We start from the raw sequence: 144,179 nt of genomic DNA, 5'->3' as shown, positions 1-144,179 counted from the left end.
AGGACATTGATAGTTTAGCAGAATGGACCGACAGTCAGGATGATAGTAATTGACTGAAACAGGACATGGATAGTTTAGCAGAATGGACAGACAGTCAGGATGATAGTAATTGACTGAAACAGGACATGGATAGTTTAGCAGAATGGACAGACAGTCAGGATGATAGTAATTGACTGAAACAGGACATTGATAGTTTAGCAGAATGGACCGACAGTCAGGATGATAGTAATTGACTGAAACAGGACATTGATAGTTTCGCAGAATGGACAGAGAGTCAGGATGATAGTAATTGACTGAAACAGGACATTGATAGTTTAGCAGAATGGACAGACAGTCAGGATGATAGTAATTGACTGAAACAGGACATGGATAGTTTGGCAGAATGGACAGACAGTCAGGATGATAGTAATTGACTGAAACAGGACATTGATAGTTTAGCAGAATGGACAGACAGTCAGGATGATAGTAATTGACTGAAACAGGACATGGATAGTTTAGCAGAATGGACAGACAGTCAGGATGATAGTAATTGACTGAAACAGGACATTGATAGTTTAGCAGAATGGACAGACAGTCAGGATGATAGTAATTGACTGAAACAGGACATTGATAGTTTAGCAGAATGGACAGACAGTCAGGATGATAGTAATTGACTGAAACAGGACATTGATAGTTTAGCAGAATGGACCGACAGTCAGGATGATAGTAATTGACTGAAACAGGACATTGATAGTTTAGCAGAATGGATAGACAGTCAGGATGATAGTATTTGACAGAAACAGGACATGGATAGTTTAGCAGAATGGACCGACAGTCAGGATAATAGTAATTGACTGAAACAGGACATTGATAGTTTAGCAGTATGGACAGACAGTCAGGATGATAGTAATTGACTGAAACAGGACATTGATAGTTTAGCAGAATGGGCAGGCAGTCAGGATGATAGTAATTGACTGAAACAGGACATTGATAGTTTAGCAGAATGGACAGACAGTCAGGATGATAGTAATTGACTGAAACAGGAGATTGATAGTTTAGCAGAATGGACAGACAGTCAGGATGATAGTAATTGACTGAAACAGGACATGGATAGATTAGCAGAATGGACAGACAGTCAGGATGATAGTAATTGACTGAAACAGGACATTGATAGTTTAGCAGAATGGACAGACAGTCAGGATGATAGTAATTGACTGAAACAGGACATTGATAGTTTAGCAGAATGGACAGACAGTCAGGATGATAGTAATTGACTGAAACAGGACATTGATAGTTTAGCAGAATGGACAGACAGTCAGGATGATAGTAATTGACTGAAACAGGACATTGATAGTTTAGCAGAATGGACAGACAGTCAGGATGATAGTAATTGACTGAAACAGGACATTGATATTTTCGCAGAATGGACAGACAGTCAGGATGATAGTAATTGACTGAAACAGGACATTGATAGTTTAGCAGAATGGACAGACAGTCAGGATGATAGTAATTGACTGAAACAGGACATGGATAGTTTAGCAGAATGGACAGACAGTCAGGATGATAGTAATTGACTGAAACAGGACATGGATAGTTTAGCAGAATGGACAGACAGTCAGGATGATTGTAATTGACTGAAACAGGACATGGATAGTTTAGCAGAATGGACAGACAGTCAGAATGATAGTAATTGACTGAAACAGGACATGGATAGTTTAGCAGAATGGACAGACAGTCAGGATGATAGTAATTGACTGAAACAGGACATGGATAGTTTAGCAGAATGGACAGACAGTCAGAATGATAGTAATTGACTGAAACAGGACATGGATAGTTTAGCAGAATGGACAGACAGTCAGGATGATAGTAATTGACTGAAACAGGACATTGATAGTTTAGCAGAATGGACAGACAGTCAGGATGATAGTAATTGACTGAAACAGGACATTGATCGTTTAGCAGAATGGATAGTCAGTCAGGATGATAGTAATTGACTGAAACAGGACATGGATAGTTTAGCAGAATGGACAGACAGTCAGGATGATAGTAATTGACTGAAACAGGACATTGATCGTTTAGCAGAATGGATAGACAGTCAGGATGATAGTAATTGACTGAAACAGGACATGGATAGTTTAGCAGAATGGACAGACAGTCAGGATGATAGTAATTGACTGAAACAGGACATGGATAGTTTAGCAGAATGGACAGACAGTCAGAATGATAGTAATTGACTGAAACAGGACATGGATAGTTTAGCAGAATGGACAGACAGTCAGGATGATAGTAATTGACTGAAACAGGACATGGATAGTTTAGCAGAATGGACAGACAGTCAGGATGATAGTAATTGACTGAAACAGGACATGGATAGTTTAGCAGAATGGACAGACAGTCAGGATGATAGTAATTGACTGAAACAGGACATTGATAGTTTAGCAGAATGGACCGACAGTCAGGATGATAGTAATTGACTGAAACAGGACATGGATAGTTTAGCAGAATGGACAGACAGTCAGGATGATAGTAATTGACTGAAACAGGACATGGATAGTTTAGCAGAATGGACAGACAGTCAGGATGATAGTAATTGACTGAAACAGGACATTGATAGTTTAGCAGAATGGCCGACAGTCAGGATGATAGTAATTGACTGAAACAGGACATTGATAGTTTCGCAGAATGGACAGAGAGTCAGGATGATAGTAATTGACTGAAACAGGACATTGATAGTTTAGCAGAATGGACAGACAGTCAGGATGATAGTAATTGACTGAAACAGGACATGGATAGTTTGGCAGAATGGACAGACAGTCAGGATGATAGTAATTGACTGAAACAGGACATTGATAGTTTAGCAGAATGGACAGACAGTCAGGATGATAGTAATTGACTGAAACAGGACATGGATAGTTTAGCAGAATGGACAGACAGTCAGGATGATAGTAATTGACTGAAACAGGACATTGATAGTTTAGCAGAATGAACAGACAGTCAGGATGATAGTAATTGACTGAAACAGGACATGGATAGTTTAGCAGAATGGACCGACAGTCAGGATGATAGTAATTGACTGAAACAGGACATGGATAGTTTAGCAGAATGGACAGACAGTCAGGATGATAATAATTGACTGAAACAGGACATTGATAGTTTCGCAGAATGGACAGACAGTCAGGATGATAGTAATTGACTGAAACAGGACATGGATAGTTTAGCAGAATGGATAGACAGTCAGGATGATAGTAATTGACTGAAACAGGACATGGATAGTTTAGCAGAATGGACAGACAGTCAGGATGATTGTAATTGACTGAAACAGGACATTGATAGTTTAGCAGAATGGACAGACAGTCAGGATGATAATAATTGACTGAAACAGGACATGGATATGTTAGCAGAATAGACAGACAGTCAGGATGATAGTAATTGACTGAAACAGGACATTGATAGTTTAGCAGAATGGACAGACAGTCAGGATGATAGTAATTGACTGAAACAGGACATGGATAGTTTAGCAGAATGGACAGATAGTCAGGATGATAATAATTGACTGAAACAGGACATTGATAGTTTAGCAGAATGGACAGAGAGTCAGGATGATAGTAATTGACTGAAACAGGACATGGATAGTTTGGCAGAATGCACAGACAGTCAGGATGATAGTAATTGACTGAAACAGGACATTGATAGTTTAGCAGAATGGATAGACAGTCAGTATGATAGTAATTGACTGACACAGGACATTGATAGTTTAGCAGAATGGACAGACAGTCAGGATGATAGTAATTGACTGAAACAGGACATGGATAGTTTAGCAGAATGGACAGACAGTCAGAATGTTAGTAATTGACTGAAACAGGACATGGATAGTTTAGCAGAATGGACAGACAGTCAGGATGATAGTAATTGACTGAAACAGGACATTGATAGTTTAGCAGAATTGACAGACAGTCAGGATGATAGTAATTGACTGAAACAGGACATGGATCGTTTAGCAGAATGGATAGTCAGTCAGGATGATAGTAATTGACTGAAACAGGACATGGATAGTTTAGCAGAATGGACAGACAGTCAGGATGATAGTAATTGACTGAAACAGGACATTGATCGTTTAGCAGAATGGTTAGACAGTCAGGATGATAGAAATTGACTGAAACAGGACATGGATAGTTTAGCAGAATGGACAGACTGTCAGGATGATAGTAATTGACTGAAACAGGACATGGATAGTTTAGCAGAATGGACAGACAGTCAGAATGATAGTAATTGACTGAAACAGGACATGGATAGTTTAGCAGAATGGACAGACAGTCAGGATGATAGTAATTGACTGAAACAGGACATGGATAGTTTAGCAGAATGGACAGACAGTCAGGATGATAGTAATTGACTGAAACAGGACATGGATAGTTTAGCAGAATGGACAGACAGTCAGGATGATAGTAATTGACTGAAACAGGACATTGATAGTTTAGCAGAATGGACCGACAGTCAGGATGATAGTAATTGACTGAAACAGGACATGGATAGTTTAGCAGAATGGACAGACAGTCAGGATGATAGTAATTGACTGAAACAGGACATGGATAGTTTAGCAGAATGGACAGACAGTCAGGATGATAGTAATTGACTGAAACAGGACATTGATAGTTTAGCAGAATGGCCGACAGTCAGGATGATAGTAATTGACTGAAACAGGACATTGATAGTTTCGCAGAATGGACAGAGAGTCAGGATGATAGTAATTGACTGAAACAGGACATTGATAGTTTAGCAGAATGGACAGACAGTCAGGATGATAGTAATTGACTGAAACAGGACATGGATAGTTTGGCAGAATGGACAGACAGTCAGGATGATAGTAATTGACTGAAACAGGACATTGATAGTTTAGCAGAATGGACAGACAGTCAGGATGATAGTAATTGACTGAAACAGGACATGGATAGTTTAGCAGAATGGACAGACAGTCAGGATGATAGTAATTGACTGAAACAGGACATTGATAGTTTAGCAGAATGAACAGACAGTCAGGATGATAGTAATTGACTGAAACAGGACATGGATAGTTTAGCAGAATGGACAGACAGTCAGGATGATTGTAATTGACTGAAACAGGACATTGATAGTTTAGCAGAATGGACCGACAGTCAGGATGATAGTAATTGACTGAAACAGGACATTGATAGTTTAGCAGAATGGACAGAGAGTCAGGATGATAGTGATTGACTGAAACAGAACATTGATAGTTTAGCAGAATGGACAGACAGTCAGGATGATAGTAATTGACTGAAACAGGACATTGATCGTTTAGCAGAATGGACAGACAGTCAGGATGATGGTAATTGACTGAAACAGGACATGGATAGTTTAGCAGAATGGACAGACAGTCAGGATGATAATAATTGACTGAAACAGGACATTGATAGGTTAGCAGAATGGACAGACAGTCAGGATGATAGTAATTGACTGAAACAGGACATGGATAGTTTAGCAGAATGGATAGACAGTCAGGATGATAGTAATTGACTGAAACAGGACATGGATAGTTTAGCAGAATGGACAGACAGTCAGGATGATTGTAATTGACTGAAACAGGACATTGATAGTTTAGCAGAATGGACAGACAGTCAGGATGATAATAATTGACTGAAACAGGACATGGATATGTTAGCAGAATAGACAGACAGTCAGGATGATAGTAATTGACTGAAACAGGACATTGATAGTTTAGCAGAATGGACAGACAGTCAGGAAGATAGTAATTGACTGAAACAGGACATGGATAGTTTAGCAGAAAGGACAGATAGTCAGGATGATAATAATTGACTGAAACAGGACATTGATAGTTTAGCAGAATGGACAGAGAGTCAGGATGATAGTAATTGACTGAAACAGGACATGGATAGTTTAGCAGAATGGACAGACAGTCAGGATGATAGTAATTGACTGAAACAGGACATTGATAGTTTAGCAGAATGGATAGACAGTCAGTATGATAGTAATTGACTGACACAGGACATTGATAGTTTAGCAGAATGGACAGACAGTCAGGATGATAGTAATTGACTGAAACAGGACATGGATAGTTTAGCAGAATGGACAGACAGTCAGGATGATAATAATTGACTGAAACAGGACATTGATAGTTTAGCAGAATGGACAGACAGTCAGGATGATAGTAATAGACTGAAACAGTACGTGGATAGATTAGCAGAATGGACAGACAGTCAGGATGATAGTAATTGACTGAAACAGGACATGGATAGTTTAGCAGAATGGACAGACAGTCAGGATGATAGTAATTGACTGAAACAGGACATTTTTAGTTTAGCAGAATGGACAGTCAGGATGATAGTAATTGACTGAAACAGGACATGGATAATTTTGCAGAATGGACAGACAGTCAGGATGATAGTAATTGACTGAAACAGGACATTGATAGTTTAGCAGAATGGACAGAGAGTCAGGATGATAGTAATTGACTGAAACAGGACATGGATAATTTAGCAGAATGGACAGACAGTCAGGATGATAGTAATTGACTGAAACAGGACATGGATAGTTTAGCAGAATGGACAGAGAGTCAGGATGATAGTAATTGACTGAAACAGGACATGGATTGTTTAGCAGAATGGACAGACAGTCAGGATGATAGTAATTGACTGAAACAGGACATTGATAGTTTAGCAGAATGGACAGAGAGTCAGGATGATAGCAATTGACTGAAACAGGACATTGATAGTTTAGCAGAATGGACAGACAGTCAGGATGATAGTAATTGACTGAAACAGGACATTGATAGTTTAGCAGAATGGACAGACAGTCAGGATGATAGTAATTGACTGAAACAGGACATTGATAGTTTAGCAGAATGGACAGACAGTCAGGATGATAGTAATTGACTGAAACAGGACATTGATAGTTTAGCAGAATGGACAGACAGTCAGGATGATAGTAATTGACTGAAACAGGACATGGATAGTTTAGCAGAATGGACAGACAGTCAGAATGATAGTAATTGACTGAAACAGGACATGGATAGTTTAGCAGAATGGACAGACAGTCAGGATGATAGTAATTGACTGAAACAGGACATTGATAGTTTAGCAGAATGGACAGACAGTCAGGATGATAGTAATTGACTGAAACAGGACATGGATCGTTTAGCAGAATGGATAGTCAGTCAGGATGATAGTAATTGACTGAAACAGGACATGGATAGTTTAGCAGAATGGACAGACAGTCAGGATGATAGTAATTGACTGAAACAGGACATTGATCGTTTAGCAGAATGGATAGACAGTCAGGATGATAGTAATTGACTGAAACAGGACATGGATAGTTTAGCAGAATGGACAGACTGTCAGGATGATAGTAATTGACTGAAACAGGACATGGATAGTTTAGCAGAATGGACAGACAGTCAGAATGATAGTAATTGACTGAAACAGGACATGGATAGTTTAGCAGAATGGACAGACAGTCAGGATGATAGTAATTGACTGAAACAGGACATGGATAGTTTAGCAGAATGGACAGACAGTCAGGATGATAGTAATTGACTGAAACAGGACATGGATAGTTTAGCAGAATGGACAGACAGTCAGGATGATAGTAATTGACTGAAACAGGACATTGATAGTTTAGCAGAATGGACAGACAGTCAGGATGATAGTAATTGACTGAAACAGGACATGGATAGTTTAGCAGAATGGACAGACAGTCAGGATGATAGTAATTGACTGAAACAGGACATTGATAGTTTAGCAGAATGGCCGACAGTCAGGATGATAGTAATTGACTGAAACAGGACATTGATAGTTTCGCAGAATGGACAGAGAGTCAGGATGATAGTAATTGACTGAAACAGGACATTGATAGTTTAGCAGAATGGACAGACAGTCAGGATGATAGTAATTGACTGAAACAGGACATGGATAGTTTGGCAGAATGGACAGACAGTCAGGATGATAGTAATTGACTGAAACAGGACATTGATAGTTTAGCAGAATGGACAGACAGTCAGGATGATAGTAATTGACTGAAACAGGACATGGATAGTTTAGCAGAATGGACAGACAGTCAGGATGATAGTAATTGACTGAAACAGGACATTGATAGTTTAGCAGAATGAACAGACAGTCAGGATGATAGTAATTGACTGAAACAGGACATGGATAGTTTAGCAGAATGGACAGACAGTCAGGATGATTGTAATTGACTGAAACAGGACATTGATAGTTTAGCAGAATGGACCGACAGTCAGGATGATAGTAATTGACTGAAACAGGACATTGATAGTTTAGCAGAATGGACAGAGAGTCAGGATGATAGTGATTGACTGAAACAGAACATTGATAGTTTAGCAGAATGGACAGACAGTCAGGATGATAGTAATTGACTGAAACAGGACATTGATCGTTTAGCAGAATGGACAGACAGTCAGGATGATGGTAATTGACTGAAACAGGACATGGATAGTTTAGCAGAATGGACAGACAGTCAGGATGATAATAATTGACTGAAACAGGACATTGATAGGTTAGCAGAATGGACAGACAGTCAGGATGATAGTAATTGACTGAAACAGGACATGGATAGTTTAGCAGAATGGATAGACAGTCAGGATGATAGTAATTGACTGAAACAGGACATGGATAGTTTAGCAGAATGGACAGACAGTCAGGATGATTGTAATTGACTGAAACAGGACATTGATAGTTTAGCAGAATGGACAGACAGTCAGGATGATAATAATTGACTGAAACAGGACATGGATATGTTAGCAGAATAGACAGACAGTCAGGATGATAGTAATTGACTGAAACAGGACATTGATAGTTTAGCAGAATGGACAGACAGTCAGGAAGATAGTAATTGACTGAAACAGGACATGGATAGATTAGCAGAAAGGACAGATAGTCAGGATGATAATAATTGACTGAAACAGGACATTGATAGTTTAGCAGAATGGACAGAGAGTCAGGATGATAGTAATTGACTGAAACAGGACATGGATAGTTTAGCAGAATGGACAGACAGTCAGGATGATAGTAATTGACTGAAACAGGACATTGATAGTTTAGCAGAATGGATAGACAGTCAGTATGATAGTAATTGACTGACACAGGACATTGATAGTTTAGCAGAATGGACAGACAGTCAGGATGATAGTAATTGACTGAAACAGGACATGGATAGTTTAGCAGAATGGACAGACAGTCAGGATGATAATAATTGACTGAAACAGGACATTGATAGTTTAGCAGAATGGACAGACAGTCAGGATGATGGTAATAGACTGAAACAGTACGTGGATAGATTAGCAGAATGGACAGACAGTCAGGATGATAGTAATTGACTGAAACAGGACATGGATAGTTTAGCAGAATGGACAGACAGTCAGGATGATAGTAATTGACTGAAACAGGACATTGATAGTTTAGCAGAATGGACAGTCAGGATGATAGTAATTGACTGAAACAGGACATGGATAATTTTGCAGAATGGACAGACAGTCAGGATGATAGTAATTGACTGAAACAGGACATTGATAGTTTAGCAGAATGGACAGACAGTCAGGATGATAGTAATTGACTGAAACAGGACATGGATAATTTAGCAGAATGGACAGACAGTCAGGATGATAGTAATTGACTGAAACAGGACATGGATAGTTTAGCAGAATGGACAGAGAGTCAGGATGATAGTAATTGACTGAAACAGGACATTGATAGTTTAGCAGAATGGACAGACAGTCAGGATGATAGTAATTGACTGAAACAGGACATTGATAGTTTAGCAGAATGGACAGACAGTCAGGATGATAGTAATTGACTGAAACAGGACATTGATAGTTTAGCAGAATGGACAGACAGTCAGGATGATAGTAATTGACTGAAACAGGACATTGATAGTTTAGCAGAATGGACAGACAGTCAGGATGATAGTAATTGACTGAAACAGGACATTGATAGTTTAGCAGAATGGACAGACAGTCAGGATGATAGTAATTGACTGAAACAGGACATGGATAGTTTAGCAGAATGGACAGACAGTCAGGATGATAGTAATTAACTGAAACAGGACATGGATAGTTTAGCAGAATGGACAGACAGTCAGGATGATAGTAATTGACTGAAAGAGGACATTGATAGTTTAGCAGAATGGACAGACAGTCAGGATCATAGTAATTGACTGAAACAGGACATTGATAGTTTAGCAGAATGGACAGACAGTCAGGATGATAGTAATTGACTGAAACAGGACATTGATAGTTTAGCAGAATGGATAGACATTCAGGATGATAGTAATTGACTGAAACAGGACATTGATAGTTTAGCAGAATGGACAGACAGTCAGGATGATAGTAATTGACTGAAACAGGACATTGATAGTTTAGCAGAATGGACAGACAGTCAGGATGATAGTAATTGACTGAAACAGGACATTGATAGTTTAGCAGAATGGACAGACAGTCAGGATGATAGTAATTGACTGAAACAGGACATTGATAGTTTAGCAGAATGGACAGACAGTCAGGATGATAGTAATTGACTGAAACAGGACATTGATAGTTTAGCAGAATGGACAGACAGTCAGGATGATAGTAATTGACTGAAACAGGACATTGATAGTTTAGCAGAATGGACAGACAGTCAGGATGATAGTAATTGACTGAAACAGGACATTGATAGTTTAGCAGAATGGACAGACAGTCAGGATGATAGTAATTGACTGAAACAGGACATTTATAGTTTAGCAGAATGGACAGACAGTCAGGATGATAGTAATTGACTGAAACAGGACATGAATAGTTTAGCAGAATGGATAGACAGTCAGGATGATAGTAATTGACTGAAACAGGACATGGATAGTTTAGCAGAATGGACAGACAGTCAGGATGATTGTAATTGAATGAAACAGGACATTGATAGTTTAGCAGAATGGACAGACAGTCAGGATGATAATAATTGACTGAAACAGGACATGGATATGTTAGCAGAATAGACAGACAGTCAGGATGATAGTAATTGACTGAAACAGGACATTGATAGTTTAGCAGAATGGACAGACAGTCAGGATGATAGTAATTGACTGAAACAGGACATGGATAGTTTAGCAGAATGGACAGACAGTCAGGATGATAATAATTGACTGAAACAGGACATTGATAGTTTAGCAGAATGGACAGAGAGTCAGGATGATAGTAATTGACTGAAACAGGACATGGATAGTTTAGCAGAATGGACAGACAGTCAGGATGATAGTAATTGACTGAAACAGGACATTGATAGTTTAGCAGAATGGATAGACAGTCAGTATGATAGTAATTGACTGACACAGGACATTGATAGTTTAGCAGAATGGACAGACAGTCAGGATGATAGTAATTGACTGAAACAGGACATGGATAGTTTAGCAGAATGGACAGACAGTCAGGATGATAGTAATTGACTGAAACAGGACATTGATAGTTTAGCAGAATGGACAGACAGTCAGGATGATAGTAATTGACTGAAACAGGACGTGGATAGATTAGCAGAATGGACAGACAGTCAGGATGATAGTAATTGACTGAAACAGGACATGGATAGTTTAGCAGAATGGACAGACAGTCAGGATGATAGTAATTGACTGAAACAGGACATTGATAGTTTAGCAGAATGGACAGTCAGGATGATAGTAATTGACTGAAACAGGACATTGATAGTTTAGCAGAATGGACAGACAGTCAGGATGATAGTAATTGACTGAAAAAGGACATGGATAATTTTGCAGAATGGACAGACAGTCAGGATGATAGTAATTGACTGAAACAGGACATTGATAGTTTAGCAGAATGGACAGACAGTCAGGATGATAGTAATTGACTGAAACAGGACATGGATTGTTTAGCAGAATGGACAGACAGTCAGGATGATAGTAATTGACTGAAACAGGACATTGATAGTTTAGCAGAATGGACAGAGAGTCAGGATGATAGTAATTGACTGAAACAGGACATTGATAGTTTGGCAGAATGGACAGACAGTCAGGATGATAGTAATTGACTGAAACAGGACATTGATAGTTTAGCAGAATGGACAGACAGTCAGGATGATAGTAATTGACTGAAACAGGACATTGATAGTTTAGCAGAATGGACAGACAGTCAGGATGATAGTAATTGACTGAAACAGGACATTGATAGTTTAGCAGAATGGACAGACAGTCAGGATGATAGTAATTGACTGAAACAGGACATTGATAGTTTAGCAGAATGGACAGACAGTCAGGATGATAGTAATTGACTGAAACAGGACATGGATAGTTTAGCAGAATGGACAGACAGTCAGGATGATAGTAATTGACTGAAACAGGACATGGATAGTTTAGCAGAATGGACAGACAGTCAGGATGATAGTAATTGACTGAAACAGGACATTGATAGTTTAGCAGAATGGACAGACAGTCAGGATCATAGTAATTGACTGAAACAGGACATTGATAGTTTAGCAGAATGGACAGACAGTCAGGATGATAGTAATTGACTGAAACAGGACATTGATAGTTTAGCAGAATGGACAGACAGTCAGGATGATAGTAATTGACTGAAACAGGACATTGATAGTTTAGCAGAATGGACAGACAGTCAGGATGATAGTAATTGACTGAAACAGGACATTGATAGTTTAGCAGAATGGACAGACAGTCAGGATGATAGTAATTGACTGAAACAGGACATTGATAGTTTAGCAGAATGGACAGACAGTCAGGATGATAGTAATTGACTGAAACAGGACATTGATAGTTTAGCAGAATGGACAGACAGTCAGGATGATAGTAATTGACTGAAACAGGACATTGATAGTTTAGCAGAATGGACAGACAGTCAGGATGATAGTAATTGACTGAAACAGGACATTGATAGTTTAGCAGAATGGACAGACAGTCAGGATGATAGTAATTGACTGAAACAGGACATTGATAGTTTAGCAGAATGGACAGACAGTCAGGATGATAGTAATTGACTGAAACAGGACATTGATAGTTTAGCAGAATGGACAGACAGTCAGGATGATAGTAATTGACTGAAACAGGACATGAATAGTTTAGCAGAATGGATAGACAGTCAGGATGATAGTAATTGACTGAAACAGGACTTGGATAGTTTAGCAGAATGGATAGACAGTCAGGATGATAGTAATTGACTGAAACAGGACATGGATAGTTTAGCAGAATGGACAGAAAGTCAGGATGATAGTAAATGACTGAAACAGGACATGGATTGTTTAGCAGAATGGACAGACAGTCAGGATGATAGTAATTGACTGAAACAGGAGATGGATAGTTTAGCAGAATGGACAGAAAGTCAGGATGATAGTAAATGACTGAAACAGGACATGGATTGTTTAGCAGAATGGACAGACAGTCAGGATGATAGTAATTGACTGAAACAGGACATGGATAGTTTAGCAGAATGGACAGAAAGTCAGGATGATAGTAAATGACTGAAACAGGACATGGATTGTTTAGCAGAATGGACAGACAGTCAGGATGATAGTAATTGACTGAAACAGGACAGTGATAGTTTAGCAGAATGGACAGACAGTCAGGATGATAGTAATTGACTGAAACAGGACATTGATAGTTTAGCAGAATGGACAGACAGTCAGGATGATAGTAATTGACTGAAACAGGACATTGATAGTTTAGCAGAATGGACAGACAGTCAGGATGATAGTAATTGACTGAAACAGGACATTTATAGTTTAGCAGAATGGACAGCCAGTCAGGATGATAGTAATTGACTGAAACAGGACATGAATAGTTTAGCAGAATGGATAGACAGACAGGATGATAGTAATTGACTGAAACAGGACATGGATAGTTTAGCAGAATGGACAGACAGTCAGGATGATTATAATTGAATGAAACAGGACATTGATAGTTTAGCAGAATGGACAGACAGTCAGGATGATAATAATTGACTGAAACAGGACATGGATATGTTAGCAGAATAGACAGACAGTCAGGATGATAGTAATTGACTGAAACAGGACATTGATAGTTTAGCAGAATGGACAGACAGTCAGGATGATAGTAATTGACTGAAACAGGACATTTATAGTTTAGCAGAATGGACAGACAGTCAGGATGATAGTAATTGACTGAAACAGGACATGAATAGTTTAGAAGAATGGATAGACAGTCAGGATGATAGTAATTGACTGAAACAGGACATGGATAGTTTAGCAGAATGGACAGACAGTCAGGATGATTGTAATTGAATGAAACAGGACATTGATAGTTTAGCAGAATGGACAGACAGTCAGGATGATAATAATTGACTGAAACAGGACATGGATATGTTAGCAGAATAGACAGACAGTCAGGATGATAGTAATTGACTGAAACAGGACATTGATAGTTTAGCAGAATGGACAGACAGTCAGGATGATAGTAATTGACTGAAACAGGACATGGATAGTTTAGCAGAATGGACAGACAGTCAGGATGATAATAATTGACTGAAACAGGACATTGATAGTTTAGCAGAATGGACAGAGAGTCAGGATGATAGTAATTGACTGAAACAGGACATGGATAGTTTAGCAGAATGGACAGACAGTCAGGATGATAGTAATTGACTGAAACAGGACATTGATAGTTTAGCAGAATGGATAGACAGTCAGTATGATAGTAATTGACTGACACAGGACATTGATAGTTTAGCAGAATGGACAGACAGTCAGGATGATAGTAATTGACTGAAACAGGACATGGATAGTTTAGCAGAATGGACAGACAGTCAGGATGATAGTAATTGACTGAAACAGGACATTGATAGTTTAGCAGAATGGACAGACAGTCAGGATGATAGTAATTGACTGAAACAGGAAGTGGATAGATTAGCAGAATGGACAGACAGTCAGGATGATAGTAATTGACTGAAACAGGACATGGATAGTTTAGCAGAATGGACAGACAGTCAGGATGATAGTAATTGACTGAAACAGGACATTGATAGTTTAGCAGAATGGACAGTCAGGATGATAGTAATTGACTGAAACAGGACATTGATAGTTTAGCAGAATGGACAGACAGTCAGGATGATAGTAATTGACTGAAACAGGACATGGATAATTTTGCAGAATGGACAGACAGTCAGGATGATAGTAATTGACTGAAACAGGACATTGATAGTTTAGCAGAATGGACAGACAGTCAGGATGATAGTAATTGACTGAAACAGGACATGGATAGTTTAGCAGAATGGACAGAGAGTCAGGATGATAGTAATTGACTGAAACAGGACATGGATTGTTTAGCAGAATGGACAGACAGTCAGGATGATAGTAATTGACTGAAACAGGACATTGATAGTTTAGCAGAATGGACAGAGAGTCAGGATGATAGTAATTGACTGAAACAGGACATTGATAGTTTAGCAGAATGGACAGACAGTCAGGATGATAGTAATTGACTGAAACAGGACATTGATAGTTTAGCAGAATGGACAGACAGTCAGGATGATAGTAATTGACTGAAACAGGACATTGATAGTTTAGCAGAATGGACAGACAGTCAGGATGATAGTAATTGACTGAAACAGGACATTGATAGTTTAGCAGAATGGACAGACAGTCAGGATGATAGTAATTGACTGAAACAGGACATTGATAGTTTAGCAGAATTGACAGACAGTCAGGATGATAGTAATTGACTGAAACAGGACATGGATAGTTTAGCAGAATGGACAGACAGTCAGGATGATAGTAATTGACTGAAACAGGACATGGATAGTTTAGCAGAATGGACAGACAGTCAGGATGATAGTAATTGACTGAAACAGGACATTGATAGTTTAGCAGAATGGACAGACAGTCAGGATCATAGTAATTGACTGAAACAGGACATTGATAGTTTAGCAGAATGGACAGACAGTCAGGATGATAGTAATTGACTGAAACAGGACATTGATGGTTTAGCAGAATGGATAGACAGTCAGGATGATAGTAATTGACTGAAACAGGACATTGATAGTTTAGCAGAATGGACAGACAGTCAGGATGATAGTAATTGACTGAAACAGGACATTGATAGTTTAGCAGAATGGACAGACAGTCAGGATGATAGTAATTGACTGAAACAGGACATTGATAGTTTAGCAGAATGGACAGACAGTCAGGATGATAGTAATTGACTGAAACAGGACATTGATAGTTTAGCAGAATGGACAGACAGTCAGGATGATAGTAATTGACTGAAACAGGACATTGATAGTTTAGCAGAATGGACAGACAGTCAGGATGATAGTAATTGACTGAAACAGGACATTGATAGTTTAGCAGAATGGACAGACAGTCAGGATGATAGTAATTGACTGAAACAGGACATTGATAGTTTAGCAGAATGGACAGACAGTCAGGATGATAGTAATTGACTGAAACAGGACATTGATAGTTTAGCAGAATGGACAGACAGTCAGGATGATAGTAATTGACTGAAACAGGACATGGATAGTTTAGCAGAATGGATAGACAGTCAGGATGATAGTAATTGACTGAAACAGGACTTGGATAGTTTAGCAGAATGGATAGACAGTCAGGATGATAGTAATTGACTGAAACAGGACATGGATAGTTTAGCAGAATGGACAGAAAGTCAGGATGATAGTAAATGACTGAAACAGGACATGGATTGTTTAGCAGAATGGACAGACAGTCAGGATGATAGTAATTGACTGAAACAGGAGATGGATAGTTTAGCAGAATGGACAGAAAGTCAGGATGATAGTAAATGACTGAAACAGGACATGGATTGTTTAGCAGAATGGACAGACAGTCAGGATGATAGTAATTGACTGAAACAGGACATGGATAGTTTAGCAGAATGGACAGAAAGTCAGGATGATAGTAAATGACTGAAACAGGACATTGATAGTTTAGCAGAATGGACAGACAGTCAGGATCATAGTAATTGACTGAAACAGGACATTGATAGTTTAGCAGAATGGACAGACAGTCAGGATGATAGTAATTGACTGAAACAGGACATGGATAGTTTAGCAGAATGGATAGACAGTCAGGATGATAGTAATTGACTGAAACAGGACATTGATAGTTTAGCAGAATGGACAGACAGTCAGGATGATAGTAATTGACTGAAACAGGACATTGATAGTTTAGCAGAATGGACAGACAGTCAGGATGATAGTAATTGACTGAAACAGGACATTGATAGTTTAGCAGAATGGACAGACAGTCAGGATGATAGTAATTGACTGAAACAGGACATTGATAGTTTAGCAGAATGGACAGACAGTCAGGATGATAGTAATTGACTGAAACAGGACATTGATAGTTTAGCAGAATGGACAGACAGTCAGGATGATAGTAATTGACTGAAACAGGACATTGATAGTTTAGCAGAATGGACAGACAGTCAGGATGATAGTAATTGACTGAAACAGGACATTGATAGTTTAGCAGAATGGACAGACAGTCAGGATGATAGTAATTGACTGAAACAGGACATTGATAGTTTAGCAGAATGGACAGACAGTCAGGATGATAGTAATTGACTGAAACAGGACATGAATAGTTTAGCAGAATGGATAGACAGTCAGGATGATAGTAATTGACTGAAACAGGACTTGGATAGTTTAGCAGAATGGATAGACAGTCAGGATGATAGTAATTGACTGAAACAGGACATGGATAGTTTAGCAGAATGGACAGACAGTCAGGATGATAGTAATTGACTGAAACAGGACATGGATAGTTTAGCAGAATGGACAGAAAGTCAGGATGATAGTAAATGACTGAAACAGGACATGGATTGTTTAGCAGAATGGACAGACAGTCAGGATGATAGTAATTGACTGAAACAGGACATTGTTAGTTTAGCAGAATGGACAGACAGTCAGGATGATAGTAATTGACTGAAACAGGACATTGTTAGTTTAGCAGAATGGAAAGACAGTCAGGATGATAGTAATTGACTGAAACAGGGCATTGATAATTTAGCAGAATGGACAGACAGTCAGGATGATAGTAATTGACTGAAACAGGACATTGATAGTTTAGCAGAATGGACAGACAGTCAGGATGATACTAATTGACTGAAACAGGACATTGATAGTTTAGCAGAATGGACAGACAGTCAGGATGATAATAATTGACTGAAACAGGACATTGATAGTTTAGCAGAATGGACAGACAGTCAGGATGATCGTAGATGACTGAAACAGGACATTGATAGTTTAGCAGAATGGACAGACAGTCAGGATGATAGTAATTGACTGAAACAGGACATTGTTAGTTTAGCAGAATGGACAGACAGTCAGGATGATAGTAATTGACTGAAACAGGACATTGATAATTTAGCAGAATGGACAGAAAGTCAGGATGATAGTAAATGACTGAAACAGGACATGGATTGTTTAGCAGAATGGACAGACAGTCAGGATGATCGTAGATGCCTGAAACAGGACATTGATAGTTTAGCAGAATGGATAGACAGTCAGGATGATAGTAATTGACTGAAACAGGACATTGATAATTTAGCAGAATGGACAGAAAGTCAGGATGATAGTAAATGACTGAAACAGGACATGGATTGTTTAGCAGAATGGACAGAGAGTCAGGATGATAGTAATTGACTGAAACAGGACATTGATAGTTTAGCAGAATGGATAGACAGTCAGGATGATAGTAATTGACTGAAACAGGACATGGATAGTTTAGCAGAATGGAAAGACATTCAGGATGATAGTAATTGACTGAAACAGGACATTGATAGGTTAGCAGAATGTGCAGACTGTAAGAATGACAGTAATTGACTTAAACAGGAAATTGATAGTTTCGCTGAATGGACAGACAGTCAGGATGACAGTAATTGACTGAAACAGGACATTGATAGTTTCGCTGAATAGACAGACAGTCAGGATGATAGTAATTGACTGAAACAGGACTTGGAGAGTTTAGCAGAATGGACAGACAGTCAGGATGATACTAATTGATTGAAACAGGACATTGATAGTTTAGCAGAATGGACAGACAGTCAGGATGATAGTAATTGACTGAAACAGGACATTGATAGTTTAGCAGAATGGACAGAGGATCAGGATGATAGTAATTGACTGAAACAGGACATTGATAGTTTAGCAGAATGGACAGACAGTCAGGATGATACTAATTGACTGAAACAGGACATTGATAGTTTAGCAGAATGGACAGACAGTCAGGATGATAGTAATTGACTGAAACAGGACATTGATAGGTTAGCAGAACGGACAGACAGTCAGGATGATAATAATTGACTGAAACAGGACATTGATAGTTTAGCAGAATGGACAGACAGTCAGGATGATCGTAGATGACTGAAACAGGACATTGATAGTTTAGCAGAATGGACAGTCATGATGATAGTAATTGACTGAAACAGGACATTGTTAGTTTAGCAGAATGGACAGACAGTCAGGATGATAGTAATTGACTGAAACAGGACATGGATAGTTTAGCAGAATGGACAGACAGTCAGGTTGATAGTAATTGACTGAAACAGGACATGGATAATTTAGCAGAATTGACAGACAGTCAGGATGATCGTAGATGCCTGAAACAGGACATTGATAGTTTAGCAGAATGGACAGACAGTCAGGATGATAGTAATTGACTGAAACAGGACATTGATAATTTAGCAGAATGGACAGACAGTCAGGATGATCGTAGATGCCTGAAACAGGACATTGATAGTTTAGCAGAATGGACAGACAGTCAGGATGATAGTAATTGACTGAAACAGGACATTGATAGGTTAGCAGAACGGACAGACAATCAGGATGATAGTAATTGACTGAAGCAGGACATGGATAGTTTAGCAGAATGGATAGACAGTCAGGATGATAGTAATTGACTGAAGCAGGACATGGATAGTTTAGCAGAATGGACAGACAGTCAGGATGATAGTAATTGACTGAAACAGGACATTGATAGGTTAGCAGAACGGACAGACAGTCAGGATGATAGTAATTGACTGAAGCAGGACATGGATAGTTTAGCAGAATGGACAGACAGTCAGGATGATAGTAATTGACTGAAACAGGACATTGATAATTTAGCAGAATGGACAGACAGTCAGGATGATAGTAATTGACTGAAACAGGACATTGATAATTTAGCAGAATGGACAGACAGTCAGGATGATAGTAATTGTCTGAAACAGGACATTGATAATTTAGCAGAATGGACAGACAGTCAGGATGATAGTAATTGACTGAAACAGGACATTGATAGTTTAGCAGAATGGACAGACAGTCAGGATGATAGTAATTGACTGAAACAGGACATGGATAGTTTAGCAGAATGGACAGACAGTCAGGATGATAGTAATTGACTGAAACAGGACATGGATAGTTTAGCAGAATGGACAGACAGTCAGGATGATAGTAATTGACTGAAACAGGACATGGATAGTTTAGCAGAATGGACAGACAGTCAGGATGATAGTAATTGACTGAAACAGGACATGGATAGTTCAGCAGAATGGACAGACAGTCAGGATGATAGTAATTGACTGAAACAGGACATGGATAGTTTAGCAGAATGGATAGACAGTCAGGATGATAGTAATTGACTGAAACAGGACATGGATAGTTTAGCAGAATGGATAGACAGTCAGGATGATAGTAATTGACTGAAACAGGACATGGATAGTTTAGCAGAATGGATAGACAGTCAGGATGATAGTAATTGACTGAAACAGGACATTGATAGTTTAGCAGAATGGATAGACAGTCAGGATGATAGTAATTGACTGAAACAGGACATTGATAGTTTAGCAGAATGGATAGACAGTCAGGATGATAGTAATTGACTGAAACAGGACATGGATAGTTTAGCAGAATGGATAGACAGTCAGGATGATAGTAATTGACTGAAACAGGACATTGATAGTTTATCAGAATGGATAGACAGTCAGGATGATAGTAATTGACTGAAACAGGACATTGATAGTTTAGCAGAATGGATAGACAGTCAGGATGATAGTAATTGACTGAAACAGGACATTGATAGTTTAGCAGAATGGATAGACAGTCAGGATGATAGTAATTGACTGAAACAGGACATTGATAGTTTATCAGAATGGATAGACAGTCAGGATGATAGTAATTGACTGAAACAGGACATTGATAGTTTAGCAGAATGGATAGACAGTCAGGATGATAGTAATTGAATGAAACAGGACATGGATAGTTTAGCAGAATGGATAGACAGTCAGGATGATAGTAATTGACTGAAACAGGACATTGATAGTTTAGCAGAATGGATAGACAGTCAGGATGATAGTAATTGACTGAAACAGGACATTGATAATTTAGCAGAATGGACAGACAGTCAGGATGATAGTAATTGACTGAAACAGGACATTGATAATTTAGCAGAATGGACAGACAGTCAGGATGATAGTAATTGTCTGAAACAGGACATTGATAATTTAGCAGAATGGACAGACAGTCAGGATGATAGTAATTGACTGAAACAGGACATTGATAGTTTAGCAGAATGGACAGACAGTCAGGATGATAGTAATTGACTGAAACAGGACATGGATAGTTTAGCAGAATGGATAGACAGTCAGGATGATAGTAATTGACTGAAACAGGACATGGATAGTTTAGCAGAATGGACAGACAGTCAGGATGATAGTAATTGACTGAAACAGGACATGGATAGTTTAGCAGAATGGACAGACAGTCAGGATGATAGTAATTGACTGAAACAGGACATGGATAGTTCAGCAGAATGGACAGACAGTCAGGATGATAGTAATTGACTGAAACAGGACATGGATAGTTTAGCAGAATGGATAGACAGTCAGGATGATAGTAATTGACTGAAGCAGGACATGGATAGTTTAGCAGAATGGATAGACAGTCAGGATGATAGTAATTGACTGAAACAGGACATGGATAGTTTAGCAGAATGGATAGACAGTCAGGATGATAGTAATTGACTGAAACAGGACATTGATAGTTTATCAGAATGGATAGACAGTCAGGATGATAGTAATTGACTGAAACAGGACATGGATAGTTTAGCAGAATGGATAGACAGTCAGGATGATAGTAATTGACTGAAACAGGACATGGATAGTTTAGCAGAATGGATAGACAGTCAGGATGATAGTAATTGACTGAAACAGGACATTGATAGTTTAGCAGAATGGATAGACAGTCAGGATGATAGTAATTGACTGAAACAGGACATTGATAGTTTAGCAGAATGGATAGACAGTCAGGATGATAGTAATTGACTGAAACAGGACATGGATAGTTTAGCAGAATGGATAGACAGTTTGGATGATAGTAATTGACTGAAACAGGACATTGATAGTTTCTCAGAATGGATAGACAGTCAGGATGATAGTAATTGACTGAAACAGGACATTGATAGTTTAGCAGAATGGATAGACAGTCAGGATGATAGTAATTGACTGAAACAGGACATTGATAGTTTAGCAGAATGGATAGACAGTCAGGATGATAGTAATTGACTGAAACAGGACTTTGATAGTTTATCAGAATGGATAGACAGTCAGGATGATAGTAATTGACTGAAACAGGACATTGATAGTTTAGCAGAATGGATAGACAGTCAGGATGATAGTAATTGACTGAAACAGGACATGGATAGTTTAGCAGAATGGATAGACAGTCAGGATGATAGTAATTGACTGAAACAGGACATTGATAGTTTAGCAGAATGGATAGACAGTCAGGATGATAGTAATTGACTGAAACAGGACATTGATAATTTAGAAGAATGGACAGACAGTCAGGATGATAGTAATTGACTGAAACAGGACATTGATAATTTAGCAGAATGGACAGACAGTCAGGATGATAGTAATTGTCTGAAACAGGACATTGATAATTTAGCAGAATGGACAGACAGTCAGGATGATAGTAATTGACTGAAACAGGACATGGATAGTTTAGCAGAATGGACAGACAGTCAGGATGATAGTAATTGACTGAAACAGGACATGGATAGTTCAGCAGAATGGACAGACAGTCAGGATGATAGTAATTGACTGAAACAGGACATGGATAGTTTAGCAGAATGGATAGACAGTCAGGATGATAGTAATTGACTGAAACAGGACATGGATAGTTTAGCAGAATGCATAGACAGTCAGGATGATAGTAATTGACTGAAACAGGACATGGATAGTTTAGCAGAATGGATAGACAGTCAGGATGATAGTAATTGACTGAAACAGGACATTGATAGTTTATCAGAATGGATAGACAGTCAGGATGATAGTAATTGACTGAAACAGGACATTGATAGTTTAGCAGAATGGATAGACAGTCAGGATGATAGTAATTGACTGAAACAGGACATGGATAGTTTAGCAGAATGGATAGACAGTCAGGATGATAGTAATTGACTGAAACAGGACATTGATAGTTTATCAGAACGGATAGACAGTCGGGATGATAGTAATTGACTGAAACAGGACATTGATAGTTTAGCAGAATGGATAGACAGTCAGGATGATAGTAATTGACTGAAACAGGACATTGATAGTTTAGCAGAATGGATAGACAGTCAGGATGATAGTAATTGACTGAAACAGGACATTGATAGTTTATCAGAATGGATAGACAGTCAGGATGATAGTAATTGACTGAAACAGGACATTGATAGTTTAGCAGAATGGATAGACAGTCAGGATGATAGTAATTGACTGAAACAGGACATGGATAGTTTAGCAGAATGGATAGACAGTCAGGATGATAGTAATTGACTGATACAGGACATTGATAGTTTAGCAGAATGGATAGACAGTCAGGATGATAGTAATTGACTGAAACAGGACATTGATAGTTTAGCAGAATGGATAGACAGTCAGGATTATAGTAATTGACTGAAACAGGACATTGATAGTTTATCAGAATGGATAGACAGTCAGGATGATAGTAATTGACTGAAACAGGACATTGATAGTTTAGCAGAATGGATAGACAGTCAGGATGATAGTAATTGACTGAAACAGGACATGGATAGTTTAGCAGAATGGATAGACAGTCAGGATGATAGTAATTGACTGAAACAGGACATTGATAGTTTAGCAGAATGGATAGACAGTCAGGATGATAGTAATTGACTGAAACAGGACATTGATAATTTAGCAGAATGGACAGACAGTCAGGATGATAGTAATTGACTGAAACAGGACATTGATAATTTAGCAGAATGGACAGACAGTCAGGATGATAGTAATTGTCTGAAACAGGACATTGATAATTTAGCAGAATGGACAGACAGTCAGGATGATAGTAATTGACTGAAACAGGACATGGATAGTTTAGCAGAATGGACAGACAGTCAGGATGATAGTAATTGACTGAAACAGGACATGGATAGTTCAGCAGAATGGACAGACAGTCAGGATGATAGTAATTGACTGAAACAGGACATGGATAGTTTAGCAGAATGGATAGACAGTCAGGATGATAGTAATTGACTGAAACAGGACATGGATAGTTTAGCAGAATGCATAGACAGTCAGGATGATAGTAATTGACTGAAACAGGACATGGATAGTTTAGCAGAATGGATAGACAGTCAGGATGATAGTAATTGACTGAAACAGGACATTGATAGTTTATCAGAATGGATAGACAGTCAGGATGATAGTAATTGACTGAAACAGGACATTGATAGTTTAGCAGAATGGATAGACAGTCAGGATGATAGTAATTGACTGAAACAGGACATGGATAGTTTAGCAGAATGGATAGACAGTCAGGATGATAGTAATTGACTGAAACAGGACATTGATAGTTTATCAGAACGGATAGACAGTCAGGATGATAGTAATTGACTGAAACAGGACATTGATAGTTTAGCAGAATGGATAGACAGTCAGGATGATAGTAATTGACTGAAACAGGACATTGATAGTTTAGCAGAATGGATAGACAGTCAGGATGATAGTAATTGACTGAAACAGGACATTGATAGTTTATCAGAATGGATAGACAGTCAGGATGATAGTAATTGACTGAAACAGGACATTGATAGTTTAGCAGAATGGATAGACAGTCAGGATGATAGTAATTGACTGAAACAGGACATGGATAGTTTAGCAGAATGGATAGACAGTCAGGATGATAGTAATTGACTGAAACAGGACATTGATAGTTTAGCAGAATGGATAGACAGTCAGCATGATAGTCATTGACTGAAACAGGACATGGATAGTTTAGCAGAATGGATAGACAGTCAGGATGATAGTAATTGACTGAAACAGGACATTGATAGGTTAGCAGAATGTGCAGACTGTCAGAATGACAGTAATTGACTTAAACAGGACATTGATAGTTTCGCTGAATGGACAGACAGTCAGGATGACAGTAATTGACTGAAACAGGACATTGATAGTTTCGCTGAATGGACAGACAGTCAGGATGATAGTAATTGACTGAAACAGGACATGGAGTGTTTAGCAGAATGGACAGACAGTCAGGATGATAGTAATTGACTAAAACAGGACATTGATAGTTTAGCAGAATGGACAGACAGTCAGGATGATAGTAATTGACTGAAACAGGACATTGATAGGTTAGCAGAATGGACAGACAGTCAGGATGATAGTAATTGACTGAAACAGGACATTGATAGTTTAGCAGAATGGACAGACAGTCAGGATGATAGTAATTGACTGAAACGGGGCATTGATAATTTAGCAGAATGGACAGACAGTCAGGATGATCTTAGATGACTGAAACAGGACATTGATAGTTTAGCAGAATGGACAGACAGTCAGGATGATAGTAATTGACTGAAACAGGACATGGATAGTTTAGCAGAATGGACGGACAGTCAGGATGATAGTAATTGACTGAAACAGGACATTGATAGTTTAGCAGAATGGACAGACAGTCAGGATGATAGTAATTGACTGAAACAGGACATGGATAGTTTAGCAGAATGGATAGACAGTCAGGATGATAGTAGATGTCTGAAACAGGACATTGATAGTTTAGCAGAATGGATAGACAGTCAGGATGATAGTAATTGACTGAAACAGGACATGGATAGTTTAGCAGAATGGACAGACAGTCAGGATGATAGTAATTGACTGAAACAGGACATTGATAGTTTAGCAGAATGGACAGACAGTCAGGATGATAGTAATTGAGTGAAACAGGACATGGATAGTTTAGCAGAATGGATAGACAGTCAGGATGATAGTAATTGACTGAAACAGGACATTGATAGTTTAGCAGAATGGATAGACTTTCAGGATGATAGTAATTGACTGAAACAGGACATTGATAGGTTAGCAGAATGTGCAGACTGTCAGAATGACAGTAATTGACTTAAACAGGAAATTGATAGTTTCGCTGAATGGACAGACAGTCAGGATGATAGTAATTGACTGAAACAGGACATTGATAGTTTCGCTGAACAGACAGACAGTCAGGATGATAGTAATTGACTGAAACAGGACTTGGAGAGTTTAGCGGAATGGACAGACAGTCAGGATGATAGTAATTGACTGAAACAGGACATTGATAGTTTAGCAGAATGGACAGAGGATCAGGATGATAGTAATTGACTGAAACAGGACATGGATAGTTTAGCAGAATGGACAGACAGTCAGGATGATACTAATTGACTGAAACAGGACATTGATAGGTTAGCAGAACGGACAGACAGTCAGGATGATAATAATTGACTGAAACAGGACATTGATAGTTTAGCAGAATGGACAGACAGTCAGGATGATCGTAGATGACTGAAACAAGACATTGATAGTTTAGCAGAATGGACAGTCAGGATGATAGTAATTGACTGAAACAGGACATTGTTAGTTTAGCAGAATGGACAGACAGTCAGGATGATAGTAATTGACTGAAACAGGAAATGGATAGTTTAGCAGAATGGACAGACAGTCAGGATGATAGTAATTGACTGAAACAGGACATTGATAATTTAGCAGAATGGACAGACAGTCAGGATGATCGTAGATGCCTGAAACAGGACATTGATAGTTTAGCAGAATGGACAGACAGTCAGGATGATAGTAATTGACTGAAACAGGACATTGATAATTTAGCAGAATGGACAGACAGTCAGGATGATCGTAGATGCCTGAAACAGGACATTGATAGTTTAGCAGAATGGACAGACAGTCAGGATGATAGTAATTGACTGAAACAGGACATTGATAGGTTAGCAGAACGGACAGACAATCAGGATGATAGTAATTGACTGAAGCAGGACATGAATAGTTTAGCAGAATGGACAGACAGTCAGGATGATAGTAATTGACTGAAACAGGACATTGATAGTTTAGCAGAACGGACAGACAGTCAGGATGATAGTAATTGACTGAAGCAGGACATTGATAGTTTAGCAGAATGGACAGACAGTCAGGATGATAGTAATTGACTGAAACAGGACATTGATAATTTAGCAGAATGGACAGACAGTCAGGATGATCGTAGATGCCTGAAACAGGACATTGATAGTTTAGCAGAATGGACAGACAGTCAGGATGATAGTAATTGACTGAAACAGGACATTGATAGGTTAGCAGAACGGACAGACAATCAGGATGATAGTAATTGACTGAAGCAGGACATTGATAGTTTAGCAGAATGGACAGACAGTCAGGATGATAGTAATTGACTGAAACAGGACATTGATAGTTTAGCAGAATGGACAGACAGTCAGGATGATAGTAATTGACTGAAACAGGACATGGATAGTTTAGCAGAATGGACCGACAGTCAGGATGATAGTAATTGACTGAAACAGGACATTGATAGTTTAGCAGAATGGACAGACAGTCAGGATGATAGTAATTGACTGAAACAGGACATTGATAGTTTAGCAGAATGGACAGACAGTCAGGATGATAGTAATTGACTGAAACAGGACATGGATAGTTTAGCAGAATGGACAGACAGTCAGGATGATAGTAATTGACTGAAACAGGACATTGATAGGTTAGCAGAATGGACAGACAGTCAGGATGATATTAATTGACTGAAACAGGACATTGATAGTTTAGCAGAATGGACAGACAGTCAGGATGATAGTAATTGACTGAAACAGGACATGGATAGTTTAGCAGAATGGACAGACAGTCAGGATGATAGTAATTGACTGAAGCAGGACATGGATAGTTTAGCAGAATGGACAGACAGTCAGGATGATAGTAATTGACTGAAACAGGACATAGATAGGTTAGCAGAACGGACAGACAGTCAGGATGATAGTAATTGACTGAAACAGGACATTGATAGTTCAGCAGAATGGACAGACAGTCAGGATGATAGTAATTGACTGAAACAGGACATGGATAGTTTAGCAGAATGGACAGACAGTCAGGATGATAGTAATTGACTGAAACAGGACATGGATAGTTTAGCAGAATGGACAGACAGTCAGGATGATAGTAATTGACTGAAACAGGACATTGATAGTTTAGCAGAATGGACAGACAGTCAGGATGATAGTAATTGACTGAAACAGGACATGGATAGTTTAGCAGAATGGACAGACAGTCAGGATGATAGTAATTGACTGAAACAGGACATTGATAGTTTAGCAGAATGGACAGACAGTCAGGATGATAGTAATTGACTGAAACAGGACATGGATAGTTTAGCAGAATGGACAGACAGTCAGGATGATAGTAATTGACTGAAACAGGACATGGATAGTTTAGCAGAATGGATAGACAGTCAGGATGATAGTAATTGACTGAAACAGGACATGGATAGTTTAGCAGAATGGATAGACAGTCAGGATGATAGTAATTGACTGAAACAGGACATGGATAGTTTAGCAGAATGGATAGACAGTCAGGATGATAGTAATTGACTGAAACAGGACATGGATAGTTTAGCAGAATGGATAGACAGTCAGGATGATAGTAATTGACTGAAACAGGACATTGATAGGTTAGCAGAATGTGCAGACTGTCAGAATGACAGTAATTGACTTAAACAGGACATTGATAGTTTCGCTGAATGGACAGACAGTCAGGATGACAGTAATTGACTGAAACAGGACATTGATAGTTTCGCTGAATGGACAGACAGTCAGGATGATAGTAATTGACTGAAACAGGACATGGAGAGTTTAGCAGAATGGACAGACAGTCAGGATGATAGTAATTGACTGAAACAGGACATTGATAGTTTAGCAGAATGGACAGACAGTCAGGATGATAGTAATTGACTGAAACAGGACATTGATAGGTTAGCAGAATGGACAGACAGTCAGGATGATAGTAATTGACTGAAACAGGACATTGATAGTTTAGCAGAACGGACAGACAGTCAGGATGATAGCAATTGACTGAAACAGGACATTGATAGGTTAGCAGAATGGACAGACAGTCAGGATGATAGTAATTGACTGAAACAGGACATTGATAGTTTCGCTGAACAGACAGACAGTCAGGATGATAGTAATTGACTGAAACAGGACTTGGAGAGTTTAGCGGAATGGACAGACAGTCAGGATGATAGTAATTGACTGAAACAGGACATTGATAGTTTAGCAGAATGGACAGAGGATCAGGATGATAGTAATTGACTGAAACAGGACATGGATAGTTTAGCAGAATGGACAGACAGTCAGGATGATACTAATTGACTGAAACAGGACATTGATAGGTTAGCAGAACGGACAGACAGTCAGGATGATAATAATTGACTGAAACAGGACATTGATAGTTTAGCAGAATGGACAGACAGTCAGGATGATCGTAGATGACTGAAACAAGACATTGATAGTTTAGCAGAATGGACAGTCAGGATGATAGTAATTGACTGAAACAGGACATTGTTAGTTTAGCAGAATGGACAGACAGTCAGGATGATAGTAATTGACTGAAACAGGAAATGGATAGTTTAGCAGAATGGACAGACAGTCAGGATGATAGTAATTGACTGAAACAGGACATTGATAATTTAGCAGAATGGACAGACAGTCAGGATGATCGTAGATGCCTGAAACAGGACATTGATAGTTTAGCAGAATGGACAGACAGTCAGGATGATAGTAATTGACTGAAACAGGACATTGATAATTTAGCAGAATGGACAGACAGTCAGGATGATCGTAGATGCCTGAAACAGGACATTGATAGTTTAGCAGAATGGACAGACAGTCAGGATGATAGTAATTGACTGAAACAGGACATTGATAGGTTAGCAGAACGGACAGACAATCAGGATGATAGTAATTGACTGAAGCAGGACATGGATAGTTTAGCAGAATGGACAGACAGTCAGGATGATAGTAATTGACTGAAACAGGACATTGATAGTTTAGCAGAACGGACAGACAGTCAGGATGATAGTAATTGACTGAAACAGGACATTGATAGTTTAGCAGAATGGACAGACAGTCAGGATGATAGTAATTGACTGAAACAGGACATTGATAATTTAGCAGAATGGACAGACAGTCAGGATGATCGTAGATGCCTGAAACAGGACATTGATAGTTTAGCAGAATGGACAGACAGTCAGGATGATAGTAATTGACTGAAACAGGACATTGATAGGTTAGCAGAACGGACAGACAATCAGGATGATAGTAATTGACTGAAGCAGGACATTGATAGTTTAGCAGAATGGACAGACAGTCAGGATGATAGTAATTGACTGAAACAGGACATTGATAGTTTAGCAGAATGGACAGACAGTCAGGATGATAGTAATTGACTGAAACAGGACATGGATAGTTTAGCAGAATGGACCGACAGTCAGGATGATAGTAATTGACTGAAACAGGACATTGATAGTTTAGCAGAATGGACAGACAGTCAGGATGATAGTAATTGACTGAAACAGGACATTGATAGTTTAGCAGAATGGACAGACAGTCAGGATGATAGTAATTGACTGAAACAGGACATGGATAGTTTAGCAGAATGGACAGACAGTCAGGATGATAGTAATTGACTGAAACAGGACATGGATAGTTTAGCAGAATGGACAGACAGTCAGGATGATATTAATTGACTGAAACAGGACATTGATAGTTTAGCAGAATGGACAGACAGTCAGGATGATAGTAATTGACTGAAACAGGACATGGATAGTTTAGCAGAATGGACAGACAGTCAGGATGATAGTAATTGACTGAAGCAGGACATGGATAGTTTAGCAGAATGGACAGACAGTCAGGATGATAGTAATTGACTGAAACAGGACATAGATAGGTTAGCAGAACGGACAGACAGTCAGGATGATAGTAATTGACTGAAACAGGACATTGATAGTTCAGCAGAATGGACAGACAGTCAGGATGATAGTAATTGACTGAAACAGGACATGGATAGTTTAGCAGAATGGACAGACAGTCAGGATGATAGTAATTGACTGAAACAGGACATGGATAGTTTAGCAGAATGGACAGACAGTCAGGATGATAGTAATTGACTGAAACAGGACATTGATAGTTTAGCAGAATGGACAGACAGTCAGGATGATAGTAATTGACTGAAACAGGACATGGATAGTTTAGCAGAATGGACAGACAGTCAGGATGATAGTAATTGACTGAAACAGGACATTGATAGTTTAGCAGAATGGACAGACAGTCAGGATGATAGTAATTGACTGAAACAGGACATGGATAGTTTAGCAGAATGGACAGACAGTCAGGATGATAGTAATTGACTGAAACAGGACATGGATAGTTTAGCAGAATGGATAGACAGTCAGGATGATAGTAATTGACTGAAACAGGACATGGATAGTTTAGCAGAATGGATAGACAGTCAGGATGATAGTAATTGACTGAAACAGGACATGGATAGTTTAGCAGAATGGATAGACAGTCAGGATGATAGTAATTGACTGAAACAGGACATGGATAGTTTAGCAGAATGGATAGACAGTCAGGATGATAGTAATTGACTGAAACAGGACATTGATAGGTTAGCAGAATGTGCAGACTGTCAGAATGACAGTAATTGACTTAAACAGGACATTGATAGTTTCGCTGAATGGACAGACAGTCAGGATGACAGTAATTGACTGAAACAGGACATTGATAGTTTCGCTGAATGGACAGACAGTCAGGATGATAGTAATTGACTGAAACAGGACATGGAAAGTTTAGCAGAATGGACAGACAGTCAGGATGATAGTAATTGACTGAAACAGGACATTGATAGTTTAGCAGAATGGACAGACAGTCAGGATGATAGTAATTGACTGAAACAGGACATTGATAGGTTAGCAGAATGGACAGACAGTCAGGATGATAGTAATTGACTGAAACAGGACATTGATAGTTTAGCAGAACGGACAGACAGTCAGGATGATAGCAATTGACTGAAACAGGACATTGATAGGTTAGCAGAATGGACAGACAGTCAGGATGATAGTAATTGACTGAAACAGGACATGGATAGTTTAGCAGAATGGACAGACAGTCAGGATGATAGTAATTGACTGAAACAGGACATTGATAATTTAGCAGAATGGACAGACAGTCAGGATGATCGTAGATGCCTGAAACAGGACATTGATAGTTTAGCAGAATGGACAGACAGTCAGGATTATAGTAATTGACTGAAACAGGATATTGATAATTTAGCAGAATGGACAGACAGTCAGGATGATCGTAGATGCCTGAAACAGGACATTGATAGTTTAGCAGAATGGACAGACAGTCAGGATGATAGTAATTGACTGAAACAGGACATGGATAGTTTAGCAGAATGGACAGACAGTCAGGATGATAGTAATTGACTGAAACAGGACATGGATAGTTTAGCAGAATGGACAGACAGTCAGGATGATAGTAATTGACTGAAACAGGACATTGATAGGTTAGCAGAACGGACAGACAGTCAGGATGATAGTAATTGACTGAAACAGGACATGGATAGTTTAGCAGAATGGACAGACAGTCAGGATGATAGTAATTGACTGAAACAGGACATTGATAGTTTAGCAGAATGGATAGACAGTCAGGATGATAGTAATTGACTGAAACAGGACATGGATAGTTTAGCAGAATGGACAGACAGTCAGGATGATAGTAATTGACTGAAACAGGACATTGATAGTTTAGCAGAATGGACAGAAAGTCAGGATGATAGTAATTGACTGAAACAGGACATGGATAGTTTAGCAGAATGGACAGACAGTCAGGATGATAGTAATTGACTGAAACAGGACATTGATAGTTTAGCAGAATGGATAGACAGTCAGGATGATAGTAATTGACTGAAACAGGACATGGATAATTTAGCAGAATGGATAGACAGTCAGGATGATAGTAATTGACTGAAACAGGACATTGATAGGTTAGCAGAATGTGCAGACTGTCAGAATGACAGTAATTGACTTAAACAGGACATCGACATGTTAGCAAAATGGACAGACAGTCAGGATGACAGTAAATGACTGAAACAGGACATAGACAGGTTATCCGAGTGAACAGACAGTCAGGCTGATCGTGATTGACTGAAACTGGACTTCGACAGGCTATCAGAATGGACATAAAGTCAAAATAATAGTAATTGACTGGAACAGGACATACATAGGTTAGCAGAACTAGCAGATGTATTTTCGAGAAGCAATATAGACTTAATAACACATTGCTGAATGATTTGCAGGAATAGAGGGACTTGCGGGTGCATATACATCAATGTTTGAAGGTGGCAGGACATACTGAGAGATTGATTAGTAAATCGTATTGGATCTTCTCCTTAATAAAAAGAGTCATTCAGCACTCAGGCAGTGAAGATATGCTGAACACTTATAATGCTCTGGTTCGGCTGCAACTACAGTATCTAGTCCATTTCTGTTCACCAGACTTTTGGAAAGATGTGCGGTTCCTTGAAAGGGTGCAGTTGAGATTTACCAGAATGATTCCAGGGATGGGAATATTTGTTACAAGGTTAGGTTAGTAAAACTGGGTTTCTTCCCCTTTGAACAAAGGAGATTGAGGGGAGATTTGATTAAAATGTAGATGATTATGACAGGCTTAGATAAGTTAGACAAGGAAAATGTCTCTATTAACTAATGGTATGAGGACTCGGGCTCACAGATTTAAATTTATGGACAAGAGATGCAGGGAGAATGTGCGGAATAACTTTTTTTATGCAGCAGTTGTTGTTGATATGTGTCACAAATTGATGGAAACCAACTGCAAATTGTATTTCCGTGCACTTGGATGTTATTGTAAGCTGACACTTCTGTGTTCAACTTGTTTAAACATGGTGGGGGAGCAGATCCCTTCAACAACAGTACCTGGGACAGTTACTTTAAGGGTTCCAATCACATGACCCAGATGCCATCCTTTTAAGCCTATTTAGTTGGAGGGAACAGCTCTTACAGGTAATCAGCTGCCTGGAAGGTTTGCAGCTGGCTATCCCTGGGGCCTGCCTGCAAGAAGGAAATAAGATGCCACAGTCTGCAAAGCAGCAAGAAAATAATTCTGCTCTCTACCAGATTCTCGTCATAAAAAAGCCTCAGCTTATCCCCGAAAGTGCAAGAAGAAACATTGAGAGTAGAGATTTCCTGCAACTCCTACTCCACTCAGCATTTCCAGTTGGTAAATTGCAGCTTTGAACTTTATGTCAGTGAAAAAACGCACTCTATTTTCAACTGGAACCTCCTTCAGTTTGTAATTAAGCTATTTTTTCTACTTGGTAAATGTTCTTACCCTTCTGATGCCTTTACCATTCCCTGTATGCTTATGAATGTACGTTGCGAAGGTAACCCCCTTCCTGAGTTTGAGTATGTAGTAATAAATCCTACTTCTATTTTTAACTTTAACACCAGTGTTGTTGCAGTCCTTTAAAATTCAGGGTTCGCAAGCTGAGGGAGTGGAGAAATACGGAATCAGGATTTTCCTTGTTTTAAAAAAGGGGGAAAATTAACTACAATCTGCTTACAGACAGGTTGTTGGACAGAAAGAGACATTTGTTCTCAAAATCCTCTTTGTAACACCTGGAACTCGCTGCCCACGAGGGTGATGGAAGTGAAGACAATCAATGATTTCAAAAGGAAATTGGATGGACACTTGAAGGAAATGACAAGGTGCATCAGCTGCTCCTGCCTGGAAAGATCCAGATCCATAGAAGTTCAATGAAACTGTGACCTTAACAGCCTCACCCTGGTGTGAGGCTCCAGGTCGTGTGACAGGAGGTGACACAGTTCTGTGACCACCTCCTTACTGAATCAGAGTCACCTCACACACTGCTTCTGGGTTAGGTGTAGGTAGGAAAAGTGCTCTGGAAAACCCGGGGAGCATAGTGCAGAGGCCCCTCCTCCTCCCTCTTTACAGAGCTTCCCCTCTCTGCAACCTCTGCTCCATTTGTTGGTCATGTTACAGACCAAGAGACACTGCAACTACAGTCCCCATACCTCGTCCAGAGTTGGGTCACCAAATCCTCGGTCCTTCCTGAATGTCTGCAGCAGCTCAAAACACAACCTCAAGAAAACCATCCACAGTACCTCCACTAACTTTACAATAGCAGAAATAAGTCAAAAGCCCCTCACCTGTATGTTGGATGTCTGGTCCTTTTAAATAACACTAGAGGGGGTTCCTCGTGTTGCTGAATGTATGTTCAGCTGAGAGTGACGAACACAGGCAGTCAGTGGACATGCAAAGACCAAGTTTCAAAGTCGTACATCAAAGCTACTGAAATGGCTGATTGACATCATATTCAGGCCCCGCCTCACACGACAGACACACACACACACATTACACCAACACCAGCACCCCGGCCAGCCCGGGTGTCCTGTACAATGTGCTGGATGTGACCGGCAGTCACACCATTTTATGGATCCAAACTTCCACAGCATGAGTGGAGCAGGAGAGATGAAATGTGTGGTCAGGGAGAGAGACGGGGATGGGGGAACTCTCTTTAAAAAGGGAATTAGAAATGGACTTTAAGATCAACAAGTTTCAGGGATATTGGAAATTGACAGGGGATTGGGATAATCAGAGGGGTGAGGCCATGGAGGGATTTGATCACATGATGGGAATATTAAAATTGAGATGTTTCTACACATAGGAACTTGGGACTGAGGAGCAGGAGGAGGCCATTCGGCCCTTTGAGCCTGCTTCACCATTCGATATGATCACGGCTGAACATTTATTTTTAGCTTTATCCCCTAGTTCCAGTCTTCCCAACAAGAGGAAACATCCTCTCGGTATCCACTCTATCAAGGTTACTCAGGATCAGCTATGTTTCAATAAGACATCTCTCATTCTTCTAAACTCCACCCTCTTCAACCTTTCTTAATAAAATAAGCCCTTCATTCTCGAAACGACTCAACTGAACCTTCATTCAACTGCTTCGTATGCAATTATATAGTTTTATCAAAGAAGGAGACCAAAAGTATGCACAATATTCCTGATGTGGTCTCAACAAAGCCCTGCACATCTGCAGTAAAACTTCTCCACTTTTATACTCGATTCCCTTTGCAATAAACACTAACATTCCATTTGCCTTCCTAGTCACTTGCTGTCCCTGTATATTGACTCTTTCTGATTCATGTACCAGGACACCCAGATCCCGCTGTACCACAGAGTTGTGCAATCTCTCTACATTTAAATAGCATCCTGCTTTTCTATTCTTCCTGCCAAAGTGGACAAGTCCACATCTTACCACATGATACTCCATCTGCCAAAGTTTTGCCATCTTAATGAACCTATTTATATCCCTTTGTAGACTGTTTACCTCCTCTTGACAACGTACAGTAAATGGGCTCACAGGCAGGACAATATTTTGGAGGTGGCCAATGTTAAGAACAGCAAAACAGTTAATTATCGTTTATAGGATTAATAGCTTGATAGAGAGACTTACCAGGGACACCAACAATAGCGAGTATGGGATAATAAATGTATTGAGTCATCCTCAGTGCATAATAGATCCGATCCACTAATGTCATCCAAGAATAATCCGCAGTAAGATAATCAAACCAATAGGATAAACTCCTGTCCATTGTTGTAACATTCCAATCTATTGTTCTCAGATTCTGATCCATTGTTGTAACATTCCAATCTATTACTCTCAGATTCTGATCCATTGTTGTAACATTCCGATCTATTGTTCTCAGATTCTGATCTATCCTTTCACTCTCGCTGGAGCCGGTGATCCCTGTTAGTGCCGGAGACGATGCTCTGGCTGACACTATAAGATAACACATTGAAAGGAATCTCTTATTAATAGAAAAAGGAAATGCTCCAGTGACACAATTAGAGTCCATGGAGACTGACATTAATTACAGTCACTGTTGGAGAAAATCCAGATTGTGCCCTATTGTTGAAAAAATTCTCCGGACTCAGACGTTGAGAATCAAACCCTTTATTGCATGATATCATGGGGGATAACACCTTACCTAAATGCGGTTCAGTGCTACTACCAAAGAGCTACAGATCGCCGTGGACTTATATAGTATAAAAAAGGCAGAGCTAACAGTTTCACAATTAGATAAGCACCCACAAGACTGCCTACGTAACGGTGCACTGTGCAGGGTCCGAGGTCAGCGAAACATCAGTTTCAACAATAACAAGCTAGTTCCTTAATTCAATGCCCACTCCAGCCACCATATCTAGCCGTAATGTCTGATTGTGGTTAGCTGCTCTGTCTCCAATTTATGACCGTTGGTTGTGGTTAGATTAGCTACAAGCTGTGTCCTGCGTTTCTGCTTCTACAAAGTTATGTAATAATTAGCAAAGCTCAGAAAATTTCTCCAACAGTCACTGAACAAACAGGTTCAATGAAAGCCTTTCAATCCACCACTTTTGTACCGAAATAATGAAAATAGCAGATGGACTCGCCAGAATCTTCCAATCCGTGGCAGAGGACAGGAGAGTTGTAAATGTCACACCCCATTTTAAAAAAGTAGAGCTGGAATAAACCCTGTATTTACTGACCTGTCAGACGAGTATCCCTGGTGGGGAAATTACAACCATCAACCTGTCAGAGATAACCGCTGTTTTTAAACACAATGGATTAGAAGAAGAAGAACAAAGAAAATTACAGCACAGGAGCAGGCCCTTCGGCCCTCCAAGCCTGCGCCGATCCAGATCCTCTATCTAAACCTGTCGCCTATTTTCTAAGGTTCTGTATCTCTTTGCTTCCTGCCCATTCATGTATCTGTCTAGATACATCTTAAAAGACGTTATCGTGCCCGAGTCTACCACCTCCGCTGGCAATGTGTTCCAGGTACCCACCACCCCCTGCGTAAAGAACTTTCCACGCATATCCCCCCTAAACTTTTCCCCTCTCACTTTGAACTCGTGACCCCTAGTAATTGAATCCCCGACTCTGGGAAAAAGCTTCTTGCTATCCAACCTGTCTATACCTCTCATGATTTTGTACACCTCAATCAGGTCCCCCCTCAACCTCCGTCTTTCTAATGAAAATAATCCTAATCTGCTCAACCTCTCTTCACAGCTAGCGCGCTCCATACCAGGCAACATCCTGGTGAACCTCCTCTGCACCCTCTCCAAAGCATCCACATCCTTTTGGTAATGTGGCGACCAGAACTGCATGCAGCATTCCAAATGTGGCCGAACCAAATGTAACATGACCTGCCAACTCTTGTACTCAATAGCCTGTCCGATGAAGGAAAGCATGCCGTATGCCTTCTTGACCACTCTATTTACCTGCGTTGCCACCTTCAGGGAACAGTGGACCTGAACACCCAAATCTCTCTGTACATCAATTTTCCCCAGGACTTTTCCATTTACTGTATAGTTCACTCTTGAATTGGATCTTGCAAAATGCATCACCTCGCAGTTGCCCGGATTGAACTCCATCTGCCATTTCTCTGCCCAACTCTCCAATCTATCTCTCTTCTGCTGTATTCTCTGACAGTCCCCTTCACTATCTGCTCCTCCACCAATCTTAGTGTCGTCTGCAAACTTGCTAATCAGACCACCTATACTTTCCTCCAAATCATTTATGTATATCACAAACAGTGGTCCCAGCACGGATCCCTGTGGAAAACCACTGGTCACACGTCTCCATTTTGCAAAACTCCCCTCCACTGCTACTCTCTGTCTCCTGTTGCCCAGCCAGTTCTTTATCCATCTAGCTAGTACACCCTGGACCCCATGCGCCTTCACTTTCTCCATCAGCCTACCATGGGGAACCTTATCAAACGCCTTACTGAAGTCCATGTATATGACATCTACAGCCCTTCCCTCATCAATCAACTTTGTCACTTCCTCAAAGAATTCTATTAAGTTGGTAAGACATGACCTCCCCTGCACAAAACCATGTTGCCTATCACTGATAAGCCCATTTTCTTCCAAATGGGAATAGATCCTATCCCTCAGTATCTTCCCCAGCAGCTTCCCTACCACTGACGTCAGGCTCACCGGTCTATAATTACCTGGATTATCCCTGCTACCTTTCTTAAACAAGGGGACAACATTAGCAATTCTCCAGTCCTCCGGGACCTCACCCGTGTTTAAGGATGCTGCAAAGATATCTGTTAAGGCCCCAACTATTTCCTCTCTTGCTTCCCTCAGAAACCTGGGATAGATCCCATCCGGACCTGGGGACTTGTCCACTTTAATGCCTTTTGGAATACCCAACACTTCCTCTGTCCTTATGCCGACTTGACCTAGAGTAATCAAACACCTGTTCCTAACCTCAACATCCGTCACGTCCCTCTCCTCGGTGAATACCGATGCAAAGTACTCGTTTAGAATCTCACCCATTTTCTCTGACTCCACGCATAACTTTCCTCCTTTGTCCTTGAGTGGGCCAATCCTTTCTCTCGTTACCCTCTTGCTCCTTATTTATGAATAAAAGGCTTTGGGATTTTCCTTAACCCTGTTTGCTAAAGATATTTCATGACCCCTTTTAGCCCTCTTAATTCCTCGTTTCAGATTGGACCTACATTCCCGATATTCTTCCAAATCTTCGTCTTTCTTCAGCCGCCTAGACCTTAAAATGCTTCCTTTTTCCTCTTCGCTAGTTTCACAATTTCACCTGTCATCCATGGTTCCCTAATCTTGCCATTTCTATCCTTCATTTTCACAGGAACATGTCTCTCCTGAACGCTAATCAACCTCTCTTTAAAAGCCTCCCACATATCAAATGTGGATTTACCTTCAAACAGCTGCTCCCAATCTACATTCCCCAGCTCCTGCCGAATTTTGGTATAGTTGGCCTTCCTCCAATTTAGCACTCTTCCTTTAGGACCACTCTTGTCTTTGTTCATGAGTATTCTAAAACTTACGGAATTGTCATCACTATTCCCAAAGTAGTCCCCTACTGAAACTTCAACCACCTGGCCGGGCTCATTCCCCAACACCAGGTCCAGTATGGCCCCTTCCCGAGTTGGACTATTTACATACTGCTCTAGAAAACCCTCCTGGATGCTCCTTACAAATTCTGCTCCATCTAGACCTCTAACACTAAGTGAATCCCAGTCAATGTTGGGAAAATTAAAATCTCCTATCACCACCACCCTGTTGCTCCTACATCTTTCCATGATCTGTTTACATATTTGTACCTCTATCTCACGCTTGCTGTTGGGAGGCCTGTAGTAAAGCCCCAACATTGTTACCGCACTCTTCCTATTTCTGAGTTCTGCCCATATTGCCTCACTGCTCGAGTCCTCCATAGTGCCCTCCTTCAGCACAGCTGTGATATCCTCTTTGACCAGTAATGCAAATCCTCCACCCCTTTTACCTCCCTCTCTATCCCGCCTGAAGCATCGATATCCTGGGATATTTAGTTGCCAATCATGCCCTTCCCTCAACCAAGTCTCAGTAATAGCAATAACATCATACTCCCAGGTACTAATCCAAGCCCTAAGTTCATCTGCCTTACCTACTACACTTCTTGCATTAAAACAAATGCACCTCAGACCACCACTCCCTTTGCGTTCATCATCTGCTCCCTGCCTACTCTTTCCCTTAGTCACGCTGACTTCATTATCTAGTTCCTTACAGGCTTTAGTTACTACCTCCTTACTGTCCACTGACCTCCTCATTTGGTTTCCATCCCACTGCCACATTAGTTTAAACCCTCCCCAACAGCGTTAGCAAAAGCAACCCCAAGGACATTGGTTCCAGTCTGGCCCAGGTGTAGACCGTCCAATTTGTAATAGTCCCACCTCCCCCAGAACCGGTCCCAATGTCCCAAAAATCTGAACCCCTCCCTCCTGCACCATCTCTCATTTATAAATGTCAGCTGCCATGAACAGGTTAAAGGCAAATTGTACCTAACAAACCTGAAGGATGTATTTGATATAGTATTAGAGGGGACTGATGAGGGTGGCACAGCTGGTGTTATGTATATAAACTTTCAAAAGGTGTTTGACCAAGTGTCATTTAATATACTTCTTAGGAAAACTGAAACCAATGGATCAAAGTGGCAGTGGTTGTTTGAATATCCAATTGGCTAAGGCACAGAACATATATTGTTTTTCAGGCTGGGGGAAGTATACAGTGCTGTTCCAAAGCCATCAAAACAATAACAGCATATATTTACGTACAAACATATGAATTAGGAGTCGGAGTTGGCCACTCGGCCCTTCGAGCCTGCTGCACCATTCAATAAGATGCTGGCTGAACTGATTACTCCACATTTCCACCTACCCCAATAACCTTTTACCCCCTTGCTTATCAGGAATCTATCCAACTCTGCATTAAAAATATTCAAAGACTCTGCCTTTTGAGGAAGATAATTTCAAAGACTCGACACTCTGAGAGGAAACAATTTCTCCTCATCTCTGTCTTAAATGGGCGACTCCTTATTTTTAAACAGTGACACCTTCCCCTCTCTATTGCGGAATGATCTGTACATGGCAAACAACTGTTTGAACCCCTAATACTCCAACCTCAATTCATTTCACGCTCAGCATGACGTGGAGCTCTTTTCTGTCACCATCGCCTCTTGCTCAATTGTTCGGACAGGGATCCTTTCCCTGACCAGTGGACCTACTCAGGCACCTCCGGTATTCTCCCTCCACCTGCACCCCTCCCTCTGGCCTCTTACCCAGTCTTGATCTTTTCATTGAGAACTGTCGGCGAGACATATGCCATTCAATTTCTCTGCTCCCCTTACTGTCTAATCCCGACATTGTGATTAAACCTGCAGACAAGGGTGGTGCTGCTGTTGTCTGGCGTACTGACCTCTGCCTCGCAAAGGCTCAGTGGCAACTCTCAGACACTTCTTCCTACTTTCCCCTGGACCATGACCCCACCACAAAACATCAAGCCGCTGTCTGCAGGACACTTTCATTGACCTCATCTCCTCCAGGCATCTTCCCTCTACAGCTTCCAACCTTAGTCACAGAACCCCGGACAACCCACTTCTACCTCATTCAGAAAATTCACAAAGAGGACTACCCTGGTCAAGCCATTGTTTCAGATTGTTCCTGTCGCACTGAACTTATTTCTTCCTATCTTGACTCGATTTTTTCTCCCCTTGTCCAGTCTCTTCCCTCCTACATATGTGACTCTTTGGACGCCCTTCGTCATTTTGACAATTTCCATCTTGTTGGCACTAACCACCTCCTCTTCACTATGGACGTCCACTCTCTCTACACCTCCATCCCACGCCAGGATGGATTGAGGGCTCTCTGCTTCTTCCTTGAACAGAGGCCGAGCCAGTCCCCATCCACCACCACCCTCCTTCGCCTGGCTGAACCTGTTCTCACATTGAACAACTTCTCCTTAAACTCCACTCAGTTCATTGAGTCACAGAGTTATAAAACACAGAAATAGGTCCTTCGGCCCATTGTGTCAATGCTGGCCATCAAGCACCTAACTATTCTAATCCCATTTTCCAACATTTGGCCGTAGCTTTGGATGCTGTGGCGTTTCAAGTGCTCGTCTAAATACTTCTTGTGAGCGTTCCTGCCTCTGCCACCCCTTCAGGCAGTGGGTTCCAGATTTCAACTGGCAACATTTTTCCTCAAATCTCCTCTAAAACTCCTGTCTTTACCTTAAATCTCTGTCCCCTGGTCATTGACACCTCCGCTAAGGGGAAAAAAGTTTCTTCCCATCTACCCTATAATTTTGTATACCTCAATCAGGTCCCCCCTCAGCCTTCTCTGCTCTAAGGAAAACAACCCTAGCCTGCCCAGTCTCTCTTCACAGCTTAACTTCAAGTAAATGGTATTGCTATGGGTACCCGCATGGGTCTTAACTATGCCCTTGTTATCGCATATGTTGGACATTCCTTGTTCCAGTCCGACTCAGGTACCCTCCCTGAGCTCTTTTTTCTGGTGCATTGATAACTATATGGGTGCTGTTTCCTGCTCCCATCTCGAACTGGAAAACTTTATCAACATTGCTTCCAATTTTCACCCTTCACTCACCTTCTTGTTGTCCATCTCCAACACTTCCCTTCCTCGACTCTTCAGTCTCCATCTCTTGGGATAGGCTGCCCAATCATATCCATTATAAGCCCACCGACTCTCACAGCTACCTCGACTACATTTCTTCACACCCTGCCTACTGTAAGGACTCCATTCCATTCTCCCAAATTCTCCATCTCCATCGCATCTGCTCTGATGATGCAACCTTCCAGAACAGCATTTCGGTTATGTCTTCCTTTTTCCTCCACTGAGGATCCCCCCTACTGTGGTTGACAGGGCCCTCAGCTGGGTCCGGCTCATTTCCCGCACTTCTACCCTCATCACTTCCCCTCCCTCCCAGACCTGTGAAAGGGTTCATCTTGTCTTCACTTTCCACCCCATCAGCCTCCACATCCAAATTATCACTTTCCACCATTTCTGCCACCTCCAGTGTGATGCCACTGCCAAGCACTCCTTCCCCCCACCCTCCCAAGTCATCATTCCGAAGGGATTGTTCCCTCCGTGACACCCTGGACCACTCCTCCCTCACCCCCAACACCTTGTTCCCTTCCCACGACACCTTCCCATGCAATCACAGAAGGTGTCATACCTGCCCTTTTCCCTCCTCTAGCCTCACTATCCAAGACCTCAAACACTCCTTTCAGGTGAATCAGCATATTAACTTGTACTTCTTTCAATTTAGTATACTGTATTCGCTGCTCACAATGCGGTCTCCTTTCCATTAAAAATCGCCAATAAATGCTGTCCTCGTCAGCGATGCGCACATCCCATTAACAAATAATAATAAAGATAATTGTGGAGACCAAATACAGATTGGATGACGCTTTGTGGAACCTGTCCACTCAGTCCACAAGCATGTCACTGAACTTCTGGTCACTTGCCATTTTAATTCACTGCCCTGCTCCCACACTGACATTTCTGCTCTCCACATTCTGCAGTGTTCCAGTGAAGTTCAAGACAAGCTTGAGGAACAGAACCTCATCTTCCAATTGCACACTTTAGAGCCTCTGGATCAGCACTGAGTTCAACAATTTCAAACCGGCACCTGGTCTTAAACTTGTTTTTCATACTTTTGCTTTCGGACAGAGCAGTTCATTATTCAGCCATTAACACCCTCCCTGGACAAATGCTTTGTCCCTTAAAACAAATGTTACCACTCCCTTTGCCTTGTTCTTTGTCATTTAGTCTCCCCATCCTCGGCCTATCACAGATCTTCCCTTTTGTTGCTCTTCCCCACCTTTCACTTTTTCAACACCGATTACATTTCTAATCATTGCCGGTTCTGATGAAATGCTATCAACATGAAACGTTAACTTTGCTTCTCTTTCCACAGATGCTGCCAGACAAGCTGAGTATTTACAGCATTTTCTGTTATTTTAGCTATGAATGGAACGTAGCTAAGCAGAAGTCAATGGGAGAAATCAACTGTTTGGGAGTCATTCCTAACCTAGCATAAAGGAAGATGGTTGTGGTTGTTGGAGGTCAATCATCTCAGTTCCAGGACATCACTGCAGGAGTTCCTCAGGGTAGTGTCCTCGGCCCAAACATCTTCAGCTGCTTCATCAATGACCTTCTTCAATCATAAGGTCAGAAGTGGGAAAGTTCACTGATGACTGTACAATGATGATCACTATTCACAACTGCTCAGATACTGAAGACAGACATATGCAGCAAGACCTGGACAACATTCAGGCTTGTGCTGATAGGTGGAAAGTAACATTCATGAGACACAAGTGCCAGGACACAATCATTTCCAATAAGAGAGAATCTAACCATCTCCCCTTGACATTAAACGGCATTACCATCGCTGAATCTCCCACAATCAGCATCCTAGGGGTTACCATTGAACGGAAGCTGAATTGCAGCGACAAGAGCAGGTCAAAGGCTCGGAATGCTGCGGAGAGTAACTCACCTCCTGACTCCCCAAAGCCTCTCCACCATTTGCAAGGCACAAGTCAGGAGTGTTATGGAATACTGTCCACTTGCCTGGATGAGTGCAGCACCCACAACACTCCAGAAGGTCAACACCATCCAGGACAAAACAGCCCGCTTGATTGTTGTGATTGGGGTGTCATGCACTCCCTCACCACCAGCACAGGAGCAGCAGTGTGTACCATCTACAAGATGCACTGCAGCAACGCACCAAGGCTTCTTAGACAGCACCTTCCAAACCCACGACCTCTACAACTTAGAAGGACAATGGCAGCGATGCATGGGAACACCACCACCTGCAAGTTCCCCTCCAAGTCATATACCATTCTGAAATGAAACTATATCGCTGTTCCTTTATGTCACTGGGTCAAAATCCTGGAACTCCCTTCCTAAATAGTACTGTGGGTGTACCGGCACCAGATGGACTGCAGCGGATCAAGGAGGCAGCTTAATACCACCTTTTCAAAGGCAATTAGTGATGGGCAATGAATGTTGGTTTAGCCAGCGATGCCCACATCCCATGAAATAATAAAAAGGTAACAGCATTTCCTTCCAGATGGACGACAGTGTGGGAGGAAGATGGTGTTACGAACATTGTCACAGACTGCAGTAAGTTTGTGAAGGACAAGGAGGGATAGTTTGTCTTTGTAACAGTCACACAGCATGTCATTTTTAACAAGCTCATCTATATGTCCTGCCATTGAACTATTCACATGCATCCACTCTGTTGCTGCATCCCCATTAAAATTACACCCTTTATTTTCCATTGCCTCTCCTCTCCGTCCAATGTAAATGTATCAATTTGCGCTTCTGTTAAAGTTTATCTGCCACGTGTCCGTCCATTCCACCAACCTGTCTACATCCACTTGATGTCTGTTACTATCATCCTCATTGTGCAGTACACTTCCAAATTTTGTGCCAAGTGTAAAGTTTGAAATTGTTCCATTTACACTCAAGTCCAAGTGTTTAATATATATCATGAAAAGTAGCAGACCCAGTAACGACCCCTGGGGAAACTTCCTCCAGTCTAAAAACAACCTTTCACCCCCTCTCTCTGCTTCCTGTCATGCAGGCAACTTTGTCCCTTTTATTCCATGGGCTTTATCTTTATTGACAAGCCTGTTAAATGACACTTCATCGAATTCTGTTTTTAAGTAATGGGGAACAAAGAAATGGCAGACCAATTAAATACATATTTTGGTTCTGTCTTCACAAAGGAGGACACAAATTACCTCCCAGTAATTTTGGGGAACATAGGGTCTAGTGAGAAGGAGGGACTGTATGAAATCATTATTAGTAGGGAAATGGTGTTGGGTAAATTGATGAGATTGAAGGCTGAGAAATCCCCAGAGACTGATAATCTTCATCCCAAAGTACTTAAGGAAGTGACTCTCGAAATAGTACATGAATTGCTGGGCAGTCTTCAAATTTCTATAGACTCTGGAAGAATTCCAATGGATTGCAGGTTAGCTAATGTAACACCACTTTTTAAAAACGGAGGTAGAGACACAACAGGGAATTATTGACCAATTAGCCTGACATAAGTAGTGGGGAAAATGCGAGAGTACATTATAAAAGATGTAATAACAGAGCACACGCAAAACAATGACAGGATCAGACACAGTCAACATGGATTTACGAAAGGGAAATCATGCTTGGCAAATCTAAAGGAATTTTTTGAGGATGTAATTTCATAGAATAGATATGAGAGAACGAGTGGATGTGATGTATTTGGACTTTCAGAAGGATTTTGACAAGATCCCACGCAAGAAATAAGCGTGTAAAATTAAAGCACATGGGATTCAATGAAGAGTGTAGGAGGGGATGCCAGGAGTAGCACCAGGCATACCTCAAAACCAGGTGTCAACGTGGTGAAGCCACAACACAAGAGTATCTGCGTGCCAAACTGCATTAGCAGCATGTGATAGACAGAGCTCAGCGATCCCATAACCAACGGATCAGATCTAAACTCTGCAGTCTTGCCGCATCCAGCCGTGAATGGTGGTGGACAATTAAACAACTAACTGGAGGAGGCAGCTCCACAAATATCCCCATTCTCAATGATGGGGAGCCCAGCACATCAGTGCAAAAAAAAAGGCTGAAGCATTTGCAACAATCTTCAGCCAGAAGTGCCGAGTTGATGATCCATCTCGGCCTCCTCCTGAAATCCCCAGCATCACAGATGCCAGACTTCAGCCAATTCGATTCACTCCACGTGATATCAAGAAATGATTGAAGGCACTGGATACTGCAAAAGCTATGGGCCCTGATAATATTCCCGCAATAGTACTGAAGACCTGTGCTTCAGAACTTGCAGTGCCCCGAGCCAAGCTGTTCCCGTGCAGTCACAACATTGGCATGTACCCTGCAATGTGGAAAATTACCCAGGTAAGTCCTGTACACAAAAAGCAGGACAAGTCCAACCCGGCCAACTACCGTCCCATTAGCCTACTCTCAATTATCGGTAAAGTGATGGAAGGTGTCATCAACAGTGCCATTAAGCGGCACTTGCTTCGCAATAACCTGTTCAGTGATGCTCAGTTTGGGTTCCGCCAGGGTCATTCAGTTCCTGACCTCATTACAGCCTTGGTTCAATCATGGACAAAAGAGCTGAACTCAAGTGGTGAGGATAGAGTGACAGCTGTTGATATCAAGGCAGCATTTGACCGAGTATGGCGTCAAGGAGACCTCGCAAAACTGAAGTCAATGGGAATCAGGGGGAAAACCATCTGCTGGCTGGAGTCATACCTAACACAAATGAAAATGGTTGTGGTTGTTGGAGGTCAATCATCCGAGCTCCAGGACATCACTGCAGGAGTTCCTCAGGGTAGTGTCCTAGGCCCAACCATCTTCAGCTGCTACATCAATGACCTTCCTTCAAGCATGAGGTCAGAAGTGGGTATGTTTGCTAATGATTGCACAATGTTCAGCACCATTCGTGAGTCCACAGATACTGAAGCAGTCCGTGTAGAAATGCAGCAAGACCAGGACAATATCCAGGCTTGGGCTGGTAAGTGGCAAGTAACATTGTGCCACACAAGTGCCAGGCAATGACCATTTCCATCAAGAGAGAATCTAACCATCTCCCCTTGACATTCAACGGCATTGCCATCGCTGAATCCCCCACTATCAACATCCTAGGGGCTACCATTGACCAGAAAATGAATTGGAGTAGCCATATAAATAACGTGGCTACAAGAGCAGGTCAGAGGCTAGGAATCCTGAGGCGAGGAACTCACCTCCTGACTCCACAAAGCCTGTCCACAATTTACAAGGCGCATGTCAGGAGTGTGATGGAATATTCTGCACTTGCCTTGATGTATGTAGCTCCAACAACACTCAAGAAGCTCGACACCATCCAGGAAAAAGCAGCGTACTTGATTGGCACCCCATCTACACACATTCACTCCCTCCACCACCGACGCACAGTGGCAGCAGTGTGTACTATCCACAAGATGCACCACAACAACTCACCAAGGCTCCTTCGACAGCAACTTCCAACCCACGACCTCTACCAACTAGAAGGACAAGGGCAGCAAATACATGGGAACACCACCACCTGCAAGTTCCCCGCCAAGTCAGACACCATCCTGACTTGGAACTACTTCGCCGTTCCTTCACTGTCGCTGGGTCATACTCCTGGAACTCCCTTCCTAACAGCACTGTGGGTGTACCTACCCCAAATGGACTACAGCAGTTCAAGAAGGCAGCTCCCCACCACCTTCTCAAGGGCAATTAGGGATGGGTAATAAATGCAGGACGAGCCAGCGACGTCCACATCCCATGAATGAATAAAATAAAATAGCCCTGAGCAAGAAGGGAGAGTTGTAAACACAGGTGCTCCTCCTTCAGCCAGAGCAGACGGTGCTGAGAACAGGAGTGTCGCCAAAGCCTGTGTGTTTCCATTGTAATAAGGCCCATCACCTCCGAGCTGACTGCTGGACGTTACAGTGAAAAGCTGGAGGATTAATCAGGATACACCAGACCAGTGCAGGAAAAGGGGCCCTGATGGGAAACACAGAATACTTTAACTGTTGCAATAAGATCCAGTATGTCCACCACTCAGAGTGCTGGAAAATTAAACAAAATCCCTGAGAGATACAAGGATTTTGTATCCTACGGAAAAGTGACCCCATACCCCTCGAATAAGGCAAGTAAGCCCAAAGCCATACTTGGGAGACAAGGGCCACCCATTCCCTCCTACTGGGAAAATGCATGAACTTTCCCCTAGAGAGGGCATCGAACGCTCAGGTATTAGTAAACAGTATCAGTGAAGGTAAATACCCAGGGCTCTATATTGGGTACACATGGAGTGCAGCTGTGTTTCAGGACTGGTAACCCTGGGGATTGTCCCTAGTTTACCTATGGACAGGGTCGACCTGTGCCTGGGTAATGATCTGGTAAGGGTGAAGGTGGTAGCTTACCCAGTGGTTTTAGAGAGAATGAAATAGATCAGGCAGACAGAGCAGTTACAGGAGAAGGCCACTGACATTTTTCCTGCCTTTGTGTTGTGATGGTCCATGGTCAAACAAGCTCCGTCAGAGGAGGATGAACTGACACTGCAGACTGATGACCCTCCTATCTAGTTATCTGAAACCTTCTTTGGGAAGTTAGAGGTCAAAAAAATGTGTTAAATAGATCTTCCTTGGTCGAGGCTCAGCAAGCTGACGCAATGTTAAAAAAGTTAGCAAAGACTGTCTAAAGTTAAACAGAAGCAGAGGGAGTTCCAGAGTGTGACTATTTAAAGAATGAGGTGCTGATGAGGAAGTGGAGACCTCCTTAGAGACCTGTGAATGAAGAGAGGACAGTGGTTCACCAGTGGTTCTGCCCAGGTACCATAAGGAAATACTGCGAATAACCCAGGAATTCCAATGGCTGGACATGTCGGCATCAGAAAAACCCAAGCCTGCATAAGACAGCAGTTTGACTGGCCACAGCTCTACAAAGATGTGGTGGAGTTCTGTAAAACTGTTCACATGTGCCAGGTTGTGGGGAAGCCCCAACTTGCAATAAAAAGTGCTCCCCTAATTCCCAAACCAGCTTTTGGGGAACGCTTCAACAGAATGCTGGTGGATTGTGTGGGACTCCTGCCGAAAACAAAAGGAGTCAAGCAGTATCTTCTCACCATTATGGATGTGGAGAGGATATTCCACGGAAGAACTATCTCTGCCAAGGTAGTGGTGGAGGGGCTAAACCAATGCTTTACCCACATGAGCTGCCTGCTGAGATCCAGTTGGATCAGGGCACAAATTTCATTGTATTAGGGATGATGTCAATATAACAATTAAACACAATATTCTACCCTAGGCATTAAAGATGAAGTCGAACTTAACTATTATCCAGAATGTGTAAATTTAGTTTTCAGGATGATAGCTCGTAACAATGAACCAAAATATTGCCCCTGTGGATTAGGGATGACACGTAACTTAAAATTAAGTGGGATATTTTAGACACTGTTTTAGTTATCATGTCCAATTTAACAATTAAATAGAATATTATACATTGTGTATTAGTGATGATATCTAATTTAACAATTAACTGGAATATTATCACCTCTGTATTAGTGATGACATCTAATTTAACAATTAACTGGAATATTATCACCTGTGTATTAGTGATGATATCTAATTTAACAATTAACTGGAATATTATCACCTGTGTATTAGTGATGATATCTAATTTAACAATTAACTGGAATATTATCACCTGTGTATTAGTGATGATATCTAATTTAACAATCAACTGGAATATTATCACCTGTGTATTAGTGATGATATCTAATTTAACAATTAACTGGAATATTATCACCTGTGTATTAGTGATGACATCTAATTTAACAATTAACTGGAATATTATCACCTGTGTATTAGTGATGACATCTAATTTAACAATTAACTGGAATATTATCACCTGTGTATTAGTGATGATATCTAATTTAACAATTAACTGGAATATTATCCACTGTGTATTAGTGATGATATCTAATTTAACAATTAACTGGAATATTATCACCTGTGTATTAGTGATGACATCTAATTTAACAATTAACTGGAATATTATCACCTGTGTATTAGTGATGACATCTAATTTAACAATTAACAGGAATATTATCACCTGTGTATTAGTGATGATATCTAATTTAACAATTAACTGGAATATTATCACCTGTGTATTAGTGATGATATCTAATTTAACAATTAACTGGAATATTATCACCTGTGTATTAGTGATGATATCTAATTTAACAATTAACTGGAATATTATCACCTGTGTATTAGTGATGATATCTAATTTAACAATTAACTGGAATATTATCACCTGTGTATTAGTGATGATATCTAATTTAACAATTAACTGGAATATTATCACCTGTGTATTAGTGATGACATCTAATTTAACAATTAACTGGAATATTATCACCTGTGTATTAGTGATGATATCTAATTTAACAATTAACTGGAATATTATCACCTGTGTATTAGTGATGATATCTAATTTAACAATTAAAAGGAATATTATCACCTGTGTATTAGTGATGATATCTAATTTAACAATTAACTGGAAAATTATCACCTGTGTATTAGTGATGATATCTAATTTAACAATTAACTGGAATATTATCACCTGTGTATTAGTGATGATATCTAATTTAACAATTAACTGGAATATTATCACCTGTGTATTAGTGATGACATCTAATTTAACAATTAACTGGAATATTATCACCTGTGTATTAGTGATGATATCTAATTTAACAATTAACTGGAATATTATCACCTGTGTATTAGTGATGACATCTAATTTAACAATTAACTGGAATATTATCACCTGTGTATTAGTGATGATATCTAATTTAACAATTAACTGGAATATTATCACCTGTGCATTAGTGATGATATCTAATTTAACAATTAACTGGAATATTATCACCTCTGTATTAGTGATGATATCTAATTTAACAATTAACTGGAATATTATCACCTGTGTATTAGTGATGATATCTAATTTAACAATTAACTGGAATATTATCACCTGTGTATTAGTGATGATATCTAATTTAACAATTAACTGGAAAATTATCACCTGTGTATTAGTGATGATATCTAATTTAACAATTAACTGGAATATTATCACCTGTGTATTAGTGATGATATCTAATTTAACAATTAACTGGAAAATTATCACCTGTGTATTAGTGATGATATCTAATTTAACAATTAACTGGAATATTATCACCTGTGTATTAGTGATGACATCTAATTTAGCAATTAACTGGAATATTATCACCAGTGTATTAGTGATGATATCTAATTTAACAATTAACTGGAATATTATCACCTGTGTATTAGTGATGATATCTAATTTAACAATTAACTGGAATATTATCACCTGTGTATTAGTGATGATATCTAATTTAACAATTAACTGGAATATTATCACCTGTGTATTAGTGATGATATCTAATTTAACAATTAACTGGAATATTATCACCTGTGTATTAGTGATGACATCTAATTTAACAATTAACTGGAATATTATCACCTGTGTATTAGTGATGATATCTAATTTAACAATTAACTGGAATATTATCCCCTGTGTATTAGTGATGATATCTAATTTAACAATTAACTGGAATATTATCACCTGTGTATTAGTGATGACATCTAATTTAACAATTAACTGGAATATTATCACCTGTGTATTAGTGATGACATCTAATTTAACAATTAACTGGAATATTATCACCTGTGTATTAGTGATGATATCTAATTTAACAATTAACTGGAATATTATCACCTGTGTATTAGTGATGATATCTAATTTAACAATTAACTGGAATATTATCACCTGTGTATTAGTGATGATATCTAATTTAACAATTAACTGGAATATTATCACCTGTGTATTAGTGATGATATCTAATTTAACAATTAACTGGAATATTATCACCTGTGTATTAGTGATGATATCTAATTTAACAATTAACTGGAATATTATCACCTGTGTATTAGTGATGACAACTAATTTAACAATTAACTGCAATATTATCACCTGTGTATTAGTGATGATATCTAATTTAACAATTAACTGGAATATTATCACCTGTGTATTAGTGATGATATCTAATTTAACAATTAACTGGAATATTATCACCTGTGTATTAGTGATGATATCTAATTTAACAATTAACTGGAATATTATCACCTGTGTATTAGTGATGATATCTAATTTAACAATTAACTGGAATATTATCACCTGTGTATTAGTGATGATATCTAATTTAACAATTAACTGGAATATTATCACCTGTGTATTAGTGATGATATCTAATTTAACAATTAACTGGAATATTATCACCTGTGTATTAGTGATGACATCTAATTTAACAATTAACTGGAATATTATCACCTGTGTATTAGTGATGATATCTAATTTAACAATTAACTGGAATATTATCACCTGTGTATTAGTGATGATATCTAATTTAACAATTAACTGGAATATTATCACCTGTGTATTAGTGATGATATCTAATTTAACAATTAACTGGAAAATTATCACCTGTGTATTAGTGATGATATCTAATTTAACAATTAACTGGAATATTATCACCTGTGTATTAGTGATGATATCTAATTTAACAATTAACTGGAATATTATCACCTGTGTATTAGTGATGACATCTAATTTAACAATTAACTGGAATATTATCACCTGTGTATTAGTGATGATATCTAATTTAACAATTAACTGGAATATTATCACCTGTGTATTAGTGATGATATCTAATTTAACAATTAACTGGAATATTATCACCTGTGTATTAGTGATGATATCTAATTTAACAATTAACTGGAAAATTATCACCTGTGTATTAGTGATGATATCTAATTTAACAATTAACTGGAATATTATCACCTGTGTATTAGTGATGACATCTAATTTAACAATTAACTGGAATATTATCACCTCTGTATTCGTGATGATATCTAATTTAACAATTAACTGGAATATTATCACCTGTGTATTAGTGATGATATCTAATTTAACAATTAACTGGAATATTATCACCTGTGTATTAGTGATGATATCTAATTTAACAATTAACTGGAATATTATCACCTGTGTATTAGTGATGATATCTAATTTAACAATTAACTGGAATATTATCACCTGTGCATTAGTGATGATATCTAATTTAACAATTAACTGGAATATTATCACCTCTGTATTAGTGATGATATCTAATTTAACAATTAACTGGAATATTATCACCTGTGTATTAGTGATGATATCTAATTTAACAATTAACTGGAATATTATCACCTGTGTATTAGTGATGATATCTAATTTAACAATTAACTGGAAAATTATCACCTGTGTATTAGTGATGATATCTAATTTAACAATTAACTGGAATATTATCACCTGTGTATTAGTGATGATATCTAATTTAACAATTAACTGGAAAATTATCACCTGTGTATTAGTGATGATATCTAATTTAACAATTAACTGGAATATTATCACCTGTGTATTAGTGATGACATCTAATTTAGCAATTAACTGGAATATTATCACCAGTGTATTAGTGATGACATCTAATTTAACAATTAACTGGAATATTATCACCTGTGTATTAGTGATGATATCTAATTTAACAATTAACTGGAATATTATCACCTGTGTATTAGTGATGGTATCTAATTTAACAATTAACTGGAATATTATCACCTGTGTATTAGTGATGACATCTAATTTAACAATTAACTGGAATATTATCACCTGTGTATTAGTGATGACATCTAATTTAACAATTAACTGGAATATTATCACCTGTGTATTAGTGATGATATCTAATTTAAGAATTAACTGGAATATTACCCCCTGTGTATTAGTGATGATATCTAATTTAACAATTAACTGGAATATTATCACCTGTGTATTAGTGATGACATCTAATTTAACAATTAACTGGAATATTATCACCTGTGTATTAGTGATGACATCTAATTTAACAATTAACTGGAATATTATCACCTGTGTATTAGTGATGATATCTAATTTAACAATTAACTGGAATATTATCACCTGTGTATTAGTGATGATATCTAATTTAACAATTAACTGGAATATTATCACCTGTGTATTAGTGATGATATCTAATTTAACAATTAACTGGAATATTATCACCTGTGTATTAGTGATGACATCTAATTTAACAATTAACTGGAATATTATCACCTGTGTATTAGTGATGATATCTAATTTAACAATTAACTGGAATATTATCACCTGTGTATTAGTGATGATATCTAATTTAACAATTAACTGGAATATTATCACCTGTGTATTAGTGATGATATCTAATTTAACAATTAACTGGAATATTATCACCTGTGTATTAGTGATGATATCTAATTTAACAATTAACTGGAATATTATCACCTGTGTATTAGTGATGATATCTAATTTAACAATTAACTGGAATATTATCACCTGTGTATTAGTGATGATATCTAATTTAACAATTAACTGGAATATTATCACCTGTGTATTAGTGATGACATCTAATTTAACAATTAACTGGAATATTATCACCTGTGTATTAGTGATGATATCTAATTTAACAATTAACTGGAATATTATCACCTGTGTATTAGTGATGATATCTAATTTAACAATTAACTGGAATATTATCACCTGTGTATTAGTGATGATATCTAATTTAACAATTAACTGGAATATTATCACCTGTGTATTAGTGATGATATCTAATTTAACAATTAACTGGAATATTATCACCTGTGTATTAGTGATGATATCTAATTTAACAATGAACTGGAATATTATCACCTCTGTATTAGTGATGATATCTAATTTAACAATTAACTGGAATATTATCACCTGTGTATTAGTGATGATATCTAATTTAACAATTAACTGGAATATTATCACCTGTGTATTAGTGATGATATCTAATTTAACAATTAACTGGAAAATTATCACCTGTGTATTAGTGATGATATCTAATTTAACAATTAACTGGAATAGTATCACCTGTGTATTAGTGATGATATCTAATTTAACAATTAACTGGAAAATTATCACCTGTGTATTAGTGATGATATCTAATTTAACAATTAACTGGAATATTATCACCTGTGTATTAGTGATGACATCTAATTTAACAATTAACTGGAATATTATCACCTGTGTATTAGTGATGACATCTAATTTAACAATTAACTGGAATATTATCACCAGTGTATTAGTGATGACATCTAATTTAACAATTAACTGGAATATTATCACCTGTGTATTAGTGATGACATCTAATTTAACAATTAACTGGAATATTATCACCTGTGTATTAGTGATGATATCTAATTTAACAATTAACTGGAATATTATCACCTGTGTATTAGTGATGACATCTAATTTAACAATTAACTGGAATATTACCACCTGTGTATTAGTGATGACATCTAATTTAACAATTAACTGGAATATTATCACCTGTGTATTAGTGATGATATCTAATTTAACAATTAACTGGAATATTATCACCTGTGTATTAGTGATGACATCTAATTTAACAATTAACTGGAATATTAACACCTGTGTATTAGTGATGACATCTAATTTAACAATTAACTGGAATATTATCACCTGTGTATTAGTGATGATATCTAATTTAACAATTAACTGGAATATTATCACCTGTGTATTAGTGATGATATCTAATTTGACAATTAACTGGAATATTATCACCTATGTATTAGTGATGATATCTAATTTAACAATTAACTGGAATATTATCCACTGTGTATTAGTGATGATATCTAATTTAACAATTAACTGGAATATTATCCCCTGTGTATTAGTGATGATATCTAATTTAACAATTAACTGGAATATTATCCCCTGTATATTAGTGATGACATCTAATTTAACAATTAACTGGAATATTATCACCTGTGTATTAGTGATGACATCTAATTTAACAATTAACTGGAATATTATCACCTGTGTATTAGTGATGACATCTAATTTAACAATTAACTGGAATATTATCACCTGTGTATTAGTGATGATATCTAATTTAACAATTAACTGGAATATTATCACCTGTGTATTAGTGATGATATCTAATTTAACAATTAACTGGAATATTATCACCTGTGTATTAGTGATGATATCTAATTTAACAATTAACTGGAATATTATCCCCTGTGTATTAGTGATGATATCTAATTTAACAATTAACTGGAATATTATCACCTGTGTATTAGTGATGATATCTAATTTAACAATTAACTGGAATATTATCACCTGTGTATTAGTGATGATATCTAATTTAACAATTAACTGGAATATTATCCCCTGTGTATTAGTGATGATATCTAATTTAACAATTAACTGGAATATTATCACCTGTGTATTAGTGATGACATCTAATTTAACAATTAACTGGAATATTATCACCTGTGTATTAGTGATGACATCTAATTTAACAATTAACTGGAATATTATCACCTGTGTATTAGTGATGATATCTAATTTAACAATTAACTGGAATATTATCACCTGTGTATTAGTGATGATATCTAATTTAACAATTAACTGGAATATTATCACCTGTGTATTAGTGATGATATCTAATTTAACAATTAACTGGAATATTATCCCCTGTGTATTAGTGATGATATCTAATTTAACAATTAACTGGAATATTATCCCCTGTGTATTAGTGATGACATCTAATTTAACAATTAACTGGAATATTATCACCTGTGTATTAGTGATGACATCTAATTTAGCAATTAACTGGAATATTATCACCTGCGTATTAGTGATGATATCTAATTTAACAATTAACTGGAATATTATCACCTGTGTATTAGTGATGATATCTAATTTAACAATTAACTGGAATATTATCACCTGTGTATTAGTGATGATATCTAATTTAACAATTAACTGTAATAGTATCACCTGTGCATTAGTGATGATATCTAATTTAACAATTAACTGGAATATTATCCCCTGTGTATTAGTGATGACATCTAATTTAACAATTAACTGGAATATTATCACCTGTGTATTAGTGATGATATCTAATTTAACAATTAACTGGAATATTATCACCTGTGTATTAGTGATGATATCTAATTTAACAATTAACTGGAATATTATCCCCTGTGTATTAGTGATGACATCTAATTTAACAATTAACTGGAATATTATCACCTGTGTATTAGTGATGATATCTAATTTAACAATTAACTGGAATATTATCACCTGTGTATTAGTGATGACATCTAATTTAACAATTAACTGGAATATTATCAACTGTGTATTAGTGATGATATCTAATTTAAAAATTAACTGGAATATTATCACCTGTGTATTAGTGATGACATCTAATCTAACAATTAACTGGAATATTATCACCTGTGTATTAGTGATGATATCTAATTTAACAATTAACTGGAATATTATCACCTGTGTATTAGTGATGATATTTAATTTAACAATTAACTGGAATATTATCACCTGTGTATTAGTGATGATATCTAATTTAACAATTAACTGGAATATTATCACCTGTGTATTAGTGATGATACCTAATTTAACAATTAACTGGAATATTATCACCTGTGTATGAGTGATGATATCTAATTTAACAATTAACTGGAATATTATCCCCTGTGTATTAGTGATGACATCTAATTTAACAATTAACTGGAATATTATCACCTGTGTATTAGTGATGACATCTAATTTAACAATTAACTGGAATATTATCACCTGTGTATTAGTGATGATATCTAATTTAACAATTAACTGGAATATTATCACCTGTGTATTAGTGATGATATCTAATTTAACAACTAACTGGAATATTATCAACTGTGTATTAGTGATGATATCTAATTTAACAATTAACTGGAATATTATCACCTGTGTATTAGTGATGATATCTAATTTAACAATTAACTGGAATATTATCACCTGTGTATTAGTGATGACATCTAATTTAACAATTAACTGGAATATTATCACCTGTGTATTAGTGATGATATCTAATTTAACAATTAACTGGAATATTATCACCTGTGTATTAGTGATGATATCTAATTTAACAATTAAATGGAATATTATCACCTGTGTATTAGTGATGATATCTAATTTAACAATTAACTGGAATATTATCACCTGTGTATTAGTGATGATATCTAATTTAACAATTAACTGGAATATTATCACCTGTGTATTAGTGATGACATCTAATTTAACAATTAACTGGAATATTATCACCTGTGTATTAGTGATGATATCTAATTTAACAATTAACTGGAATATTATCACCTGTGTATTAGTGATGACATCTAATTTAACAATTAACTGGAATATTATCACCTGTGTATTAGTGATGACATCTAATTTAACAATTAACTGGAATATTATTCCCTGTGTATCAGTGATGACATCTAATTTAACAATTAACTGGAATATTATCCCCTGTGTATTAGTGATGATATCTAATTTAACAATTAACTGGAATATTATCACCTGTGTATTAGTGATGATATCTAATTTAACAATTAACTGGAATATTATCCCCTGTGCATGAGTGATGATATCTAATTTAACAATTAACTGGAATATTATCACCTGTGTATTAGTGATGATATCTAATTTAACAATTAACTGGAATATTATCACCTGTGTATTAGTGATGATATCTAATTTAACAATTAACTGGAATATTATCACCTGTGTATTAGTGATGACATCTAATTTAACAATTAACTGGAATATTATCACCTGTGTATTAGTGATGATATCTAATTTAACAATTAACTGGAATATTATCACCTGTGTATTAGTGATGATATCTAATTTAACAATTAACTGGAATATTATCACCTGTGTATTAGTGATGACATCTAATTTAACAATTAACTGGAATATTATCACCTGTGTATTAGTGATGATATCTAATTTAACAATTAACTGGAATATTATCACCTGTGTATTAGTGATGATATCTAATTTAACAATTAACTGGAATATTATCACCTGTGTATTAGTGATGATATCTAATTTAACAATTAACTGGAATATTATCACCTGTGTATTAGTGATGACATCTAATTTAACAATTAACTGGAATATTATCACCTGTGTATTAGTGATGACATCAAATTTAACAATTAACTGGAATATTATTCCCTGTGTATCAGTGATGACATCTAATTTAACAATTAACTGGAATATTATCCCCTGTGTATTAGTGATGATATCTAATTTAACAATTAACTGGAATATTATCACCTGTGTATTAGTGATGATCTCTAATTTAACAATTAACTGGAATATTATCCCCTGTGCATTAGTGATGATATCTAATTTAACAATTAACTGGAATATTATCACCTGTGTATTAGTGATGATATCTAATTTAACAATTAACTGGAATATTATCACCTGTGTATTAGTGATGATATCTAATTTAACAATTAACTGGAATATTATCACCTGTGTATTAGTGATGATATCTAAATTAACAATTAACTGGAATATTATCACCTGTGTATTAGTGATGACATCTAATTTAACAATTAACTGGAATATTATCACCTGTGTATTAGTGATGATATCTAATTTAACAATTAACTGGAATATCATCACCTGTGTATTAGTGATGACATCTAATTTAACAACTAACTGGAATATTATCAACTGTGTATTAGTGATGATATCTAATTTAACAATTAACTGGAATATTATCACCTGTGTATTAGTGATGATATCTAATTTAACAATTAACTGGAATATTATCACCTGTGTATTAGTGATGATATCTAATTTAACAATTAACTGGAATATTATCACCTGTGTATTAGTGGTGATATCTAATTTATCAATTAACTGGAATATTATCACCTGTGTATTAGTGATGACATCTAATTTAACAATTAACTGGAATATTATCCCCTGTGTATTAGTGGTGATATCTAATTTAACAATTAACTGGAATATTATCACCTGTGTATTAGTGATGATATCTAATTTAACAATTAACTGGAATATTATCACCTGTGTATTAGTGATGATATCTAATTTAACAATTAACTGGAATATTATCACCTGTGTATTAGTGATGACATCTAATTTAACAATTAACTGGAATATTATCACCTGTGTATTAGTGATGATATCTAATTTAACAATTAACTGGAATATTATCACCTGTGCATTAGTGATGATATCTAATTTAACAATTAACTGGAATATTATCACCTGTGTATTAGTGATGATATCTAATTTAACAATTAACTGGAATATTATCACCTGTGTATTAGTGATGATATCTAATTTAACAATTAACTGGAATATTATCACCTGTGTATTAGTGATGATATCTAATTTAACAATTAACTGGAATATCATCACCTGTGTATTAGTGATGACATCTAATTTAACAACTAACTGGAATATTATCAACTGTGTATTAGTGATGATATCTAATTTAACAATTAACTGGAATATTATCACCTGTGTATTAGTGATGATATCTAATTTAACAATTAACTGGAATATTATCACCTGTGTATTAGTGATGATATCTAATTTAACAATTAACTGGAATATTATCACCTGTGTATAAATGGTGATATCTAATTTATCAATTAACTGGAATATTATCACCTGTGTATTAGTGATGACATCTAATTTAACAATTAACTGGAATATTATCCCCTGTGTATTAGTGGTGATATCTAATTTAACAATTAACTGGAATATTATCACCTGTGTATTAGTGATGATATCTAATTTAACAATTAACTGGAATATTATCACCTGTGTATTAGTGATGATATCTAATTTAACAATTAACTGGAATATTATCACCTGTGTATTAGTGATGACATCTAATTTAACAATTAACTGGAATATTATCACCTGTGTATTAGTGATGATATCTAATTTAACAATTAACTGGAATATTATCACCTGTGCATTAGTGATGATATCTAATTTAACAATTAACTGGAATATTATCACCTGTGTATTAGTGATGATATCTAATTTAACAATTAACTGGAATATTATCACCTGTGTATTAGTGATGATATCTAATTTAACAATTAACTGGAATATTATCCCCTGTGTATTAGTGATGATATCTAATTTAACAATTAACTGGAATATTATCCCCTGTGTATTAGTGATGATATCTAATTTAACAATTAACTGGAATATTATCACCTGTGTTTTAGTGATGATATCTGATTTAACAATTAACTGGAATATTATCACCTGTGTATTAGTGATGATATCTAATTTAACAATTAACTGGAATATTATCCCCTGTGTATTAGTGATGACATCTGATTTAACAATTAACTGGAATATTATCACCTGTGTATTAGTGATGACATCTAATTTAACAATTAACTGGAATATTATCACCTGTGTATTAGTGATGACATCTAATTTAACAATTAACTGGAATATTATCACCTGTGTATTAGTGATGATATCTAATTTAACAATTAACTGGAATATTATCGCCTGTGTATTAGTGATGATATCTAATTTAACAATTAACTGGAATATTATCACCTGTGTATTAGTGATGATATCTAATTTAACAATTAACTGGAATATTATCGCCTGTGTATTAGTGATGACATCTAATTTAACAATTAACTGGAATATTATCACCTGTGTATTAGTGATGACATCTAATTTAACAATTAACTGGAATATTATCACCTGTGTATTAGTGATGATATCTAATTTAACAATTAACTGGAATATTATCACCTGTGTATTAGTGATGACATCTAATTTAACAATTAACTGGAATATTATCACCTGTGTATTAGTGATGACATCTAATTTAACAACTAACTGGAATATTATCCCCTGTGTATTAGTGATGACATGTAATTTAACAATTATCTGGAATATTATCAACTGTGTATTAGTGATGACATCTAATTTAACAATTAACTTGAATATTATCACCTGTGTATTAGTGATGACATCTAATTTAACAATTAACTGGAATATTATCACCTGTGTATTAGTGATGATATCTAATTTAACAATTAACTGGAATATTATCACCTGTGTATTAGTGATGATATCTAATTTAACAATTAACTGGAATATTATCGCCTGTGTATTAGTGATGACATCTAATTTAACAATTAACTGGAATATTATCGCCTGTGTATTAGTGATGACATCTAATTTAACAATTAACTGGAATATTATCACCTGTGTATTAGTGATGACACCTAATTTAACAATTAACTGGAATATTATCACCTGTGTATTAGTGATGATATCTAATTTAACAATTAACTGGAATATTATCACCTGTGTATTAGTGATGACATCTAATTTCACAATTAACTGGAATATTATCACCTGTGTATTAGTGATGACATCTAATTTAACAATTAACTGGAATATTATCCCCTGTGTATTAGTGATGACATCTAATTTAACAATTAACTGGAATATTATCACCTGTGTATTAGTGATGACATCTAATTTAACAATTAACTGGAATATTATCACCTGTGTATTAGTGATGACACCTAATTTAACAATTAACTGGAATATTATCACCTGTGTATTAGTGATGATATCTAATTTAACAATTAACTGGAATATTATCACCTGTGTATTAGTGATGACATCTAATTTCACAATTAACTGGAATATTATCACCTGTGTATTAGTGATGACATCTAATTTAACAATTAACTGGAATATTATCACCTGTGTATTAGTGATGACATCTAATTTAACAATTAACTGGAATATTATCACCTGTGTATTAGTGATGACATCTAATTTAACAATTAACTGGAATATTATCGCCTGTGTATTAGTGATGACATCGAATTTAACAATTAACTAGAATATTATCACCTGTGTATTAGTGATGACATCTAATTTAACAATTAACTGGAATATTATCACCTGTGTATTAGTGATGATATCTAATTTAACAATTAACTGGAATTTTATCACCTGTGTATTAGTGATGACATCTAATTTAACAATTAACTGGAATATTATCAACTGTGTATTAGTGATGACATCTAATTTAACAATTAACTGGAATATTATCCCCTGTGTATTAGTGATGACATGTAATTTAACAATTATCTGGAATATTATCAACTGTGTATAAGTGATGACATCTAATTTAACAATTAACTGGAATATTATCACCTGTGTATTAGTGATGATATCTAATTTAACAATTAACTGGAATATTATCCCCTGTGTATTAGTGATGATATCTAATTTAACAATTAACTGGAATATTATCACCTGTGTATTAGTGATGACATCTAATTTAACAATTAACTGGAATATTATCACCTGTGTATTAGTGATGACATCTAATTTAACAATTAACTGGAATATTATCGCCTGTGTATTAGTGATGATATCTAATTTAACAATTAACTGGAATATTATCACCTGTGTATTAGTGATGATATCTAATTTAACAATTAACTGGAATATTATCACCTGAGTATTAGTGATGACATCTAATTTAACAATTAACTGGAATATTATCACCTGTGTATTAGTGATGACATCTAATTTAACAATTAACTGGAATATTATCGCCTGTGTATTAGTGATGACATCTAATTTAACAATTAACTGGAATATTATCGCCTGTGTATTAGTGATGACATCTAATTTAACAATTAACTGGAATATTATCGCCTGTGTATTAGTGATGATATCTAATTTAACAATTAACTGGAATATTATCACCTGTGTATTAGTGATGATATCTAATTTAACAATTAACTGGAATATTATCACCTGTGTATTAGTGATGACATCTAATTTAACAATTAACTGGAATATTATCACCTGTGTATTAGTGATGACATCTAATTTAACAATTAACTGGAATATTATCACCTGTGTATTAGTGATGATATCTAATTTAACAATTAACTGGAATATTATCACCTGTGTATTAGTGATGATATCTAATTTAACAATTAACTGGAATATTATCACCTGTGTATTAGTGATGACATCTAATTTAACAATTAACTGGAATATTATCACCTGTGTATTAGTGATGACATCTAATTTAACAATTAACTGGAATATTATCACCTGTGCAATAGTGATGATATCTAATTTAACAATTAACTGGAATATTATCACCTGTGTATTAGTGATGACATCTAATTTAACAATTAACTGGAATATTATCCCCTGTGTATTAGTGATGATATCTAATTTAACAATTAACTGGAATATTATCGCCTGTGTATTAGTGATGACATCTAATTTAACAATTAACTGGAATATTATCGCCTGTGTATTAGTGATGACATCTAATTTAACAATTAACTGGAATTTTATCGCCTGTGTATTAGTGATGATATCTAATTTAACAATTAACTGGAATATTATCACCTGTGTATTAGTGATGATATCTAATTTAACAATTAACTGGAATATTATCACCTGTGTATTAGTGATGACATCTAATTTAACAATTAACTGGAATATTATCGCCTGTGTATTAGTGATGACATCTAATTTAACAATTAACTGGAATATTATCGCCTGTGTATTAGTGATGACATCTAATTTAACAATTAACTGGAATATTATCGCCTGTGTATTAGTGATGATATCTAATTTAACAATTAACTGGAATATTATCACCTGTGTATTAGTGATGATATCTAATTTAACAATTAACTGGAATATTATCACCTGTGTATTAGTGATGACATCTAATTTAACAATTAACTGGAATATTATCACCTGTGTATTAGTGATGACATCTAATTTAACAATTAACTGGAATATTATCACCTGTGTATTAGTGATGATATCTAATTTAACAATTAACTGGAATATTATCACCTGTGTATTAGTGATGATATCTAATTTAACAATTAACTGGAATATTATCACCTGTGTATTAGTGATGACATCTAATTTAACAATTAACTGGAATATTATCACCTGTGTATTAGTGATGACATCTAATTTAACAATTAACTGGAATATTATCACCTGTGCAATAGTGATGATATCTAATTTAACAATTAACTGGAATATTATCACCTGTGTATTAGTGATGACATCTAATTTAACAATTAACTGGAATATTAGCCCCTGTGTATTAGTGATGATATCTAATTTAACAATTAACTGGAATATTATCGCCTGTGTATTAGTGATGACATCTAATTTAACAATTAACTGGAATATTATCGCCTGTGTATTAGTGATGACATCTAATTTAACAATTAACTGGAATATTATCGCCTGTGTATTAGTGATGATATCTAATTTAACAATTAACTGGAATATTATCACCTGTGTATTAGTGATGATATCTAATTTAACAATTAACTGGAATATTATCGCCTGTGTATTAGTGATGACATCTAATTTAACAATTAACTGGAATATTATCACCTGTGTATTAGTGATGACATCTAATTTAACAATTAACTGGAATATTATCACCTGTGTATTAGTGATGATATCTAATTTAACAATTAACTGGAATATTATCACCTGTGTATTAGTGATGACATCTAATTTAACAGTTAACTGGAATATTATCACCTGTGTATTAGTGATGACATCTAATTTAACAATTAACTGGAATATTATCACCTGTGTATTAGTGATGATATCTAATTTAACAATTAACTGGAATATTATCACCTGTGTATTGGTGATGACATCTAATTTAACAATAAACTGGAATATTATCACCTGTGTATTAGTGATGATATCTAATTTAACAATTAACTGGAATATTATCACCTGTGTATTAGTGATGATATCTAATTTAACAATTAACTGGAATATTATCACCTGTGTATTAGTGATGACATCTAATTTAACAATTAACTGGAATATTATCACCTGTGTATTAGTGATGACATCTAATTTAACAATTAACTGGAATATTATCACCTGTGTAATAGTGATGATATCTAATTTAACAATTAACTGGAATATTATCACCTGTGTATTAGTGATGACATCTAATTTAACAATTAACTGGAATATTATCCCCTGTGTATTAGTGATGATATCTAATTTAACAATTAACTGGAATATTATCACCTGTGTATTAGTGATGTCATCTAATTTAACAATTAACTGGAATATTATCGCCTGTGTATTAGTGATGACATCTAATTTAACAATTAACTGGAATATTATCGCCTGTGTATTAGTGATGATATCTAATTTAACAATTAACTGGAATATTATCACCTGTGTATTAGTGATGATATCTAATTTAACAATTAACTGGAATATTATCGCCTGTGTATTAGTGATGACATCTAATTTAACAATTAACTGGAATATTATCACCTGTGTATTAGTGATGACATCTAATTTAACAATTAACTGGAATATTATCACCTGTGTATTAGTGATGATATCTAATTTAACAATTAACTGGAATATTATCACCTGTGTATTAGTGATGACATCTAATTTAACAATTAACTGGAATATTATCACCTGTGTATTAGTGATGACATCTAATTTAACAATTAACTGGAATATTATCACCTGTGTATTAGTGATGATATCTAATTTAACAATTAACTGGAATATTATCACCTGTGTATTAGTGATGATATCTAATTTAACAATTAACTGGAATATTATCACCTGTGTATTAGTGATGATATCTAATTTAACAATTAACTGGAATATTATCACCTGTGTATTAGTGATGATATCTAATTTAACAATTAACTGGAATATTATCACCTGTGTATTAGTGATGACATCTAATTTCACAATTAACTGGAATATTATCACCTGTGTATTAGTGATGACATCTAATTTAACAATTAACTGGAATATTATCACCTGTGTATTAGTGATGACATCTAATTTAACAATTAACTGGAATATTATCACCTGTGTATTAGTGATGACATCTAATTTAACAATTAACTGGAATATTATCGCCTGTGTATTAGTGATGACATCGAATTTAACAATTAACTAGAATATTATCACCTGTGTATTAGTGATGACATCTAATTTAACAATTAACTGGAATATTATCACCTGTGTATTAGTGATGATATCTAATTTAACAATTAACTGGAATTTTATCACCTGTGTATTAGTGATGACATCTAATTTAACAATTAACTGGAATATTATCAACTGTGTATTAGTGATGACATCTAATTTAACAATTAACTGGAATATTATCCCCTGTGTATTAGTGATGACATGTAATTTAACAATTATCTGGAATATTATCAACTGTGTATCAGTGATGACATCTAATTTAACAATTAACTGGAATATTATCACCTGTGTATTAGTGATGATATCTAATTTAACAATTAACTGGAATATTATCCCCTGTGTATTAGTGATGATATCTAATTTAACAATTAACTGGAATATTATCACCTGTGTATTAGTGATGACATCTAATTTAACAATTAACTGGAATATTATCACCTGTGTATTAGTGATGACATCTAATTTAACAATTAACTGGAATATTATCGCCTGTGTATTAGTGATGATATCTAATTTAACAATTAACTGGAATATTATCACCTGTGTATTAGTGATGATATCTAATTTAACAATTAACTGGAATATTATCACCTGAGTATTAGTGATGACATCTAATTTAACAATTAACTGGAATATTATCACCTGTGTATTAGTGATGACATCTAATTTAACAATTAACTGGAATATTATCGCCTGTGTATTAGTGATGACATCTAATTTAACAATTAACTGGAATATTATCGCCTGTGTATTAGTGATGACATCTAATTTAACAATTAACTGGAATATTATCGCCTGTGTATTAGTGATGACATCTAATTTAACAATTAACTGGAATATTATCACCTGTGTATTAGTGATGATATCTAATTTAACAATTAACTGGATTATTATCACCTGTGTATTAGTGATGACATCTAATTTAACAATTAACTGGAATATTATCACCTGTGTATTAGTGATGACATCTAATTTAACAATTAACTGGAATATTATCACCTGTGTATTAGTGATGATATCTAATTTAACAATTAACTGGAATATTATCACCTGTGTATTAGTGATGATATCTAATTTAACAATTAACTGGAATATTATCACCTGTGTATTAGTGATGACATCTAATTTAACAATTAACTGGAATATTATCACCTGTGTATTAGTGATGACATCTAATTTAACAATTAACTGGAATATTATCACCTGTGCAATAGTGATGATATCTAATTTAACAATTAACTGGAATATTATCACCTGTGTATTAGTGATGACATCTAATTTAACAATTAACTGGAATATTATCCCCTGTGTATTAGTGATGATATCTAATTTAACAATTAACTGGAATATTATCGCCTGTGTATTAGTGATGACGTCTAATTTAACAATTAACTGGAATATTATCGCCTGTGTATTAGTGATGACATCTAATTTAACAATTAACTGGAATATTATCGCCTGTGTATTAGTGATGATATCTAATTTAACAATTAACTGGAATATTATCACCTGTGTATTAGTGATGATATCTAATTTAACAATTAACTGGAATATTATCACCTGTGTATTAGTGATGACATCTAATTTAACAATTAACTGGAATATTATCGCCTGTGTATTAGTGATGACATCTAATTTAACAATTAACTGGAATATTATCACCTGTGTATTAGTGATGACATCTAATTTAACAATTAACTGGAATATTATCGCCTGTGTATTAGTGATGATATCTAATTTAACAATTAACTGGAATATTATCACCTGTGTATTAGTGATGATATCTAATTTAACAATTAACTGGAATATTATCACCTGTGTATTAGTGATGACATCTAATTTAACAATTAACTGGAATATTATCACCTGTGTATTAGTGATGACATCTAATTTAACAATTAACTGGAATATTATCACCTGTGTATTAGTGATGATATCTAATTTAACAATTAACTGGAATATTATCACCTGTGTATTAGTGATGATATCTAATTTAACAATTAACTGGAATATTATCACCTGTGTATTAGTGATGACATCTAATTTAACAATTAACTGGAATATTATCACCTGTGTATTAGTGATGACATCTAATTTAACAATTAACTGGAATATTATCACCTGTGCAATAGTGATGATATCTAATTTAACAATTAACTGGAATATTATCACCTGTGTATTAGTGATGACATCTAATTTAACAATTAACTGGAATATTATCCCCTGTGTATTAGTGATGATATCTAATTTAACAATTAACTGGAATATTATCGCCTGTGTATTAGTGATGACATCTAATTTAACAATTAACTGGAATATTATCGCCTGTGTATTAGTGATGACATCTAATTTAACAATTAACTGGAATATTATCGCCTGTGTATTAGTGATGATATCTAATTTAACAATTAACTGGAATATTATCACCTGTGTATTAGTGATGATATCTAATTTAACAATTAACTGGAATATTATCGCCTGTGTATTAGTGATGACATCTAATTTAACAATTAACTGGAATATTATCACCTGTGTATTAGTGATGACATCTAATTTAACAATTAACTGGAATATTATCACCTGTGTATTAGTGATGATATCTAATTTAACAATTAACTGGAATATTATCACCTGTGTATTAGTGATGACATCTAATTTAACAGTTAACTGGAATATTATCACCTGTGTATTAGTGATGACATCTAATTTAACAATTAACTGGAATATTATCACCTGTGTATTAGTGATGATATCTAATTTAACAATTAACTGGAATATTATCACCTGTGTATTGGTGATGACATCTAATTTAACAATTAACTGGAATATTATCACCTGTGTATTAGTGATGATATCTAATTTAACAATTAACTGGAATATTATCACCTGTGTATTAGTGATGATATCTAATTTAACAATTAACTGGAATATTATCACCTGTGTATTAGTGATGACATCTAATTTAACAATTAACTGGAATATTATCACCTGTGTATTAGTGATGACATCTAATTTAACAATTAACTGGAATATTATCACCTGTGTAATAGTGATGATATCTAATTTAACAATTAACTGGAATATTATCACCTGTGTATTAGTGATGACATCTAATTTAACAATTAACTGGAATATTATCCCCTGTGTATTAGTGATGATATCTAATTTAACAATTAACTGGAATATTATCACCTGTGTATTAGTGATGATATCTAATTTAACAATTAACTGGAATATTATCACCTGTGTATTAGTGATGATATCTAATTTAACAATTAACTGGAATATTATCACCTGTGTATTAGTGATGATATCTAATTTAACAATTAACTGGAATATTATCCCCTGTGTATTAGTCATGATATCTAATTTAACAATTAACTGGAATATTATCACCTGTGTATTAGTGATGATATCTAATTTAACAATTAACTGGAATATTATCACCTGTGTATTAGTGATGACATCTAATTTAACAATTAACTGGAATATTATCCCCTGTGTATTAGTGATGATATCTAATTTAACAATTAACTGGAATATTATCACCTGTGTATTAGTGATGATATCTAATTTAACAATTAACTGGAATATTATCCCCTGTGTATTAGTGATGATATCTAATTTAACAATTAACTGGAATATTATCACCTGTGTATTAGTGATGATATCTAATTTAACAATTAACTGGAATATTATCACCTGTGTATTAGTGATGATATCTAATTTAACAAATAACTGGAATATTATCACCTGTGTATTAGTGATGATATCTAATTTAACAAATAACTGGAATATTATCACCTGTGTATTAGTGATGATATCTAATTTAACAATTAACTGGAATATTATCACCTGTGTATTAGTGATGATATCTAATTTAACAATTAACTGGAATATTATCACCTGTGTATTAGTGATGATATCTAATTTAACAATTAACTGTAATATTATCACCTGTGTATTAGTGATGATATCTAATTTAACAATTAACTGGAATATTATCACCTGTGTATTAGTGATGATATCTAATTTAACAATTAACTGGAATATTATCACCTGTGTATTAGTGATGATATCTAATTTAACAATTAACTGGAATATTATCACCTGTGTATTAGTGATGATATCTAATTTAACAATTAACTGGAATATTATCACCTGTGTATTAGTGATGATATCTAATTTAACAATTAACTGGAATATTATCACCTGTGTATTAGTGATGATATCTAATTTAACAATTAACTGGAATATTATCACCTGTGTATTAGTGATGATATCTAATTTAACAATTAACTGGAATATTATCACCTGTGTATTAGTGATGATATCTAATTTAACAATTAACTGGAATATTATCCCCTGTGTATTAGTCATGATATCTAATTTAACAATTAACTGGAATATTATCACCTGTGTATTAGTGATGATATCTAATTTAACAATTAACTGGAATATTATCACCTGTGTATTAGTGATGACATCTAATTTAACAATTAACTGGAATATTATCCCCTGTGTATTAGTGATGATATCTAATTTAACAATTAACTGGAATATTATCACCTGTGTATTAGTGATGATATCTAATTTAACAATTAACTGGAATATTATCCCCTGTGTATTAGTGATGATATCTAATTTAACAATTAACTGGAATATTATCACCTGTGTATTAGTGATGATATCTAATTTAACAATTAACTGGAATATTATCACCTGTGTATTAGTGATGATATCTAATTTAACAAATAACTGGAATATTATCACCTGTGTATTAGTGATGATATCTAATTTAACAAATAACTGGAATATTATCACCTGTGTATTAGTGATGATATCTAATTTAACAATTAACTGGAATATTATCACCTGTGTATTAGTGATGAGATCTAATTTAACAATTAACTGGAATATTATCACCTGTGTATTAGTGATGATATCTAATTTAACAATTAACTGTAATATTATCACCTGTGTATTAGTGATGATATCTAATTTAACAATTAACTGGAATATTATCACCTGTGTATTAGTGATGATATCTAATTTAACAATTAACTGGAATATTATCACCTGTATTAGTTGTTCAAGATGGCTCCTGGGCTGGAAGCTCCCTAGGAAGCTCCCTTGCTGTTCAACTCTATCCATGGCCATCTGCTCCCATCCCTAACATTTTCTCCCCCAATCTGCCCTCTTAAACTGTTTAAATTCCCCTGACTCTTTAAATCAGTTCATTTTAGCCCGATCTAAAAGCTAACAGTTAGTTTAGTGTATGTTACCTGGGCCCACTGCCCTCCCCCAGCCACTCCTGCTCTTTGTTTTCTCAATGAAATTGATCCGGATGAAACTGACGAGCACAGCTGCCGATACTTCAATCTCCGATCCTGCTGTCTTCACAGTCCAGAGTGTCTGCAGCCACGGCATGCGGTAAGTCCATTGAGGTGAAGAAGGAGCTGCGGGACCCGAGAGAAGTCCTGTGAAAAGGTGCCCCGAACACCCAAAACATCCACGAACGGCCCCCCCGGCCGCAACTTCAAAGCGCCCGCGGGAGATGGCTCGGAGAGCATCTGCAGCGCACTGTCGGCAATGCTGCATGCCTTTATTTAAATCACTGCAAAAAAAAAACCCTTAGCAAATGTAATCACCTCTAAGTCCGCCAAATGATGCTTCACCTCCCGAAGGACGTGGATGAGCTTTCCGGACGTCGATGGTGGGCGCTGAGGAAATGGCTTATTACCTGCACCAGATTCCACCCCCCCTCCCCCCCTTTACCCCCCTTCCACCCCCCCCACCCCCGTCCCCTTCCCTGCTCCACCCTCTCAGCTCACCCCCTCACAACCCCGTCCCAGCCCGCCCCCCCTCGCACCATCTTCACCCCGCACCCCCTTCCCCTGCACCCCCCCCACCCCCTCCCTCTACCCCTCCCCCTTGCATCCCCTCCTCCCACCGGCACCATCCTACACCTGTGTAGGGGCCCCAACAACCCCACTGCCTTGTGGGCGTCTCGGGAGAGACCAAGGCGAAGGGAGTAAACCCTAACAGAAAATCCGGAGCGGAACCCCGTAGGCGGTCATGTGTCACCTTTGGCATGTTTCCGGCAGTTCCTGCAGCCATACTGGTGCCAAACGTCGTGTCCTGCACTCCTTTGGACCCCACCAGAAAGGCCGAGAGAGGGGTTTTGACGACTGGGCAACTCTCAACCTCCATAAATTTGCCCAGGCATGCGCCATGGAGAGGTCACTCCATAGTTGCCTCACAGCGACTAAAACAACACGGAAGGCAGCAGTTACGGGTTATAAGTCCAGATAAATTGGCGTAGAAACTGGGCGCCACGGGTTGCCTTTGTCGGTGGGAGAGGTCATTGCACCTCACTGGACAGCTACCGCCCGCCTCAAACCGGGCAGCCCCCGGTCAATAAGGTTCTGTCCCGCCACAGTCTGCCTGCTTCAATGGGTGCTTGGAGCTCAGGGTCATTGCCCGAAAGGTGGACTGATACACCGCACCAAACAACATGAAAAAAGGAAAGAAGGTACCAGCCCTTCGCTTTGCAAGCTGGAACGTCAGAACTATGTGTCCTGGCCTGTCGGAAGACCTTACACAAATCAACGATTCTCGGAAGACCGCCATCATTAACAACGAGCTCAGTAGATTCAATGTGGACATTGCAGCACTTCAGGAGACTCGCCTCCCCGCGAGTGGCTCTCCAGCAGAACAAGGCTACACCTTCTTCTGGCAGGGCATGGATCCTGAAGAACCAAGACAGCATGGAGTGGGCTTCGCCATCAGAAACTCTTTGCTCAGCATGATAGAGCCTCCCTCAAATGGCTCGGAACGCATACTGTCCATCCGACTGCTCACCGCCTCTGGTCCAGTACACCTACTCAGCATCTATGCTCCGACACTCTGCTCCCCACATGAAGCTAAAGACCAGTTCTATGAACAACTCCATAACATCATTAGCAGCATCCCCAACACCGAACACCTATTCCTGCTGGGGGATTTTAATGCCAGGGTTGGGGCCGACCATGACTCATGGCCCTCCTGCCTTGGGCGCTATGGCGTTGGAAGGATGAATGAGAACGGGCAGAGACTGCTTGAGTTGTGTACCTATCATAACCTCTGCATCACCAACTCGTTCTTTCACACTAAACCCTGTCACCAGGTTTCATGGAGGCACCCAAGATCGCGTCGTTGGCACCAGCTAGACCTCATTGTCACAAGGCGAGCCGCCTTAAACAGTGTTCAAATCACACGCAGCTTCCACAGTGCGGACTGCGACACCGACCGTTCCCTGGTGTGCAGCAAGGTTAGACTCAGACCAAAGAAGTTGCATCATTCCAAGCAGAAGGGCCACCCGCGCATCAACACGAGCAGAATTTCTCACCCACAGCTGTTACAAAAATTTCTAAATTCACTTGTAACAGCCCTTCAAAACACTCCCACAGGGGATGCTGAGACCAAGTGGGCCCACATCAGAGACGCCATCTATGAGTCAGCTTTGACCACCTACGGCAAAAGTGTGAAGAGAAATGCAGAATGGTTTCAATCTCACATTGAAGAGCTGCAACCTGTCATAGCCGCTCAGCGCATTGCACTGTTGAACTACAAGAAAGCCCCCAGCGATTTAACATCCGCAGCACTTAAAGCAGCCAGATGTACTGCACAAAGAACAGCTAGGCGTTGCGCAAACGACTACTGGCAACACCTATGCAGTCATATTCAGCTGGCCTCAGACACCGGAAACATCAGAGGAATGTATGATGGCATGAAGAGAGCTCTTGGGCCAACCATCAAGAAGATCGCCCCCCTCAAATCTAAATCGGGGGACATAATCACTGACCAACGCAAACAGATGGACCGCTGGGTTGAGCACTGCCGAGAACTGTACTCCAGGGAGAATGCTGTCACTGAGACTGCCCTCAATGCAGCCCAGCCTCTACCAGTCATGGATGAGCTGGACATACAGCCAACCAAATCGGAACTCTGTGATGCCATTGATTCTCTAGCCAGCGGAAAAGCCCCTGGGAAGGACAGCATTACCCCTGAAATAATCAAGAGTGCCAAGCGTGCTATACTCTGAGCACGACATGAACTGCTATGCCTGTGCTGGGACGAGGGAGCAGTACCCCAGGACATGCACGATGCCAATATCATCACCCTCTATAAAAACAAAGGTGACCGCGGTGACTGCAACAACTACCGTGGAATCTCCCTGCTCAGCATAGTGGGGAAAGTCTTTGCTCGAGTCGCTCTGAACAGGCTCCAGAAGCTGGCCGAGCGCGTCTCCCCTGAGGCACAGTGTGGCTTTCGTGCAGAGAGATCGACCATTGACATGCTGTTCTCCCTTCGTCAGATACAGGAGAAATGCCGTGAACAACAGATGCCCCTCTACATTGCTTTCATTGATCTCACCAAAGCCTTTGACCTCGTCAGCAGACGTGGTCTCTTCAGACTACTAGAAAAGATCGGATGTCCACCAAAGCTACTAAGTATCATCACCTCATTCTATGACAATATGAAAGGCACAATTCAACATGGTGGCTCCTCATCAGAGCCCTTTCCTATCCTGAGTGGTGTGAAACAGGGCTGTGTTCTCGCATCCACACTTTTTGGGATTTTCTTCTCCCTGCTGCTTTCACATGCGTTCAAATCCTCTGAAGAAGGAATTTTCCTCCACACAAGATCAGGGGGCAGGTTCTTCAACCTTGCCCGTCTAAGAGCGAAGTCCAAAGTACGGAAAGTCCTGATCAGGGAACTCCTCTTTGCTGACGATGCTGCTGTAACATCTCACACTGAAGAGTGCCTGCAGAGTCTCATCGACAGGTTTGCGGCTGCCTGCAATGAATTTGGCCTAACCATCAGCCTCAAGAAAACGAACATCATGGGGCAGGACGTCAGTAATGCTCCATCCATCAATATTGGCGACCACGCTCTGGAAGTGGTTCAAGAGTTCACCTACCTAGGCTCAACTATCACCAGTAACCTGTCTCTAGATGCAGAAATCAACAAGCGCATGGGTAAGGCTTCCACTGCTATGTCCAGACTGGCCAAGAGAGTGTGGGAAAATTGCGCACTGACACGGAACACAAAAGTCCGAGTGTATCAGGCCTGTGTCCTCAGTACCTTGCTCTATGGCAGCGAGGCCTGCACAACGTATGTCAGCCAAGAGTAACGTTTCAATTCATTCCATCTTCGCTGCCTCCGGAGAATACTTGGCATCAGGTGGCAGGACCGTATCTCCAAATACAGAAGTCCTCGATGCGGCCAACATCCCCAGCTTAGACACACTACTGAGTCAGCGGCGCCTGAGATGGCTCGGCCATGTGAGCCGCATGGAAGATGGCAGGATCCCCAAAGACACATTGTGCAGCGAGCTCGCCACTGGTATCAGACCCACCGGCCGTCCATGTCTCCGCTTTAAAGACGTCTGCAAACGTGACATGAAATCCTGTGACATTGATCACAAGTCGTGGGAGTCAGTTGCCAGCGCTCGACAGAGCTGGCGGGCAGCCATAAAGACGGGGCTAAAATGGGGCGAGTCGAAGAGACTTAGTAGTTGGCAGGAAAAAATACAGAGGCGCAAGGGGAGAGCCAACTGTGTAACAGCCCCGACAAACACATTTCTCTGCAGCACCTGTGGGAGAGCCTGTCACTCAAGAATTGGCCTTGATAGCCTCTCCACGCGCTGCTTCACAAACCACTGACCACCTCCAGGCGCGTATCCATTGTCTCTCGAGATAAGGAGGCCAAAGAGAATGATGGGGATTACGATTTAATTCTCAATAGAATATCTGAGGATGTCCAGAAATACAAATTTAAGATAAAAAAGGGTGGAGACAAGTTGGTCAATGGGGCACATCTCTGCACCTGACGGTTAAATAAAAGACACAAAAAATTGAAGGAAGCGATGGACAATTTACAGAATGAAAATTCAGGTTGGTAGGAGAACATTGGCATCCTGTACAATCAGTTACTCTGGGATCAGGAGCCACATGATGGAGTATATTATCCGCAGAGAAAATTAGAACAAATACTGGACCAAAACACTGAGTTACAGGCAGACACTCCCAGACTAGGTGAGGAGTTAGAAGATGTGAAGAGGGGCTATGAGGGAATTAGACCCGTGTTAAAGCTCTGCCTCCCCTGAAGCTGACCACACCCTGTGTTGAGATAAAATCCGACAGTTTCAGACACAATCTGTCAACAGTGGGCAGTAGTGGCTGCTGTCTCCAAGCACAAAGTCAGATATCCCGGTTCTTCTTAGGACAACACATTTGTGAGCCTCACAGTCTCTGCTCAACCTCCTCCATAAAAGGATGACAAGATAACTGGAAATTACCAGGGTGTGTGGTAACCTGGGCCTAAACTGCAGGCCAGTCTAAGAACAAGAGTGATATAGATGGGGTCAGTGAGCAACTAACCACAGTCACTGACAGTGAGAGAGATGTCACCACCACAACCACACAGAGGCTCCTTACCGCTGTTGAGGCCAGGGCTCTAAAGCAGGAACTGGGAATGGTGGATATGAGCAGAAGCTCCCTCGATCTGAGTGTTCTTTGTTCCAGTATCCAAATTATTTATATATATCAGAAAAATATCAGTGGTCCAATCACTGCCCCTTGGGGAAACACCACTGTCTACCTTCCTCCAGTCTGAAAAAGCAACTGTTTACCACAACTCACTGTTTTCTCTCATTAAGCCAGTTTGGTTTTTTATCCAAACTGACACTGACCCTCCTATTCCATGAGAATCAATGAACTGTCCAGCTGTCACAAACAGACTGTGAAAGAAACTACAAGTTCAGCTTAAAATCAAGTGTAATGCTAAATGCAATAGATAACTAACTTTTGGAAAGAGATCAACGCTTCGATCTCTTAACATTCAGTCACTCATTAACTTTATTGTGTTTAGTACTCTGTACAAGTAGTAGTCCCTAAAACTGGACTCTGTGCAACTTACTGTATTTAGGGTTTTGGAAGAGAATTCCAGAGCTAAGGGAAGAGAACAGAAAGTGCTGGAAATACTCAGCTGGTCTGGCAGCATCGGTGTAGAGAAAAACACTGTTAATGTTTCAGATCTGTGACCCTTCATCAGAACTGGTACACGTCATAAATGATGATGTATAAGCTTGAGATGGTGAGACCATGGACGTCCTTCTTTCCACCACCCCCAATGCCTCACCCAATCCTCCCCTTCGGATTTTATACTTTCCAATGACACCCCAAAACTGCCAGCTTCCCAGTCACAGCAGCTCCAGGAGATAGAAAGAGAGCAGCAGCACAGCACTGATGCTGATTCCCCATCACTCCGTCTGATACTCAGAGTCACCAGATCAAATACTTCCACTGTGTGTACCTTAGAGGCTGGTATAGAGTCGGAATCAGCACGGGGTGAGTCACCGAGCACGAGTGAGCTGCAGCCAGGCCACGGGTAAAGGATAGTTTATGTGTCAGCTCACCGGAGGGCGAGGTCACGAACGAGTTATAAGACACAGGTCTCAGATGTGAACAATTCTGGAGCTGCTGCCCATGTCGATGTGGTGCAGTGTGAATCCGAGTCCTCAAACCCAGAGCTGCTCGAGGAGGTCCTGCAAGGCCATCTACAGACTCCCTCAGTGAAAGTCAACAGCCTTCCACCAGCCATGCTGCAGCCACTGGGGAAACACAATGTAGGAGAACTAGGCAAGTTGAGGTAATCCATCAGACAGGCACTAAGGGAATACACAAGGGTGAATCATTCAGTTTTGTTTGGATAATTGGATGTGTTGTTGGATGACGATGTTAATGAAAAGGTTCTTGTTGGTGTTTTTTATTGCAGGATTGTGACCGAGGGGTCACTGTGATGGGGCGTCTCAGATGGGTGTAATGGTGGAGAATAGGGGATCCATGGAGGGAAAGGGAAGTTGTCCTATGGGAGCTGGAATCATAGCAAACACTCCCTGACAGCCTGTCCGGGTCGAAGGCATCCAGGAAATATCCTCCCTGCCTCTTCCTCCTCCTGAGTTGGCCTCCATATTCCTGGTGCCAATGCCTGTGCCCTCATGATGGTGATGATATGAAGGGTGCAGCAGAACACCATGAACTTGGACACCTGCTCCAGTGTGTACTGGAGGGCTCCCCCCGAGCGGTTCAGACATCAGAAGCATGGCTTCATCTGGTGGTTTTGTTTGGTGGAGGGGAGTGTCCAGAGTTTGGAGGTCATGAGCCACATTCTGGTTCTGCATGGAGGCCCGAAGTGTTGGGACCGGCTGACTGCTTCAGAATGAAGGTATGGTGGCTGCTGCCAGGATAGTGGACATTAACCAACATGATGTACTGGGCATGCTCACACACCAACTGTACATTAATAGAGTGAGAGTTATTTCAGTTCTTGTCCCTCTCCCCGTTGACATGGGGACCCCGCAGAGACAGCTACACCATCAGGAATCCCGCTATCCTGACAAAGCCACGGAACCTCTCATCCTGCATCTCCCTGCTGAGGTAGCAGACAGTATAATTCAACTCACCCGACATAGATGGCCTCCGTCACACAGCAGATTTATCAACAGACAACATAGAGAGAGATAATAGATATGTCACCCGCTCTTTCCTGGACAGATCCACATAAGAACATAGAAACTAGGAGCAGGAGTAGGCAATTCCACCCCTCCAGCCTGCCCCACCATTCAATACGATCATTGCTGATCTCATCTCGGCCTCAACACCACTTTTCTGCCAATTCTCCATCACCCTTCAACCCATTTCTAATTAAAAAATCTGTCTATCTCCTCCTTAAGGTTACTTAATGTCCCGGCATCCACCACACTCTGGAGTAGTGAATTCCACAGACGTACGACTGATTGAGAGAAGAAATTTCTCTTCATATCTGTTTTAAATCTGGTACGCCTTATCTTAAAACTATGACCTCTCGTTCTAGATTGCTCCACAAGAGGAAACATCTTCTCTCCGTCTACTTTATCAATCCCTTAATCATCGTATGTACCTCTATTAGATTTCCTCTTATTGTTCCAAACTCTGGAGAGTAAATGCATAAACTGCTCAATCTCTCTCCGTAAGAAAAACCCCTCATCCCTGGAATCAATCTCGTGACCCTCCTATGAACTGCCTCCAATACAACTACATCTATCCTCAAGTAAGGAGACTAAAACTATACGCAGTATTCCAGGTGCGGTCTCATTAATGCCTTGTACAGTTGCAGCAACACTTCCATCCTTTTATATTCTATTCCTTTAGCAATAAATGCCAAAATTCCATTTGCCTTCCTTTTCACCTGCTGTACCTGCAAACAAGCTTTCTGTGATTCATGCATGAGGACACCCAGATCCCTCTGCACCGAAGTACTCTGAAGTTTCTCTCCATTTAGATAATAATTTACCTTTCTATTTTTCTGACCAAAATTGATAACCTAACACTTAACCAAGTTAAACTCCATCTGCCAAATTTTTTTCCCATTCATCTAATCTATCCATTTCAATTTGTAAATTTCTTATGTATTTATTGCAACTTATTATCCAATCTATTTTAGTGTCATCTTCAAATGTGGTTATAGTACCTTCTATCCCTTCATCCAAGTCATTAATATAGATTGTAAATAGTTGGGGCATAAGGACGAACCTTCTGGCACCCCAGTAATACATCTTGCCAACCAGAAAAAGATCCATTCATCCCGACTCTCGGTTTTCTGTTGCTTAGCCAATCCTCTATCCAAGCTAATAAATTGCCCCTAAACCCATGTGACCTTACCTTGTGTATTAACCTTCCGTGTGGCACCTTATCAAATGCCTTCTGGAAGTCCAGATATACTACATCCAGAGTATCGCCATTTTTCACATTTCTTGTCACAGCTTCGAAGCACTCTAGCAAATTCGTCAAACAGGATTTACCCTTCATAAAACCATGCTGACTCTGATGGGTTGCGTTTTGACTTTCTTAAAGTCCTGTTATTACTTCCTTAACAGTGGATTCGAACAATGTCCCAACAATAGACGTTAAACTAATTGGACTAGTATTTCCTACTTTCTGCCTCCCTCCCTTTTTGAATAAGGGTGTTAGACTGTTTTTTTCCCAATCCACTGGAACCTTTCCTGCATCCAGGGAATTTTGGAATGTTGTAACCAAAGGATCCACTATCTCCGCTGCCATATCCTTTAAGATCCGAGGATGTAGGCCATCAGGCTCTGGGGATTTGTCTGCCTTCAATCCCAATAGTTTGTTCAGTACTTCTTCCGTAGTGATTTTTTTAAATTCATTCATGGGATGTTGGGTCGCTGACCAGGCCAACATTTATTGCCCATCCCTAATTGCTCTTGGGAAGGTGGTGGTGAGCTGCCTTCTTGAGCCACGCCAGCCCATGTGGCGTAGGTACACTCACAGTGCTGTTAGGAAGGATCTTCCAGGATTTTGACCCAGCGACAGTGAAGGAATGGCAATATAGTTCCAAGTCAGGATGGTGTGTGACTTGGAGAGGAACTTGCAGGTGGTGGTGTTCCCATGTATTTGCTGCCCTTGTCCTTCTAGTTGGTAGAGGTCGCGGGTTTGGAAGGTGCTGTCTAAGGAGCCTTGGTGCATTGCTGCATTGCATCTTGTAGATGGTACACACTGCTGCCACTTTGCGTTGGTGGTAAATGGAGTGAATGTTTGTGGATGACGTGCCAGACAAGCGGGCTACTTTGTTCTGGATGGTGTCGAGCTTCTTGCGTATTGTTGGAGTTGCACCCATCCAGGCAAGTGGAGAGTATTCCATCACACTCCTGACTTGTGCCTTGTAGATGGTGGACTGGCATTGGGGAGTCAGGAGGTGAGTTACTCGCCTCGGGATTTCGAGCCTTTGACCTGCTCTTGTAGCCACGGTATTTATATGGCTTCTCCAGTTCAATTTCTGGTCAATGGTAGCCCCTAGGATGATGATAGTGGTGGATTCAGCGATGGTAATGCCGTTGAATGTCAAGGGGAGATGGTTAGATTCTCTTTTGTTGGAGATAGTCATTGCCTGGCACTTGTGTGGCGCGAATGTGACTTGCCCTTATCAGCCCGAGACTGGATATTGTCCAGGTCTTGCTGCATATCTACACAGACTGCTTCAGTATCTGAGGAGTCACGATTGGTGCTGTACATTATACAATCATCAGCGAACATCCCCACTTCTGACCTTATGATTGAAGGAAGGTCATTGATGAAGCAGCTGAAGATGGTTGGGCCGAGGACACTACACTGAAGAACTCCTGCAGTGATGTCCTGGTGCTCAGATGATTGACCTCCAACAACCAGAACCATCTTCCTTTGCGCTAGGTATGACTCCAGCCAGCGGAGGGTTTTCCCCCTGATTCCCATTGACCTCAGTTTTGTGAGGAATCCTTGATGCCATACTCGGGCAAATGCTGCCCTGGTGTCAAGGGCAGTCACTCTCACCTCACCTCTTGAGTTCTACTCTTTTGTCCATGTTTGAACCAAAGCTGTAATGAGGTCAGGAGCTGAGTGGCCCTGGTGGAACCCAAACTGAGCGTCACTGATAAGTTGTTGCTAAGCAAGTGCTGCTTGATGGCACTGTTGATGACACCTTCCATCACTTTACTGATGATTGAGAGTAGACTGATGGGACGGTAATTGGCCGGGTTGGATTTGTCATGCCTTTTGTGTACAGGACATACCTGGGCAATTTTCCACATTGCAGGGTAGATCCAGTGCTGTAGCTGTACTGGAACAGCTTGGCAAGGGGCGCGGCAAGTTCTGGAGCACAGGTCTTCAGTACTTTGCAGTATCCAGTGCCTTCAGTCTCTTCTTCTCACACTGACGTGCTGGGCTCCCCCATCATTGAGGATGGGGATATTTGTGGAGCCACCTCCTCCAGTTAGGTGTTTAATTGTCCACCACCATTCTGGACTGGATGTGGCAGGACTGCAGAGCTTCGATCTGATTCATTGATTATGAGATCGCTTTGCTCTGTCTATCTCATGCTGCTTATGCAGTTTGGCATGCAGGTAGTCCTGTGGTGTAGCTTCACCAGGTTGACCCCTCATTTTGATGTATGTCTGGTGCTGCTCCTGGCATGCCCTCCTGCAATCTTCACTGAACCAAGGTTGGTCTCCTGGCTTGACGGTAATGGTAGAGTGGGGGATATGCCGGGCCATGAGGTTACAGATTGTGGTTGAGTACAATTCTGCTTCTGCTGATAGCCCACAGTGCCTCATGTATGCCCAGTTTTGCATTGCTAGATCTGTTGGAAATCTATCCCATTCAGCACGGTGATAGTGTCACACAACACGATTGACGGTATCCTCAATGTGAAGGCGGGACTTTGTCTCCACAAGGACTGTGCGGTGGTCACTCCTACCAATACTGTCATGGACAGATGCATCTGCGGCAGGCAGATTGGTGAGGACGAGGTCAACTATCTTCTTCCCTTGTGTTGGTTCCCCCACCACCAGCCGCAGACCCAGTCTTGCAGCTGTGTCCTTTAGGACTCGGAGAGCTCGGTACATAGTGGTGCTGCCGAGCCACTCTTGGTGATGGACATTGAAGTCCCCCACCCAGAGTACATTTTGTGCCCTTGCCACCCTCAGAGTTTCCTCCAAGTGGTGTTCAACAGGCAGGAATACTGACTCATCAGCTGAGGGAGGGCGGTAGGTGATGATCAGTAGGAGGTTACCTTGCCCATGTTTGACCTGATGCCATGAAACTTCATGGAGTCTGGAGTCGAATTTGCGGACTTCCAGGGCAACTCCGTCCCTACTGTATACCACTGTGCCTCCACCTCTGCTGGGTCTGTCCTGCAGGTGGGACAGGACGTACCCGGGGATGGTGATGGCAGTGTCTGGGACATTGTCTGTAAGGTATGATTCCATGAGAATGACTCTGTCAGGCTGTTGCTTGACTAGTCTATAAGACAGCTCTCCCAAGTTTGGCACAAGCCCCCAGATGTTAGTAAGGAGGACTTTGCAGGATCGACAGGGCTGGGTTAGCCATTGTCGTTTCCGGTGCCTAGGTTGATGCCGGGTGTTCTGTCTGGTTTCATTCCTTTGCATAGACTTTGTAGCGGTTAGGGACAACGGAATGGCTTGCTAAGCCATTTAAGAGGGCATCTCTTATTTTAAAATTGTGTCTGCTTGTTCTGTACTCTCCAACCAGGGGATACATGTTAGCTGCATCTACCCTGTCTATCCCTTTAAGTATTTTATAGGATTCAATGAGATCACCTCTCATTCTTCGAAACCCGAGAGAATACATGCCTAGTTTCCAAAATCTCTCTTCATAGGACAGTCCCACCATCCCGGGAAAAAGTCTGGTGACCCTTCTTTGCACTCCCACTGTGGTCATAATATCCTTCCTCAGGTAAGGGGACCTTACTGCACACAGTACTCCAAGTGCAGTCTAACCAATGTTCTATACAATTGCAGCAAGACTTCACTACTCCTGAAAACAAATGGTCTTGTGATAAATGCTAACATACCATTAGCCTTCCTAAATGCGTGCTGCACCTTCATGTTCGCTTTCAGCGACCTATTGATGAGCACACCCAGGACCCTTTGTGCATCTACACTTTCTAATCTCGTACCAATTAAAAAAAATACTCTGCACATCTATTCATTCTATCAAAGTGGCTAACCTCACATTTTTCCACATTATATTCCATCTGCCACATTCTTGCCCACTAAGTCTGTCCAAATCCCTTGAAGCCGCTTTGCATATTCCTCACAACACACATTCCCACCTAGTTTTGTGTCATCTGCAAAGTTGAAAATATTACGTTGGTCCCCATACCCAAATCATTGATATATATTGTGAAGAGCTGGGGCCCAAGTACTCATCCCTGCGGTACTCCAGCTTTCACAGCCTGCCAATGCAAGAATATCCCGTTTATTCCTATTCTTTGTTTCCTGCCTGTTAACCAATCCTTATTGCATGTCAGTACATTACCTTCTATCCCATGTTCTTTAATTTTGCTTACCAACCTCCTGTAGGGCACTTTATCAAAAGCCTTCTGAAAGTCCACCGGCTCCCCTTTCCTATACTGATAGTAACATCCTAAAAAAAACTCCAACATGTTCATCAAGCATGATTTCCCATTCATAAATCCATATAGCCTATACCCAATCAGATCCATTTATCGCATACTTTAAAATAGATTCTAGCATTTTCCCTAGTACTGAGGTAAGGCTAACAGGTCTGTAGTTCCCAATTTTCTCTTTCTTTTGGGCCTCCTTATCTCGAGAGACAATGGATACGCGCCTGGAGGTGGTCAGTGGTTTGTGAAGCAGCGCTCCAATTCTGGAGTGACAGGCTCTTCCACAGGTGCTGCAGAGAAATTTGTTTGTCGGGGCTGTTGCACAGTTGGCTCTCCCCTTGCGCCTCTGTCTTTTTTCCTGCCAACTACTAAGTCTCTTCGACTCGCCACAATTTAGCCCTGTCTTTATGGCTGCCCGCCAGCTCTGGCGAATGCTGGCAATGACTCCCACGACTTGTGATCAATGTCACAGGATTTCATGTCGCGTTTGCAGACGTCTTTATAGCGGAGACATGGACGGCCGGTGGGTCTGATACCAGTGGCGAGCTCGCTGTACAATGTGTCTTTGGGGATCCTGCCATCTTCCATGCGGCTCACATGGCCAAGCCATCTCAGGCGCTGCTGACTCAGTCGTGTGTATAAGTTGGGGATGTTGGCCGCCTCGAGGACTTCTGTGTTGGAGATATAGTCCTGCCACCTGATGCCAAGTATTCTCCGAAGGCAGCGAAGATGGAATGAATTGAGACGACGCTCTTGGCTGGCTAACGTTGTCCAGGCCTCGCTGCCATAGAGCAAGGTACTGAGGACACAGGCCTGATACACTCGGACTTTTGTGTTCCGTGTCAGTGCGCAATTTTCCCACACTCTCTTGGCCAGTCTGGACATAGCAGTGGAAGCCTTACCCATGCGCTTGTTGATTTCTGCATCTAGAGACAGGTTACTGGTGATAGTTGAGCCTAGGTAGGTGAACTCTTGAACCACTTCCAGAGCGTGGTCGCCAATATTGATGGATGGAGCATTACTGACGTCCTGCCCCATGATGTTCGTTTTCTTGAGGCTGATGGTTAGGCCAAATTCATTGCAGGCAGCCGCAAACCTGTCGATGAGACTCTGCAGGCACTCTTCAGTGTGAGATGTTACAGCAGCATCGTCAGCAAAGAGGAGTTCCCTGATCAGGACTTTCCGTACTTTGGACTTCGCTCTTAGACGGGCAAGGTTGAAGAACCTGCCCCCTGATCTTGTGTGGAGGAAAATTCCTTCTTCAGAGGATTTGAACGCATGTGAAAGCAGCAGGGAGAAGAAAATCCCAAAAAGTGTGGATGCGAGAACACAGCCCTGTTTCACACCACTCAGGATAGGAAAGGGCTCTGATGAGGAGCCACCATGTTGAATTGTGCCTTTCATATTGTCATAGAATGAGGTGATGATACTTAGTAGCTTTGGTGGACATCCGATCTTTTCTAGTAGTCTGAAGAGACCACGTCTGCTGACGAGGTCAAAGGCTTTGGTGAGATCAATGAAAGCAATGTAGAGGGGCATCTGTTGTTCACGGCATTTCTCCTGTATCTGACGAAGGGAGAACAGCATGTCAATGGTCGATCTCTCTGCACGAAAGCCACACTGTGTCTCAGGGGAGACGCGCTCGGCCAGCTTCTGGAGCCTGTTCAGAGCGACTCGAGCAAAGACTTTCCCCACTATGCTGAGCAGGGAGATTCCACGGTAGTTGTTGCAGTCACCGCGGTCACCTTTGTTTTTATAGAGGGTGATGATATTGGCATCGCGCATGTCCTGGGGTACTGCTCCCTCGTCCCAGCACAGGCATAGCAGTTCATGTAGTGCTCAGAGTATAGCACGCTTGGCACTCTTGATTATTTCAGGGGTAATGCTGTCCTTCCCAGGGGCTTTTCCGCTGGCTAGAGAATCAATGGCATCACAGAGTTCCGATTTGGTTGGCTGTATGTCCAGCTCATCCATGACTGGTAGAGGCTGGGCTGCATTGAGGGCAGTCTCAGTGACAGCATTCTCCCTGGAGTACAGTTCTAGGCAGTGCTCAACCCAGCGGTCCATCTGTTTGCGTTGGTCAGTGATTATGTCCCCCGATTTAGATTTGAGGGGGGCGATCTTCTTGATGGTTGGCCCAAGAGCTCTCTTCATGCCATCATACATTCATCTGATGTTTCCGGTGTCTGAGGCCAGCTGAATATGACTGCATAGGTGTTGCCAGTAGTCGTTTGCGCAACGCCTAGCTGTTCTTTGTGCAGTACATCTGGCTGCTTTAAGTGCTGCGGATGTTAAATCGCTGGGGGCTTTCTTGTAGTTCAACAGTGCAATGCGCTTAGCGGCTATGACAGGTTGCAGCTCTTCAATGTGAGATTGAAACCATTCTGCATTTCTCTTCACACTTTTGCCGTAGGTGGTCAAAGCTGACTCATAGATGGCGTCTCTGATGTGGGCCCACTTGGTCTCAGCATCCCCTGTGGGAGTGTTTTGAAGGGCTGTTACAAGTGAATTTAGAAATTTTTGTAACAGCTGTGGGTGAGAAATTCTGCTCGTGTTGATGCGCGGGTGGCCCTTCTGCTTGGAATGATGCAACTTCTTTGGTCTGAGTCTAACCTTGCTGCACACCAGGGAACGGTCGGTGTCGCAGTCCGCACTGTGGAAGCTGCGTGTGATTTGAACACTGTTTAAGGCGGCTCGCCTTGTGACAATGAGGTCTAGCTGGTGCCAACGACGCGATCTTGGGTGCCTCCATGAAACCTGGTGACAGGGTTTAGTGTGAAAGAACGAGTTGGTGATGCAGAGGTTATGATAGGTACACAACTCAAGCAGTCTCTGCCCGTTCTCATTCATCCTTCCAACGCCATAGCGCCCAAGGCAGGAGGGCCATGAGTCATGGTCGGCCCCGACCCTGGCATTAAAATCCCCCAGCAGGAATAGGTGTTCGGTGTTGGGGATGCTGCTAATGATGTTATGGAGTTGTTCATAGAACTGGTCTTTAGCTTCATGTGGGGAGCAGAGTGTTGGAGCATAGATGCTGAGTAGGTGTACTGGACCAGAGGCGGTGAGCAGTCGGATGGACAGTATGCGTTCCGAGCCATTTGAGGGAGGCTCTATCATGCTGAGCAAAGTGTTTCTGATGGCGAAGCCCACTCCATGCTGTCTTGGTTCTTCAGGATCCATGCCCTGCCAGAAGAAGGTGTAGCCTTGCTCTGCTGGAGAGCCACTCGCGGGGAGGCGAGTCTCCTGAAGTGCTGCAATGTCCACATTGAATCTACTGAGCTCGTTGTTAATGATGGCGGTCTTCCGAGAATCGTTGATTTGTGTAAGGTCTTCCGACAGGCCAGGACACATAGTTCTGACGTTCCAGCTTGCAAAGCGAAGGGCTGGTACCTTCTTTCCTTTTTTCATGTTGTTTGGTGCGGTGTATCAGTCCACCTTTCGGGCAATGACCCTGAGCTCCAAGCACCCATTGAAGCAGGCAGACTGTGGCGGGACAGAACCTTATTGACCGGGGGCTGCCCGGTTTGAGGCGGGCGGTAGCTGTCCAGTGAGGTGCAATGACCTCTCCCACCGACAAAGGCAACCCGTGGCGCCCAGTTTCTACGCCAATTTATCTGGACTTATAACCCGTAACTGCTGCCTTCCGTGTTGTTTTAGTCGCTGTGAGGCAACTATGGAGTGACCTCTCCATGGCGCATGCCTGGGCAAATTTATGGAGGTTGAGAGTTGCCCAGTCGTCAAAACCCTTCTCTCGGCCTTTCTGGTGGGGTCCAAAGGAGTGCAGGACACGGCGTTTGGCACCAGTATGGATGCAGGAACTGCCGGAAACATGCCAAAGGTGACACATGACCGCCTACGGGGTTCCGCTCCGGATTTTCTGTTAGGGTTTACTCCCTTCGCCTTGGTCTCTCCCGAGACGCCCACAAGGCAGTGGGGTTGTTGGGGCCCCTACACAGGTGTAGGATGGTGCCGGTGGGAGGAGGGGATGCAAGGGGGAGGCGTAGAGGGAGGGGGTGGGGGGGGGTGCAGGGGAAGGGGGTGCGGGGTGAAGATGGTGCGAGGGGGGGCGGGCTGGGACGGGGTTGTGAGGGGGTGAGCTGAGAGGGTGGAGCAGGGAAGGGGACGGGGGTGGGGGGGTGGAAGGGGGGTAAAGGGGGGGAGGGGGGGTGGAATCTTGTGCAGGTAATAAGCCATTTCCTCAGTGCCCACCTTCGACGTCCGGAAAGCTCATCCACGTCCTTCGGGAGGTGAAGCATCATTTGGCAGACTTAGAGGTGATTACATTTGCTAAGGGTTTTTTTTTGCAGTGGTTTAAATAAAGGCATGCAGCATTGCCGACAGTGCGCTGCAGATGCTCTCCGAGCCATCTCCCGCGGGCGCTTTGAAGTTGCGGCCGGGGGGGCCGTTCGTGGATGTTTTGGGTGTTCGGGGCACCTTTTCACAGGACTTCTCTCGGGTCCCGCAGCTCCTTCTTCACCTCAATGGACTTACCGCATGCCGTGGCTGCAGACACTCTGGACTGTGAAGACAGCAGGATCGGAGATTGAAGTATCGGCAGCTGTGCTCGTCAGTTTCATCCGGATCAATTTCATTGAGAAAACAAAGAGCAGGAGTGGCTGGGGGAGGGCAGTGGGCCCAGGTAACATACACTAAACTAACTGTTAACTTTTAGATAGGGCTAAAATGAACTGATTTAAAGAGTCAGGGGAATTTAAACAGTTTAAGAGGGCAGATTGGGGGAGAAAATGTTAGGGATGGGAGCAGATGGCCATGGATAGAGTTGAACAGCAAGGGAGCTTCCTAGGGAGCTTCCAGCCCAGGAGCCATCTTGAACAACTAATACAGGTGATAATATTCCAGTTAATTGTTAAATTAGATATCATCACTAATACACAGGTGATAATATTCCAGTTAATTGTTAAATTAGATATCATCACTAATACACAGGTGATAATATTACAGTTAATTGTTAAATTAGATATCATCACTAATACACAGGTGATAATATTCCAGTTAATTGTTAAATTAGATATCATCACTAATACACAGGTGATAATATTCCAGTTATTTGTTAAATTAGATATCATCACTAATACACAGGTGATAATATTCCAGTTAATTGTTAAATTAGATGTCATCACTAATACACAGGTGATAATATTCCAGTTAATTGTTAAATTAGATATCATCACTAATACACAGGGGATAATATTCCAGTTAATTGTTAAATTAGATGTCATCACTAATACACAGGTGATAATATTCCAGTTAATTGTTAAATTAGATATCATCACTAATACACAGGTGATAATATTCCAGTTAATTGTTAAATTAGATATCATGACTAATACACAGGGGATAATATTCCAGTTAATTGTTAAATTAGATATCATCACTAATACACAGGTGATAATATTCCAGTTAATTGTTAAATTAGATATCATCACTAATACACAGGTGATAATATTCCAGTTAATTGTTAAATTAGATATCATCACTAATACACAGGTGATAATATTCCAGTTAATTGTTAAATTAGATATCATCACTAATACACAGGTGATAATATTCCAGTTAATTGCTAAATTAGATATCATCACTAATACACGGGTGATAATATTCCAGTTAATTGTTAAATTAGATATCATCACTAATACACAGGTGATAATATTCCAGTTAATTGTTAAATTAGATATCATCACTAATACACAGGTGATAATATTCCAGTTAATTGTTAAATTAGATATCATAACTAATACACAGGTGATAATATTCCAGTTAATTGTTAAATTAGATATCATCACTAATACACAGGCGATAATATTCCAGTTAATTGTTAAATTAGATGTCATCACTAATACACAGGTGATAATATTCCAGTTAATTGTTAAATTAGATGTCATCACTAATACACAGGTGATAATATTCCAGTTAATTGTTAAATTAGATATCATCACTAATACACAGGGGATAATATTCCAGTTAATTGTTAAATTAGATATCATCACTAATACACAGGTGATAATATTCCAGTTAATTGTTAAATTAGATGTCATCACTTATACACAGTTGATAATATTCCAGATAATTGTTAAATTACATGTCATCACTAATACACAGGGGATAATATTCCAGTTAATTGTTAAATTAGATGTCATCACTAATACACAGGTGATAATATTCCAGTTAATTGTTAAATTAGATGTCATCACTAATACACAGGTGATAATATTCCAGTTAATTGTTAAATTAGATATCATCACTAATACACAGGTGATAATATTCCAGTTAATTGTTAAATTAGATGTCATCACTAATACACAGGTGATAATATTCCAGTTAATTGTTAAATTAGATGTCATCACTAATACACAGGTGATAATATTCCAGTTAATTGTTAAATTAGATATCATCACTAATACACAGGTGATAATATTCCAGTTAATTGTTAAATTAGATGTCATCACTAATACACAGGTGATAATATTCCAGTTAATTGTTAAATTAGATGTCATCACTAATACACAGGTGATAATATTCCAGTTAATTGTTAAATTAGATATCATCACTAATACTCAGGTGATAATATTCCAGTTAATTGTTAAATTAGATATCATCACTAATACACAGGTGATAATATTCCAGTTAATTGTTAAATTAGATGTCATCACTAATACACAGGTGATAATATTCTTGTTAATTGTTAAATTAGATGTCATCACTAATACACAGGTGATAATATTCCAGTTAATTGTTAAATTAGATATCATCACTAATACTCAGGTGATAATATTCCAGTTAATTGTTAAATTAGATATCATCACTAATACACAGGTGATAATATTCCAGTTAATTGTTAAATTAGATGTCATCACTAATACACAGGTGATAATATTCCAGTTAATTGTTAAATTAGATATCATCACTAATACACAGGTGACAATATTCCAGTTAATTGTTAAATTAGATGTCATCACTAATACACAGGTGATAATATTCCAGTTAATTGTTAAATTAGATGTCATCACTAATACACAGGTGATAATATTCCAGTTAATTGTTAAATTAGATATCATCACTAATACACAGGTGATAATATTCCAGTTAATTGTTAAATTAGATATCATCACTAATACACAGGCGATAATATTCCAGTTAATTGTTAAATTAGATGTCATCACTAATACACAGGTGATAATATTCCAGTTAATTGTTAAATTAGATGTCATCACTAATACACAGGTGATAATATTCCAGTTAATTGTTAAATTAGATATCATCACTAATACACAGGGGATAATATTCCAGTTAATTGTTAAATTAGATATCATCACTAATACACAGGTGATAATATTCCAGTTAATTGTTAAATTAGATGTCATCACTTATACACAGTTGATAATATTCCAGATAATTGTTAAATTACATGTCATCACTAATACACAGGGGATAATATTCCAGTTAATTGTTAAGTTAGATGTCATCACTAATACACAGGTGATAATATTCCAGTTAATTGTTAAATTAGATGTCATCACTAATACACAGGTGATAATATTCCAGTTAATTGTTAAATTAGATATCATCACTAATACACAGGTGATAATATTCCAGTTAATTGTTAAATTAGATGTCATCACTAATACACAGGTGATAATATTCCAGTTAATTGTTAAATTCGATGTCATCACTAATACACAGGCGATAATATTCCAGTTAATTGTTAAATTAGATGTCATCACTAATACACAGGTGATAATATTCCAGTTAATTGTTAAATTAGATGTCATCACTAATACAAAGGTGATAATATTCCAGTTAATTGTTAAATTAGATGTCATCACTAATACACAGGCGATAATATTCCAGTTAATTGTTAAATTACATGTCATCACTAACACACAGGGGATAAAATTCCAGTTAATTGTTAAATTAGATGTCATCACTAATACACAGGTGATAATATTCCAGTTAATTGTTAAATTAGATGTCATCACTAATACACAGGTGATAATATTCCAGTTAATTGTTAAATTAGATATCATCACTAATACACAGGTGATAATATTCCATTTAATTGTTAAATTAGATATCATCACAAATACACAGGGGATAATATTCCAGTTAATTGTTAAATTAGATGTCATCACTAATACACAGGCGATAATATTCCAGTTAATTGTTAAATTAGATATCATCACTAATACACAGGTGATAATATTCCAGTTAATTGTTAAATTAGATATCATCACTAATACACAGGCGATAATATTCCAGTTAATTGTTAAATTAGATGTCATCACTAATACACAGGTGATAATATTCCAGTTAATTGTTAAATTAGATGTCATCACTAATACACAGGTGATAATATTCCAGTTAATTGTTAAATTAGATATCATCACTAATACACAGGTGATAATATTCAAGTTAATTGTTAAATCAGATGTCATCACTAATACACAGGGGATAATATTCCAGTTAATTGTTAAATTAGATATCATCACTAATACACAGGTGATAATATTCCAGTTAATTGTTGAATCAGATATCATCACTAATACACAGGTGATAATATTCCAGTTAATTGTTAAATTAGATATCATCACTAATACACAGGGGATAATACTCCAGTTAATTGTTAAATTAGATATCATCACTAATACACAGGGGATAATATTCCAGTTAATTGTTAAATTAGATATCATCACTAATACACAGGTGATAATATTCCAGTTAATTGTTAAATTAGATATCATCACTAATACACAGGTGATAATATTCCAGTTAATTGTTAAATTAGATATCATCACTAATGCACAGGTGATAATATTCCAGTTAATTGTTAAATTCGATATCATCACTAATACACAGGTGATAATATTCCAGTTGATTGTTAAATTAGATGTCATCACTAATACACAGGTGATAATATTCCAGTTAATTGTTAAATTAGATATCATCACTAATACACAGGTGATAATATTCCAGTTAATTGTTAAATTAGATATCATCACTAATACACAGGTGATAATATTCCAGTTAATTGTTAAATTAGATATCACCACTAATACACAGGGGATAATATTCCAGTTAATTGTTAAATTAGATGTCATCTCTAATACACAGGTGATAATATTCCAGTTAATTGTTAAATTAGATATCATCACTAATACACAGGTGATAATATTCCAGTTAATTGTTAAATTAGATGTCATCACTAATACACAGGTGATAATATTCCAGTTAATTGTTAAATTAGATATCATCACTAATACACAGGTGACAATATTCCAGTTAATTGTTAAATTAGATGTCATCACTAATACACAGGTGATAATATTCCAGTTAATTGTTAAATTAGATGTCATCACTAATACACAGGTGATAATATTCCAGTTAATTGTTAAATTAGATATCATCACTAATACACAGGTGATAATATTCCAGTTAATTGTTAAATTAGATATCATCACTAATACACAGGCGATAATATTCCAGTTAATTGTTAAATTAGATGTCATCACTAATACACAGGTGATAATATTCCAGTTAATTGTTAAATTAGATGTCATCACTAATACACAGGTGATAATATTCCAGTTAATTGTTAAATTAGATATCATCACTAATACACAGGGGATAATATTCCAGTTAATTGTTAAATTAGATATCATCACTAATACACAGGTGATAATATTCCAGTTAATTGTTAAATTAGATGTCATCACTTATACACAGTTGATAATATTCCAGATAATTGTTAAATTACATGTCATCACTAATACACAGGGGATAATATTCCAGTTAATTGTTAAGTTAGATGTCATCACTAATACACAGGTGATAATATTCCAGTTAATTGTTAAATTAGATGTCATCACTAATACACAGGTGATAATATTCCAGTTAATTGTTAAATTAGATATCATCACTAATACACAGGTGATAATATTCCAGTTAATTGTTAAATTAGATGTCATCACTAATACACAGGTGATAATATTCCAGTTAATTGTTAAATTCGATGTCATCACTAATACACAGGCGATAATATTCCAGTTAATTGTTAAATTAGATGTCATCACTAATACACAGGTGATAATATTCCAGTTAATTGTTAAATTAGATGTCATCACTAATACAAAGGTGATAATATTCCAGTTAATTGTTAAATTAGATGTCATCACTAATACACAGGCGATAATATTCCAGTTAATTGTTAAATTACATGTCATCACTAACACACAGGGGATAAAATTCCAGTTAATTGTTAAATTAGATGTCATCACTAATACACAGGTGATAATATTCCAGTTAATTGTTAAATTAGATGTCATCACTAATACACAGGTGATAATATTCCAGTTAATTGTTAAATTAGATATCATCACTAATACACAGGTGATAATATTCCATTTAATTGTTAAATTAGATATCATCACAAATACACAGGGGATAATATTCCAGTTAATTGTTAAATTAGATGTCATCACTAATACACAGGCGATAATATTCCAGTTAATTGTTAAATTAGATATCATCACTAATACACAGGTGATAATATTCCAGTTAATTGTTAAATTAGATATCATCACTAATACACAGGCGATAATATTCCAGTTAATTGTTAAATTAGATGTCATCACTAATACACAGGTGATAATATTCCAGTTAATTGTTAAATTAGATGTCATCACTAATACACAGGTGATAATATTCCAGTTAATTGTTAAATTAGATATCATCACTAATACACAGGTGATAATATTCAAGTTAATTGTTAAATCAGATGTCATCACTAATACACAGGGGATAATATTCCAGTTAATTGTTAAATTAGATATCATCACTAATACACAGGTGATAATATTCCAGTTAATTGTTGAATCAGATATCATCACTAATACACAGGTGATAATATTCCAGTTAATTGTTAAATTAGATATCATCACTAATACACAGGGGATAATACTCCAGTTAATTGTTAAATTAGATATCATCACTAATACACAGGGGATAATATTCCAGTTAATTGTTAAATTAGATATCATCACTAATACACAGGTGATAATATTCCAGTTAATTGTTAAATTAGATATCATCACTAATACACAGGTGATAATATTCCAGTTAATTGTTAAATTAGATATCATCACTAATGCACAGGTGATAATATTCCAGTTAATTGTTAAATTCGATATCATCACTAATACACAGGTGATAATATTCCAGTTGATTGTTAAATTAGATGTCATCACTAATACACAGGTGATAATATTCCAGTTAATTGTTAAATTAGATATCATCACTAATACACAGGTGATAATATTCCAGTTAATTGTTAAATTAGATATCATCACTAATACACAGGTGATAATATTCCAGTTAATTGTTAAATTAGATATCACCACTAATACACAGGGGATAATATTCCAGTTAATTGTTAAATTAGATGTCATCACTAATACACAGGTGATAATATTCCAGTTAATTGATAAATTAGATATCACCACTAATACACAGGTGATAATATTCCAGTTAATTGTTAAATTAGATATCATCACTAATACACAGGTGATAATATTCCAGTTAATTGTTAAATTAGATATCATCACTAATACACAGGTGATAATATTCCAGTTAATTGTTAAATTAGATATCATCACTAATACACAGTTGATAATATTCCAGTTAGTTGTTAAATTAGATGTCATCACTAATACACATTTGATGATATTCCAGTTAATTGTTAAATTAGATATCATCACTAATACACAGGTGATAATATTCCAGTTAATTGTTAAATTAGATGTCATCACTAATACACAGGTGATAATATTCCAGTTAATTGTTAAATTAGATATCATCACTAATACACAGGTGATAATATTCCAGTTAATTGTTATATTAGATATCATCACTAATACACAGGGGATAATATTCCAGTTAATTGTTAAATTAGATATCATCACTAATACACAGGTGATAATATTCCAGTTAATTGTTAAATTAGATATCATCACTAATACACAGGTGATAATATTCCAGTTAATTGTTAAATTAGATATCATCACTAATGCACAGGTGATAATATTCCAGTTAATTGTTAAATTAGATATCATCACTAATACACAGGTGATAATATTCCAGTTGATTGTTAAATTAGATGTCATCACTAATACACAGGGGATAATATTCCAGTTAATTGTTAAATTAGATATCATCACTAATACACAGGAGATAGTATTCCAGTTAATTGTTAAATTAGATGTCATCACTAATACACAGGGGATAATATTCCAGTTAATTGTTAAATTAGATATCATCACTAATACACAGGTGATAATATTCCAGTTAATTGTTAAATTAGATATCATCACTAATACACAGGTGATAATATTCCAGTTAATTGTTAAATTAGATATCATCACTAATACACAGGTGATAATATTCCAGTTAATTGTTAAATTAGATATCACCACTAATACACAGGGGATAATATTCCAGTTAATTGTTAAATTAGATGTCATCACTAATACACAGGTGATAATATTCCAGTTAATTGATAAATTAGATATCACCACTAATACACAGGTGATAATATTCCAGTTAATTGTTAAATTAGATATCATCACTAATACACAGGTGATAATATTCCAGTTAATTGTTAAATTAGATATCATCACTAATACACAGGTGATAATATTCCAGTTAATTGTTAAATTAGATATCATCACTAATACACAGTTGATAATATTCCAGTTAGTTGTTAAATTAGATGTCATCACTAATACACAGGTGATGATATTCCAGGTAATTGTTAAATTAGATATCATCACTAATACACAGGTGATAATATTCCAGTTAATAGTTAAATTAGATGTCATCACTAATACACAGGTGATAATATTCCAGTTAATTGTTAATTTAGATATCATCACTAATACACAGGTGATAATATTCCAGTTAATTGTTAAATTAGATATCATGACTAATACACAGGTGATAATATTCCAGTGAATTGTTAAATTAGATATCATCACTCATACACAGGTGATAATATTCCAGTTAATTGTTAAATTAGATATCATCACTAATACACAGGTGATAATATTCCAGTTAATTGTTAAATTAGATATCATCACTAATACACAGGTGATAATATTCCAGTTAATTGTTAAATTAGATATCATCACTAATGCACAGGGGATAATATTCCAGTTAATTGTTAAATTAGATATCATCACTAATACACAGGTGATAATATTCCAGTTAATTGTTAAATTAGATATCATCACTAATACACAGGGGATAATATTCCAGTTAATTGTTAAATTAGATGTCATCACTGATACACAGGGAATAAATTTCCAGTTAATTGTTAAATTAGATGTCATCACTAATACACAGGTGATAATATTCCAGTTAATTGTTAAATTAGATGTCATCACTAATACACAGGTGATAATATTCCAGTTAATTGTTAAATTAGATGTCATCACTAATACACAGGGGATAATATTCCAGTTAATTGTTAAATTAGATATCATCACTCACACACAGGTGATAATATTCCAGTTAATTGTTAAATTAGGTATCATCACTAATACACAGGTGATAATATTCCAGTTAATTGTTAAATTAGATATCATCACTAATACACAGGTGATAATATTCCAGTTAATTGTTAAATTAAATATCATCACTAATACACAGGTGATAATATTCCAGTTAATTGTTAAATTAGATATCATCACTAATACACAGGTGATAATATTCCAGTTAATTGTTAGATTAGATGTCATCACTAATACACAGGTGATAATATTCCAGTTAATTATTAAATTAGATATCATCACTAATACACAGTTGATAATATTCCAGTTAATTGTTAAATTAGATGTCATCACTAATACACAGGTGATAATATTCCAGTTAATTGTTAAATTAGATATCATCACTAATACACAGGTGATAATATTCCAGTTAATTGTTAAATTAGATGTCATCACTAATACACAGGGGATAATATTCCAGTTAATTGTTAAATTAGATATCATCACTAATACACAGGTGATAATATTCCAGTTAATTGTTAAATTAGATATCATCACTAATACACAGGTGATAATATTCCAGTTAATTGTTAAATTAGATGTCATCACTAATACACAGGGGATAATATTCCAGTTAATTGTTAAATTAGATATCATCACTAATGCACAGGTGATACTATTCCAGTTAATTGTTAAATTAGATATCATCACGAATACACAGGTGATAATATTCCAGTTAATTGTTAAATTAGATATCATCACTAATACACAGGTGATAATATTCCAGTTAATTGTTAAATTAGATGTCATCACTAATACACAGGTGATAATATTCCAGTTAATTGTTAAATTAGATATCATCACTAATACACAGGTGATAATATTCCAGTTAATTGTTAAATTAGATATCATCACTAATACACAGGTGATAATATTCCAGTGAATTGTTAAATTAGATATCATCACTCATACACAGGTGATAATATTCCAGTTAATTGTTAAATTAGATATCATCACTAATACACAGGTGATAATATTCCAGTTAATTGTTAAATTAGATATCATCACTAATACACAGGTGATAATATTCCAGTTAATTGTTAAATTAGATGTCATCACTAATGCACAGGGGATAATATTCCAGTTAATTGTTAAATTAGATATCATCACTAATACACAGGTGATAATATTCCAGTTAATTGTTAAATTAGATATCATCACTAATACACAGGGGATAATATTCCAGTTAATTGTTAAATTAGATGTCATCACTGATACACAGGGAATAATTTTCCAGTTAATTGTTAAATTAGATGTCATCACTAATACACAGGTGATAATATTCCAGTTAATTGTTAAATTAGATGTCATCACTAATACACAGGTGATAATATTCCAGTTAATTGTTAAATTAGATGTCATCACTAATACACAGGGGATAATATTCCAGTTAATTGTTAAATTAGGTATCATCACTAATACACAGGTGATAATATTCCAGTTAATTGTTAAATTAGATATCATCACTAATACACAGGTGATAATATTCCAGTTAATTGTTAAATTAAATATCATCACTAATACACAGGTGATAATATTCCAGTTAATTGTTAAATTAGATATCATCACTAATACACAGGTGATAATATTCCAGTTAATTGTTAGATTAGATGTCATCACTAATACACAGGTGATAATATTCCAGTTAATTATTAAATTAGATATCATCACTAATACACAGTTGATAATATTCCAGTTAATTGTTAAATTAGATGTCATCACTAATACACAGGTGATAATATTCCAGTTAATTGTTAAATTAGATATCATCACTAATACACAGGTGATAATATTCCAGTTAATTGTTAAATTAGATGTCATCACTAATACACAGGGGATAATATTCCAGTTAGTTGTTAAATTAGATATCATCACTAATACACAGGTGATAATATTCCAGTTAATTGTTAAATTAGATATCATCACTAATACACAGGTGATAATATTCCAGTTAATTGTTAAATTAGATGTCATCACTAATACACAGGGGATAATATTCTTGTTAATTGTTAAATTAGATGTCATCACTAATACACAGGTGATAATATTCCAGTTAATTGTTAAATTAGATGTCATCACTAATACACAGGTGATAATATTCTTGTTAATTGTTAAATTAGATGTCATCACTAATACACAGGTGATAATATTCCATTTAATTGTTAAATTAGATGTCATCACTAATACACAGGGGATAATATTCCAGTTAATTGTTAAATTAGATATCATCACTAATGCACAGGTGATACTATTCCAGTTAATTGTTAAATTAGATATCATCACTAATACACAGGTGATAATATTCCAGTTAATTGTTAAATTAGATGTCATCACTAATACACAGGTGATAATATTCCAGTTAATTGTTAAATTAGATGTCATCACTAATACACAGGGGATAATATTCCAGTTAATTGTTAAATTAGATATCATCACTAATACACAGGTGATAATATTCCAGTTAATTGTTAAATTAGATATCATCACTAATACACAGGTGATAATATTCCAGTTAATTGTTAAATTAGATATCATCACTAATACACAGGGGATAATATTCCAGTTAATTGTTAAATTAGATATCATCACTAATACACAGGTGATAATATTCCAGTTAATTGTTAAATTAGATATCATCACTAATACACAGGTGATAATATTCCAGTTAATTGTTAAATTCGATGTCATCACTAATACACAGGCGATAATATTCCAGTTAATTGTTAAATTAGATGTCATCACTAATACACAGGTGATAATATTCCAGTTAATTGTTAAATTAGATGTCATCACTAATACAAAGGTGATAATATTCCAGTTAATTGTTAAATTAGATGTCATCACTAATACACAGGCGATAATATTCCAGTTAATTGTTAAATTACATGTCATCACTAACACACAGGGGATAAAATTCCAGTTAATTGTTAAATTAGATGTCATCACTAATACACAGGTGATAATATTCCAGTTAATTGTTAAATTAGATGGCATCACTAATACACAGGTGATAATATTCCAGTTAATTGTTAAATTAGATATCATCACTAATACACAGGTGATAATATTCCATTTAATTGTTAAATTAGATATCATCACAAATACACAGGGGATAATATTCCAGTTAATTGTTAAATTAGATGTCATCACTAATACACAGGTGATAATATTCCAGTTAATTGTTAAATTAGATGTCATCACTAATACACAGGTGATAATATTCCAGTTAATTGTTAAATTAGATATCATCACTAATACACAGGTGATAATATTCCAGTTAATTGTTAAATTAGATGGCATCACTAATACACAGGCGATAACATTCCAGTTAATTGTTAAATTAGATATCATCACTAATACACAGGTGATAATATTCCAGTTAATTGTTAAATTAGATATCATCACTAATACACAGGCGATAATATTCCAGTTAATTGTTAAATTAGATGTCATCACTAATACACAGGTGATAATATTCCAGTTAATTGTTAAATTAGATGTCATCACTAATACACAGGTGATAATATTCCAGTTAATTGTTAAATTAGATATCATCACTAATACACAGGTGATAATATTCCAGTTAATTGTTAAATTAGATGTCATCACTAATACACAGGGGATAATATTCCAGTTAATTGTTAAATTAGATATCATCACTAATACACAGGTGATAATATTCCAGTTAATTGTTAAATTAGATATCATCACTAATACACAGGTGATAATATTCCAGTTAATTGTTAAATTAGATGTCATCACTAATACACAGGGGATAATATTCCAGTTAATTGTTAAATTAGATATCATCACTAATGCACAGGTGATACTATTCCAGTTAATTGTTAAATTAGATATCATCACGAATACACAGGTGATAATATTCCAGTTAATTGTTAAATTAGATATCATCACTAATACACAGGTGATAATATTCCAGTTAATTGTTAAATTAGATGTCATCACTAATACACAGGTGATAATATTCCAGTTAATTGTTAAATTAGATATCATCACTAATACACAGGTGATAATATTCCAGTTAATTGTTAAATTAGATATCATCACTAATACACAGGTGATAATATTCCAGTGAATTGTTAAATTAGATATCATCACTCATACACAGGTGATAATATTCCAGTTAATTGTTAAATTAGATGTCATCACTAATACACAGGTGATAATATTCCATTTAATTGTTAAATTAGATGTCATCACTAATACACAGGGGATAATATTCCAGTTAATTGTTAAATTAGATATCATCACTAATGCACAGGTGATACTATTCCAGTTAATTGTTAAATTAGATATCATCACTAATACACAGGTGATAATATTCCAGTTAATTGTTAAATTAGATGTCATCACTAATACACAGGTGATAATATTCCAGTTAATTGTTAAATTAGATGTCATCACTAATACACAGGGGATAATATTCCAGTTAATTGTTAAATTAGATATCATCACTAATACACAGGTGATAATATTCCAGTTAATTGTTAAATTAGATATCATCACTAATACACAGGTGATAATATTCCAGTTAATTGTTAAATTAGATATCATCACTAATACACAGGGGATAATATTCCAGTTAATTGTTAAATTAGATATCATCACTAATACACAGGTGATAATATTCCAGTTAATTGTTAAATTAGATATCATCACTAATACACAGGTGATAATATTCCAGTTAATTGTTAAATTCGATGTCATCACTAATACACAGGCGATAATATTCCAGTTAATTGTTAAATTAGATGTCATCACTAATACACAGGTGATAATATTCCAGTTAATTGTTAAATTAGATGTCATCACTAATACAAAGGTGATAATATTCCAGTTAATTGTTAAATTAGATGTCATCACTAATACACAGGCGATAATATTCCAGTTAATTGTTAAATTACATGTCATCACTAACACACAGGGGATAAAATTCCAGTTAATTGTTAAATTAGATGTCATCACTAATACACAGGTGATAATATTCCAGTTAATTGTTAAATTAGATGGCATCACTAATACACAGGTGATAATATTCCAGTTAATTGTTAAATTAGATATCATCACTAATACACAGGTGATAATATTCCATTTAATTGTTAAATTAGATATCATCACAAATACACAGGGGATAATATTCCAGTTAATTGTTAAATTAGATGTCATCACTAATACACAGGCGATAACATTCCAGTTAATTGTTAAATTAGATATCATCACTAATACACAGGTGATAATATTCCAGTTAATTGTTAAATTAGATATCATCACTAATACACAGGCGATAATATTCCAGTTAATTGTTAAATTAGATGTCATCACTAATACACAGGTGATAATATTCCAGTTAATTGTTAAATTAGATGTCATCACTAATACACAGGTGATAATATTCCAGTTAATTGTTAAATTAGATATCATCACTAATACACAGGTGATAATATTCCAGTTAATTGTTAAATTAGATGTCATCACTAATACACAGGGGATAATATTCCAGTTAATTGTTAAATTAGATATCATCACTAATACACAGGTGATAATATTCCAGTTAATTGTTAAATTAGATATCATCACTAATACACAGGTGATAATATTCCAGTTAATTGTTAAATTAGATGTCATCACTAATACACAGGGGATAATATTCCAGTTAATTGTTAAATTAGATATCATCACTAATGCACAGGTGATACTATTCCAGTTAATTGTTAAATTAGATATCATCACGAATACACAGGTGATAATATTCCAGTTAATTGTTAAATTAGATATCATCACTAATACACAGGTGATAATATTCCAGTTAATTGTTAAATTAGATGTCATCACTAATACACAGGTGATAATATTCCAGTTAATTGTTAAATTAGATATCATCACTAATACACAGGTGATAATATTCCAGTTAATTGTTAAATTAGATATCATCACTAATACACAGGTGATAATATTCCAGTGAATTGTTAAATTAGATATCATCACTCATACACAGGTGATAATATTCCAGTTAATTGTTAAATTAGATATCATCACTAATACACAGGTGATAATATTCCAGTTAATTGTTAAATTAGATATCATCACTAATACACAGGTGATAATATTCCAGTTAATTGTTAAATTAGATGTCATCACTAATGCACAGGGGATAATATTCCAGTTAATTGTTAAATTAGATATCATCACTAATACACAGGTGATAATATTCCAGTTAATTGTTAAATTAGATATCATCACTAATACACAGGGGATAATATTCCAGTTAATTGTTAAATTAGATGTCATCACTGATACACAGGGAATAATTTTCCAGTTAATTGTTAAATTAGATGTCATCACTAATACACAGGTGATAATATTCCAGTTAATTGTTAAATTAGATGTCATCACTAATACACAGGTGATAATATTCCAGTTAATTGTTAAATTAGATGTCATCACTAATACACAGGGGATAATATTCCAGTTAATTGTTAAATTAGGTATCATCACTAATACACAGGTGATAATATTCCAGTTAATTGTTAAATTAGATATCATCACTAATACACAGGTGATAATATTCCAGTTAATTGTTAAATTAAATATCATCACTAATACACAGGTGATAATATTCCAGTTAATTGTTAAATTAGATATCATCACTAATACACAGGTGATAATATTCCAGTTAATTGTTAGATTAGATGTCATCACTAATACACAGGTGATAATATTCCAGTTAATTGTTAAATTAGATATCATCACTAATACACAGTTGATAATATTCCAGTTAATTGTTAAATTAGATGTCATCACTAATACACAGGTGATAATATTCCAGTTAATTGTTAAATTAGATATCATCACTAATACACAGGTGATAATATTCCAGTTAATTGTTAAATTAGATGTCATCACTAATACACAGGGGATAATATTCCAGTTAGTTGTTAAATTAGATATCATCACTAATACACAGGTGATAATATTCCAGTTAATTGTTAAATTAGATATCATCACTAATACACAGGTGATAATATTCCAGTTAATTGTTAAATTAGATGTCATCACTAATACACAGGGGATAATATTCTTGTTAATTGTTAAATTAGATGTCATCACTAATACACAGGTGATAATATTCCAGTTAATTGTTAAATTAGATGTCATCACTAATACACAGGTGATAATATTCTTGTTAATTGTTAAATTAGATGTCATCACTAATACACAGGTGATAATATTCCATTTAATTGTTAAATTAGATGTCATCACTAATACACAGGGGATAATATTCCAGTTAATTGTTAAATTAGATATCATCACTAATGCACAGGTGATACTATTCCAGTTAATTGTTAAATTAGATATCATCACTAATACACAGGTGATAATATTCCAGTTAATTGTTAAATTAGATGTCATCACTAATACACAGGTGATAATATTCCAGTTAATTGTTAAATTAGATGTCATCACTAATACACAGGGGATAATATTCCAGTTAATTGTTAAATTAGATATCATCACTAATACACAGGTGATAATATTCCAGTTAATTGTTAAATTAGATATCATCACTAATACACAGGTGATAATATTCCAGTTAATTGTTAAATTAGATATCATCACTAATACACAGGGGATAATATTCCAGTTAATTGTTAAATTAGATATCATCACTAATACACAGGTGATAATATTCCAGTTAATTGTTAAATTAGATATCATCAATAATACACAGGTGATAATATTCCAGTTAATTGTTAAATTCGATGTCATCACTAATACACAGGCGATAATATTCCAGTTAATTGTTAAATTAGATGTCATCACTAATACACAGGTGATAATATTCCAGTTAATTGTTAAATTAGATGTCATCACTAATACAAAGGTGATAATATTCCAGTTAATTGTTAAATTAGATGTCATCACTAATACACAGGCGATAATATTCCAGTTAATTGTTAAATTACATGTCATCACTAACACACAGGGGATAAAATTCCAGTTAATTGTTAAATTAGATGTCATCACTAATACACAGGTGATAATATTCCAGTTAATTGTTAAATTAGATGGCATCACTAATACACAGGTGATAATATTCCAGTTAATTGTTAAATTAGATATCATCACTAATACACAGGTGATAATATTCCATTTAATTGTTAAATTAGATATCATCACAAATACACAGGGGATAATATTCCAGTTAATTGTTAAATTAGATGTCATCACTAATACACAGGCGATAACATTCCAGTTAATTGTTAAATTAGATATCATCACTAATACACAGGTGATAATATTCCAGTTAATTGTTAAATTAGATATCATCACTAATACACAGGCGATAATATTCCAGTTAATTGTTAAATTAGATGTCATCACTAATACACAGGTGATAATATTCCAGTTAATTGTTAAATTAGATGTCATCACTAATACACAGGTTATAATATTCCAGTTAATTGTTAAATTAGATATCATCACTAATACACAGGTGATAATATTCCAGTGAATTGTTAAATTAGATATCATCACTCATACACAGGTGATAATATTCCAGTTAATTGTTAAATTAGATATCATCACTAATACACAGGTGATAATATTCCAGTTAATTGTTAAATTAGATATCATCACTAATACACAGGTGATAATATTCCAGTTAATTGTTAAATTAGATGTCATCACTAATGCACAGGGGATAATATTCCAGTTAATTGTTAAATTAGATATCATCACTAATACACAGGTGATAATATTCCAGTTAATTGTTAAATTAGATATCATCACTAATACACAGGGGATAATATTCCAGTTAATTGTTAAATTAGATGTCATCACTGATACACAGGGAATAATTTTCCAGTTAATTGTTAAATTAGATGTCATCACTAATACACAGGTGATAATATTCCAGTTAATTGTTAAATTAGATGTCATCACTAATACACAGGTGATAATATTCCAGTTAATTGTTAAATTAGATGTCATCACTAATACACAGGGGATAATATTCCAGTTAATTGTTAAATTAGATATCATCACTCACACACAGGTGATAATATTCCAGTTAATTGTTAAATTAGGTATCATCACTAATACACAGGTGATAATATTCCAGTTAATTGTTAAATTAGATATCATCACTAATACACAGGTGATAATATTCCAGTTAATTGTTAAATTAAATATCATCACTAATACACAGGTGATAATATTCCAGTTAATTGTTAAATTAGATATCATCACTAATACACAGGTGATAATATTCCAGTTAATTGTTAGATTAGATGTCATCACTAATACACAGGTGATAATATTCCAGTTAATTATTAAATTAGATATCATCACTAATACACAGTTGATAATATTCCAGTTAATTGTTAAATTAGATGTCATCACTAATACACAGGTGATAATATTCCAGTTAATTGTTAAATTAGATATCATCACTAATACACAGGTGATAATATTCCAGTTAATTGTTAAATTAGATGTCATCACTAATACACAGGGGATAATATTCCAGTTAGTTGTTAAATTAGATATCATCACTAATACACAGGTGATAATATTCCAGTTAATTGTTAAATTAGATATCATCACTAATACACAGGTGATAATATTCCAGTTAATTGTTAAATTAGATGTCATCACTAATACACAGGGGATAATATTCTTGTTAATTGTTAAATTAGATGTCATCACTAATACACAGGTGATACTATTCCAGTTAATTGTTAAATTAGATATCATCACTAATACACAGGTGATAATATTCCAGTTAATTGTTAAATTAGATGTCATCACTAATACACAGGTGATAATATTCCAGTTAATTGTTAAATTAGATGTCATCACTAATACACAGGGGATAATATTCCAGTTAATTGTTAAATTAGATATCATCACTAATACACAGGTGATAATATTCCAGTTAATTGTTAAATTAGATATCATCACTAATACACAGGTGAAAATATTCCAGTTAATTGTTAAATTAGATATCATCACTAATACACAGGGGATAATATTCCAGTTAATTGTTAAATTAGATATCATCACTAATACACAGGAGATAATATTCCAGTTAATTGTTAAATTAGATATCATCACTAATACACAGGTGATAATATTCCAGTTAATTGTTAAATTCGATGTCATCACTAATACACAGGCGATAATATTCCAGTTAATTGTTAAATTAGATGTCATCACTAATACACAGGTGATAATATTCCAGTTAATTGTTAAATTAGATGTCATCACTAATACAAAGGTGATAATATTCCAGTTAATTGTTAAATTAGATGTCATCACTAATACACAGGCGATAATATTCCAGTTAATTGTTAAATTACATGTCATCACTAACACACAGGGGATAAAATTCCAGTTAATTGTTAAATTAGATGTCATCACTAATACACAGGTGATAATATTCCAGTTAATTGTTAAATTAGATGGCATCACTAATACACAGGTGATAATATTCCAGTTAATTGTTAAATTAGATATCATCACTAATACACAGGTGATAATATTCCATTTAATTGTTAAATTAGATATCATCACAAATACACAGGGGATAATATTCCAGTTAATTGTTAAATTAGATGTCATCACTAATACACAGGCGATAATATTCCAGTTAATTGTTAAATTAGATATCATCACTAATACACAGGTGATAATATTCCAGTTAATTGTTAAATTAGATATCATCACTAATACACAGGCGATAATATTCCAGTTAATTGTTAAATTAGATGTCATCACTAATACACAGGTGATAATATTCCAGTTAATTGTTAAATTAGATGTCATCACTAATACACAGGTGATAATATTCCAGTTAATTGTTAAATTAGATATCATCACTAATACACAGGTGATAATATTCCAGTTAATTGTTAAATCAGATGTCATCACTAATACACAGGGGATAATATTCCAGTTAATTGTTAAATTAGATATCATCACTAATACACAGGTGATAATATTCCAGTTAATTGTTAAATTAGATATCATCACTAATACACAGGCGATAATATTCCAGTTAATTGTTAAATTAGATGTCATCACTAATACACAGGTGATAATATTCCAGTTAATTGTTAAATTAGATGTCATCACTAATACACAGGTGATAATATTCCAGTTAATTGTTAAATTAGATATCATCACTAATACACAGGTGATAATATTCCAGTTAATTGTTAAATCAGATGTCATCACTAATACACAGGGGATAATATTCCAGTTAATTGTTAAATTAGATATCATCACTAATACACAGGTGATAATATTCCAGTTAATTGTTAAATCAGATATCATCACTAATACACAGGTGATAATATTCCAGTTAATTGTTAAATTAGATATCATCACTAATACACAGGGGATAATATTCCAGTTAATTGTTAAATTAGATATCATCACTAATACACAGGGGATAATATTCCAGTTAATTGTTAAATTAGATATCATCACTAATACACAGGTGATAATATTCCAGTTAATTGTTAAATCAGATGTCATCACTAATACACAGGGGATAATATTCCAGTTAATTGTTAAATTAGATATCATCACTAATACACAGGTGATAATATTCCAGTTAATTGTTAAATCAGATATCATCACTAATACACAGGTGATAATATTCCAGTTAATTGTTAAATTAGATATCATCACTAATACACAGGGGATAATATTCCAGTTAATTGTTAAATTAGATATCATCACTAATACACAGGGGATAATATTCCAGTTAATTGTTAAATTAGATATCATCACTAATACACAGGTGATAATATTCCAGTTAATTGACAAATTAGATATCATCACTAATACACAGTTGATAATATTCCAGTTAGTTGTTAAATTAGATGTCATCACTAATACACAGGTGATGATATTCCAGTTAATTGTTAAATTAGATATCATCACTAATACACAGGTGATAATATTCCAGTTAATTGTTAAATTAGATGTCATCACTAATACACAGGTGATAATATTCCAGTTAATTGTTAAATTAGATATCATCACTAATACACAGGGGATAATATTCCAGTTAATTGTTAAATTAGATATCATCACTAATACACAGGTGATAATATTCCAGTTAATTGTTAAATTAGATATCATCACTAATACACAGGTGATAATATTCCAGTTAATTGTTAAATTAGATATCATCACTAATGCACAGGTGATAATATTCCAGTTAATTGTTAAATTAGATATCATCACTAATACACAGGTGATAATATTCCAGTTGATTGTTAAATTAGATGTCATCACTAATACACAGGTGATAATATTCCAGTTAATTGTTAAATTAGATATCATCACTAATACACAGGTGATAATATTCCAGTTAATTGTTAAATTAGATATCATCACTAATACACAGGTGATAATATTCCAGTTAATTGTTAAATTAGATATCACCACTAATACACAGGGGATAATATTCCAGTTAATTGTTAAATTAGATGTCATCACTAATACACAGGTGATAATATTCCAGTTAATTGATAAATTAGATATCACCACTAATACACAGGTGATAATATTCCAGTTAATTGTTAAATTAGATATCATCACTAATACACAGGTGATAATATTCCAGTTAATTGTTGAATTAGATATCATCACTAATACACAGGTGATAATATTCCAGTTAATTGTTAAATTAGATATCATCACTAATACACAGTTGATAATATTCCAGTTAGTTGTTAAATTAGATGTCATCACTAATACACAGGTGATGATATTCCAGTTAATTGTTAAATTAGATATCATCACTAATACACAGGTGATAATATTCCAGTTAATTGTTAAATTAGATGTCATCACTAATACACAGGTGATAATATTCCAGTTAATTGTTAATTTAGATATCATCACTAATACACAGGTGATAATATTCCAGTTAATTGTTAAATTAGATATCATCACTAATACACAGGTGATAATATTCCAGTGAATTGTTAAATTAGATATCATCACTCATACACAGGTGATAATATTCCAGTTAATTGTTAAATTAGATATCATCACTAATACACAGGTGATAATATTCCAGTTAATTGTTAAATTAGATATCATCACTAATACACAGGTGATAATATTCCAGTTAATTGTTAAATTAGATGTCATCACTAATGCACAGGGGATAATATTCCAGTTAATTGTTAAATTAGATATCATCACTAATACACAGGTGATAATATTCCAGTTAATTGTTAAATTAGATATCATCACTAATACACAGGGGATAATATTCCAGTTGATTGTTAAATTAGATGTCATCACTGATACACAGGGAATAATTTTCCAGTTAATTGTTAAATTAGATGTCATCACTAATACACAGGTGATAATATTCCAGTTAATTGTTAAATTAGATGTCATCACTAATACACAGGTGATAATATTCCAGTTAATTGTTAAATTAGATGTCATCACTAATACACAGGGGATAATATTCCAGTTAATTGTTAAATTAGATATCATCACTCACACACAGGTGATAATATTCCAGTTAATTGTTAAATTAGGTATCATCACTACTACACAGGTGATAATATTCCAGTTAATTGTTAAATTAGATATCATCACTAATACACAGGTGATAATATTCCAGTTAATTGTTAAATTAAATATCATCACTAATACACAGGTGATAATATTCCAGTTAATTGTTAAATTAGATATCATCACTAATACACAGGTGATAATATTCCAGTTAATTGTTAGATTAGATGTCATCACTAATACACAGGTGATAATATTCCAGTTAATTGTTAAATTAGATATCATCACTAATACACAGTTGATAATATTCCAGTTAATTGTTAAATTAGATGTCATCACTAATACACAGGTGATAATATTCCAGTTAATTGTTAAATTAGATATCATCACTAATACACAGGTGATAATATTCCAGTTAATTGTTAAATTAGATGTCATCACTAATACACAGGGGATAATATTCCAGTTAATTGTTAAATTAGATATCATCACTAATACACAGGTGATAATATTCCAGTTAATTGTTAAATTAGATATCATCACTAATACACAGGTGATAATATTCCAGTTAATTGTTAAATTAGATGTCATCACTAATACACAGGGGATAATATTCCAGTTAATTGTTAAATTAGATATCATCACTAATGCACAGGTGATACTATTCCAGTTAATTGTTAAATTAGATATCATCACGAATACACAGGTGATAATATTCCAGTTAATTGTTAAATTAGATATCATCACTAATACACAGGTGATAATATTCCAGTTAATTGTTAAATTAGATGTCATCACTAATACACAGGTGATAATATTCCAGTTAATTGTTAAATTAGATGTCATCACTAATACACAGGTGATAATATTCCAGTTAATTGTTAAATTAGATGTCATCACTAATACACAGGGGATAATATTCCAGTTAATTGTTAAATTAGATATCATCACTAATACACAGGTGATAATATTCCAGTTAATTGTTAAATTAGATATCATCACTAATACACAGGGGATAATATTCCAGTTAATTGTTAAATTAGATATCATCACTAATACACAGGTGATAATATTCCAGTTAATTGTTAAATTAGATATCATCACTAATACACAGGTGATAATATTCCAGTTAATTGTTAAATTAGATATCATCACTAATACACAGGTGATAATATTCCAGTTAATTGTTAAATTAGATGTCATCACTAATACACAGGTGATAATATTCCAGTTAATTGTTAAACTAGATGTCATCACTAATACACAGGTGATAATATTCCAGTTAATTGTTAAATTAGATATCATCACTAATACACAGGTGATAATATTCCAGTTAATTGTTAAATTAGATGTCATCACTAATACACAGGTGATAATATTCCAGTTAATTGTTAAATTAGATATCATCACTAATACTCAGGGGATAATATTCCAGTTAATTGTTAAATTAGATATCATCACTAATACACAGGGGATAATATTCCAGTTAATTGTTAAATTAGATATCATCACTAATACACAGGTGATAATATTCCAGTTAATTGTTAAATTAGATATCATCACTAATACACAGGTGATAATATTCCAGTTGATTGTTAAATTAGATATCATCACTAATACACAGGTGATAATATTCCAGTTAATTGTTAAATTAGATATCATCACTAATACACAGGTGATAATATTCCAGTTAATTGTTAAATTAGATATCATCACTAATACAGAGGTGATAATATTCCAGTTAATTGTTAAATTAGATGTCATCACTAATACACAGGTGATAATATTCCAGTTAATTGTTAAATTAGATGTCATCACTAATACACAGGTGATAATATTCCAGTTAATTGTTAAATTAGATATCATCACTAATACACAGGTGATAATATTCCAGTTGATTGTTAAATTAGATATCATCACTAATACACAGGTGATAATATTCCAGTTAATTGTTAAATTAGATATCATCACTAATACACAGGTGATAATATTCCAGTTAATTGTTAAATTAGATATCATCACTAATACACAGGTGATAATATTCCAGTTAATTGTTAAATTAGATATCATCACTAATACACTGGTGATAATATTCCAGTTAATTGTTAAATTAGATATCATCACTAATACACAGGTGATAATATTCCAGTTAATTGTTAAATTAGATATCATCACTAATACACAGGTGATAATATTCCAGTTAATTGTTAAATTAGATGTCATCACTAATACAGAGGTGATAATATTCCAGTTAATTGTTAAATTAGATATCATCACTGATACACAATGTATAATATTCTATTTAATTGTTAAATTGGACATGATAACTAAAACAGTGTCTAAAATATCCCACTTAATTTTAAGTTACGTGTCATCCCTAATCCACAGGGGCAATATTTTGGTTCATTGTTACGAGCTATCATCCTGAAAACTAAATTTACACATTCTGGATAATAGTTAAGTTCGACTTCATCTTTAATGCCTAGGGTAGAATATTGTGTTTAATTGTTATATTGACATCATCCCTAATACAATGAAATTTGTGCCCTGATCCAACTGGATCTCAGCAGGCAGCTCATGTGGGTAAAGCATTGGTTTAGCCCCTCCACCACTACCTTGGCAGAGATAGTTCTTCCGTGGAATATCCTCTCCACATCCATAATGGTGAGAAGATACTGCTTGACTCCTTTTGTTTTCGGCAGGAGTCCCACACAATCCACCAGCATTCTGTTGAAGCGTTCCCCAAAAGCTGGTTTGGGAATTAGGGGAGCACTTTTTATTGCAAGTTGGGGCTTCCCCACAACCTGGCACATGTGAACAGTTTTACAGAACTCCACCACATCTTTGTAGAGCTGTGGCCAGTCAAACTGCTGTCTTATGCAGGCTTGGGTTTTTCTGATGCCGACATGTCCAGCCATTGGAATTCCTGGGTTATTCGCAGTATTTCCTTATGGTACCTGGGCAGAACCACTGGTGAACCACTGTCCTCTCTTCATTCACAGGTCTCTAAGGAGGTCTCCACTTCCTCATCAGCACCTCATTCTTTAAATAGTCACACTCTGGAACTCCCTCTGCTTCTGTTTAACTTTAGACAGTCTTTGCTAACTTTTTTAACATTGCGTCAGCTTGCTGAGCCTCGACCAAGGAAGATCTATTTAACACATTTTTTTGACCTCTAACTTCCCAAAGAAGGTTTCAGATAACTAGATAGGAGGGTCATCAGTCTGCAGTGTCAGTTCATCCTCCTCTGACGGAGCTTGTTTGACCATGGACCATCACAACACAAAGGCAGGAAAAATGTCAGTGGCCTTCTCCTGTAACTGCTCTGTCTGCCTGATCTATTTCATTCTCTCTAAAACCACTGGGTAAGCTGCCACCTTCACCCTTACCAGATCATTACCCAGGCACAGGTCGACCCTGTCCATAGGTAAACTAGGGACAATCCCCAGGGTTACCAGTCCTGAAACACAGCTGCACTCCATGTGTACCCAATATAGAGCCCTGGGCATTTACCTTCACTGATACTGTTTACTAATACCTGAGCGTTCGATGCCCTCTCTAGGGGAAAGTTCATGCATTTTCCCAGTAGGAGGGAATGGGTGGCCCTTGTCTCCCAAGTATGGCTTTGGGCTTACTTGCCTTATTCGAGGGGTATGGGGTCACTTTTCCGTAGGATACAAAATCCTTGTATCTCTCAGGGATTTTGTTTAATTTTCCAGCACTCTGAGTGGTGGACATACTGGATCTTATTGCAACAGTTAAAGTCACAGCCTGGTATTCTGTGTTTCCCATCAGGGCCCCTTTTCCTGCACTGGTCTGGTGTATCCTGATTAATCCTCCAGCTTTTCACTGTAACGTCCAGCAGTCAGCTCGGAGGTGATGGGCCTTATTACAATGGAAACACACAGGCTTTGGCGACACTCCTGTTCTCAGCACCGTCTGCTCTGGCTGAAGGAGGAGCACCTGTGTTTACAACTCTCCCTTCTTGCTCAGGGCTATTTTATTTTATTCATTCATGGGATGTGGACGTCGCTGGCTCGTCCTGCATTTATTACCCATCCCTAATTGCCCTTGAGAAGGTGGTGGGGAGCTGCCTTCTTGAACTGCTGTAGTCCATTTGGGGTAGGTACACCCACAGTGCTGTTAGGAAGGGAGTTCCAGGAGTATGACCCAGCGACAGTGAAGGAACGGCGAAGTAGTTCCAAGTCAGGATGGTGTGTGACTTGGCGGGGAACTTGCAGGTGGTGGTGTTCCCATGTATTTGCTGCCCTTGTCCTTCTAGTTGGTAGAGGTCGTGGGTTGGAAGTTGCTGTCGAAGGAGCCTTGGTGAGTTGTTGTGGTGCATCTTGTGGATAGTACACACTGCTGCCACTGTGCGTCGGTGGTGGAGGGAGTGAATGTATGTAGATGGGGTGCCAATCAAGTACGCTGCTTTTTCCTGGATGGTGTCGAGCTTCTTGAGTGTTGTTGGAGCTACATACATCAAGGCAAGTGCAGAATATTCCATCACACTCCTGACATGCGCCTTGTAAATTGTGGACAGGCTTTGTGGAGTCAGGAGGTGAGTTCCTCGCCTCAGGATTCCTAGCCTCTGACCTGCTCTTGTAGCCACGTTATTTATATGGCTACTCCAATTCATTTTCTGGTCAATGGTAGCCCCTAGGATGTTGATAGTGGGGGATTCAGCGATGGCAATGCCGTTGAATGTCAAGGGGAGATGGTTAGATTCTCTCTTGATGGAAATGGTCATTGCCTGGCACTTGTGTGGCACAATGTTACTTGCCACTTACCAGCCCAAGCCTGGATATTGTCCTGGTCTTGCTGCATTTCTACACGGACTGCTTCAGTATCTGTGGACTCACGAATGGTGCTGAACATTGTGCAATCATTAGCAAACATACCCACTTCTGACCTCATGCTTGAAGGAAGGTCATTGATGTAGCAGCTGAAGATGGTTGGGCCTAGGACACTACCCTGAGGAACTCCTGCAGTGATGTCCTGGAGCTCGGATGATTGACCTCCAACAACCACAACCATTTTCATTTGTGTTAGGTATGACTCCAGCCAGCAGATGGTTTTCCCCCTGATTCCCATTGACTTCAGTTTTGCGAGGTCTCCTTGACGCCATACTCGGTCAAATGCTGCCTTGATATCAACGGCTGTCACTCTATCCTCACCACTTGAGTTCAGCTCTTTTGTCCATGATTGAACCAAGGCTGTAATGAGGTCAGGAACTGAATGACCCTGGCGGAACCCAAACTGAGCATCACTGAACAGGTTATTGCGAAGCAAGTGCCGCTTAATGGCACTGTTGATGACACCTTCCATCACTTTACCGATAATTGAGAGTAGGCTAATGGGACGGTAGTTGGCCGGGTTGGACTTGTCCTGCTTTTTGTGTACAGGACTTACCTGGGTAATTTTCCACATTGCAGGGTACATGCCAATGTTGTGACTGCATGGGAACAGCTTGGCTCGGGGCACTGCAAGTTCTGAAGCACAGGTCTTCAGTACTATTGCGGGAATATTATCAGGGCCCATAGCTTTTGCAGTATCCAGTGCCTTCAATCATTTCTTGATATCACGTGGAGTGAATCGAATTGGCTGAAGTCTGGCATCTGTGATGCTGGGGATTTCAGGAGGAGGCCGAGATGGATCATCAACTCGGCACTTCTGGCTGAAGATTGTTGCAAATGCTTCAGCCTTTTTTTTTGCACTGATGTGCTGGGCTCCCCATCATTGAGAATGGGGATATTTGTGGAGCTGCCTCCTCCAGTTAGTTGTTTAATTGTCCACCACCATTCACGGCTGGATGCGGCAAGACTGCAGAGTTTAGATCTGATCCGTTGGTTATGGGATCGCTGAGCTCTGTCTATCACATGCTGCTAATGCAGTTTGGCACGCAGATACTCTTGTGTTGTGGCTTCACCACGTTGACACCTGGTTTTGAGGTATGCCTGGTGCTACTCCTGGCATCCCCTCCTACACTCTTCATTGAATCCCATGTGCTTTAATTTTACACGCTTATTTCTTGCGTGGGATCTTGTCAAAATCCTTCTGAAAGTCCAAATACATCACATCCACTCGTTCTCTCATATCTATTCTATGAAATTACATCCTCAAAAAATTCCAGTAGATTTGCCAAGCATGATTTCCCTTTCGTAAATCCATGTTGACTGTGTCCGATCCTGTCATTGTTTTGCGTGTGCTCTGTTATTACATCTTTTATAATGTACTCTCGCATTTTCCCCACTACTTATGTCAGGCTAATTGGTCAATAATTCCCTGTTGTGTCTCTACCTCCGTTTTTAAATAGTGGTGTTACATTAGCTAACCTGCAATCCATTGGAATTCTTCCAGAGTCTATAGAAATTTGAAGACTGCCCAGCAATTCATGTACTATTTCGAGAGTCACTTCCTTAAGTACTTTGGGATGAAGATTATCAGTCTCTGGGGATTTCTCAGCCTTCAATCTCATCAATTTACCCAACACCATTTCCCTACTAATAATGATTTCATACAGTCCCTCCTTCTCACTAGACCCTATGTTCCCCAAAATTACTGGGAGGTAATTTGTGTCCTCCTTTGTGAAGACAGAACCAAAATATGTATTTAATTGGTCTGCCATTTCTTTGTTCCCCATTACTTCCAAACAGAATTCGATGAAGTGTCATTTAACAGGCTTGTCAATAAAGATAAAGCCCATGGAATAAAAGGGACAAAGTTGCCTGCATGACAGGAAGCAGAGAGAGGGGGTGAAAGGTTGTTTTTAGACTGGAGGAAGTTTCCCCAGGGGTCGTTACTGGGACTGCTACTTTTCATGATATATATTAAACACTTGGACTTGAGTGTAAATGGAACAATTTCAAACTTTACACTTGGCACAAAATTTGGAAGTGTACTGCACAATGAGGATGATAGTAACAGACTTCAAGTGAATGTAGACAGGTTGGTGGAATGGACGGACACGTGGCAGATAAACTTTAACAGAAGCGCAAATTGATACATTTGCATAGGACTGAGAGGAGAGGCAATGGAAAATAAAGGGTGTAATTTTAATGGGGGTGCAGCAACAGAGTAGATGCATGTGAATAGTTCAATGGCAGGACATATAGATGAGCTTGTTAAAAATGACATGCTGTGTGACTGTTACAAAGACAAACTATCCCTCCTTGTCCTTCACAAACTTACTGCAGTCTGTGACAATGTTCGTAACAGCATCTTCCTCCCACACCTCTCCATTGCCGTCCAGCTGGAAGGAAATGCTGTTACCTTTTTATTATTTCATGGGATGTGGGCATCGCTGGCTAAACCAACATTCATTGCCCATCACTAATTGCCTTTGAAAAGGTGGTATTAAGCTGCCTCCTTGATCCGCTGCAGTCCATCTGGTGCCGGTACACCCACAGTACTATTTAGGAAGGGAGTTCCAGGATTTTGACCCAGTGACATAAAGGAACAGCGATATAGTTTCATTTCAGAATGGTATATGACTTGGAGGGGAACTTGCAGGTGGTGGTGTTCCCATGCATCGCTGCCATTGTCCTTCTAAGTTGTAGAGGTCGTGGTTTTGGAAGGTGCTGTCTAAGAAGCCTTGGTGCGTTGCTACAGTGCATCTTGTAGATGGTACACACTGCTGCTCCTGTGCTGGTGGTGAGGGAGTGCATGACACCCCAATCACAACAAACAAGTGGGCGGTTTTGTCCTGAATGGTGTTGACCTTCTGGAGTGTTGTGGGTGCTGCACTCATCCAGGCAAGTGGACAGTATTCCATAACACTCCTGACTTGTGCCTTGCAAATGGTGGAGAGGCTTTGGGGAGTCAGGAGGTGAGTTACTCTCCGCAGCATTCCGAGCCTTTGACCTGCTCTTGTCGCTGCAATTCAGCTTCCGTTCAATGGTAACCCCTAGGATGCTGATTGTGGGAGATTCAGCGATGGTAATGCCGTTTAATGTCAAGGGGAGATGGTTAGATTCTCTCTTATTGGAAATGATTGTGTCCTGGCACTTGTGTGTCATGAATGTTACTTTCCACCTATCAGCACAAGCCTGAATGTTGTCCAGGTCTTGCTGCATATGTCTGTCTTCAGTATCTGAGCAGTTGTGAATAGTGATCATCATTGTACAGTCATCAGTGAACTTTCCCACTTCTGACCTTATGATTGAAGAAGGTCATTGATGAAGCAGCTGAAGATGTTTGGGCCGAGGACACTACCCTGAGGAACTCCTGCAGTGATGTCCTGGAACTGAGATGATTGACCTCCAACAACCACAACCATCTTCCTTTATGCTAGGTTAGGAATGACTCCCAAACAGTTGATTTCTCCCATTGACTTCTGCTTAGCTACGTTCCATTCATAGCTAAAATAACAGAAAATGCTGTAAATACTCAGCTTGTCTGGCAGCATCTGTGGAAAGAGAAGCAAAGTTAACGTTTCATGTTGATAGCATTTCATCAGAAATGTAATCGGTGTTGAAAAAGTGAAAGGTGGGGAAGAGCAACAAAAGGGAAGATCTGTGATAGGCCGAGGATGGGGAGACTAAATGACAAAGAACAAGGCAAAGGGAGTGGTAACATTTGTTTTAAGGGACAAAGCATTTGTCCAGGGAGGGTGTTAAGGGCTGAATAATGAACTGCTCTGTCCGAAAGCAAAAGTATGAAAAACAAGTTTAAGACCAGGTGCCGGTTTGAAATTGTTGAACTCAGTGCTGATCCAGAGGCTCTAAAGTGTGCAATTGGAAGATGAGGTTCTGTTCCTCAAGCTTGTCTTGAACTTCACTGGAACACTGCAGAATGTGGAGAGCAGAAATGTCAGTGTGGGAGCAGGGCAGTGAATTAAAATGGCAAGTGACCAGAAGTTCAGTGACATGCTTGTGGACTGAGTGGACAGGTTCCACAAAGCGTCATCCAATCTGTATTTGGTCTCCACAATTATCTTTATTATTATTTGTTAATGGGATGTGCGCATCGCTGACGAGGACAGCATTTATTGGCGATTTTTAATGGAAAGGAGACCGCATTGTGAGCAGCGAATACAGTATACTAAGTTGAAAGAAGTACAAGTTAATATGCTGATTCACCTGAAAGGAGTGTTTGAGGTCTTGGATAGTGAGGCTAGAGGAGGGAAAAGGGCAGGTATGACACCTTCTGTGATTGCATGGGAAGGTGCCGTGGGAAGGGAACACGGTGTTGGGGGTGAGGGAGGAGTGGTCCAGGGTGTCACGGAGGGAACAATCCCTTCGGAATGATGACTTGGGAGGGTGGGGGGAAGGAGTGCTTGGCAGTGGCATCACACTGGAGGTGGCAGAAATGGTGGAAAGTGATAATTTGGATGTGGAGGCTGATGGGGTGGAAAGTGAAGACAAGATGAACCCTTTCACAGGTCTGGGAGGGAGGGGAAGTGATGAGGGTAGAAGTGCGGGAAATGAGCCGGACCCAGCTGAGGGCCCTGTCAACCACAGTAGGGGGGATCCTCAGTGGAGGAAAAAGGAAGACATAACCGAAATGCTGTTCTGGAAGGTTGCATCATCAGAGCAGATGCGATGGAGATGGAGAATTTGGGAGAATGGAATGGAGTCCTTACAGTAGGCAGGGTGTGAAGAAATGTAGTCGAGGTAGCTGTGAGAGTCGGTGGGCTTATAATGGATATGATTGGGCAGCCTATCCCAAGAGATGGAGACTGAAGAGTCGAGGAAGGGAAGTGTTGGAGATGGACAACAAGAAGGTGAGTGAAGGGTGAAAATTGGAAGCAATGTTGATAAAGTTTTCCAGTTCGAGATGGGAGCAGGAAACAGCACCCATATAGTTATCAATGCACCAGAAAAAAGAGCTCAGGGAGGGTACCTGAGTCGGACTGGAACAAGGAATGTCCAACATATGCGATAACAAGGGCATAGTTAAGACCCATGCGGGTACCCATAGCAATACCATTTACTTGAAGTTAAGCTGTGAAGAGAGACTGGGCAGGCTAGGGTTGTTTTCCTTAGAGCAGAGAAGGCTGAGGGGGGACCTGATTGAGGTATACAAAATTATAGGGTAGATGGGAAGAAACTTTTTTCCCCTTAGCGGAGGTGTCAATGACCAGGGGACAGAGATTTAAGGTAAAGACAGGAGTTTTAGAGGAGATTTGAGGAAAAATGTTGCCAGTTGAAATCTGGAACCCACTGCCTGAAGGGGTGGCAGAGGCAGGAACGCTCACAAGAAGTATTTAGACGAGCACTTGAAACGCCACAGCATCCAAAGCTACGGCCAAATGTTGGAAAATGGGATTAGAATAGTTAGGTGCTTGATGGCCAGCATTGACACAATGGGCCGAAGGACCTATTTCTGTGTTTTATAACTCTGTGACTCAATGAACTGAGTGGAGTTTAAGGAGAAGTTGTTCAATGTGAGAACAGGTTCAGCCAGGCGAAGGAGGGTGGTGGTGGATGGGGACTGGCTCGGCCTCTGTTCAAGGAAGAAGCAGAGAGCCCTCAATCCATCCTGGCGTGGGATGGAGGTGTAGAGAGAGTGGACGTCCATAGTGAAGAGGAGGTGGTTAGTGCCAACAAGATGGAAATTGTCAAAATGACGAAGGGCGTCCAAAGAGTCACATATGTAGGAGGGAAGAGACTGGACAAGGGGAGAAAAAATCGAGTCAAGATAGGAAGAAATAAGTTCAGTGCGACAGGAACAATCTGAAACAATGGCTTGACCAGGGTAGTCCTCTTTGTGAATTTTCTGAATGAGGTAGAAGTGGGTTGTCCGGGGTTCTGTGACTAAGGTTGGAAGCTGTAGAGGGAAGATGCCTGGAGGAGATGAGGTCAATGAAAGTGTCCTGCAGACAGCGGCTTGATGTTTTGTGGTGGGGTCATGGTCCAGGGGAAAGTAGGAAGAAGTGTCTGAGAGTTGCCACTGAGCCTTTGCGAGGCAGAGGTCAGTACGCCAGACAACAGCAGCACCACCCTTGTCTGCAGGTTTAATCACAATGTCGGGATTAGACAGTAAGGGGAGCAGAGAAATTGAATGGCATATGTCTCGCCGACAGTTCTCAATGAAAAGATCAAGACTGGGTAAGAGGCCAGAGGGAGGGGTGCAGGTGGAGGGAGAATACCGGAGGTGCCTGAGTAGGTCCACTGGTCAGGGAAAGGATCCCTGTCCGAACAATTGAGCAAGAGGCGATGGTGACAGAAAAGAGCTCCACGTCATGCTGAGCGTGAAATGAATTGAGGTTGGAGTATTAGGGGTTCAAACAGTTGTTTGCCATGTACAGATCATTCCGCAATAGAGAGGGGAAGGTGTCACTGTTTAAAAATAAGGAGTCGCCCATTTAAGACAGAGATGAGGAGAAATTGTTTCCTCTCAGAGTGTCGAGTCTTTGAAATTATCTTCCTCAAAAGGCAGAGTCTTTGAATATTTTTAATGCAGAGTTGGATAGATTCCTGATAAGCAAGGGGGTAAAAGGTTATTGGGGTAGGTGGAAATGTGGAGTAATCAGTTCAGCCAGCATCTTATTGAATGGTGCAGCAGGCTCGAAGGGCCGAGTGGCCAACTCCGACTCCTAATTCATATGTTTGTACGTAAATATATGCTGTTATTGTTTTGATGGCTTTGGAACAGCACTGTATACTTCCCCCAGCCTGAAAAACAATATATGTTCTGTGCCTTAGCCAATTGGATATTCAAACAACCACTGCCACTTTGATCCATTGGTTTCAGTTTTCCTAAGAAGTATATTAAATGACACTTGGTCAAACACCTTTTGAAAGTTTATATACATAACACCAGCTGTGCCACCCTCATCAGTCCCCTCTAATACTATATCAAATACATCCTTCAGGTTTGTTAGGTACAATTTGCCTTTAACCTGTTCATGGCAGCTGACATTTATAAATGAGAGATGGTGCAGGAGGGAGGGGTTCAGATTTTTGGGACATTGGGACCGGTTCTGGGGGAGGTGGGACTATTACAAATTGGACGGTCTACACCTGGGCCAGACTGGAACCAATGTCCTTGGGGTTGCTTTTGCTAACGCTGTTGGGGAGGGTTTAAACTAATGTGGCAGTGGGATGGAAACCAAATGAGGAGGTCAGTGGACAGTAAGGAGGTAGTAACTAAAGCCTGTAAGGAACTAGATAATGAAGTCAGCGTGACTAAGGGAAAGAGTAGGCAGGGAGCAGATGATGAACGCAAAGGGAGTGGTGGTCTGAGGTGCATTTGTTTTAATGCAAGAAGTGTAGTAGGTAAGGCAGATGAACTTAGGGCTTGGATTAGTACCTGGGAGTATGATGTTATTGCTATTACTGAGACTTGGTTGAGGGAAGGGCATGATTGGCAACTAAATATCCCAGGATATCGATGCTTCAGGCGGGATAGAGAGGGAGGTAAAAGGGGTGGAGGATTTGCATTACTGGTCAAAGAGGATATCACAGCTGTGCTGAAGGAGGGCACTATGGAGGACTCGAGCAGTGAGGCAATATGGGCAGAACTCAGAAATAGGAAGAGTGCGGTAACAATGTTGGGGCTTTACTACAGGCCTCCCAACAGCAAGCGTGAGATAGAGGTACAAATATGTAAACAGATCATGGAAAGATGTAGGAGCAACAGGGTGGTGGTGATAGGAGATTTTAATTTTCCCAACATTGACTGGGATTCACTTAGTGTTAGAGGTCTAGATGGAGCAGAATTTGTAAGGAGCATCCAGGAGGGTTTTCTAGAGCAGTATGTAAATAGTCCAACTCGGGAAGGGGCCATACTGGACCTGGTGTTGGGGAATGTGCCCGGCCAGGTGGTTGAAGTTTCAGTAGGGGACTACTTTGGGAATAGTGATGACAATTCCGTAAGTTTTAGAATACTCATGGACAAAGACAAGAGTGGTCCTAAAGGAAGAGTGCTAAATTGGAGGAAGGCCAACTATACCAAAATTCGGCAGGAGCTGGGGAATGTAGATTGGGAGCAGCTGTTTGAAGGTAAATCCACATTTGATATGTGGGAGGCTTTTAAAGAGAGGTTGATTAGCGTTCAGGAGAGACATGTTCCTGTGAAAATGAAGGATAGAAATGGCAAGATTAGGGAACCATGGATGACAGGTGAAATTGTGAAACTAGCGAAGAGGAAAAATGAAGCATTTTAAGGTCTAGGCGGCTGAAGAAAGACGAAGATTTGGAAGAATATCGGGAATGTAGGTCCAATCTGAAACGAGGAATTAAGAGGGCTAAAAGGGGTCATGAAATATCTTTAGCAAACAGGGTTAAGGAAAATCCCAAAGCCTTTTATTCATAAATAAGGAGCAAGAGGGTAACGAGAGAAAGGATTGGCCCACTCAAGGACAAAGGAGGAAAGTTATGCGTGGAGTCAGAGAAAATGGGTGAGATTCTAAACGAGTACTTTGCATCGGTATTCACCGAGGAGAGGGACGTGACGGATGTTGAGGTTAGGAACAGGTGTTTGATTACTCTAGGTCAAGTCGGCATAAGGACAGAGGAAGTGTTGGGTATTCCAAAAGGCATTAAAGTGGACAAGTCCCCAGGTCCGGATGGGATCTATCCCAGGTTTCTGAGGGAAGCAAGAGAGGAAACAGTTGGGACCTTAACAGATATCTTTGCAGCATCCTTAAACACGGGTGAGGTCCCGGAGGACTGGAGAATTGCTAATGTTGTCCCCTTGTTTAAGAAAGGTAGCAGGGATAATCCAGGTAATTATAGACCGGTGAGCCTGACGTCAGTGGTAGGGAAGCTGCTGGGGAAGATACTGAGGGATAGGATCTATTCCCATTTGGAAGAAAATGGGCTTATCAGTGATAGGCAACATGGTTTTGTGCAGGGAAGGTCATGTCTTACCAACTTAATAGAATTCTTTGAGGAAGTGACAAAGTTGATTGATGAGGGAAGGGCTGTAGATGTCATATACATGGACTTCAGTAAGGCGTTTGATAAGGTTCCCCATGGTAGGCTGATGGAGAAAGTGAAGGCGCATGGGGTCCAGGGTGTACTAGCTAGATGGATAAAGAACTGGCTGGGCAACAGGAGACAGAGAGTAGCAGTGGAGGGGAGTTTCGCAAAATGGAGACGTGTGACCAGTGGTTTTCCACAGGGATCCGTGCTGGGACCACTGTTTGTGATATACATAAATGATTTGGAGGAAAGTATAGGTGGTCTGATTAGCAAGTTTGCAGACGACACTAAGATTGGTGGAGGAGCAGATAGTGAAGGGGACTGTCAGAGAATACAGCAGAAGAGAGATAGATTGGAGAGTTGGGCAGAGAAATGTCAGATGGAGTTCAATCCGGGCAACTGCGAGGTGATGCATTTTGCAAGATCCAATTCAAGAGTGAACTATACAGTAAATGGAAAAGTCCTGGGGAAAATTGATGTACAGAGAGATTTGGGTGTTCAGGTCCACTGTTCCCTGAAGGTGGCAACGCAGGTAAATAGAGTGGTCAAGAAAGCATACGGCATGCTTTCCTTCATCGGACAGGCTATTGAGTACAAGAGTTGGCAGGTCATGTTACATTTGGTTCGGCCACATTTGGAATGCTGCATGCAGTTCTGGTCGCCACATTACCAAAAGGATGTGGATGCTTTGGAGAGGGTGCAGAGGAGGTTCACCAGGATGTTGCCTGGTATGGAGCGCGCTAGCTGTGAAGAGAGGTTGAGCAGATTAGGATTATTTTCATTAGAAAGACGGAGGTTGAGGGGGGACCTGATTGAGGTGTACAAAATCATGAGAGGTATAGACAGGTTGGATAGCAAGAAGCTTTTTCCCAGAGTCGGGGATTCAATTACTAGGGGTCACGAGTTCAAAGTGAGAGGGGAAAAGTTTAGGGGGGATATGCGTGGAAAGTTCTTTACGCAGGGGGTGGTGGGTACCTGGAACACATTGCCAGCGGAGGTGGTAGACTCGGGCACGATAACGTCTTTTAAGATGTATCTAGACAGATACATGAATGGGCAGGAAGCAAAGAGATACAGAACCTTAGAAAATAGGCGACAGGTTTAGATAGAGGATCTGGATCGGCGCAGGCTTGGAGGGCCGAAGGGCCTGCTCCTGTGCTGTAATTTTCTTTGTTCTTCTTCTTCTAATCCATTGTGTTTAAAAACAGCGGTTATCTCTGACAGGTTGATGGTTGTAATTTCCCCACCAGGGATACTCGTCTGACAGGTCAGTAAATACAGGGTTTATTCCAGCTCTACTTTTTTAAAATGGGGTGTGACATTTACAACTCTCCAGTCCTCTGCCACGGATTGGAAGATTCTGGCGAGTCCATCTGCTATTTTCATTATTTCGGTACAAAAGTGGTGGATTGAAAGGCTTTCATTGAACCTGTTTGTTCAGTGACTGTTGGAGAAATTTTCTGAGCTTTGCTAATTATTACATAACTTTGTAGAAGCAGAAAAGCAGGACACAGCTTGTAGCTAATCTAACCACAACCAACGGTCATAAATTGGAGACAGAGCAGCTAACCACAATCAGACATTACGGCTAGATATGGTGTCTGGAGTGGGCATTGAATTAAGGAACTAGCTTGTTATTGTTGAAACTGATGTTTCGCTGACCTCGGACCCTGCACAGTGCACCGTTACGTAGGCAGTCTTGTGGGTGCTTATCTAATTGTGAAACTGTTAGCTCTGCCTTTTTTATACTATATAAGTCCACGGCGATCTGTAGCTCTTTGGGAGTAGCACTGAACCGCATTTAGGTAAGGTGTTATCCCCCATGATATCATGCAATAAAGGGTTTGATTCTCAACGTCTGAGTCCGGAGAATTTGTTCAACAATAGGGCACAATCTGGATTTTCTCCAACAGTGACTGTAATTAATGTCAGTCTCCATGGACTCTAATTGTGTCACTGGAGCATTTCCTTTTTCTATTAATAAGAGATACCTTTCAATGTGTTATCTTATAGTGTCAGCCAGAGCATCGTCTCCGGCACTAACAGGGATCACCGGCTCCAGCGAGAGTGAAAGGATAGATCAGAATCTGAGAACAATAGATCGGAATGTTACAACAATGGATCAGAATCTGAGAACAATAGATCGGAATGTTACAACAATGGATCAGAATCTGAGAACAATAGATCGGAATGTTACAACAATGGATCAGAATCTGAGAACAATAGATCGGAATGTTACAACAATGGACAGGAGTTTATCCTATTGGTTTGATTATCTTACTGCGGATTATTCTTGGATGACATTAGTGGATCGGATCTATTATGCACTGAGGATGACTCAATACATTTATTATCCCATACTCGCTATTGTTGGTGTCCCTGGTAAGTCTCTCTATCAAGCTATTAATCCTATAAACGATAATTAACTGTTTTGCTGTTCTTAACATTGGCCACCTCCAAAATATTGTCCTGCCTGTGAGTCCATTTACTGTACGTTGTCAAGAGGAGGTAAACAGTCTACAAAGGGATATAAATAGGTTCATTAAGATGGCAAAACTTTGGCAGATGGAGTATCATGTGGTAAGATGTGGACTTGTCCATTTTGGCAGGAAGAATAGAAAAGCAGGATGCTATTTAAATGTAGAGAGATTGCACAACTCTGTGGTACAGCGGGATCTGGGTGTCCTGGTACATGAATCAGAAAGAGTCAATATACAGGGACAGCAAGTGACTAGGAAGGCAAATGGAATGTTAGTGTTTATTGCAAAGGGAATCGAGTATAAAAGTGGAGAAGTTTTACTGCAGATGTGCAGGGCTTTGTTGAGACCACATCAGGAATATTGTGTATACTTTTGGTCTCCTTCTTTGATAAAACTATATAATTGCATACGAAGCAGTTGAATGAAGGTTCAGTTGAGTCGTTTCGAGAATGAAGGGCTTATTTTATTAAGAAAGGTTGAAGAGGGTGGAGTTTAGAAGAATGAGAGATGTCTTATTGAAACATAGCTGATCCTGAGTAACCTTGATAGAGTGGATACCGAGAGGATGTTTCCTCTTGTTGGGAAGACTGGAACTAGGGGATAAAGCTAAAAATAAATGTTCAGCCGTGATCATATCGAATGGTGGAGCAGGCTCAAAGGGCCGAATGGCCTCCTCCTGCTCCTCAGTCCCAAGTTCCTATGTGTAGAAACATCTCAATTTTAATATTCCCATCATGTGATCAAATCCCTCCATGGCCTCACCCCTCTGATTATCCCAATCCCCTGTCAATTTCCAATATCCCTGAAACTTGTTGATCTTAAAGTCCATTTCTAATTCCCTTTTTAAAGAGAGTTCCCCCACCCCCGTCTCTCTCCCTGACCACACATTTCATCTCTCCTGCTCCACTCATGCTGTGGAAGTTTGGATCCATAAAATGGTGTGACTGCCGGTCACATCCAGCACATTGTACAGGACACCCGGGCTGGCTGGGGTGCTGGTGTTGGTGTAATGTGTGTGTGTGTGTCTGTCGTGTGAGGCGGGGCCTGAATATGATGTCAATCAGCCATTTCAGTAGCTTTGATGTACGACTTTGAAACTTGGTCTTTGCATGTCCACTGACTGCCTGTGTTCGTCACTCTCAGCTGAACATACATTCAGCAACACGAGGAACCCCCTCTAGTGTTATTTAAAAGGACCAGACATCCAACATACAGGTGAGGGGCTTTTGACTTATTTCTGCTATTGTAAAGTTAGTGGAGGTACTGTGGATGGTTTTCTTGAGGTTGTGTTTTGAGCTGCTGCAGACATTCAGGAAGGACCGAGGATTTGGTGACCCAACTCTGGACGAGGTATGGGGACTGTAGTTGCAGTGTCTCTTGGTCTGTAACATGACCAACAAATGGAGCAGAGGTTGCAGAGAGGGGAAGCTCTGTAAAGAGGGAGGAGGAGGGGCCTCTGCACTATGCTCCCCGGGTTTTCCAGAGCACTTTTCCTACCTACACCTAACCCAGAAGCAGTGTGTGAGGTGACTCTGATTCAGTAAGGAGGTGGTCACAGAACTGTGTCACCTCCTGTCACACGACCTGGAGCCTCACACCAGGGTGAGGCTGTTAAGGTCACAGTTTCATTGAACTTCTATGGATCTGGATCTTTCCAGGCAGGAGCAGCTGATGCACCTTGTCATTTCCTTCAAGTGTCCATCCAATTTCCTTTTGAAATCATTGATTGTCTTCACTTCCATCACCCTCGTGGGCAGCGAGTTCCAGGTGTTACAAAGAGGATTTTGAGAACAAATGTCTCTTTCTGTCCAACAACCTGTCTGTAAGCAGATTGTAGTTAATTTTCCCCCTTTTTTAAAACAAGGAAAATCCTGATTCCGTATTTCTCCACTCCCTCAGCTTGCGAACCCTGAATTTTAAAGGACTGCAACAACACTGGTGTTAAAGTTAAAAATAGAAGTAGGATTTATTACTACATACTCAAACTCAGGAAGGGGGTTACCTTCGCAACGTACATTCATAAGCATACAGGGAATGGTAAAGGCATCAGAAGGGTAAGAACATTTACCAAGTAGAAAAAATAGCTTAATTACAAACTGAAGGAGGTTCCAGTTGAAAATAGAGTGCGTTTTTTCACTGACATAAAGTTCAAAGCTGCAATTTACCAACTGGAAATGCTGAGTGGAGTAGGAGTTGCAGGAAATCTCTACTCTCAATGTTTCTTCTTGCACTTTCGGGGATAAGCTGAGGCTTTTTTATGACGAGAATCTGGTAGAGAGCAGAATTATTTTCTTGCTGCTTTGCAGACTGTGGCATCTTATTTCCTTCTTGCAGGCAGGCCCCAGGGACAGCCAGCTGCAAACCTTCCAGGCAGCTGATTACCTGTAAGAGCTGTTCCCTCCAACTAAATAGGCTTAAAAGGATGGCATCTGGGTCATGTGATTGGAACCCTTAAAGTAACTGTCCCAGGTACTGTTGTTGAAGGGATCTGCTCCCCCACCATGTTTAAACAAGTTGAACACAGAAGTGTCAGCTTACAATAACATCCAAGTGCACGGAAATACAATTTGCAGTTGGTTTCCATCAATTTGTGACACATATCAACAACAACTGCTGCATAAAAAAAGTTATTCCGCACATTCTCCCTGCATCTCTTGTCCATAACTTTAAATCTGTGACCCCGAGTCCTCATACCATTAGTTAATAGAGACATTTTCCTTGTCTAACTTATCTAAGCCTGTCATAATCATCTACATTTTAATCAAATCTCCCCTCAATCTCCTTTGTTCAAAGGGGAAGAAACCCAGTTTTACTAACCTAACCTTGTAACAAATATTCCCATCCCTGGAATCATTCTGGTAAATCTCAACTGCACCCTTTCAAGGAACCGCACATCTTTCCAAAAGTCTGGTGAACAGAAATGGACTAGATACTGTAGTTGCAGCCGAACCAGAGCATTATAAGTGTTCAGCATATCTTCACTGCTTTAGTGCTGAATGACTCTTTTTATTAAGGAGAAGATCCAATACGATTTACTAATCAATCTCTCAGTATGTCCTGCCACCTTCAAACATTGATGTATATGCACCCGCAAGTCCCTCTATTCCTGCAAATCATTCGGCAATGTGTTATTAAGTCTATATTGCTCCTCGAAAATACATCTGCTAGTTCTGCTAACCTATGTATGTCCTGTTCCAGTCAATTACTATTATTTTGACTTTATGTCCATTCTGATAGCCTGTCGAAGTCCAGTTTCAGTCAATCACGATCAGCCTGACTGTCTGTTCACTCGGAGAACCTGTCTATGTCCTGTTTCAGTCATTTACTGTCATCCTGACTGTCTGTCCATTTTGCTAACATGTCGATGTCCTGTTTAAGTCAATTACTGTCATTCTGACAGTCTGCACATTCTGCTAACCTATCAATGTCCTGTTTCAGTCAATTACTATCATCCTGACTGTCTATCCATTCTGCTAAATTATCCATGTCCTGTTTCAGTCAATTACTATCATCCTGACTGTCTATCCATTCTGCTAAACTATCAATGTCCTGTTTCAGTCAATTACTATCATCCTGACTGTCTGTCCATTCTGCTAAACTATCCATGTCCTGTTTCAGTCAATTACTATCATCCTGACTGTCTATCCATTCTGCTAAACTATCAATGTCCTGTTTCAGTCAATTACTATCATCCTGACTGTCTGTCCATTCTGCTAAACTATCCATGTCCTGTTTCAGTCAATTACTATCATCCTGACTGTCTGTCCGTTCTGCTAAACTATCCATGTCCTGTTTCAGTCAATTACTATCATCCTGACTGTCTGTCCATTCTGCTAAACTATCCATGTCCTGTTTCAGTCAATTACTATCATCCTGACTGTCTGTCCGTTCTGCTAACCTATCAATGTCCTGTTTCAGTCAATTACTATCATCCTGACTGTCTGTCCATTCTGCTAAACTATCCATGTCCTGTTTCAGTCAATTACTATCATCCTGACTGTCTGTCCATTCTGCTAAACTATCAATGTCCTGTTTCAGTCATCTACGATCATCCCGACTGTCTGTCCATTCTGCTAAATTATCAATGTCCTGTTTCAGTCAATTACTATCATCCTGACTGTCTGTCCATTCTGCTAAACTAACAATGTTCTGTTTCAGTCAATTACTATCATCCTGACTGTCTGTCCATTCTGCTAAACTATCAATGTCCTGTTTCAGTCAATTACTATCATCCTGACTGTCTGTCCATTCTGCTAAACTATCCATGTCCTGCTTCAGTCAATTACTATCATCCTGACTGTCTGTCCGTTCTGCTAACCTATCAATGTCCTGTTTCAGTCAATTACTATCATCCTGACTGTCTGTCCATTCTGCTAAACTATCCATGTCCTGCTTCAGTCAATTACTATCATCCTGACTGTCTATCCATTCTGCTAAACTATCCATGTCCTGCTTCAGTCAATTGCTATCATCCTGACTGTCTGTCCATTCTGCTAAACTATCAATGTCCTGTTTCAGGCATCTACGATCATCCTGACTGTCTGTCCATTCTGCTAAATTATCAATGTCCTGTTTCAGTCAATTACTATCATCCTGACTCTCTGTCCATTCTGCTAAACTATCAATGTCCTGTTTCAGGCATCTACGATCATCCTGACTGTCCGTCCATTCTGCTAAATTATCAATGTCCTGTTTCAGTCAATTACTATCATCCTGACTGTCTGTCCATTCTGCTAAACTATCCATGTCCTGTTTCAGTCAATTACTATCATCCTGACTGTCTGTCCATTCTGCTAACCTATCAATGTCCTGTTTCAGTCAATTACTATCATCCTGACTGTCTGTCCGTTCTGCTAAACTATCAATGTCCTGTTTCAGTCAATTACTATCATCCTGACTGTCTGTCCATTCTGCTAAACTATCAATGTCCTGTTACAGTCAATTACTATCATCCTGACTGTCTATCCATTCTGCTAAACTATCAATGTCCTGTTTCAGTCAATTACTATCATCCTGACTGTCTGTCCATTCTGCTAAACTATCTATGTCCTGTTTCAGTCAATTACTATCATCCTGACTCTCTGTCCATTCAGCGAAACTATCAATGTCCTGTTTCAGTCAATTACTGTCATCCTGACTGTCTGTCCATTCAGCGAAACTATCAATGTCCTGTTTAAGTCAATTACTGTCATTCTGACAGTCTGCACATTCTGCTAACCTATCAATGTCCTGTTTCAGTCAATTACTATCATCCTGACTGTCTATCCATTCTGCTAAACTATCCATGTCCTGTTTCAGTCAATTAGTATCATCCTGACTGTCTATCCATTCTGCTAAACTATCAATGTCCTGTTTCAGTCAATTACTATCATCCTGACTGTCTATCCATTCTGATAAACTATAAATGTCCTGTTTCAGTCAATTACTATCATCCTGACTGTCTGTCCATTCTGCTAACCTATCAATGTCCTGTTTCAGTCAAATACTATCATCCTGACTGTCTATCCATTCTGCTAAACTATCCATGTCCTGTTTCAGTTAATTACTATCATCCTGACTGTCTATCCATTCTGCTAAACAATCCATGTCCTGTTTCAGTCAATTACTATCATCCTGACTGTCTATCCATTCTGCTAAACTATCCATGTCCTGTTTCAGTCAATTACTATCATCCTGACTGTCTATCCATTCTGCTAAACTATCCATGTCCTGTTTCAGTCAATTACTATCATCCTGACTGTCTGTCCATTCTGCTAAACAATCCATGTCCTGTTTCAGTCAATTACTATCATCCTGACTGTCTATCCATTCTGCTAAACTATCCATGTCCTGTTTCAGTCAATTACTATCATCCTGACTGTCTGTCCATTCTGCTAAACTATCCATGTCCTGTTTCAGTCAATTACTATCATCCTGACTGTCTATCCATTCTGCTAAACTATCCATGTCCTGTTTCAGTCAATTACTATCATCCTGACTGTCTGTCCATTCTGCTAAACTATCAATGTCCTGTTTCAGTCAATTACTATCATCCAGACTGTCTGTCCATTCTGCTAAAGTATCCATGTCCTGTTTCAGTCAATTACTATCATCCTGACTGTCTGTCCATTCTGCTAAACTATCCATGTCCTGTTTCAGTCAATTACTATCATCCTGACTGTCTGTCCATTCTGCTAAACTATCAATGTCCTGTTTCAGTCAATTACTATCATCCAGACTGTCTGTCCATTCTGCTAAACTATCCATGTCCTGCTTCAGTCAATTACTATCATCCTGACTGTCTGTCCGTTCTGCTAACCTATCAATGTCCTGTTTCAATCAATTACTATCATCCTGACTGTCTGTCCATTCTGCTAAACTACCCATGTCCTGTTTCAGTCAATTACTATCATCCTGACTGTCTGTCCATTCTGCTAAACTATCCATGTCCTGTTTCAGTCAATTACTATCATCCTGACTGTCTATCCATTCTGCTAAACTATCCATGTCCTGTTTCAGTCAATTACTATCATCCTGACTGTCTGTCCATTCTGCTAAACTATCAATGTCCTGTTTCAGTCAATTACTATCATCCAGACTGTCTGTCCATTCTGCTAAACTATCCATGTCCTGTTTCAGTCAATTACTATCATCCTGACTGTCTGTCCATTCTGCTAAACTATCCATGTCCTGTTTCAGTCAATTACTATCATCCTGACTGTCTGTCCATTCTGCTAAACTATCAATGTCCTGTTTCAGTCAATTACTATCATCCAGTCTGTCTGTCCATTCTGCTAAACTATCCATGTCCTGCTTCAGTCAATTACTATCATCCTGACTGTCTGTCCGTTCTGCTAACCTATCAATGTCCTGTTTCAATCAATTACTATCATCCTGACTGTCTGTCCATTCTGCTAAACTATCCATGTCCTGTTTCAGTCAATTACTATCATCCTGACTGTCTATCCATTCTGCTAAACTATCCATGTCCTGCTTCAGTCAATTACTATCATCCTGATTGTCTGTCCGTTCTGCTAACCTATCAATGTCCTGTTTCAGTCAATTACTATCATCCTGACTGTCTGTCCATTCTGCTAAACTATCAATGTCCTGTTTCAGGCATCTACGATCATCCTGACTGTCTGTCCATTCTGCTAATTTATCAATGTCCTGTTTCAGTCAATTACTATCATCCTGACTGTCTGTCCATTCTGCTAAACTATCAATGTCCTGTTTCAGGCATCTACGATCATCCTGACTGTCTGTCCATTCTGCTAAACTATCCATGTCCTGTTTCAGTCAATTACTATCATCCTGACTGTCTGTCCATTCTGCTAAACTATCCATGTCCTGTTTCAGTCAATTACTATCATCCTGACTGTCTGTCCATTCTGCTAAACTAACAATGTCCTGTTTCAGTCAATTACTATCATCCTGACTGTCCATTCTGCTAAACTATCAATGTCCTGTTTCAGTCATCTACGATCATCCTGACTGTCTGTCCGTTCTGCTAACCTATCAATGTCCTCTTTCAGTCAATTACTATCATCCTGACTGTCTGTCCATTCTGCTAAACTATCAATGTCCTGTTTCAGTCAATTAGTATCATCCTGACTGTCTGTCCATTCTGCTAAACTATCCATGTCCTGTTTCAGTCAATTACTATCATCCTGATCCTCTGTCCATTCTGCTAAACTATCAATGTCCTGTTTCAGGCATCTACGATCATCCTGACTGTCTGTCCATTCTGCTAAATTATCAATGTCCTGTTTTAGTCAATTACTATCATCCTGACTGTCTGTCCATTCTGCTAAACTATCAATGTCCTGTTTCAGGCATCTACGATCATCCTGACTGTCTGTCCATTCTGCTAAACTATCCATGTCCTGTTTCAGTCAATTACTATCATCCTGACTGTCTGTCCATTCTGCTAAACTATCCATGTCCTGTTTCAGTCAATTACTATCATCCTGACTGTCTGTCCATTCTGCTAAACTAACAATGTCCTGTTTCAGTCAATTACTATCATCCTGACTGTCCATTCTGCTAAACTATCAATGTCCTGTTTCAGTCATCTACGATCATCCTGACTGTCTGTCCGTTCTGCTAACCTATCAATGTCCTCTTTCAGTCAATTACTATCATCCTGACTGTCTGTCCATTCTGCTAAACTATCAATGTCCTGTTTCAGTCAATTAGTATCATCCTGACTGTCTGTCCATTCTGCTAAACTATCCATGTCCTGTTTCAGTCAATTACTATCATCCTGATCCTCTGTCCATTCTGCTAAACTATCAATGTCCTGTTTCAGTCAATTACTATCATCCTGACTGTCTGTCCATTCTGCTAAACTCTCCAAGTCCTGTTTCAGTCAATTACTATCATCCTGACTGTCTGTCTATTCAGCGAAACAATCAATGTCCTGTTTCAGTCAATTACTGTCATCCTGACTGTCTGTCCATTCAGCGAAACTATCAATTTCCTGTTTAAGTCAATTACTGTCATTCTGACAGTCTGCACATTCTGCTAACCTATCAATGTCCTGTTTCAGTCAATTACTATCATCCTGAATGTCTATCCATTCTGCTAAACTATCCATGTCCTGTTTCAGTCAATTACTATCATCCTGACTGTCTATCCATTCTGCTAAACTATCAATGTCCTGTTTCAGTCAATTACTATCATCCTGACTGTCTATCCATTCTGCTAAACTATCCATGTCCTGTTTCAGTCAATTACTATGATCCTGACTGTCTGTCCATTCTGCTAAACTATCAATGTCCTGTTTCAGTCAATTACTATCATCCTGACTGTCGGTCCATTCTGCTAAACTATCAATGTCCTGTTTCAGTCATCTAAGATCATCCTGACTGTCGGTCCATTCTGCTAAATTGTCAATGTCCTGTTTCAGTCAATTAGTATCATCCTGACTGTCTGTCCATTCTGCTATCCTATCCATGTCCTGTTTCAGTCAATTACTATCATCCTGACTGCCTGTCCATTCTGCTAAACTATCAATGTCCTGTTTCAGTCATCTAAGATCATCCTGACTGTCTGTCCATTCTGCTAAATTATCAATGCCCTGTTTCAGTCAATTACTATCATCCTGACTGTCTGTCCATTCTGCTAAACTAACAATGTCCTGTTTCAGTCAATTACTATCATCCTGACTGTCTGTCCATTCTGCTAAACTAACAATGTCCTGTTTCAGTCAATTACTATCATCCTGACTGTCTGTCCATTCTGCAAAACATTCCATGTCCTGTTTCAGTCATTTACTATCATCCTGACTTTCTGTCCATTCTGCTAAACTATCCATGTCCTGTTTCAGTCAATTACTATCATCCTGACTGTCTGTCCATTCTGCTAAACTATCCATGTCCTGTTTCAGTCAATTACTATCATCCTGACTGTCTATCCATTCTGCTAAACTATCCAAGTCCTGTTTCAGTCAATTACTATCATCCTGACTGTCTGTCCATTCTGCTAAACTATTCATGTCCTGTTTCAGTCAATTACTATCATCCTGACTGTCTGTCCATTCTGCTAAACTATCAATGTCCTGTTTCAGTCAATTACTATCATCCTGACTGTCTGTCCATTCTGCTAAACTATCAATGTCCTGTTTCAGTCAATTACTATCATCCTGACTGTCTGTCCATTCTGCTAAACTATCAATGTCCTGTTTCAGTCAATTACTATCATCCTGACTGTCTGTCCATTCTGCTAAACTATCAATGTCCTGTTTCAGTCAATTACTATCATCCTGACTGTCTGTCCATTCTGCTAAACTATCCATGTCCTGTTTCAGTCAATTACTATCATCCTGACTGTCTGTCCATTCTGCTAAACTATCCATGTCCTGTTTCAGTCAATTACTATCATCCTGACTGTCTGTCCATTCTGCTAAACTATCAATGTCCTCTTTCAGTCAATTACTATCATCCTGACTGTCTGTCCATTCTGCTAAACTATCAATGTCCTGTTTCAGTCAATTACTATCATCCTGACTGTCTGTCCATTCTGCTAAACTATCAATGTCCTGTTTCAGTCAATTACTATCATCCTGACTGTCTGTCCATTCTGCTAAACTATCAATGTCCTGTTTCAGTCAATTACTATCATCCTGACTGTCTGTCCATTCTGCTAAACTATCAATGTCCTGTTTCAGTCAATTACTATCATCCTGACTCTCTGTCCATTCTGCTAAACTATCAATGTCCTGTTTCAGTTAATTACTATCATCCTGACTGTCTGTCCATTCTGCTAAACAATCCATGTCCTGTTTCAGTCAATTACTATCATCCTGACTCTCTGTCCATTCTGCTAAACTATCCATGTCCTGTTTCCGTCAATTACTATCATCCTGACTCTCTGTCCATTCTGCTAAACTATCAATGTCCTGTTTCAGTCAATTACTATCATCCTGACTGTCTGTCCATTCTGCAAAATTATCCATGTCCTGTTTCAGTCAATTACTATCATCCTGACTGTCTGTCCATTCTGCTAAACTATCAATGTCCTGTTTCAGTCAATTACTATCATCCTGACTGTCCATTCTGCTAAACTATCAATGTCCTGTTTCAGTCAATTACTATCATCCTGACTGTCTGTCCATTCTGCTAATCTATCCACGTCCTGTTTCAGTCAATTACTATCATCCTGACTGTCTGTCCATTCTGCTAAACTATCAATGTCCTGTCTCAGTCAATTACTATCATCCTGACTGTCTGTCCATTCTGCTAAACTATCCATGTCCTGTTTCAGTCAATTACTATCATCCTGACTGTCTGTCCATTCTGCTAAACTATCAATGTCCTGTTTCAGTCAATTACTATCATCCTGACTGTCTGTCCATTCTGCTAAACTATCAATGTCCTGTTTCAGTCAATTACTATCATACTGACTGTCTATCCATTCTGCTAAACTATCAATGTCCTGTTTCAGTCAATTACTATCATCCTGACTGTCTGTCCATTCTGCTAAACTATCCATGTCCTGTTTCAGTCAATTACTATCATCCTGACTGTCTATCCATTCTGCTAAACTATCCATGTCCTGTTTCAGTCAATTACTATAATCCTGACTGTCTGTCCATTCTGCTAACCTATCAATGTCCTGTTTCAGTCAATTATTATCATCCTGACTGTCTGTCCATTCTGCTAAACTATCCATGTCCTGTTTCAGTCAATTACTATCATCCTGACTGTCTGTCCATTCTGCTAGACTATCAATGTCCTGTTTCAGTCAATTACTATCATCCTGACTGTCTATCCATTCTGCTAAACTATCAATGTCCTGTTTCAGTCAATTACTATCATCCTGACTGTCTGTCCATTCTGCTAAACTATCAATGTCCTCTTTCAGTCAATTACTATCATCCTGACTGTCTGTCCATTCTGCTAAACTATCAATGTCCTGTTTCAGTCAATTACTATCATCCTGACTGTCTGTCCATTCTGCTAAACTATCAATGTCCTGTTTCAGTCAATTACTATCATCCTGACTGTCTGTCCATTCTGCTAAACTATCCATGTCCTGTTTCAGTCAATTACTATCATCCTGACTCTCTGTCCATTCTGCTAAACTATCAATGTCCTGTTTCAGTCAATTACTATCATCCTGACTGTCTGTCCATTCTGCTAAACTATCCATGTCCTGTTTCAGTCAATTACTATCATCCTGACTGTCTGTCCATTCTGCTAAACTATCAATGTCCTGTTTCAGTCAATTACTATCATCCTGACTGTCTGTCCATTCTGCTAAACTATCAATGTCCTGTTTCAGTCAATTACTATCATCCTGACTGTCTGTCCATTCTGCTAAACTATCAATGTCCTGTTTCAGTCAATTACTATCATCCTGACTGTCTGTCCATTCTGCTAAACTATCAATGTCCTGTTTCAGTCAATTACTATCATCCTGACTGTCTATCCATTCTGCTAAACTATCAATGTCCTGTTTCAGTCAATTACTATCATCCTGACTGTCTGTCCATTCTGCTAAACTATCAATGTCCTGTTTCAGTCAATTACTATGATCCTGACTGTCTGTCCATTCTGCTAAACTATCAATGTCCTGTTTCAGTCAATTACTATCATCCTGACTGTCTGTCCATTCTGCTAAACTATCCATGTCCTGTTTCAGTCAATTACTATCATCCTGACTGTCTGTCCATTCTGCTAAACTATCCATGTCCTGTTTCAGTCAATTACTATCATCCTGACTGTCTGTCCATTCTGCTAAACTATCAATGTCCTGTTTCAGTCAATTACTATCATCCTGACTGTCTGTCCATTCTGCTAAACTATCAATGTCCTGTTTCAGTCAATTACTATCATCCTGACTGTCTGTCCATTCTGCTAAACTATCAATGTCCTGTTTCAGTCAATTACTATCATCCTGACTGTCTGTCCATTCTGCTAAACTATCAATGTCCTGTTTCAGTCAATTACTATCATCCTGACTGTCTGTCCATTCTGCTAAACTATCAATGTCCTGTTTCAGTCAATTACTATCATCCTGACTCTCTGTCCATTCTGCTAAACTATCAATGTCCTGTTTCAGTTAATTACTATCATCCTGACTGTCTGTCCATTCTGCTAAACAATCCATGTCCTGTTTCAGTCAATTACTATCATCCTGACTCTCTGTCCATTCTGCTAAACTATCCATGTCCTGTTTCAGTCAATTACTATCATCCTGACTCTCTGTCCATTCTGCTAAACTATCAATGTCCTGTTTCAGTCAATTACTATCATCCTGACTGTCTGTCCATTCTGCAAAATTATCCATGTCCTGTTTCAGTCAATTACTATCATCCTGACTGTCTGTCCATTCTGCTAAACTATCAATGTCCTGTTTCAGTCAATTACGATCATCCTGACTGTCCATTCTGCTAAACTATCAATGTCCTGTTTCAGTCAATTACTATCATCCTGACTGTCTGTCCATTCTGCTAAACTATCCATGTCCTGTTTCAGTCAATTACTATCATCCTGACTGTCTGTCCATTCTGCTAATCTATCCACGTCCTGTTTCAGTCAATTACTATCATCCTGACTGTCTGTCCATTCTGCTAAACTATCAATGTCCTGTCTCAGTCAATTACTATCATCCTGACTGTCTGTCCATTCTGCTAAACTATCCATGTCCTGTTTCAGTCAATTACTATCATCCTGACTGTCTGTCCATTCTGCTAAACTATCAATGTCCTGTTTCAGTCAATTACTATCATCCTGACTGTCTGTCCATTCTGCTAAACTATCAATGTCCTGTTTCAGTCAATTACTATCATACTGACTGTCTATCCATTCTGCTAAACTATCAATGTCCTGTTTCAGTCAATTACTATCATCCTGACTGTCTGTCCATTCTGCTAAACTATCCATGTCCTGTTTCAGTCAATTACTATCATCCTGACTCTCTGTCCATTCTGCTAAACTATCAATGTCCTGTTTCAGTCAATTATTATCATCCTGACTGTCTGTCCATTCTGCTAAACTATCCATGTCCTGTTTCAGTCAATTACTATCATCCTGACTGTCTGTCCATTCTGCTAAACTATCAATGTCCTGTTTCAGTCAATTACTATCATCCTGACTGTCTGTCTATTCTGCTAACATATCCATGTCCTGTTTCAGTCAATTATTATCATCCTGACTGTCTGTCCATTCTGCTAAACTATCAATGTCCTGTTTCAGTCAATTACAATCATCCTGACTGTCTGTCCATTCTGCTAAACTATCCATGTCCTGTTTCAGTCAATTACTATCATCCTGACTGTCTATCCATTCTGCTAAACTATCCATGTCCTGTTTCAGTCAATTACTATAATCCTGACTGTCTGTCCATTCTGCTAACCTATCAATGTCCTGTTTCAGTCAATTATTATCATCCTGACTGTCTGTCCATTCTGCTAAACTATCCATGTCCTGTTTCAGTCAATTACTATCATCCTGACTGTCTGTCCATTCTGCTAAACTATCAATGTCCTGTTTCAGTCAATTACTATCATCCTGACTGTCTATCCATTCTGCTAAACTATCAATGTCCTGTTTCAGTCAATTACTATCATCCTGACTGTCTGTCCATTCTGCTAAACTATCAATGTCCTCTTTCAGTCAATTACTATCATCCTGACTGTCTGTCCATTCTGCTAAACTATCAATGTCCTGTTTCAGTCAATTACTATCATCCTGACTGTCTGTCCATTCTGCTAAACTATCAATGTCCTGTTTCAGTCAATTACTATCAT

The sequence above is a fragment of the Heterodontus francisci genome, unplaced genomic scaffold, assembly GCF_036365525.1.
Source record: "Heterodontus francisci isolate sHetFra1 unplaced genomic scaffold, sHetFra1.hap1 HAP1_SCAFFOLD_276, whole genome shotgun sequence".
Classification (NCBI taxonomy): Eukaryota; Metazoa; Chordata; class Chondrichthyes; order Heterodontiformes; family Heterodontidae; genus Heterodontus; species Heterodontus francisci.
The sequence above is the reverse complement of the archived record's forward strand: the minus strand, read 5'-3'. Positions refer to the sequence as shown.